Source organism: Littorina saxatilis, linkage group LG17 (assembly GCF_037325665.1).
Source record: "Littorina saxatilis isolate snail1 linkage group LG17, US_GU_Lsax_2.0, whole genome shotgun sequence".
Classification (NCBI taxonomy): Eukaryota; Metazoa; Mollusca; class Gastropoda; order Littorinimorpha; family Littorinidae; genus Littorina; species Littorina saxatilis.
Window position 1 is genome coordinate 26,443,773 of NC_090261.1, and position 144,179 is coordinate 26,587,951.

Below are 144,179 nucleotides of genomic sequence, written 5' to 3' on the forward strand. Positions count from 1 at the left end.
ACATTTTACTGCAGTAAAATTGAAATCAAGAATGCTGCAGTAAAACGGTGCTGTTGTTTTACTGCAGAAAACCTGTTTACATTTTTTCTGCAGCATTTTGTACTGGCTCTTGGCGGATTATGACATTATTCAGTTATTCTGGAGAAAAACCGAAATGCTGGAGAAAAACTGTCTTTTCTGCAGCATTTCTGCATAATGTCATCTTTCGCCGAAGCAACGTTTTTTACTGCAGTAAAATAGTTTTTCTGAAGCATAATGTTTACTTGGTTTTCTGCAGCATTATTGCGATTAACCAAGTTTTTCTTCAGAATAGTCTGTGACAGTTTTTCTGGAGAAAAACGAACGACCTTGTAAAGTAGCGTTTGTATTCGTCGCCCCCTGGGATAGTATAATAGTTTGTAACTATTGGTAATTCTGGATGAGTCCATCTCTCGACAGAGGGGGGCTCGCGTGCTCCAACATTATAATGAGCCAGTACAAAATGCTGCAGAAAAAGTGTAAACAGGTTTTCTGCAGTAAAACAACAGCACCGTTTTACTGCAGCATTCTTGATTTCTATTTTACTGCAGTAAAATGTTTTGCTCCAGAAAAACCCGTTGCTTCGGCGAAAGATGACATTATGCAGAAATGCTGCAGAAAAGACAGTTTTTCTCCAGCATTTCTGTTTTTCTGCAGAATAACTGAATAATGCCAAAATGCTGAAGAAAAAGTGTAAACTGTTTTTCTCCAGTAAAACAACATCACCGTTTTACTGCAGCATTCTTGATTTCAATTTTACTGCAGTAAAACTGTTTTACTGCAGAAAAAAACGTTGCTCTCGCGAAAGATGACATTATGCAGAAATGCTGCAGAAACAAACAGTTTTTCTCCAGCATTTCTGTTTTTCTGCAGAATAACTGAATAAAGTCATAATCCGCTAAGGATACTTAAGGGGCTCCGCTCACATAAATATGTAACTTCGATCAGCAGGACCGACGACGCACTGCAGATTATCCCAGCCCGCTACATGTTACATGAAAGAAAAACAGGCCAAGTACTCATCATAATCCCTATCGCGGCATAAATAATAGGCAGTGCGTCGTCTGTGCCGCTGAAACTGCGCAGGTATATTCTGCCCATAAGAGGTCATAAGACTCACCACCAGCAAAGAGCTTCGCCATCAATGCCTGGTAAGTTTTCGAACTGATATTGCATTGGTTTGGGCGCCTGTGCTGTTTTTATTTCGCAAAATCCTGTGATTGACTCATCATCTTGCCGAGTTCCCGATCAGATTGCCTAGCTCACTCAATATTCAAGCCCCAGGCTGAGATATAGACGGGTCGCACTACATCTCCACGTCAATCTTAATTCAATTTAATGTATTTCCTCAATTTGCACATCGGTGACGTAAATATGTATGTGTGTATGAAGGGTTGACCGTCTGTGGCACTGAGCGCGTGACATTTTTTGCGTTTCACATGTATGATACTTTCACACACACACGCACGCACGCACGAACACACTCACACACACACACACACACACCAGGGGCGGACGAGGGGGGAGGGGGGGTTTCTGGGTTTCCGGAACCCCCCCCCCCCCCAGCCAAAAAATAAAAATATTTTTATGGTGCATTTTTTATATTTAGTCAAGTTTTGACTAAATATTTTAACATCGAGGGGGAATCGAAACGAGGGTCGTGGTGTATGTGTGTGCGTGTGTGTGTGTGTGTGTGTAGAGCGATTCAGACTAAACTACTGGACCGATCTTTATGAAATTTGACATGAGAGTTCCTGGGTATGAAATCCCCGAACGTTTTTTTCATTTTTTTGATAAATGTCTTTGATGACGTCATATCCGGCTTTTCGTGAAAGTTGAGGCGGCACTGTCACGCCCTCATTTTTCAACCAAATTGGTTGAAATTTTGGTCAAGTAATCTTCGACGAAGCCCGGGGTTCGGTATTGCATTTCAGCTTGGTGGCTTAAAAATTAATTAATGACTTTGGTCATTAAAAATCGGAAAATTGTAAAAAAAAATAAAAATTTATAAAACGATCCAAATTTACGTTTATCTTATTCTCCATTATTTGCTGATTCCAAAAACATATAAATATGTTATATTCGGATTAAAAACAAGCTCTGAAAATTAAATATATAAAAATTATTATCAAAATTAAATTGTCCAAATCAATTTAAAAACACTTTCATCTTATTCCTTGTCGGTTCCTGATTCCAAAAACATATAGATATGATATGTTTGGATTAAAAACACGCTCAGAAAGTTAAAACAAAGAGAGGTACAGAAAAGCGTGCTATCCTTCTTAGCGCAACTACTACCCCGCTCTTCTTGTCAATTTCACTGCCTTTGCCATGAGCGGTGGACTGACGATGCTACGAGTATACGGTCTTGCTGAAAAATGGCAGCTACTTGACTAAATATTGTATTTTCGCCTTACGCGACTTGTTTTATTTTACATTGAGTTTCAATTTTGGGGGTATAAATCAGTGACAAAATCTGCTGCCTGAAACTGGTAATGATCATCCTCAGAATGCACCAGAGTGCACCATTTTGCATCCTTTTTTTCAAAATTTTCCGGGGGGGGGGGGGGTGGGGGGCATGCCCCCGGACCCCCCTAGCAAGCTAGGCGCTTCGCGCCTTCACACCCATATCTTCACAATATACTTTTAAACATACAATGAACTGATCCGCCCCTGCACACACACACAATCACCCTCGTCTCGATTCCCAGACCACTTAAAAACAAGCAATGCTATGTTTTCATGTGTCGGTTCATCTGTTCATACGAATTAGTAACGGGTAACGATAACACGTTAAAGGCACACTCTTTCCAGTGTTAAAACAGCTCGGCTCACCGTCTCACATCTGCCCGGGCTATTACATGGGATAAGACCATATTTTCACTTGAACACACACCAGAAATCAACACCCAAGTTGACTGCTTGCTGGGGGCGGGGATGTAGCTCAGTCGGTAGCGCTGGCTGGATTTGTATCCAGTTGGCCGCTGTCAGCGTGAGTTCGTCCCCACGTTCGGCGAGAGATTTATTTCTCAGAGTCAACTTTGTGTGCAGACTCTCCTCGGTGTCCAAACACCCTCGTGTGTACACGGAAGCACAAGACCAAGTGCGCACGAAAAAGATCCTGTAATCCATGTCAGAGTTCGGTGGGTTATAGAAACACGAAAATGCCCAGCATGCTTCCTCCGAAAGCGGCGTATGGCTGCCTAAATGGCGGGGTAAAAACGGTCATACACGTAAAATTCCACTCGTGCAAACCACGAGTGCACGTGGGAGTTTCAGCCCACGAACGCAGAAGAAGAAGAAGAAGACTGCTTGCTGTAGTGAGTTTGAATTTTTTAATGAGTCAATTTCTTACAATTTCGAAATTAATTTATTAAAAAAATCCCACTGTGCAGAACGGCAGCGCCCAGGCTGTTCACTTTGGGTATGTAACCAAGCGGAGGGATTGTCTTATTCCATGTAAAAGCCAGAGAGACAGTAAGCCGAACCGTTTACACATGAAGCAGTGTGCCTTTAACAAGTGCAACATCATTGATCTCAACTTGATACACTGAGCGCTGGAGACAATCAAGTAAACATGCACCGGCTAGTTTCTCAATGTTAATTCACAGTCTTATCAGCGTGGAAATAGCAAAGAAGAAAGGAAACTATGCAGTAGGCCTACCTGTCGTGAAACCTGAACGGTTGGAATGAGTCTATGATTATAATTCTGAGGGCATATACCTTCTACTGCCAAAAGTGAAGAATTCTGATATCGCAGAAGTAATCTTTGTTATTATAAAATCAACGCAGAATCACCAACATCCTGCAAGATATTTAGTACTGTTGGTGCTAGTGTATTTGCCGTTGGGAAAAACAAAACAAAACAAAAGTGTCAAATTGATCACGAAAAAACACCATAAGATGTAATTAACACTGATAAGGTCAACATTCAAAAACAAAAGCAAAATAAAAGCAAAGATATCCAGAAAGATGAGCCAAGAGTATATGTAACGTGACACGCAAACACACAAACACACAAAACAAGTGAATAGCGCACGATTTTGGTAATGACTCGGATGGGCCTTGACCTTTATTGGCACTTTTGGTTCCTCTCTTGACAGCATACTAGCTAGTGCCAAAAAGTTCAGTAGTGATGAGCTAGCAATTATATCGGTAACTCATTAGCAATTTCAGCAGTTATCAGTGATAATTTAAAAACAAGTCGCGTAAGGCGAAAATACAACATTTAGTCAAGTAGCTGTCGAACTCACAGAATGAAACTGAACGCAATGCCATTTTTCAGCAAGACCGTATACTCGTAGCATCGTCATTTGTTTGTTTGTTTGTTTGCTTAACGCCCAGCCGACCACGAAGGGCCATATCAGGGCGGTGCTGCTTTGACATTTAACGTGCGCCACACACAAGACAGAAGTCGCAGCACAGGCTTCATGTCTCACCCAGTCACATTATTCTGACACCGGACCAACCAGTCCTAGCACTAACCCCATAATGCCAGACGCCAGGCGGAGCAGCCACTAGATTGCCAATTTTAAAGTCTTAGGTATGACCCGGCCGGGGTTCGAACCCACGACCTCCCGATCACGGGGCAGACGCCTCACCACTAGGCCAACCGTGCCGGTGTAGGATCCGGTCCGGTCCCCCCTCTGAAGTAGTCCCCCGGGGGACCAATTCGTGGCAAAAACTGCTCTATAATGGTCCCCCCTTAGACATCCAGCCTCGTTTTTCTTGTTACAATGTTAGTAATGTTACCAGCAATTTCAGAGAAAAGAAAGGAAAGAATCAGAGACTGCTTTCATTTCTTCTTATCAGTATTTATTTATTATTCATTTTATTTCATGTGATTTTTCTTTTGAACGGCATTATAAATCAGATCTATTTTATTTTCTGCAAAATATAGTCAAACAAAGAGATTGCTGTCTGTGCACTACATAATACCGGACGAAGATATAGATTGAAAATGGCTTGAATGCCTGAGAAAAACGAGGCTGGATGTTTAAGGGGGGACCATAATAGAGCAGTTTTTGCCACGAATTGGTCCCCCGGGGGACTACTTCAGAGGGGGGACCGGACCGGATCATACACCGGTCGTAGCATCGTCAGTCCACCGCTCATGGCAAAGGCAGTGAAATTGACAAGAAGAGCGGGGTAGTAGTTGCGCTAAGAAGGATAGCACGCTTTTCTGTACCTCTCTTTGTTTTAACTTTCTGAGCGTGTTTTTAATCCAAACATATCATATCTATATGTTTTTGGAATCAGGAACCGACAAGGAATAAGATGAAAGTGTTTTTAAATTGATTTCGACAATTTAATTTTGATAACAATTTTTATATATTTAATTTTCAGAGCTTGTTTTTAATCCAAATATAACATATTTATATGTTTTTGGAATCAGAAAATGATGGAGAATAAGATGAACGTAAATTTGGATCGTTTTATAAATTTTTATTTTTTTTTTACAATTTTCAGATTTTTAATGACCAAAGTCATTAATTAATTTTTAAGCCACCAAGCTGAAATGCAATACCGAAGTCCGGGCTTCGTCGAAGATTACTTGACCAAAATCTCAACCAATTTGGTTGAAAAATGAGGGCGTGACAGTGCCGCCTCAACTTTCACGAAAAGCCGGATATGACGTCATCAAAGACATTTATCAAAAAAATGAAAAAAACATTCGGGGATTTCATACCCAGGAACTCTCATGTCAAATTTCATAAAGATCGGTCCAGTAGTTTAGTCTGAATCGCTCTACACACACACACACACACACACACACACACACAGACACACACACACACACACACACACACACACACACACACACACACACACACACACACACACGCACATACACCACGACCCTCGTCTCGATTCCCCCCTCAACGTTAAAACATTTAGTCAAAACTTGACTAAATGTAAAAAAGCATCATTGTAATCTGTGTGCATTTTCACTTTTGGCACTAATATGCCGACGTAGTTAGTCCGCCTCTTCTTGACCAACTGAGATAGTGGAGATGCTCAGCTCAGTCGGTGCCGATTTCCCTGTCTGTTCGTAACTCACTGCCTTCCGCACGCCAAAAAAACGAAACCCGGCCTCATCGACTGCGACCGAGAAATATGAGCAGTGATTTAGTGAGGCAATTATTTTTTTATGCAATGAACCATCCCCCCACCCCCCTCTCTCTCGCTCTCTCCCTCTCTCTCATATGCTCTGTCTGTCTCTGCCTCTCAATGTTTGTCTGTCTCTGTCTCTCTTTGTCTCTGTCTTTCTTTGTCAGTCTCTGTCTCTCTATGTTATTAGCCTGTCACGTCTTGCTCTCTCCCTGTATCTGTCTCTATTTGTCTGTCGATCTATGTCTGTCTCACGCCTGTCTGTCTGTCTGTCTTTCATTGTGTGTGTGTGTGGTGTGTCAGTGTGTGCGTGTGTGTGTGTCAGCACGGTGTGTCTGTGTGTGTCAGTGTGTGTCTGTGTGTGTCTGTGTGTGTCTGTGTGACTCAGTGTGTCAGTGTGTCAGTCTGTGTGTGTGTCAGTGTGTGTGTGTGTGTGTCTCTCTCTCTCTTTCTTGACTTGTCTTGTGTGTGTATGCTTGTGTGTGTGTGTGAGAGTGAGAGAGAGAGAGAGAGAGAGAGAGAGAGAGAGAGAGAGAGAGACGGAGAGACTGACGGAGAGAGAGGCCGATGGAAAAGTGGCGCAGGTGTCATTCACAGGCACCTGAAACCAAATGTAAGCAACTGGGCAAAACAAAACCGGCAAAACACAAGACTGACTTCACTGGAGAAGCTAATCGAATGGAAAAACGAGGCCTATAGCCCTGAGTCTGAGCAGTCTTGTATGCACATCGGGAGAGAGAGAGAGAGAGAGAGAGAGAGAGAGAGAGAGAGAGAGAGAGAGAGAGAGAGAGAGAGAGAGAGAGAGAGAGAGAGAGAGAGAGAGAGAGAGAGAGAGAATTTCAGTGGTAAGCTTACTGACTAAGGGGGCGCAAAGTTTTCAGTCAAGACTAAAAAAAAATAAAGAATGCACACGCCTATTCTCACAGTAAACATCCCGAAGAGAGCCCTCTGCCTTTTAAGAGAGCCCTCTGCCTTTTAAAAATTCAAAGTTTTCTCGCACTTCTCGTAGCAAAGTACACCTTGAATGATAAGCCTATACCTACCTTGACGGTAAGAGAGAGACACACACCTTGACACAAACAAAGAACGACGAGTTCTCCGCAGGTCAGTCTTTCTTGCTGAAGACAGTGGAGAGGTTTCGATATCAGATCACAAGGCAAAAACACCAAGAGCGTAACACAACCTTTCTTCAAGCCGCATTGTTTTGCTCCCTCTGGCTGTTCTAATGTATAATCCTGTTTCTCGCGCTCAGTTCCACGGTGAGCTTTGCCTGCCCGCTGGGAGGAAATCCAGTCAGTTATGCTCAGCAGAGGTTTATGTATACATAGTTCTTGCGGTGCTCTGGCGGTTCCAGAAATAGCTATCTTTGCTGGAACCGAGATGGGTGTAGTTCATTTACTCAGGTCCGCAGACACACAATGTAGCAGCGAACCACATGTATTCATGTAGGCTACGTTACCTGTGATTCGCTGCGGCGCGCACCGCGTGTGCAGTCGTACTGAATTTCAAAGTGAAAAGTTCTTTCTAACAGCTGTGTGCATGTTTTGAATCAGTAAAGCTACCTACCCTTCAAATGCACACCAAATGTTAACACCGTGCAAACAGTTCTGTTTAATGAATTTTGTGGTCAAATGACTTGGAGGAGAAAAAAGGTGTATTTGAAGGTACCTCCTGCCCTTTAATGGTCTAACGTTGTCAATTTTCAAACCGGCCGCGAGTCTGCAACGAAAACCAAAGACATGAAACGTGTTTAAAAAAATCCGAAAAATGTGACGAAATTTCTTCTGGTGAGTTTAAATCACCAAAAACTGAACAGCTTTTAAAATTCAGGAAATTTACGAATTTCCTACATTGTTTTTAAAAAATGTATAAATTCCGGGGTGAAACAGTAGTTTATGAAATGTACGGTACATTTGTACTAAAAATGTCAGAAATATGTGTAAACTTTGCTTGATTTGTGAATTTATTTTAACATAATTATTGCCTACTCCAAAACAAGTAATTCGTACAGGCACTGGAAAAGGTGTCAACACGAGTCACATACACCGTCATAAATTGTACATGAAGTAGGCTTATTACTAAGACTCACTGATATAAAGGGTGATTTAAGGTCATGTTTTATTCGTGATAGCAATATCTATATATATATACTAGATGATTACCCGCTTCGCCGGGTACCGGCTTCGCCGGGAAGAAGTAGAGCCGAATACCAGGCTGCGCCTGGGACCCGGAGCCAGCGCACGAAGGAAGGGAGATCTAAAAATAGTAACGTGCAGTGACCTTCTAAAAATAGTAACGTAGTAACGGGAATATGGATTGACGCCACACGAAGGAAGGGAGATAAACGCGCAAAACAAAACACTGGAGAAGATAAGGAAGAGTTACTGGGAATGGATATAGTGGATCTACAGAAAAACCAAAATCGGTTCAGCGCTGCGCGCTGAGAGCACGTGTTGAAATATCTCATCGATGAGGTTGTGTCCGGGGTGTAGCTGAATACGGTCTCCAAATTTGAAAAAAGATCGACCGAGAACTTTGGCCGTGCATCGCGAACAGACACACAGACACACAGACAGACACTAGTCGTATATATATATATATATAAGACGCGGGACGTTCAACGCATTTTTCGTGTGCCTATGCCACAGTGTGTTATTCGCAAATGGTCGAGCGCATGAGAGTTCCTGGCAATGATATCCCCGGACGTTTTTTTCTTTTTTTCGATAAATGTCTTTGATGACGTGATATCCGGCTTTTTGTAAAAGTTGAGGCGGCACTGTCACACCCTCATTTTTCAATCAAATTGATTGAAATTTTGACCAAGTAATCTTTGACGAAGGCTAGACTTCGGTATTGCATTTCAGCTTGGTGGCTTAAAAATTAATTAATGACTTTGGTCATTAAAAATCTGAAAATTGTTAAAAAAAAATTTGTTTTATAAAACGATCCAAATTTACGTTCATCTTATTCTTCATCATTTTCTGATTCCAAAAACATATAAATATGTTATATTTGGATTAAAAACAAGCTCTGAAAATTAAAAATATAAAAATTATGATTAAAATTAAATTTCCGAAATCGTTTTAAAAACTATTTTATCTTATTCCTTGTCGGTTCCTGATTCCAAAAACATATAGATATGATATGTTTGGATTAAAAACACGCTCAGAAAGTTAAAACGAAGAGAGGTACAGTAAAGCGTGCTATGAAGCACAGCGCAACCGCTACAGCGCCAAACAGGCTCGTCACTTTCACTGCCTTTTGCACTAGCGGCGGACTACGTTCAGTTTCATTCTGTGAGTTCCACAGCTTGACTAAATGTAGTAATTTCGCCTTACGCGACTTGTTTAATTAATCTTTTTCTTTATAGGCCTGAATTGCATTCAGGCTGCAACAACCGGTTTTTGTCTCTGTGTTCATTATAGTTAGTCAAGTTTTGACTAAATATTTTAACATCGAGGGGGAATCGAAACGAGGGTCGTGGTGTATGTGCGTGCGTGTGTGTGTGTGTGTGTGTGTGTGTGTGTGTGTGTAGAGTGATTCAGACTAAACTACTGGACCGATCTTTATGAAATTTGACATGAGAGTTCCTGGGTATGAAATCCCCGAACGTTTTTTTCATTTTTTGGATAAATGTCTTTGATGACGTCATATCCGGCTTTTCGTGAAAGTTGAGGCGGCACTGTCACACCCTCATTTTTCAACCAAATTGGTTCAAATTTTGGTCAAGTAATCTTCGACGAAGCCCGGGGTTCGGTATTGCATTTCAGCTTAGTGGCTTAAAAATTAATTAATGACTTTGGTCATTAAAAATCGGAAAATTGTAAAAAAAAATAAAAATGTATAAAACGATCCAAATTTACGTTTAACTTATTCTCCATCATTTGCTGATTCCAAAAACATATAAATATGTTATATTCGGATTAAAAACAAGCTCTGAAAATTAAATATATAAAAATTATTATCAAAATTAAATTGTCCAAATCAATTTAAAAACACTTTCATCTTATTCCTTATCGGTTCCTGATTCCAAAAACATATAGATATGATATGTTTGGATTAAAAACACGCTCAGAAAGTTAAAACAAAGAGAGGTACAGAAAAGCGTGCTATCCTTCTTAGCGCAACTACTACCCCGCTCTTCTTGTCAATTTCACTGCCTTTGCCATGAGCGGTGGCCTGACGATGCTACGAGTAAAATGGCATTGCGTTCAGTTTCATTCTGTGAGTTCGACAGCTACTTGACTAAATATTGTATTTTCGCCTTACGCGACTTGTTTTTACATTTAGTCAAGTTTTGACTAAATGTTTTAACGTAGAGGGGGAATCGAGATAAGGGTCGTGGTGTCTGTGTGTCTGTGTGTGTGTGTAGAGCGATTCAGACTAAACTACTGGACCGATCTTTATGAAATTTGACACGAGAGTTCCTGGGTATGGAGAAGTGTTTACTGAAAATCTGTTCAATAACACTAACCGTACAATGCATTTTGTCAAGAGTGCTAAACAGCATTTTTATGAAGACCCTCACCACCACCCAATGTGCAGCTTTCGTACAAGCAGCCCACAGTATTTTAATTTTTAGCCAGCCATTGTGTGATGCAATTCAGATTTCACGTCGCCAGTGGCAGTAGTGGCCTGGCCAATTAGGGGAATGTTTTGCAAACACACTTCCAAAATGTCATTGTGTGACAGTCTGGCCATATAAGGCTGTAGAAATGGGTTTTAAAACAACCCCAATGCGTTGCTTTACAATGAGAATTCACAAGCACCTGATTTCAGTCTCTTTTCATCAAAGCATAGAACAGTGTACACCAGTCACCACCATTCCTTTAAAAAAATTTAAGGCAATGTTTTTCCTTTTTCTAGATAAACCATGGATCAGTGCAGATGTGAGTTGATGCCAGCCCTTTGCTGAAGTCACCAGCTAAGGAAGAGAGAAGATGGGTTGGGGTGACCTGGAGTGGAACAGCAACAGCCAGATTCACCATGGATGAATTGGGATCCAACAACAGTGAGTGCGCTTGTCTTTCAGCAAGACTGCTGCATAATCCTTCACAAACAGTGCTGTTGTCAGACTGGTCCCACATTTCAGCAGTTGTCAAGGCCACCAAAAGTCTAGAGTGTGTGGAGTGGATATTGAACAAAGCCCTCCGTGAACAAGAATGGTCCTGTCTTGCAGAGCTGGCCAAACTCTGCAGCATTCAACAGAGGACTCTGCTGTGAATAGTGATCAGTGGGTGTTGGCTAAGGAGGTGGTGGGGGTAGGAGTCAGTAGCAGTAGCAGATATCAGGCCTGTAACAATGCTGTTTCTTGTCAAAACTGGGACTTGGTTTCACAGCTTGCGGAGCTTAGCGTTAGTACGGAGATAAGGACCAATGCCTGCATCTCGGCAGTGGTTCACTGAAGGTGAACTGTACGTCTAAACTGTTGATGCTTGGAGTCAGGATGCAAGAAGTGGAAAATGCTTTGAAACAAGTGATGGGCCTTGAGATGTGTGATTTCATTCTGCAGCTGGCGAAGAAACGCCAAGACACCTACCTGACAGATTTTGTCCTGAAAGAGGCTGTGAAGCTTGGCCAGGCGGAACTGGTCCGGGGGCTTGTTCAGCTGGGTCTGTCAACGTCACAGATGGAGCTGGCGTGCGATGAAGCAGTTGCTTGCCAACACTGGGACATAGTCCTGCAGCTTCTGCAGATAGGAGTCAGCCCTAATGACTGGATTGTTGGTGAACTGGTCCACAATAAGAAGGGGGAGGCCCTCCTCAGCCTCTTTCCTGACACCACCCTGACTGAAAGCCTGAGAGGATTATTGCTGATGAATGCTATCAGATTCGGCGAGGGAAACCTTACGGTGCAGATACTTCAGCAGCAGTCTGTGAGTGATGCTGAACTGATGGAAGCCATCAAGTACGCTGTGCAACTTCGAGACCAAAATCTGCTGCTGCAAATCATGAGGTGTTCTTCAAGGAGTCGCCGTGTCTTCAGAGAAAACTTTCACAAAGAGCTGTGGAAGGGGAGCATTGTTGATGGTGACTGGGATGCTGGAGTAGCTACTGGGAGAGAAGAGAGTGAGGTGGGATGGATGTTTGACATTTTCTGCAAAGAACGAGAGTTTGACCTTGCGCTTCACATTGCTACAACCAATGCTGGTACCGATAAACATGAATGTCTTATCAGTCACTTTGTCAAGGAAAACTCGGATGCTGCTTGCCTGAAACGGAAAAAGATCAGAGATGCCTTGCTGAAACTTCACGATTATGACACTCACTTGTACAACAATACGATGGAAGAACTTTGTCGAAGGTCAAAGGATAACCGCAAATATATATTTCACCAAGCGCTTCAGTTAGGGAACTTCTCCCTAATTGTCAGTCTTTGTGAGGATGGTGTCCTGTGGAAAGAACTGAAGTTTGCTTTGCCTGGGATCTTGGCAAGTGGTGAGCTGGAAATCATTCCACGCATCAGTCAATCAATGTTCTTCTTACATTATGCAACTCAGTATGCACTTTCTCAGTACATCAAGGAAAAGAGTGAAGCCAGCATGCAGAAATTTCTCAGAGTTTTTGTCATGGGTCATGAAATACACAATATGTTTTTTTGCCACATCTTTCAGTCAGTCATCCGAAAGACACTGAAGTTCAACTGTGAAGAGCTGTTTGTTCAAGTTGTCAAAATATTTACAAAGTGTCATTCTGGTTATGGTGAAGTGAAGTTCACATCTGTTAGTCGAGAGAGCTTCAAGTTTGCAGCTATTGCATCGATAAAGAAACGGAAACAGCATTTGTTCATAAAAGCTTGCGAGGAAATGTTTTTGAACGGGCGCTTTCAACTTGTAGCAGAACCTATCTTGATCTTTGCAGAGGCTGTGCTGCAAGCAGAAGTCTGGCAATCCTTACCAAGCGTGTGTGCTTTGGGAACAAGGATGACAGTGGCAGTTGTATCATCCGATTCATTGGAGCTACAGCTGTTCAACCTCTGTCTGCAGAAGATGCTGAAAGACCAGGAGATCTGGCCTGAGTGCTCAGCAATTGTGGAACAGTGGATCAGAGTAGAGAACTTTGACTCACTACAGGACTTTCGCAAGCTTCTGTCCTTACGCAAGTCACTTTTGCAGGAGCAGTGGCCCTTCAGCATAGCAAGCTTAGCGAGATCATGTCTGGAAAGTTCAAAACCAGTTTTGGCCTTTCTTCTTGGCTTCCTTGTGGCAGATTGGACACTTGTGGAAACTGCTATAAACCAGGAGCATTTTAAGCTTCATAACAATGTCCTTCGGAACGCTGTGGCTGCGTCTGCTGCTGAGAAGGCATATTCCATTGCAGTGGCTCTGTTGAAACGTTGCCCTGTTAGCGGTTGTGTCCTGATAGGCGTGGGTCCATTTAGCAAAGAGTTAATGCAAGCATGTCAGACAGAGGGCCTTGTTGACTGGGCACTGAGGCTGTCATTACCACACTGGGATTTGGTGAAGGAAAACCTTCTTCTGTGTCAGAATCAGGTTGTGCTAGATTTAATTTTGGCTCGGGCTGCCGGTTACAGACAATGGGATATTGCCAAAGAGCTATTAGCACGAACCTCCATTGCCTCTGAAGTTCTTGTTAAAGTTCTGAGTAGTTCACTTGATTGTAACTTTGAAATTGCTGAGATGGTTGTCAGACAAATGGACGGAATCACGCTGTCTTCACAGCGCATCTTTCATGACAGGAAGACAGTTTTAGTAGCGGCAGTGGATTCTTTTTGCGGGCTTGACATGCTGCATCTTTGCATCACTCAGGGTCTCTCTACTTTTCAGAGGGGGGTTCAGACTGAGGATTCCTACATGGGTGATTTGAGCTGTCCAGTTCTGGAAGCTCTGAGGTGCAGGAGTCTGGAGATACTTCAGCTGATTCTCAGGTCTGGGGCCCTCACACACAGGAGACTGTTTGAACTTGCGTTCAGTCCCAATGTAAAACGCAGACTGGGCTATTACGTACATTTAGATGAGGAAATGAAGATGAGAGCCTTCAGCCTCTTGAGGACAGCAGCAACCACACCTTGCCGTTTGGAGCACCTGGCTCGGCTGCATGTTTCACACACAATTGGATGTGGGCGTGGTCGTCCAGAGAGAATTCAGTCCCTGCCTGTGCCAAGTGTCATCAGAGACCTTGTAAGCTTCAGGGATGTTGTCCCAAGTAAGCCTGACTCTGAGAATTCCTAGAACGTTGTGTTGGTGTGGAAGGTCACTGATGCCAAGATTAGTGCGGTACATGTAAAATCAAAATCATGCTGTTCTTTCCAGTGCTGAAATACTGTCAGAAAATAGAAACAGGTGTGCATTTTGCATGTTTTTTTCAGTAGATGTGCACTGTCTAGCCACATGTGGTTGAAGGTAGAAAGTGGTGTTTTTTTCATCATTCAAAAATGTTTATATATTAAGCTTAAGCCACACCAATGGAGGTGTTAAAACTTTTAATGATTCATTTTCCCAACAACCATGCTGGTTTTTGTTTGTTTGTCAAAAGGCAGTATCTCTTGTGCTAAATCTAGATTTCCTTCAAGTTTCCTGCTCAACCACAGGGTGACTGTGACCTCTGTACTCTCTGACTCTTTTCAGATTAACCATGCATCATGAAGAAGTGAATTTAAGCTACCCTTCTGCTAAAAACAGTCATCTTGAATGACTCTAAAGTAACCTTCTGAATGGCAGGTTGAATTTTGAATGTTGTGCCAAAAAAGTCTCAACCTTGTGTTAAGATTTTTTTACATGGGGCACTACAATTAGATATTGCTGAAAATGTATATATTATTTCTTGAGTAAGAAAGGGACTTAAATGCTCTAAATGCATACAACATGTGTAACAAGAGGAACCAATCTCCTAGCACCTAAGGGAAAAATAAGCATTAAAATCAACAAACGACTTTCAGGTCTCTTGTTGCACGTAATATGATATGCATGAAGAGCGCTTATGTCCCTTTGTTTCTGAGATCTTAAACAGTGCTCTGTCTCTTTGTTTAAGATTCCTTGAGTAATTATTTTTATTGCCTTGTTTACATTTTCCTATATTGTTTATCATGATGCTTGATGCAAGATACGCAGTTCACATAATGTTTTGACAGTGATGTAACCTTTTGAGTTTTTCTGTCTTACCTGATCAGTAGAGCTTGATTGGTTTTTAATTTTCTTTTTAAATGACATGACACCTTTTCTGTTTCATTAATTCTGACATTTGGAGTGAGGTACATAATGTATCACATGTTTGTACAGCAATGCAGCCCTCTCATTCTTATTCAAATTAGAACTTATGATTCTTTTGTCATCAGAGCATGATTAAGATAATTGTTTGCAACCCTATGTGTGTATACTTCAGCATTATAATTGTTTGCAAGAATCAAAGAAGACTAATTTCATATCATGTTCTTGGATCGTTTATTCTCCAGATGGGATTCATCTGATAGACTTGTCTTTGCTTCAAGGGTGCACTTCATTGAGAAACATGTACGTGAATAATTTTGTGTGTGAAAGATTTAGTGCGAGGTGCAAAGAAGGTAACCTTTTGAGTAGGGTCTTTGTTTTCTTAATATGCACTAGCATTTCTTAGTTTAGCAGGCCAGACTGACTTTTCTCACCTGTTCTTTTGTAAGTAGTTTACATGGTATGTGCATGTGGCTGATTTTTATGTTTTAATTTCAAAATTTTAATTTAATATGCCACCCCCCGCGGGTTAGGGGGAAGAATTTACCCGATGCTCCCCAGCATGTCATAAGAGGCGACTAACGGATTCTGTTTCTCCTTTTACCCTTGTTAAGTGTTTCTTGTATAGAATATCTATCTATCTATATATACGACTAGTGTCTGTCTGTCTGTCTGTTCGCGATGCACGGCCAAAGTTCTCGGTGGATCTTTTTCAAATTTGGACACCGTATTCAGCTACACCCCGGACACAACCTCATCGATGAGATATTTCAACACGTGCTCTCAGCGCGCAGCGCTGTGCGCGCTGAACCGATTGTTGTTGTTGTTGGTTGTTGTTGTTGTCGGGATCCACTACCAGTAACTCTTCCTTATCTTCTCCAGTGTTTTCAGCCGCGATTGTCTCCCTTCCTCCGTGTGGCGTCAATCCATATTCCCGTTACTACGTTACTATTTTTAGAAGGTCACTGCACGTTACTATTTTTAGAAGGTCTCCAGTGTTTTGCGCGTTTATCTGCTTTCCTTCGTGAGCCGGCGAAGCCGGCGTACACCCGGCAGAGCCGGGTCCCCGGCGCAGCCAGGTATTCGGCTCGACTTCTTCCCGGCAAAGCCGTACCCGGCGAATCGGGTATTCATCTAGTATATATACGGCTTGTGTGTGTGAGTGTGTTTGCGATGCACGGCCAAAGTTCTCGATGGATCTGCTTCAAATTTGGTGGGCATACTCAGGTAGACCCCGGACACAACCTGGTCGATGAGAATTTTCAACACGTGCTCTCAGCGCGCAGCGCTGAACCGATTTTGGTTTTTCTGTTCATCTTCCCAGATCCATTCCCAGTAACTCTTCCTTATCTTCTCCAGTGTTTTGCGTTTATCTCCCTTCCTTCGTGTGGCGTCAATCCATATTCCCGTTACTAATTTTAGAAGGTCACTGCACTGTCCAGAACGCTTTCCTAGCATGTACCCGTAAGTTGTCCTCACTGTAAAAGTGCAAAGGTCGAACCTATTTATCGAAAAATCCACTGTCATCTATCTCTATATATTTATATATATAGATAGATATATACGGCTTCTGTGTGTGTGTGTGAGTGTGTGTGTGTGGAGGCAACACCTGTGGATTGTAGAGTTCTGTTTGTGATGGCATCTGGCGGCTTTTGTCTCTCTGAATGTTCTGGCCTTCCTTTGAGAAGCCATAACAGTTATTATAGGGCTCAGAAATAAGCTCTAAAATTCTCAATCCCGTTTGATTGGACTTCGCCTTCAAAAGTGATTGTGGTGTTTTGGCACTCGGTTACATTTGGCGTTACCACATTCCCACCAACCTGGGAGGGACCTAAGCTTGGCGGGTCCATGGTTCGGAACTTTGGGGACAAAGTTCAGTCAAAGGGGGTCGAGTGTGACAGGGAGACTACCGCGTCCCTTCACAGCAGACTCTGCAGAGTTGTTCGCCTTAGAAGTTGTGGGCTTTCCTTGCATGTACCCGTAAGTTGTCCTCACTGTAAAAGTGCAAAGGTCGAATCTATTTATCGAAAAATCCACTGTCATCTATCTCTATATATTTATATATATATAGATAGATATATACAGCTTCTGTGTCTGTGTGTGCGTGTGTGTGTGTGTGCGTGTATGTGTGGCGGCAACATCTGTGGATTGTAGAGTTCTGTTTGTGATGGGGTCTGGCGGCTTTTGTCTGTCTGTTTTGGCCTTTGAGAAGCCATACCAGTTAATATAGGGCTTAGAAATAAGCTCTAAAATTCTCAATCCCGTTTGAGAGGACTTCACCTTCAAAGGTGATTGTGGTGTTTCGGCACTCGGTTACATTTGACGTCGTCGTCAGGGATGGGACTCGACATGATATGTTCAGGAATGGCATTATGGCCACTGAATCATCTTCGTGCTGTTCCCATTCCACCAACCTGGGAGGGACCTAAGCTTGGCGGGTCCATGGTTCGGAACTTCGGGGACAAAGTTCATTCAAAGGGGGTCGAGTGTGACCGTCGCCCTTCACAGCAGACTCTGCAGAGTTGTGAGCTATTTAAGGCAACACCTGTGGATTGTCGAGTTCTGTTTGTGATGGGGTCTGACGGCTTTTGTCTCTCTGTATGTTCTTGCCTTCCTTTAAGTGGGCACAAACTGGTGGATGAAAATGTTCAACACGTGCTCTGAGACGGCGAACCGCCACGCTGTCTGTGTCTGTCTCGCGATTCACCCGGCGAAGCCGGGTATTCCTCCAGTAGTCAATGTTTGTAAAGATTTTAGTCAAGCGCTTAGAACTGTACCCACGCCACTTACAGTGTGCCCTTAATGTTTAAAAATTAAATGAATGCACCACCCACACACACATTGTTTGCTGTTTATCTTCTTCTTTGTTGTTTATTGCACGGTTTGTTGCCCGTTAAAGCAAGTTACTCAGGGCGTCAGCTGATGTCCTACATGCTGCAAAAGGGTTGATGTAAGTTTCCATCTTGTTTTGCTTCCGTTCTACTATTTGATAAATTCATGCTCTGTAGTCATGGAAATTTTTTTTCATGAATATTTGTTTGACACACCTTGATTTTGTTTTATTTAGTTAAGCTTCTCCGGTTTTTGTTGTTGGTGTCAGCAATACTGAACAGGTAACACACATAAACAAATTTCAAATCCCCTAAAACCTGGTCTTCATTTAAGAAGATACTATTTAACTTTCTCACACAAAATCAACATTCAGCCTCCATGTGCATAACCTTTTTGCTCTGGCGGTAAGTTATGTACTCAACTGAGCGGGGTCAGTATTGATCTTGTCACTGTACTTTTTTTGGTGGCAAGTTCTGTGCCGCTTGTTTACCAGAGGCATGAGTGTCATCACAGAAAAATTTAACTTTATTCCAATATACCTGTATGCTTGTGTGAATAGGATAACGTTGCAAAGTACAATGGAACCCCTCTCTAAGGACTACCCCGCCACAACGACCCTTTTTTTTTACCGATGTTTCCTTATATAGTTGTCACCAGTGTAGCGACCACCCAGCTCTAACGTCTAAGGACCGACCTAACAGCTTGTGCAACGACTTTGTCAGACAAAGCCAAGACTCTCAGTCAGCGTAACGCATCACTGACAAACCGGTTATAACCAGTTATAACTGACCGTCTCGCGTAAGCAAAGGCACTAAACCGCTGAGAGGTGCGATGGTTGGGTGGGCCATAGACCATTTTGGTCTATGGGTGGGCTGAGTAAACATCACAAACCAATCATCGAGATCAAAGGCAGGTCCATTGTGATAGCTGGTTTATAGACACTGACCTTCTTCCCAGGGGTCATAGACCCAGTTTTAGCTATGAGAGGTGGTTCCCCTTTCATATCTGAGAGAGGAAACACTTCCTGCACCCGGGTCAGTGACCGAGTTTAACCTATGGGGAGTTCAACCTATGGGGCGGTCTCTTTGATGTCTTGAGAGGAAACTTGGCCAAGGTACTGAGATCTGAGGGTAGTACATGTGTTCTGCGCGAACTTAGAATCCGGTTTCATTTTAGAATGGACCGGGTCCAGGTTGGAATTCTAACCCTGCGCAAGTACAGGGGTGCCATTCTAGAATGAAACCCTTGTTGCTGGTCCATTCTAGAATCGGCCGTGCGCAAGGTTGGAATTTGGGTCCAAGTTGGAATAGTCATTTCAGTTAGACTATCACACAGCCAAAGCCACAAATGTGGATTTTCTGTTTGTTTTTGTTTTTTGTGTGTTTGGTTGGGGTTTTTTTCTCGGGTTTTTTACACTTTACTCAAAGACATCGTGAATTGGGATTGTGATGTTCTGAAAGTGATTACGATTTTGAGAGACACTCAGCACTGATCGCTACGAACGGAAATTTCCGGACTGACAGTGTTTTGCCGATCTCGCTTGTAACTTTTAATCTTATTCATATACATGAAGTTGGTCTTCTGAATTGTGAAGATAAAGTCTTTAGCTTTGTATCGATATATAATATGACTATATAGTTTGAGCGAGGGAAAGGCTTTTTTTATTTTTTTATTTTTTAAATTAGCTTTAACGTTCTATCAGGCATGCGCTCTGAACGGTGCTGCTTTGACCACAAGACTCGCAGCCATAGCAAACCCCTCGTTATGAGCGCCGACCACAACGAAAGCAATTGGCTGCGGTGGGCCCCACGAAAATCGGCAAAGGCGAGGCTAGTTTCTGTAGAAAATTGTCTCTGTTTTCTCCAACATGACATATCATCCCATAACTGGCGTTTGTATTTCGACATAAGGTCTTGTGGCATCTAATCGTCGATTTCATTCTTTCATTTGATTCATTTGTGAACGCTGAGCTTCGAGTATTTATGCTTTTCAGGGAAAATATTTGAAAATTCTGACTTTCCACAGTTATTACGGAAAATCAAGCTTGTCAATCAAGATGCTGTGAATTGGAATGTCATTACTAATCATTAGTTGACCTCTGGCTCAAGTGGTGTCATCTTGCTACACGGTTGAATTGCAATTCGTCAATCTCTGCCGTCACTGGGCACTGAGAACGTCAGGAGCCTGTATTTTTTTCAAGGGCAATTAGAGGTTATTTGAAAGTATGACATGGTATAATGTTGTGATTTTGGAGAGAAAAATTAATTGACTGTCATTGCAATGAGGCTTGGTCAGAAATAAAGGGTATTCACTGATTTTAAGCTACAATTCAGTTGCTTGGAAATGACAGACCTCCAATCCATTTGTAAATCAAGTGAACTCTCTTGAATGATTGGTACTTGCTCTACAAATAAATGTGCACCAGGATATAATTCTTGGAACTTTGTTCTTTTGTGTAGTAGTTATGCAGGGTTGTAGGAGTTTGAAACGTGGGCATATCACAGTTTGGAAGGTAGGGATTCTGATAGATTAAATAAAAACTGTCAAACTTTTAGGCATGGAATTCCCCTTTGAGAGTATTTGTTGTGGTAGTACTACTACTATGAATTGCTTTCAATGTTTTCCCATAATATTATAAAACCAGACAAAAGTTGTTGTTGATTTCTGTTTTTGTTAATGTCAACTTTTTTTTAAACCTGTGACAACAGCTCTATAACTCACTCTGTCCTTCTGTTGGTCTGTCTGTCGGTTAGTCGGTCTGACCGTCTGTCTGTCTGTCTGTCAAAAAAATTGTCAAAAAACCGGACATTTCCGAGAGGGAGACAGCGCTGACATTGCAAGCGGCCGCAACCGGCTCTCATCACAAAAACAACTGCCCTGCAAACATTACCGCCCTGGTAGTCCCCCTTGCTATGGTCTGCCTTTGTTTATTGCGTACTCAGGAGTGTCAACTTTCTTGACATGACATGACATCGCAAGATCGCCAAAGGATTTTTTTCAGGGGTAGACAAATCAGCCCCATTTTATCAAAGGGAAGGTGCAGGTGGAGATAATTCAAGGGAAGACAACTCTGTCTTACCTACAAACATTACGGCCCCCTTTATTCACTCTCGCGATGCTTCACGCATGGTTTCATTCTAGAATGGCACCCCTGTACTTGCGCAGGGTTAGAATTCCAACCTGGACCCGGTCCATTCTAGAATGAAACCGGATTCTAAGTTCGCGCAGAACACATGCACCAGAACTGGTGGACACCATCGACAATGTCAAACATGAAATCGAAGCAGTTTGCTTGAGGAAACGGTCGTCAGCAACTCAAACTTCTCTGTTTTCTTTTTTTTAAAGAAAATCTGAGGTGACTTTCTGTGTGGCCCCCTGACCCCGCCCCTCCCTCTGTAAGGACCCCCCTCCATAAGGACCGGTTTTTGTCAACATTTTCAAGGTCGCTGGAGAGGGGTTCCACTGTATGACTGAACACCTTGGAAGGAAAGGTAATGGAGGAGACAGCTGATGTTAAGTTTGCCTGAGAAAATACATTCAGGAACATTCCTGCTTTCAGAAAAGCTTGATTATAGTTGTTGCGAATTTTATTCAGGAAAAAAATGGTACATGTACATGTAACATGCGGTTTTTTGGTTTTTCAATTTTTGGCTCACGTAAGTGTAGCCTGCTGCCTATGTGATGCTAACTTTTGTCTGTCTGTGCGTGCGTATGTATGTATGTATGTGAATGTCTGTGGTAGAAACTTTAACATTTGACTGAACACCGAAATACTAATTTTACCTGGTTATTATTCAATCAACAGCTTAAAAGTATTGAAGCAATGATCAACATTTCGTCGGCACGTATGTAGTTAAAGTGTGTATCCAAAGAAAACGGGTGGTGTTTTTTTTTTTTTTTTTTTTTTTGGGGGGGGGGGGGGGGGGTAAAAACAGCTGACTGGTTTGTGTCGTGTGTGGTATGTAGACAAGGTTAGGTCAGATCGCGTGAAGGATTGTGGTATAGATACAGTTATCACCGAGCTGCAGTTCGCCGATTCGGAGAAGACGATTTTACATTGTTCGGTTTCGTAGCTCCAGAAAAATAGATAAAGAAGATACCAAAGGAGATTTCCTGCAGGTTAATCTGCACAGCGTGTTTCCAGTGTCTGCGCGAGGAAGCGCAGCGCTGTCGAAAGCGCAGTGTCGATCTGGCCAGAGTCAGGCAGTCGTGTCCCCGTAAGTAGGCTACAGACAGACAGATCTAGATCTAGTGTCTCGCACTCTTGCACCGTGTCCCTATGCTTAATGTGTGTGTATGTGTGACGGAGCGATTGAGTTTGTGTTACTGTTAGTTGATTTCTTACGTGAGCCTTGAAGGCTTCGCCTCTTGGTTTTTTTTGTGGTTTTTTTTTTATAGCATGGCAGTCATGCTTGTCTAAAAAAAAAAAGTTTTTTTATATTCCTCTCCCTCTGTCGTTCCCCACACCTTTTTGTGGAAGGATTAGTCAATGACGTTCATGTTCCATGTATTGCACTGCTGGTATTGCCTGAAGTAGTCAAACTCACGTATGTGTATAAAATGTAAAATTTAGTGGAAACTTATGTTTATTTTAATTAAGGGCATTCTGTGTCTGAGTTAGCAGAGGAAATGAAGGGTTTAACTGCTTTGAAACGTGTGAAAACAATTCTGTATGAGTTGGTTTCTGTGAGTGTGTATGGCAAAGCATTGTCAGAAGCCTATTAATGCTTTTTGAATTTTATGTTCAATGCGTGCATTACTATTTGATTTACACTATGCATACATGGAGTGCAGTAAAGTTATGCAAACACGAAAGCTGGCAACTGTGGTTTATGCAGTGGATGTGCGTGCAAGTCAAGAGTTGTCATACCTATTGTTGTCATGACAATCTTTTGGCACCCCCTCCACAACTCTCTCTCTCTCTTTCTCTCACACTCTAATCTACAATACAACAGGCTTACCACACAACGCTAACGACACATCATGCTCTGTAATGATCAGATGCACAGTCACATATTCTCTCTCTCTGTAATTGGGTTTACTTGCAAAATGACATTTCAAGCTGAATTTGTATATGATAAGCTGATAGGATGTCCATGTCAGTTGTGTCAGGTACTGTAGCGGTGTTAGTAAAGCATTAACTGGAGGGTTGTCCCTTTACTAAACCTTTCAATGTGATAAGTTAAAGGGAATTGCTATCCAGTCTGCAATTTTTAAATACGATTTCTGTGGTGCATGTCTCTGAAATTATGCTACTATTCAGAGGACAGACAACTGGCACTAAACGTTTTTTAACAGGACTTGCATGTTACTCTGAATCTTAAAAATAACTGAATAAGGTTCTTGAAGCCTAAACAGTAAAACAGGCTATGCACAACAGCTATACATGTAAGCTATTGTTAATTAATTAAAGAACAAATTCAAATGCTCAGCTTTTCAAGAAAAACTTACTGCTTGGAAAAAAAGTATATGAAAAAACTTTTTAAAATAACAACAAAAACCCAACAAAATGATAGTTCCAACTCATTGCATTGTTTATCCTGGACCATGGCTGCTCACACACAGTGGGAGCCTAGGTACATTCAGTCTACCAAATCCCATAACGTTGGTTGCAAGCCCATCGGGAAGACGAAGGGAATCCTGTCATGCGCCTGTGCTCCTATAATCTGGATAAGGGGACGCGACTCTTAACTGAGTTTTGCTGTGTTGCTAGGGGCTGCCGGAAGTTCAAACCATCGGAAACTCGTCGCTTCACTTGGTAATCTTTTGTCGGAATTTTACATATTTCAAAGACATTATGACTATTTTGGTCGGTGGTTCGTTATCTTTACATCATGAGCGATCACTGTTCTTGATTTTGTTAGAGCTTTTGTTTACGTAGCTTCTAAAACCAAAGGCAAAATTTCCCGCTTTAGCGTCTGCTGTAGACATGTTTTAAACATTGTTTGACTGTGTAGCGTTCCTTGGCTTGTGTTGTTTTGAGGTTTCTCTGTGATATCCTCGGAATTGAGATCATTTGGAAATATAGGAGGTAGGTAAAGGTAATGGAATTTACAGGGCTGCAGCTTTACAATCATTTTAGTTCAGCAAAACATGAAGTGAAGCCTAAAATAAGTTATTTTTTATTTTTACTTGGAAACTGTCTAACAAAAACCAGAATAACGGTTTTAGGTGTGACGAAAAAAAGAACAGAGCCTGAGTACGATGATAAATACAAGACTTATTTTACGACCATTTGAAAAATACATACATCCCCCGTGGCTGCCTGCATAACGAAATCGTTTTTCTCGTGTTTTGAACTTGCCAGTGTTACAGCACGTACAGAGCAGAGTCCGTCCCGCACTTTGCTTTGTGTACATCACGTGGCCACCCAAACTCCCGCACAACGCAACATTTTTTCGAGAAAAACACGTTTATTTGTTTACTTTGTCTGTATTACACATTTCTATCTACATTTACCACTAAAACACCAAGTCGTATACTTTATTTTGCAAGTGAATCGTATTCATACAAAATAACGTTATCACGAGAAGAACAAAGGGAAGACACTCTATTATGCAAACATGTTCCGAGCTCAACTGTCCCGCTCGAACCGTGTAGATCTATTTTTGCGGGCACCCCCCGAAGAAATGCAGCCTCATCGGCTTCCACCTGCAATATATTCGTTTTCAAATTCATTAGGAATGTGACGTCCTGTTCTTCGTCAGGTCACACCTATCTCGAAAAGTAAGCGTCGCACAGAACCAGCGCCCCTCCATTAAATCTTAATCTGAATTCACACTGCAGGTGTTGTTCTTGGGTTCATCACAGGAGCAGATTACGGCTATAGATGTGACGTTTAGGGGTTTACGCAGCGCTCTGATGAACAAGAAACTTTATGTGCAGTTAGACATACCAGTGTTTTTGCATCAAAGGACTCAAAACATTTTGCTTTTTCAGCCATTATTTAGAGGTACAGGATGGCGGAAGCAGAAGCAATTCATGTGCGCCCGCCAGAGCCGATTGTCATCACTGTGTGCAGAGCACACAATCTGGTAAGGGTCATTTTCCATAGGAATCTTTATTTCTGTTGAAATGTATGCTTGTCTTTGCTACTGCTAGTAAACTACACATTTAATGGGATAACTCTTTAAAAGTTAAAGTTAGTTAGCTATACTTATAGTACTTATAATAATTATTGCAATAAAGTATAAGCAACAATTAATTGCAGCGAATGTAATTTTGTTTGTGCTATTGTATTTTTTAACTCTGTTTTTCCCGAGAAATGTGCTGACATTTTAGTGTTCTGATGTATTTTGGCTTATTGCGCTACAAGGAATCAGGGTTAATTTCATACACAATTCTTACAATGAGAAAGGCAGGAGTATCCAGACTACAAAATAAAGTTTTAAGTTTACATTTTGCCAGGACGATATTTTGAATTTGGTCATAAATACACACTGACAGGTCTGGCAGTATATTTAGTGTTAATGCTGACAGTATTATGGAAAACCTAATGGGAACTTTCCTTTAAAACCATAGTTTTGCACAAATACTGATTCTGAAGATTACTGTGGACAACCAAAAAGGCATTCTTTATGAACCTGAACTCTGACAAAGTAGTGACATTTTCTTCCGCTTTAACATTATTATTTCAGTTGAGATCATTATCTTGCATACTCCCACATTTGCTGAACATCCACTGGCAATTGACGCAATTTCCTGCTTTTGTCAGAGCGCAACACATAGTGCAGTCACGTTTGGTAATTTTTGTAGAAAATCTTTGTCACCTCGTACTTGTTTTGTATCATGCGCATGTGTGTTTTCACCAAACCTCAAAAAACATGCTTCACTACGGAGAAGGATGTCTTGGGCTGTAATTGCAACCTCTTATTTTACAATTGCTACGTTTGAAGTTATCAAAAATCAAAAGTTTATTTCAGGAAGGCAAAACAAAAATATATGTTGGTTTAGGGTAACGTGACCAAAAAAGATAGGGTCGGTAGGTCGGCTTATTTAAATTGTTTTAATTTTTTTTTAATAAATTTAGTCAATTTTCAAGGAGGTTACTTCTCTTAGTCTCGTTATGGTTCGCAAAATGTGCCAAAGTTTTGTTGATTTTATTGAGAAATGAAAAAAAGTTTTAGGGTCGGGGGGGGGGGAAAAATAGGGTCGATCGGGTTACCCTAAACCAATATATATTTTGTGTGTGCCTAAACTCTTATTTTGCAAGCAAGGGCAACTACTGTCATCTGGTACTACCAAAGGGAGATAATTCACAAGTTGACCATAGTTTTCAGGAAGAGCATTTAATAGCCTTTACATTGATATATGATATGCTGTGTCTTTTGCATGTTATGAACACAAACCACTTGTTTGAAATCAGAGGTAAAATTCGCAATAATTATTAGACAAACTGTATGATATAATGACATTATTTATTGCTAAGCACAGTATATGTTGTAATGGTGGCACTGACTGTCCAGGTTCAATATTCCGATACTGATAGAGTAAGCAAATGTGGTTCGCAGTTGAACATGGTAAGCAAAAGTGCTTCACTGTTGTTCAGATTAAGGAATGGTTTTGTTGAGTGCAGGAATGACCAAATCGTTTGCCGGATCGCCAAAATGCTTCACTGTTGTTCAGATTAAGGAATGGTTTTGTTGAGTGCAGGGATGACCAAATCGTTTGCCGGATCGCCAAAATGCTTCACTGTTGTTCAGATTAAGGAATGGTTTTGTTCAGTGCAGGGATGGCCAAATCGTTTGCCGGATCGCCAAGGGCGAGTAAAATTTTAGCCGGGCTAGTGGAAATCATCTGGCAGCTGGCCAGTGAAAATTCTAGTAAAATGCAAGACAAGATGTGTTTGTACTTTCTAGTCGACGACATATAAGTACAAACACATCTTGTCTTGCATTTTTACATTTAGTCAAGTTATGACTAAATGTTTTAACATCGAGGGGGGAATCGAGACGAGGGTCGTGGTGTATGTGTGTGTGTCTGTGCGTGTGTGTGTGTGTGTGTGTGTGTGTGTGTGTGTAGAGCGATTCAGACTAAACTACTGGACCGATCTTTATGAAATTTGACATGAGAGTTCCTGGGTATGAAATCCCCATACGTTTTTTTCTTTTTTTGGATAAATGTCTTTGATGACGTCATATCCGGCTTTTCGTGAAAGTTGAGGCGGCACTGTCACGCCCTCATTTTTCAACCAAATTGATTGAAATTTTGGTCAAGCAATCTTCGACAAAGCCCGGACTTCGGTATTGCATTTCAGCTTGGTGGCTTAAAAATTAATTAATGACTTTGGTCATTAAAAATCTGAAAATTGTAAAAAAAAAATAAAAATTTATAAAACGATCCCAATTTACGTTCATCTTATTCTCCATCATTTTCTGATTCCAAAAACATATAAATATGTTATATTTGGATTAAAAACAAGCTCTGAAAATTAAATATATAAAAATTATTATCAAAATTAAATTGTCGAAATCAATTTAAAAACACTTTCATCTTATTCCTTGTCGGTTCCTGATTCCAAAAACATATAGATATGATATGTTTGGATTAAAAACACGCTCAGAAAGTTAAAACAAAGAGAGGTACAGAAAAGCGTGCCATCCTTCTTAGCGCAACTACTACCCCGCTCTTCTTGTCAATTTCACTGCCTTTGCCATGAGCGGTGGACTGACGATGCTACGAGTATACGGTCTTGCTGAAAAATGGCATTGCGTTCAGTTTCATTCTGTGACTTCGACAGCTACTTGACTAAATGTTGTATTTTCGCCTTACGCGACTTGTTTATATGTCATATAAAAAAAACTGGAGATGCAGGAACTTCTGTCGTCTCCAAAAACGCTGCCATTTTCTCATGAAACATTTAGAGCCAGGCTCCTATCTCAGATTCACTTCCGACATGGTTTTCGCTGCGGTGAGGCAGTTGTTTTCTTTCGCTATCGATTCCAAATCCGCACCAAATAATAACTCGAAGACTGCTGTGAAAGAAAAGAGGAAAATAAACAGCATGGGAAAGAGAAAAGAGCCCAATCATTCAAACAACGCTGGTCATTCATTGTGTATAGCGGGAAGGAGAGTGGTTAGGAGATCATATGGTGGGTATTATTTTGTCAAAAATGTGTGTAAGAACACATAAAAATAAAAAGAACGCGTTTTTGACTGGAACAACATTTCTCAAGTGGGACAATATCAAGTCGCGCGAAAAAAATATGAGTGCAACTTGCAGTTGCATGAAGAACATTTCAAAATTAAGCCAGACAAGGCACCCGCCTTCATCGCTGACCGAAGCCCAGTTGTCTATCATATCACCGCTATTTTGTGTATATCTGGTTTGTACAGGACTAGAGAATTTTCTGGCAGGCTTGTGAATTTCTTGAAGTTACTCGCCCAGGTGGCGAGATACATTTTTCAGATTTGACCATCCCTGTCAGTGACTTGATAGTTTTCGTCTTCTTTTGACATTTTTAGACCATTGGGGTTATTTCCCTCAAAGCATGGTGTTTTATTTTTCGTGTTTACTTTCTTGCACCCATGTTTAGATTTAGCACGCTTTTTTTTTTTTTTTTGCTAAGCAGATTTGCATGTGTGTGTGTGCGTGTGTAGATCAATTCCAAGGAAACTACTGGACCTTTATGAAACTTTACATACAAATTCTTCCAGATGATATCCCCAGACAATTTTTGCCTTTTTTTGATGTGTCTTTGATGATTGACATTTTGGTCAAGCAATCTTCGACGAAGCCCGGACTATGGGATTGCATATCAGCTTGGAAGCTTAATAGTTAAATATAGCTTGCATGATGACTTGCTTGCTTGTTTGCTTACTTGCTTGGTTAATTGTTTACTTTAGTTTAGTTTTGGGGGACAAATGCAGGAGGCTGTGAAGCCCATTTAATTCAATCAATAAAATCATCAATATTTCATAAATAAAAATAATTGATGAGTTTGTTTAGTCATTGAAAATCTCACAATTCTAATTAAGATTACAATTTTAGAAATCGATCCTATAAGGATGTCATCTTATTCTATATATTTTCCTGATTTCAAGAACATATAGATATGTTATGTTTGGATTAAAAATAAAAAGGAGCTCAGAAAAAAATACAAGAATAAAGACAATCGCGTTTTACTGTGATGCGCTGTACGCTACTGCGCTACACTGGCTTGTCACTTCAAGTGATCACGTTTTCCACGTGAATATGTCAGCTTTTTCAGTCTGGGTCACGGTTATTGGTAAAGCACTCTCTTTGTGAAATGCAGTGCGTTCAGTATCATTCTGTGACTTTGACAGATTGACAAAATGTATTATTTTTGCCTCAAGCTACTTTTATTTTTTGTTTATTTAATCAGTTGCGTTTTCTCAAATCTGATCTATTTTTTGATTCTAAGTGAAAGAATTGATTTGTAAACATTCCGCTATTTCAACGTTACAAAGTGCAGGTAAAGCAAGAAATAAGTATGAAGTTTGTAGGTGTCATTGACAATTGTTTGATTGTTTTGCAGCGGGGCTCAAAGGGTGACGCAGTGAATGTGATGGTCAAAGTGGAATTTAATGAGAAAGTCCTTGGTGAGACGCCCAAAGTCGACTGCTCACCCGATGTTCCTGCTGAGTTCAACTTCAGTACAACACTGAACTGCACTTATGAAGACCCTCTGGCACTGGATGAAATCGCACACAAGCCAGTCGTTTGTAAGTTGATGAAGTATTCAGACCTGTCAACCCCTTCCAAGGCCAACCTGTACTAATATGATTAAAAACTGTAATCAGGGCAACAATCCCTTACACACTCCCAAAAAATGAACACACACAAACCTGAGTTCACACGCAAGACTCGCAATTCACTCGCACGACATAAAAAAGAAGAAAGACCAGCTGGTAAATACTCATTAAATTACATACACTATACCCAACTCACATATAGCAATTAACTCTAGTTCAGTGCTGGTTACGCTGTACGCGTCCCCTTGGTAACAAGGGAGACCACTCTAAAAAAGAGAGTGACCAATCCCATAAGGCCAGACCAACTACCGGTCCGACTTCCGTATGCGTGCGCATACGCCGCCATTTGTATCTTTCCACTCTCAGCGATCCAAGGGTCTGGTCGCGTTTTATGTACGCTCCTGCTGTTATCAGCTTTTCACCTTGGTCTTAGGACTTCGGATTCACCCCTTGGTACCGCCTGAAGCTTTACACCTGTTCCTATGCTGTGTGGGGTGAGATCTTTCTGATTTATCGCAACTTTAGCGACGTTTGTCGCTGCTTTCGAACTTATAAATTTTTTTGACTGAAAATTTTTGTGAGTTTGTTGTTGTAATGGCGGAAGCTGCACTCAAAGATAGTGCGTTGAAGAAGCCTAGTTCGAGACAGGTCTCGGCTGATGCGACTCCTTCTAGGAAATCTTCGCGAAGGTCTAAGAGCGCTGGACTTGACGCGTCTTTGACTTCTGATTCGTCTTCCGCTAAGTCACCCGTTTTGGCTGACAAGAATGTTAGCCCCTCTCTGTCTAACGTTGCCTTAGATAAAAATATCGTTTCTGGCTCGGCCTCCGGTGTTTCGGATGCCACGGCTTGCCCAGGTTTAGCTGCCGCAGAAGTAGCTTCTCTGTTGTTGACGCTTAGTGCGCAAGTTTCGACTTTAGCGTCGGAGTTGTCCTCTACTAGGGAGGAACTTCGTTCCCTTCCTTCTGGTGTTTCGGATGTTTGTTCTCTTGGCAGGATACGTTCGTCTCCTTTGACGTCCACCTCTACTTCCGCCCGTCCCTCTGCTACTGTGACTCGGGCAGAGGTTCATGCCTCGCAGGATGGCGGAGCACGCTGGGTGTCTTTGCTGAATGTGCCCTCACATGACAAAGGTATGTTGACACCGCGAGTAGCTGGGTTCTCTGGCGAAAGCGGTGTGCGTGGTCAGGAGCGAGTAGCGGGCCAACGAAAGTTGCACCGCGAAAGCTCAGATACCGCGGCTGGCCCCTCCCGTCGTGACAGGGGGTCGGTTGCGGGTCTGGGCCCTGATCAGCGAAAGGGTAAGGCTCTCGGTCCGCAACTCGAAGAGAGTGCCGGCGAGGTGCTGAGTCCTCTTCCGCCCGGGGGGCAGGAAGTCGTCGGTGATGATCCTTGGGCGGAACACGGTGTGTCCGAGGGTCAGTTTCCGGACTGCTTTCAAGAGCAGGACGGAGATACTGACGAGGGTGCTCCTTCCGTTCCGGGGGACACCCAACTGAACTTGCCCTTCAAGCTCCCAGCCATGGTGGCACTGGCAGCGGAAGCGGCGCATAAGTTCTTCCCGGAAGGGGTGGTGGAAAGTAAGATGAATCTTGCCCCACCCCTTTCGGCACTTGACGATTTCCGGGGTGCGAGGGAGCAGAAGCCTCACTTCCGCTTTCGGGAATCGCCGACTGTTGCTGTTGAGATGGCATCTACCCTGAAGGGTAAACGGCATGCTCCGATCCCTCTGCTGGCTCAGCATGGTGAGGTTCCGGAGGAAGTGTTGCCTTGGGTTGTGAAAGAGGGGGATCGTCCTGCTTCCTCTTTGCATAGCTTTAGGTTGAATCCGTTTCCGGTCAACTTGATCGAATCCTTTGCTTTGCCATCTTGTGCGCTTCCGGTTTCACCGGAACTGGCCAGTTTAAGAGAGGATGCTTACAGGAAGGACAAGCCTGTCCCTTGCACTGAAAGTTCTCTGTTGGCCATAGAGGAGACCGGAAGGTCTCTTCTAGAGTTGTCCTCTGTCTCTGAATCTTTACAGAGGTCGCTCTCTCGATCTATTGCGTCCTCGCTCGATCCTTTTGAGTTTCGGTTTGACGCTTCTCCTGCTGTGGCTACTACTCTCCTGTCTACTTTGGCTAAAGTGACGAGAGAGCAGATGGCTCTGTCGGCAAGGCTTTACACCCATGCGGTGCTGTCTAGGAGGTCAGCCTTTTTGGCGGGTTCTAAGATCTCGGACAAGGCGACCATAGAGAGTCTGAAGGTCTCGCCTTTTTCGGAGGGTGCTCTGCTGGGTCAATCTTCTCTTGACGCTCTCCGGAAAGAGACCCAGGATGCGAGAGACATTGCGATTGCGCGCATCGCGCAGCACGGGTTCCAAAAGCCACAGAGCAAGTCCAGCACGCAGACTCAGGCTGCCAGCAAGCCTCAGGCTTCCTCTTCTGGGGGCGGCAAGGCGCACAAACAGTCCTTTGCCTCTAGGGGTAGGGGCCGTGGAGCGCCCTATCAGAAGAGGGGGCAGTCTTTTGGAGGCTCTAGGGGGTCGGGGCGCAAGCCTCACCCCCAATGAAACTCCCCCGAACGGCACGTCCCGGTAGCCCCCGCGCTTGTTGTAGCGGGCGGCCCGTCCAGGGCCCTCACTTCTTGGCTACAATTAGTGGACAGCAAGTGGGTTACTGGGATCGTGCGTTCGGGGTTCCGGCTGCTCTGGTCAGAGAAGAAGGCTCCTCTGGTCAGGATAATCCCGCCCTGCAGGGCGCCAAAGGATCAAGAAGCACGAGATGCTGTTCAAAAGGAAGTGACTGCTCTGTTGCTCAAGGGAGCAATAGAGGAGGTCATAGATCTGAGGTCTCCGGGGTATTACGGGCGGCTGTTCGTAGTACCAAAAGCCTCGGGGGCTTGGAGGCCGGTCTTGGATCTTTCCTCTCTGAACAAGTTCTTACGAGCAATACGGTTCACCATGGAGACGGCTACCTCTGTTCGGGAGGCGTTGCGTCCGGGGGACTGGGCGACGTCTGTAGACTTAACAGACGCGTACTTCCACATCCTCATTCATGTTTCGGACAGGAAGTGGCTACGCTTCCCCTGGGGGGGCAAAGTGTATCAGTTCAGAGCTCTGCCGTTTGGCCTGTCGCTAGCCCCTTGGGTGTTCACGATGGTTGTGCGGCAGCTGTGCGCTCTTGTAAGGAAGGACGGGGTCCGGTTAAGAGCCTATCTGGACGACTGGTTAATCCTGCACCAGCAAAAGGATCTCTGCGATCTGCATACTCAGACGGTTCTGAGTCTAGCTTTGCAGCTGGGGTTCTCGATCAATCGCACAAAATCGGAACTGGTTCCATCCCAAAGTTTTGTGTATCTGGGCATGGAGTTCGACACGCAGGCCTGGTCAGTTCGTCCGTCTCAGAGACGAGTGGACAAACTCCAGGCACTGATACGCTCTCTCGACGGAGAGAATCAGGCCAGTGCTCGGGTTCTTACGTCGGTTCTGGGGCAAATGGAGTCTATGGCAACTCTTATCCCGCTGGGCAGAGTGAACAAACGGCCGTTTCAGGTCGCTCTGCAGTCAAGGTGGGACCAGTCAGTCCAGGATTGGAACGTTCAGATCCCTCTCGGGACGTGGTTTCTGGAGACCACTCGCGCGTGGCTGCTCCCGGCGCTCTTTCAGGGAGTTCCCATTGTGTGCCCTCAGCCAGAGAAAGAGCTCTTTACGGATGCTTCTCTGTCAGGGTGGGGGGCTCATCTAGACGGGCAGATGGTGTCGGGCGTGTGGGACTCAACACAAAGCTCCCTTCACATCAATCTGCTGGAGTTGGAGGCAGTCTCTCTGGCTCTGCGGGCGTTCAGGCCCTTGCTGGAGGGCAGACATGTCAGGGTTCACACAGCGTCGTATGTGAACAAACAAGGGGGGACACGGTCTCCCAGTCTGTCAGACAAAGCCTGCCTCATTCTGACATGGTGCAACTCTCATTGCATCCTTCTTTCAGACATTTATCTGAGGGGAATTAGTCTGAACGTCCTGGCGGACAGTTTGAGCAGGGGGGACAAGGTGGTTCACTCGGAGTGGACTCTCTCCCACCAATCCCTGGACCGTCTCTGGTTGCAGATAGACAAGCCTGTGATCGATCTTTTCGCAACGAGGTTTTCGGCGAGACTCCCTCTCTTTGTCTCCCCCTTCCCAGATCCTCTGGCCTGGAGGGTGAATGCCTTGGAAATCAGTTGGGCAAACCTGACAGCGTATGCGTTCCCTCCGTTTTGCCTCCTCGGAAAGGTCCTCAGAAAAGTAGACTTAGAGAAGCCAGCGCTGGTTCTGGTCGCTCCGCTTTGGCCAAGCCAGCACTGGTTTCCCGACCTACTGCGTCTAGCAGTGCGGCCTCCGATTCCTCTCGCCGTGAAAAAGGGGGACCTCGTGCAGCCTCGGTCAGGCATCCCCCACGAAAATCCGCGGCTCTTGAGCCTTCACGCCTGGATTCTGTCCGAAGCGCTTTGCTTAAGGCAGGGGCCTCTGCGTCTACTGTGAAGTTCGTCCGCCACGCCCATAGAGAGTCTACGTCTTCAGTATACTCTTCGCACTGGGCAGCTTGGTGTAGGTGGTGCGCGCTTAACGGGGTTAATCCCCTTGCACCTAGGTCTATGCAGGTAGCCAACCATCTTGCGTGGTTGGCAGAGCAGGGAGGTTCTCCCTCTTCCCTTAGAGTAAGGAGGTCTGCGATATCCTCAACTCTTTTACAGTTGGGGCGTAAGATATCACTTGGCGGAGTGATCTCTAGTGTTCTTAAGGGCGCTTCCCTTACAGCCGCTCGTGTTAAATCGCAGCTCCCTGCCTGGGACTTATTATTGGTTTTACGTTTCTTAGCCTCGGAGGAGTTTGAGCCCATCCGTTCGGCTACTTTGATTAATTTGACTCGCAAGGCCGTGTTTTTAACTTTGCTTGCTACTTCCAGGAGAGGTAGTGAAATTCATGCTTTGTCAGGTCTAGGAAAAGACATTTCGTTTGAAAAGGATGGTTCGTTGTCTCTCAAATTTGTCCCTGGCTTCCTCGCTAAGAATCAGAAGCCCGGTCATGTTTCGCCCGTTTTGCATATCTTACCGTTAAGCACGGTTTTAGCTACTGGAGATCCAGATTTAGCTAATTGCCCCGTCCGGTCGCTCAGCCTCTACCTGTCACGAACTCGGCATATTCGCTCAGAAACCCAAAAGCTACTCTTTATTTCTCTAAACACAGCTAGGGATAAGGATATTGCGAAGGTCACGTTGACCAAGTGGGTATCCACACTGATCAAGCAGGCTTATGCCTGGTGGGAGGCTCAATCAGGGGAGTCTAGGGCAGTCTTGCCTCTCACCGCTGCAAGAACTCATGAGTCAAGAGCCTGGGCTGCATCATTGGCAGTCCTCAAGTCTGGTCGTCTGGCTGAAGTGCTAGAATCAGCATACTGGCGATCAGAGGATGTTTTCATAAACTTTTACCTCAGAGACATCGCTTCACTGAGGCAGGATGGCAGCTCTGCGCTACCAGCGATGGTAGCCGCAGGGCAAGTCCTGCATGGTTGAATTTTGGTAAGTACCCACCACCTATAGTAGCAATCTGCTATATGTGAGTTGGGTATAGTGTATGTAATTTAATCCAACATTTTATAAAGAAATTTTCATTTAATTAATATACTTACCCAACTCACATCGTTTAATCCCTCCCGCCTCCCCGCTGTGGTGGTTTTTGGGACTAAAAAAGGAGTGAGTTGGGCTTCGATGGAATGATACAAATGGCGGCGTATGCGCACGCATACGGAAGTCGGACCGGTAGTTGGTCTGGCCTTATGGGATTGGTCACTCTCTTTTTTAGAGTGGTCTCCCTTGTTACCAAGGGGACGCGTACAGCGTAACCAGCACTGAACTAGAGTTAATTGCTATATGTGAGTTGGGTAAGTATATTATTAATTAAATGAAAATTTATTTATAAAATTTTGGAACATTTATTTTGTATTCATAAAACACATCTGATTTAGCATTAATAAATACATACAACTACTGTAAAACGCACCCACACAACTACTACTGTCCACCAGGAAAAATCACAGTCCAGTCTCACCAGATCACTTTAAGCTTAAATGTATAACACAGTCACACCCACACAACTACTTTGTACTACTGTTCACCAGGAAAAATCACAGTCCAGTCTCACTAGATCACTTCAAGCATGACACTTGTTGTAGGTAGCAGTAGCTGACTTTGCCGTGGCAAGCAGATTGACTGTGGTAATGGTTTTATGGCATTGGCTTGTGTCACATCTTCTTCCGTTGGAAGGCGGCTGTCTCGTTTCTGGAAATGTTGGTTCACAGGCTTGAACTGTTTGGAACGAATCAATGATTGTTTGTGTACCGCCGTTTCAAAATGCTGCTTCAATTCGTAGTGACCAGAAGCAGTAACTTTCACTTTGATGTGCGAGCCACATGTCACGCACAAACTGTACTCCTTTCCCTTGTCCGATGATCGCACGACACCAAAGTACGTTTTCTCCCACTCCGACATGTGCTGACCATGTCCGGCTTTTTTTCTTTTCTTCGCTGGCCTCTCCATCTTCAGTTGTAGCACGAAAAGTGACGCGAATCGTTGTCTGTCGCTGAAGTAAGTTGTGAAAACAAAGACCAAATCTCGCGACACGGAAGTAGCGGATTGGGCCACAGCGCCCTCTATGATACCTTCTGCGCATGCGCACAAGCTCAGTTACAGTCTTTTTCTGTTAGTTGTTGTCGTCTGCTAAACAGAAACGAATCTGATGATCGGTTTCGAATCTTTTTTCAGGTTTTGAATTTTCCCGTACAATTCCCGTACAATTTGGTTTACCCGTACAGCTAGGCGTTGTACGCCGTACACACCAAAATTTGAGTAAATCCCGTACAAAATACGGGAAAACCGTACAGGTTGACAGGTCTGAGTATTCCAGTCAAAATTCTTGACAGTGTTTGAGGTATCGTCACCCTCCTTCCTTGCCCTTGATCTGCTCTGTGTATGTGTTCAGCTGCTCTGTCAGGGCCCCAATAAGTTTGTCACATGCAAGTAAGGTATCGTAACTAGATTCTAGAAGAAAAGAAGCAGCTGTGGTTTTACTTACTGGTGTTCATTTACTTTTGTTTTTAAGCGAACCTGTGTAATGAAATTACCGTTTCAGCAATTCTGTGTAAATAAATTAAAAAATTAAAAACAGGAGAGAGTGAGAGAGAGTGAGTCACAGAGAGAATGCATGTGTGTGAGTTTGTTATAATGTTTTTGCTTTAATCTGTGTTAAGAACTCCCCCCCCCCACCTCACCCTTTGCATTCTTTTGTTTCATCATTGCTGTTTTCTACCTTTAGTGACTGTGATTGAAGTCATGCCTAAAGAGCGACGTCAGAAGGAAGAAAAGACAAGCACTCTTGGACAGTGCACACTGGATTTGCTGCCACTTGTGAAAGGTATCTGGTTCCAGTCCTTATTCATGAGCATAGTTATATTGACATAACTGTGTGTGTGGTATATGTGTGTGGTGTGTGTTTGTGTGAGTGTGTGTGAGTGTGTGTGTGTGTGTGTGTGTGTGTGTGTGTGTGTGTGTGTGTGTGTGTGTGTGTGTGTGTGTGTGTGTGTGTATTTGTACACCTGCAGGCTATGTACACTCATGGATGTGTGTGTGTTTGTGTGTGTGGGGGAATAACACTCTATCCTGCACTTGAGCATTCATACATAGCACCTTCTGCTTCATCATCCAAAATATCAGACATTTTTTGGAGACATTTTTGTTTGACAGGTGAGACAAACTACAGGTACACACTGGTGATCAACCCTACACCAGGATCACCCTTGGAGGCCATCCCAGCGGAGAACCCAAGGGTAAGTATTGCATGGTACACAAGAAGCAGCAGTGTTGTTCTCAGACACAGATAACGATAGGTCAGTTCGAACTTGGACCTGGACTCAATATACATATTGGTCAAAATGTCCTGGACGCCAAAAGATTGTTGTGTCAAAAGACATCCCCTGTGTCTAAGCTTAGCGGACATTCAACAGGCCTGGGGTCAGGAGAATGCATCAGATCAACAGTATGCGTAAATGACGAAAGACCGAGGCCAGTGGGAACAACATCGAAGCAGTCTTACAGGTGAAAGCGTAATATTATTATTAATTGATAGTTCACAAGAGACATTTGTAACTGTATAGATCCTTTGCTGCTGTTTTTGCTTCCCTTTCATTGTGTCTGTTACATCTTCCAAGGAGACACATGCTAATGAAGACCCTGCCGTGTTTCAGCCGGAACTTGACGTTATGCTGTCGGTGAACGAGGCGCTGCTGGACGAGCAACAGATAAAGGACGGCAATCTGTTGACCATCACTGTAGAGTCCTTGTTCTCTCCCCCCGATTCCTGGCAGCTGACCGGTCAGCAGTTCTACTACAGCGCCGCTCTCCCCGTGCCCTGCAACAGTGAGGTCAGTCAGGTTGCTTTTGTATCACTTTTGAAACATGCATTCTTATTCCTTCGGGTGTTATTTTTTGAGTCACTTGAGAAAAAGTGACTCTATGTAATCGGTCAGTGTTAGTCTGTCCGGCCGGCCGTCCGGCCGGCCGGCCGGCCGTCCGTAGACACCACCTTAACGTTGGACTTTTCTCGGAAACTATCAAAGCGATCGGGCTCATATTTTGTTTAGTCGTGACCTCCAATGACCTCTACACTTTAAGGATGGTTTCGTTGACCTTTGACCTTTTTCAAGGTCACAGGTCAGCGTCAAAGGAAAAATTAGACATTTTGTATCTTTGACAAAGTATCTCGGAAACTATCAAAGCGATCGGGCTCATATTTTGTTTAGTCGTGACCTCCAATGACCTCTACACTTTAACGATGGTTTCGTTGACCTTTGACCTTTTTCAAGGTCACAGGTCAGCGTCAAAGGAAAAATTAGACATTTTATATCTTTGACAAAGTTCATCGGATGTGATTGAAACTTTGTAGGATTATTCTTTACATCAAAGTATTTACATCTGTAGCCTTTTACGAACGTTATCAAAAAAACAAGGGAGATAACTAGCCTTTTCTGTTCGGCAACACACAACTTAACGTTGGGCTTTTCTCGGAAACTATAAAAGTGACCGGGCTCAAATTTTATGTGAACGTGACTCATTGTGTTGTGAATAGCAATTTCTTCCTGTCCATCTGATGCCTCATATAATATTCAGAACTGCGAAAGTGACTCGATCGAGCGTTTGCTCTTCTTGTTTTAATTTAAATTTATTTTTATTTTTTAGATCAGATATTTTTCATTCACACCTTCCGGTGTTATTGATCATGTCGGTCACAAGATCTGTCCAGGTTTTTTGCGGTGAAAGCTAGCTTGGACATGTACCCAAATCCAACAGCCTGGCTGTTTCTTGTGTGTCGTTGGGACATTTTTGATGAATTAATGCGGCAGATTGACAGGGCTGTCAGTTGGGAAAGTAATTGAGCCAGTCATTCCCATTGTTTAGAAAAAGTAATTGAGCCAGTCATTCCCATTGTTTAGAGAAAGTAATTGAGCCAGTCATTCCCATTGTTTAGAGAAAGTAATTGAGCCAGTCATTCCCATTGTTTAGAGAAAGTAATTGAGCCAGTCATTCCCATTGTTTAGAGAAAGCAGTCGGGCTGTATGTGTTTGGTACATGCTCAAGTAGCTGGATGCTGTTAGCCCATGTAAAAAGCCTGCACTGTTCTGTGGTGACTGACATTTTATTTGGATTATTGAATTTTCCAGATGTTGGGTTAAGTTATCTCCATTGTTTGCTATTTTCAACCCATCTGTGGTGTTAGTATGCCCAGTTTGCTGTTGATTAGCCTTGGCAGGAAACATTGCTTTCTTGTGTATTGAGGCAGTATGAGCTGCTTCTCCTTTAAGAGGAAGTGTCAGCTGCATGCTTTTTTAATGAGGCATTAGCTCCTGCAGTGTCTATATATAAATATGTGAATTAATTAGTTTTGCAGATCCATAATCCATTTTTAAGTTGAAATATGAATGTCATTCTAACTAAATCTCATTTACCCACTCTCGATTCCTTGTCTTTTATATCTGTATGCTTCTATAACTTCTAGGAAAACGTCTCTGGTCAAAACTCTGAGATTAAAATGAGCTCACTTCCTATTATCCTTTATCTTAGTGCTTTTATGCAGACTTTCACTACATTTAGAAGAAAACAATTCTAGCCAAACCATGTCATTGTCTGTGTTCTTGTCGACATTATTAGTGCATATAGTTGTATGCTTGAGGGATTAGCCAAAATTGTAAAGTGCGCAAAGTGACCAATACTTTTCCTGTCCATTCTGAAAATGAACAGAGCTTGTATGAGAAGCGATCGCGGTGCAAGTAAAAAAATGAGGTTGCTTGATTTCAGGATCCCACAGAGAAGGCAAGTTAAGACTACTGTAGCTGCTTGATTTGGTTTCACATGTATATAATAACGGGTGCCTGTAGGATTTTGAAACCTATAAACTATTGATTTGAAGTGTGCATGTATTATATCGCTTGAGGTGCTTATTTGACTGAAGACATTTACATTTTGCATAGGTTGGTTGTTGCTTCATAATGTTTGCGGTTGAAGAAAGCTTGTCATACTTTCCTTGCTTGAAGATTCACATTGTAATCCAGAAGTGCATCTTTCATCTGTGCTATGGATTTGCTCTCACATTTGTGGATGGAAAACAAAAAATCAGATTGTTTTTCTTTTTGTCGCTTGAACCATCACATCGTAAATCGGACTGAATCTTGTGTCATAGCCTGAAGGTTTAGCTCAGCTTATCCTGTTTTCTACAATACAATATACGCGGCATTCATGCTTTACACATTTTCGCGGTTGCTTTCTGCTGAAAATTATACTGCATGATCTGCTCAGTCCTTGGAATATATTGATCAAAAGAATGTTTTGAGTGCATTAACTGTGTTCTACTATTGCAATATTACAAGAAAATTCTTGCCTATGTTCGTATGAGAGCATGAACCAGAATTGTGATGATGTCTTGATTACATCATTTAAATCTTGTAGATTTATTCTATCCCTGCTACTGTGCTAGGAGCATGTTTTTAGTTACTCTTACCTGGCCATGCCCTGTTTTCTCTGATAACTTGCTTTTGTGGGTGTGTTTTTTAACTAGGTCATGTTGATACATAACTATCAGGCTCAAGTTTGAGATGATTATTGAAAGAAAACCATACAAACTATGCTGAGAGAACCCCTCTTTTCTCCTTTTCTTTCTGAATGAAGCAAAATATGATATTAGCATATGCCCACTGTGCAGTACAGTTATAGTTTTCAAAAATGAATTGCATGATAATATGCAGTAATGAAAGAAGAATAACACAACAAGAAGCAACAATAAGGTTTTGTTGCAAATGAATTTAATTCCACCAGTCTTTGGATTTGTTTATGAATGAATTTTCCTCATTTTCTTGAGCATGCACATTAGGTCAGAAATCTTCACAGAGAAAAAATGTCATTAAAGGGAAAGAAAAATGTAAAAGAACGTTGTTACATGTACTGGTATCTCAGCTATGCAGTTGGTTATGGAGTGTGTGTGTCTTTCTTTCGTTCTTTCTTTTTGTCTTGTGTTGCTTTTGGGTAATGGTATGCCAAAATTATTGTTAAGATTCCCTGTTATAAATCTTGCACATAACTATCTGTGCAAAGTAGCGGTGCCAGAGTAAATTGGATGTCACTGTTTTGTGTGCTCCTTATACGATATCAGGTTATAACCTGCTAATTTCTCTATGAAGTTTTCATAAAGAAAGTTTGTGAACATGTTTTATATGTGTGAAGACATGCATTCTCAACAATTCACACAGCTAGCACTTCATTTCATCGAATTTGGAACAAATGTGAAAGCCCAATGACGCATATGTAAATTAACAGTAAACATTGATATCATTACGCACATAAAGGTCTATTACTATAAACTCACAAAACGGGCTTTACATCAAGCACATGAGACTGTATTATCATTTCTGTGGTTCAGTTTTGAAGTCTTTTCTTTCGTGATTTCTTCAGGTTGCTGTACACCTTCTGCAGAACGATGATACCTGTTTTGGGGCAGTAAAAAAAGCGATTACTTTGGGTGAATTTGAACAGAAAATTAATATTTTTGATGAAGGCTGGTTGCTCATAGCAAAGCATCTCGTGTATTTAAACCTGCTTTGATTTTGATGGTTATCTTTAAGCGGGTTGGTTTCATTTGTCATCAAACAGTAGAGAGAATGATCGACTGTATAGCTGACAGCAGTATGTTGTGTGTTTGAACAGAAGGAGATGCTGGTGGTGTTCCCAGGCGGCCAGCTGAAGCTTGGCGCTGACAAGGAGCTGCCCAACAAACAGAAGAAATGGGCCGTCCCTGGGTCCGCTGTGGGCAACTCCATCTTCATCCCCGACAGGTTATTGTGTGCTTCTTCCTTAAGTCTTGTGGTCAAAGTATAGGCTGGAATTGCAATCTATGAGAAAGAAAATGTGCTGAGAGGTTGCGGAAATCGGGCTGTACTGTCAAAGGTAAACCGAACAGCTCACAGGGAAATGGCATGGGCTGCTTGCTGCAACCATCATGATAGTTCCAGCAGTTCTTTTTGCATTTGAATACACATTGTGAGAGTTATAGCATAAGTAACTGCTGTTAGTTGTTTGAAGTCCCCCAAAATTGGCGTATGGCTGCCTAAATGGTGGGGTAAAAACGGCCATACACTTGAAAACCTCCTCGTTGAAGAAAACATGAGTGTACATGGGAGTATCAGCCCGTGAACGCAGAAAGAAAAGAAGGTGTTTGAAGATTGATCTAAGCTGCTCAGTTGCGTTATTTGAAACATGTAAGTCTGAAATCTGCTTTTCAAATTTGTTTGAAACTCTTTGATGTCGGAAGATGGATGGAACTTTCAGAAATACATGTTAAACTTTATTATTTGTCTCCATTCCTCTTCCAGTGTCATCGCGTCAGACCCGGTAGAGGATGAGGACGGAGACTTCAAGGACAAAGGGGACAGGGATCACCGTCATCTGTCGGAGTCGGAGAAGATGAGAATCACGTGGAACACGGAGCGACGTTGCTACCTGGAGAATGCTGCGGTGAAGGGGTCAGTATTTTAGTAGTGACTCGGTGGATTGCTTTGAAACATTCAGAAAGTTTTGCCAACATACTAGACGTACTTTGAGTAAACATTTGGATTGTTACAGGTATCCGTTTTGTTGTTATGCTGTATATGCAAGTTTATAATGATTTTTTTAAACTGTTAGACATGATCTGTGTCCTGCATTTCCTTTATAATCATATTTATGCTCGCGCGCTCACACAAAACCATTTATGCACAAACTCAGAGGACACAAGGTTAGATTGATGAAGGGCAACTTTAAAATTTTTTAAAGTGCCAGTTGTATTAAAATAGGGGTGGTCCCGCTACACAGACTTTGATATTGCAAAAAATGTACATCTTGTAATCTGTATGCGGGACCACCCTTGCAGCAAATAAAAACACAACATTATAAAAAACATACCTGTGCTGTTGAGCACTAACATTCAATGCAACCTTGCAGCAAATAAAAACACAACATTATAAAAAACATACCTGTGCTGTTGAGCACTAACATTCAATGACAACCTTTTTTACAAAATTTATGCAATCCAGCATTGGCTCAAGCCTGAGCCATGCCTTAGCAAAAGTATTACATAACATAACCCGCACAAAAGTTTGGGGTTGACCGCCAAAATGAAAATGACTAGGGTAATACCAGATAAATCCAACCTTACGCGGTGGAAAGAACATGGGGAGGATGGAGGGTCAGCAAAAATTTCTCGGCTGTTCGACTAGAAATAGTTTGGACGGAAGTGATAGAACATCAAGTCCATCATGCCTTGTTCTATTATAGTACTTCCTGTGCCCGCAACCGAAAGTTCGTCTGCTACCAAACGAAGGCAAGGTCCTACCCTCTCCTTTGTGACATAAATTTCCTTTATGCTCGCGCGCTCACACAAAACCATTTATGCACAAACTCAGAGGACACAAGGTTAGATTGATGAAGGGCAACTTTAAAATTTTTTAAAGTGCCAGTTGTATTAAAATAGGGGTGGTCCCGCTACACAGACTTTGATATTGCAAAAAATGTACATCTTGTAATCTGTATGCGGGACCACCCTTGCAGCAAATAAAAACACAACATTATAAAAAACATACCTGTGCTGTTGAGCACTAACATTCAATGCAACCTTGCAGCAAATAAAAACACAACATTATAAAAAACATACCTGTGCTGTTGAGCACTAACATTCAATGACAACCTTTTTTACAAAATTTATGCAATCCAGCATTGGCTCAAGCCTGAGCCATGCCTTAGCAAAAGTATTACATAACATAACCCGCACAAAAGTTTGGGGTTGACCGCCACGACTGTGGGACCTAGCCAGGTTCAACAGCAACCCCATGAAGTAGTCTCCCTCTAGTTTTAGGGTGAATAAGCTGCATGAGTGGTGAGGCCAACCTCCTCACCATCATGAAAGTATTTTCAGCTCAGCCTGTTCAGTACCAAGGTCGACCTCCCTGGCAAGAAGTAGCTGCTGATCTGAGACAGGATGGAAGGGGACCATATTACCTCCCTTGTAATGGGTTTTGCACGCGTATGTACTTTCTAAAAGCATCTGAATGCCATCGACCGAGTTCGCGAATCTGCGCGTCTGATGCTCCTTTCATCACACATGTGGTAGCTGCTCCAATCCTGAAACTATGGGAATTAAACCGGTCTGCGGGAATACCTGCTATTGTCAGCATTGCTTTTAGAGTGGAAACAAACTCTCTTCTTGATACTGCATGGCCTTCTGTGAGATAAAGAGGGCCGGGTGTGCTGCCTCTACCATGAACATAATCCTTCAGCGTCGCAACGGGACATAAGGTAGGATCCTTGCATGCACGCACCGAACTTTTATGCTGTCTCCCTGCAGCATGTTTAGCTGACCTGAATGTGATAGTTATGTTCTTGCTCTCCAACAATATGTCAGAAAGGGCTAAGTTATGTGCAGACATAGTGATTTCGCCTACCCTTAGAAAGGCATGATACGCCAAAGCAAACATTGACAAATACAACGACCGATGGTAACTATTCTGAATCGATTGCCTTGTCGTGATGAGCAAGCGATGAAGTATGTCTTCTGTGATTGGAAGTCGACTATCAACCGCGGGGTTCAACTTCCTAGCCGATTGCACCGTCTTACGGACTAAAAAGGAAGCTGACGGATCAGGAAGGTTAGCAAGCTTATGTACGTATCCTATTGCAGACATGAAGGAAGCAATGGTTGATGCCGCATATGCCCTATCTTGTAGATATGCCACGAAAAGGAAAACTGTATGCTCGCTTACTGGGAAGGCTGACTGTACTTTGCTCTCTGCTAGGAACGTGCGGAATAACTCCCAAGCTCTCTTATATGCGGTAATTGACGACGAGCCCAACGCTTGCCCTAGCAGGCTGTAAGCTGTCGCCATCAGTCTAGCGTTGCCGGCAGATCTGGGAACCTGGATGGGAGTGGATCTGCCTGCGGATGAAGCAAATGGAATTTGTCCACCTGTAATCGAGAAAGCGAATCAGCTAACTCATTCTGAATGCCAGGAACATGTTCTGCCGTACATACTATATTGAAAGACAGCGATGTGCCTACCAGACGTCTAATTAGCTTCATTACTTGCTTTTCTTTGGAAGACAGTTTGTTGATTACCCATACCAGAGCTAAATTATCGGTATGCAATACCACGCATTGGTTGCGGAACAATTCCCCCCACGTCTCCAAAGCCAGCACTATCGGGACCAACTCTAACAGAGTAATGTTTTGTGCCGACCACCAATCTGTCCATTTACCCCAAAACCAGTGAGATCCTAAAACAGCAGCAAAGCCAAAACCTTGCGCAGCGTCTGTATACAGGTGCCGAGTCTTAGGTGACAAAAACATTTCGGACAAAAAGAGATTTTTTCCATTGTACAGGTCTAGGAAATCTAGCCACACTTGTAAGTCAGATTTAGCTTCTGTCGTAAGCCGTATGCGGTGAAATGGTTTTCTGACTCCAACGGTCAAGTCGATGAGTCTACGCAGAAATGCCCTACCAGGGATCACGACTCCACAAGCAAAACTCAATAGACCTATCACTGACTGTAGCTCGCGAAGTGTTGTCTTGCTAGCTGACATGAGCGATGAAATGGCTTGCTTACATTTGACCAGTTTTTCCTCCGGTAATCGAACCTCTGATGTTTGGCTATCTATTTCATAACCTACGAAGGTCATCACCGTCGCAGGGGTGAATGTTTTGTCTTGTGCAATCGGTACGCCCAAAGTATGGCAGAGTCCCAAGAGGGAGAGCAGATCTTGCCTACATTTATGTTCGGTGGCGTTAACCAAGAAAAAATCATCTAGTATGTGAGTTATGTTTTTTACCCCTTTTTTGGTCACAGTTATCCATTCCAAGGCGGTACTGAACTCCTCGAAAATGCGACAGCAAAAATTTCTCGGCTGTTCGACTAGAAATAGTTTGGACGGAAGTGATAGAACATCAAGTCCATCATGCCTTGTTCTATTATAGTACTTCCTGTGCCCGCAACCGAAAGTTCGTCTGCTACCAAACGAAGGCAAGGTCCTACCCTCTCCTTTGTGACATAAATTTCCTTTGAAAAAGCTGCCATTGTTATTGATGTAAATCTTGTTTGCACATTGAATGGAAGATAGCAGCTTTATTTTTTATGATTTCAGATTCCAAGACTCAGTTGCAAAAACTCGCTACTGGCCTATTGAGATTTTCCGATTTCCTCAGCCTGCTGGTGGCAAAGGCAAAAAGGTAACACTTTCAAAAAAAGCATATTTGCTGTCAGCGAACTTTACAACCTTCCTGGTACCTGCGCTCTTCTGTTTGTGTTGAGAATGCTAAATGCTAGTCCTGCACACACAAAAAACAAAACAAAAAAACTGTTGTTCACAGCAGACTGTAAACTCCCCTGTTTTCTGACTGATCAGCTTGCAGAATTGTGCACATGATGTGGTCTTGCACTGTAGTCGCATACTGAAGGTATGCACACAGTCACATAATATAATACAGCACAATACAATTTACAGTGTTGTTTGCTAATATTTTTTTGTCTTCACCATTTCATGTATTATAATTGTCACCTTTTGTGCATATAATCAAGACTTGAAAGCACACTTTGGGGGGGCTTTCATTATTTATTTGCAATTTTTGTGTATCTTTCATCATCTGTATTCACTTGTACTGTACAGTTTTGCTTGTATACATTTATGCACATTTTTATTTGATAACTATTATTGGAGTGCATGTTTTTGTTCATATGTCATGTCTGTTTTGTGCTGATTTTATTCTCGTTTTCTTTTATTTGAAAACAGATGACAAGGGTGTGTATCTACCTTAGTACAGAGAAAATTTGGAGAGAGATTTGTTCAGATAGACATTATCAGTGGAACTAGCTTTTTTTGACAGCATTCTTTGCACTTAGAAGACTCTTTATTACTTTTGATTTTTGAAGAATTTAACGAAAGAAATAGAATTATTGAACAGAATTTAGCATGAACATATTGACATATTGACCGCAGATCTGCCATTCGCATCAAAGGGAAATAAAGATGAGCAAACTTTCAACAAAGAGAATTTTCATGCTTTACCTGAAGAAAGTTTTCATTTTTGTTACGGTTTTTCTTTTTGGTACTTGTTTGGCCTGGTCAAAAACAACCTTTTTGTGCATTTGTCAAAAAGCTGGAGGAACAAAACGCAGAGGAGTCTTTTTTTGACACTTCAGCCAAATGTGGTGACAATCGGAGGAATAGTTTTGATCACAATGTGTGTGACGCTACTCCGACCATTAACGTTGACGCCACAACACTTGGTCCTAAAAATCAGATGTTATGAAATTGTTTCTGCAGATATCATAACAAAATTTGCACCCTGCATTCCTTAACAATTCAAGTATGTACCGTGCAAGTTTTGTGTAAATTGGTTTATATTCTAGTGTGTAGCGCAAACACAAAAAACGGCAATTTTGCGCGAAATCCATGGGGTTTCCTAACCTTAAGCGAAATATACTTCACTGAACTCTCTGACTTCTGGGGAGAAAGAGGGATTAGTTATGGGCGTGTGACTGATGATTTTGGACAGTATCAGATGCACCTGTTTGTCTAGAGTGTAAGTAATGAAAATAACAAGAACCGTATGAATTTTTGTCCCCCAATGATATAGCTCACCAGTAAATTGAAGGTAAAGTAAATATAAACAGCAGCATCATGATATGCTGCTTGTCAGTTTTGCTTTAAAAAAAACACTTGCAACATGCAACCAAATGCTGCAGGTTGTGAATACCTTCTCCCCCAAAACTCACGTTAGCTAGTTAGTTGTGTTCCACTCAGTTAGTTGTTTTGTTTTTGTCTGTTTGTTCCTCATAACTGATACTAACCCTTATAAAAACCCGGTTTCTTTGCAGGCTTTTTCTGTTTTTTGATTTGATGCTTATTTTTCAACCTATTCGGTTTTCTTTATAAAAAAAGCAAGTCGCACCGTGAAGAGATATAAAAACATTTAGTAAAGCTGTCGGCATCAAAGTAACAGATTAACACTAAAAAAAACAGTCATCGCCAAGACTATATTAAGATAGTCTCGACTAACCACAGCCAAAGACCAAGGCGGGTCACGCTCGTCTCCACGGAGCGTGCGAACGCAGTACTTACTTAACATATTTTCTGTCATTCTGAGCACATTTTTGGAGTAAACATGACATATGTATATATTTTTGAATTCAGGAGAAATTGAGGAATACGATTCAATCATTTTTAATCTGTTAGTGAAAAATCGATTTTAATGACAACTTTAACGAGCAAACTAATTAACAAATTTTTACGCTGCCAAGTTGAAATTCAATCCTGTAATCCGGACTTCGTGGAAGATTGCTTGACCGAACTTTCAATCAATTGGATTAAAAAATAAGGGCGTGACAGTGCTGCCTCAACTTTCACAAAAAGGCGGATATGACGTCATCAAAGACAATTTATTGAAAAAATAAAAAAAAATGTCTGGGGATATCATACCCAGGAACTCTCATGTGAAATTTCATGAAGATCGGTCCAGTGGTTTTCTCTGAATCGCTCTACACACATGCACACACATACACCACCACCCTCGTCTCGATTCCCCGTCTATGTTAAAACATTTAGTCAAAACTTGACGAAATATAAAAACCAACCAACCCAAAAGCACTTTGCTAAATTCCCTTTTTCTTCATTGACCTTTGAGAAAGTTTATTTGATCCCAACCTCCTTCAAGAATACTAACCTTTTTGAAGATGAGAGTGGTATGAAAAAGAAATGGTAAAGTATATGAACATGAAAAATGAATTGAACAGCCGTCTTTGAACTGCCCAGTTTCTTCTTTTTTGTTCCAGGGCTACGTACGTAAAGCTGCCAACAGCTGTCATGCACTGTTTTTTTCTTTCAGTGTTCTCTTTCTGGTGTGAAATGCCCGTGTATTTGACCTGAAACCAGCATGCTGAAATGTCATGCTGTTCCTGCTTGCACTAATTTCCTTTTCCAGTATGCAATAGTTTTTCATTAAGGGTGTTACTTTTCTATGCCGTTACTTTTTGTGTTCTTTCTCTGTACATATATCATCTGAGTGCTTTGTAGATATTTTTTTTTCTCCCCCCTAGATGTCTGTTGTCTTACTGCATGATTCCCCAAGGATGATTTCCCAGTTTGATATTTGTTTCTTTTGTGTTTAGTTGAAAGTTTGAATGACTTTTTGTGTGCACAAAAATGTTGTGTTGTTGATTTTTGTTGTGTTCATTTCACAAAGTAGAGCAGAAACTAGTTTGGATAATAATTCATTGATAAGAGTAATAGCTAGCAGCAAACTAATGTTAAGAAAAGGGGGTGGGGAGGGTGAGGGGGGATAAGAGATAAGGAAATGGGGATACAGTTTACATTTGATGCGCGTATGGTGTTTCTGCCAGGTTCTCTTTTCATCAGCTTATTTGTCATATCATACTTTGTTTCTCTTGCTTGTCTGAGTATTGTTGTTATTTCCTTGTGCATACCCATCTCTACCCATTTCAAAAATTGTATTTATTTTCAAACAAAATTATGGCAAGATATTATCAGCAGATGGTAATTGGTATGGGTCAAGGGGTGGACATTTGAAAAAAAAAAAGCTTCATGAACTGGGAACTATTTTGAGTGCTTTGTTTTCATCTTGTTTAGTGCTTGTAATACAGTGGAACCCCCCTTTTAAGACCTTCATAACTCTGAGAAAATCAGGTCTTAAAAAGGAGGGAGTCTTAAAATGGGGGTAAATTTACAGAGGTTATGAACAGAAAGTCTGAGAATACAGGGTCTTAAAAGGGAGGGAGTCTTAAATTGGGGGTCTTATAGGGGGGGTCCACTGTACTTATTAGACTGGTGTCATCATCTGAAGAGAGGCGAACGACATGTTCCTGACCTAAGAAGTAATACTGATTGATTGAAAATGTTGATGCCCTTCTTCCAAAGATAATTGAAAACCACATTACTTCAACTTTTGTATGCATCATTTTAGCCTTTTAATTCCAGTGTATTGATAAATTCATTGACATTAGTACATTGGTATGCCTTTCAACAAAGCACATCTGTGAGAAAGATGCTATGTCTGATCTGTAGGATTTAAACACTGAGTCATTCATCTTTTTCTCATAACTTGTAGACATGGCGCAGAATATATTTGTAGTTTTATTCTGTTAAATTTGATGAACATTTTAAGGAAAATATAATGAGGACGATGCTGATGTTGTGAATTCCATATGTAATATAATTTTTCTTCCTTCCCAGGATGAGGAGGGAACGATCAGTTACCATGGAGTGGCTTTCCTCAATCTCGCACCTCTCCTCTACCCTGGAGGTAAAACTACAACTCTTTTTACTTTTGGAAAGTTTGGAAAAACGAGATGGTATGCAGTGGAACCCCTTTAACGACCTTCAAAAATCTGAGAAAATCAGGTCTTAAAATGGAGGGAGTCTCAAAATGGAAGTAAATTTACAGAGGTTATGAACAAAACATCTTAAAAAGGAGGAAGTCTTAAATTGGGGGGGTCTTAAAAGGGGGGTTCCACTGTATTCCTATTACTATTAGTCTGTATGGACTGGGATGGGAAGGGTGGGGTAGCCTAACATAAAACAAAAGCAGGAAGGCTGGTAGAGTGTCAAGAGGTGTCAAACTGCCTGTTCTCAGCACTGTTGGTGTGAGAGCTTTAGTTATGTGTGATTTGTGGAGAATCTGAGCACTGATATCAATACTTATAATGTGTTTGTGCATATCATAATATCATAATGGTTTTTACGTTTTCAGTCAAGCGAATCCGAGGTGCCTTCAAAGTGCTTCCTTACACTGATCACCTTTTACACGAGAAGGTAAGCTGAAGGCCGCGATTGCACATACAGTAGAGCGCCCGTTTTATGACGCCCCTTACCCCCATTTTAAGATCCCTTCCCCAGCCCCCACATCTCCACCCCCTCCACCTTTTTAAGACACTGCTTGCTCAAATTTTCTTAGCGTATCATCAACTCGATCATGTCCCTAAAAGGAAAATTTCCTGTGAGGACGTTAAGGATCCCCTTGTATCGAATTTTCTGTTCCTGACCTGTGAATCGTTATCTGCATTTAAAAGTGCCTCTCTTTTGCCCTAATTTTCTCAGATTTTTGCCAATCTTTTAAAAGGAGATTAACTTACATATTACTTTCTCCAAATCTCATAAATAGCAATTTACTTCAGTTGAGTGCTAAAACGTTGAACACGCTTCCCTGGTTACACAAAGGGAAGCTAATCCCCCCCAAAAAATCACGTAACCATGGTCACCAGACCACGTGATCTATGAGGGTAAGCTCCCCTTGAAGCCACGTGACACGCGGCCGCCATATTGCTCTCACTTCTCTTCCGACGCCTGAGCTGCTCAGACGTACTTGGACTCACGCTCCGGGCTTTTGTTGCCCTTTTCAGCCTTGGTTGGCTGAATTTTTCCCTGGTTTTCTCTTCGTCCTTACTCACGGGTGAGATCTTTCCTGCTTTCGTTTTTGGTTAGGGAATTTTCGGTTTTAGAACTTGTATTTCTAGAACTTTTCCAGTGGTCAACATGTCTGATAAAGACGCAAAGAAGCGTAGCTCTACGCACGTGGAGCCTGATACACCTTCTAAGCGGTCGGCGAAGAAACCTAAATCTAAGCCTACTGTGCAGGTTGTTGACCCAGCCACTTCTGCTACATTTAACGTAGTCATTGATCCGCCTACTTTCACCGGTGGTTTCTCCACCTCCTGAACTTAACAGAATTTCCGCTAGCAACGCTCCTTTAGACAAAGAGCAGATGTTAGACATTTTTCAGACTTTTGCGGGTCAGTTGAAGGACATTTTTGTGGAGGAACGGCGAGCTGCCAGTCTCCTTTCTTCCAAACTTCCCTCTAGGGTTGTCGGTGTTGAGTCGTTGTCAAGTATGCGACTTCCTTCTGCCACTGTTACGTCGGCCGACGTTCTAGATGGCTCTCCGACTTCTGGTCTTGACGAGTTGCTGTTTCCGTGCAAGGACCTGTCTTCCGGTTTCCCTAACCGACAAGGTATGACTGGTCGAGCACAAGTAGCCAGCTGCCGTTCCGCGGCAGTGGGTGGCGAACGTGACTCTCAAGTGCGTCCAACAGCGGGAATTTCCTTCCGTCTCGAGGGCGTTACTTGTGCCATCCCACAGGGAGTGTGTCGAGATCGTGAAGTTCCTCACGTTTCTTCGGCTGCACAGGCATCTTCACTTCCGCTTGCGGAACATGAAGACGACATTGACCAGATGTCAGGAGAGGCTTACACTTCCGGTGGACGCCCTGACTTTTTTCCGGTTACCGTTGACAGTGACGCTTGCCGTACTGCACGCGGTTTCCTACCGGAAGACTGCGCCGTCGCGCAGGATGCTTCTTCGGTTTACGGAAGTGCTACTTCCATTCCGGATGAAGAAAGTTTCCGGTTACCGGCGAAGTTTCACCTTTCCATCGCTTTGGCAGCGGAGGTGACTTCGAGATATTTTCCGGAGGGAGTGGTTGCAGCAGTCGATGCTACCGCTCCACCGAAGACAGCGATCGATGATTTCATGCCATCGCAGCCTGCTTCCCCGGGTTTTCGATTTTGCGAATCCCCGTCGGTAGCCTACGAGATGGCAAAGGTGTTAGCTGCTAACCCACCTCCGGGTAGTAGCATGCCTCTTCGGCCAGTTCCTTTGCTTGTGGCGCATGGTCCAGCTCCTTCTTCAGCGGAGCCATGGCTTGCCACGGAACAACAGGCCTCTGTGTTTCACCACTCTTCTCACAAGAAATTGGTTTTAAGGCACAACTCTCGCGGTTTGATTCAGACTTTTGCATTGCCAAGAGCACCACTTCCGGTGACTCCGGCGATTGAGGATCTTCGGTTTGATCCTTTCAAAAAGGATAGGACCTTTGCTTACCCCGAATCCGCTCTGCTTGGATTGGAGGAAGCAGGAAGGTCATTGCTGGAACTTGCGTCTCTCTGAGACTTTGTTGCGATCTCTGTCTCGTTCGCTTACCTCTTCGCTTGAACCTTTTGAGTTCAGAAACGACGCAAGCGAGCAGGATGTGGCCTCTCTTTTGTCTGCGCTGGCGAAGGTGTCAGCACAACAAATGTCGTCCTCGGCCAGGCTCTACGCTCACACAGTCTTTACCCGGAGAGATAATTTCCTCTCGGAGTCTCGGCTGCATGATCGTAGAACGATTGACTCTCTGCGCACCTCTCCGTTTACAGAGGATGCTCTACTGGGTCCTTTGTCTCTTGATGCACTGCACAAGGAGACACAAGAAGCGAAAGACTTGGAGTTTGCGAAGTTTACGCAACGCTCGGCTAGTCAACTTTATACCAAACAATCCGGTTCGTCTGCCCCCATGGCCTCTTTGGCTAAAGGTGGTTCCAAACAACATTCTGGTCCTGCTAGAGGCCGCGGAAGGAGCGCTCCTTATCCTAATAAGAAGCCTTCCTTTGGCAAGTCTCAGGGGTCTGGGCGCAAGCCCAACCCCCAATGATGCATCACCGATCAGCTTATCCCTACAGCCTCCATCCCTGTGGTGGCGGGCGGCCTGTCTCGGGCTCTCTGTTGCTGGATACAGAATGTACCCAGTCAATGGATCGTAGGGATAATCAGATCGGGGTTCCGGCTGCTCTGGCGAGAGGGCAAAGCACCTCTTACCAGAGTTCTACCCCAGTTTTCTTTTCCTGCCAACAAAGAATCGGTCACGGTTATCAACGCCGAGATTCTGGCGCTATTGCAGAAACAAGCCGTGGAAGAAGTGATCGATCATTCCTCCCCGGGCTTTTATGGTCGGATTTTCGTGGTCCCCAAGGCATCAGGGGGGTGGCGTCCAGTTCTGGACCTATCCCCCCTGAACGCTTTTCTGAGAGAGATCAGATTCACAATGGAAACTCCAGCAACGGTCAGGGACGCCCTTCGCCCAGGCGATTGGGTCACGTCTATAGACTTAAAGGCAGAGTAAGCCTCCCGTAAACCATCACAGATACGGTCAGGCTTTTACACACAGTACAAACACCCTTTCATTTCAACACTCACCAATTGAGAACATCCTAGGTGCCCTCCGTAAAGAGCGAACAATTTTCAAAGAATTTATTTTTGCGTGGTTTATCTTACCCCTGAGCCATCGTGAACCCGTGTGATCCAGTTTTCCTTTTTCACAATGCAGTCGTCAGTTAGTCATGAATGCGACTCGATGTGAGCTTATCTACAATAGCACGTTTTTTATGCACGAAACAACGGCTGTGGTTCACAAGAACTCTTGCGATGGCTTTTGACTGTTGAGAGGAACGGCGATTTGCACTGATAAACCTTCGTCTGCTACGACCCTTGCGTGACCCTGCTTCCGGGCTTTTCTTTTTTTTAAACTTTCACAACTTCGAATTGTTCTGATCTTGTCTTGATGAAAAACGAATTCTTTTATGATTAAAGAATGTTTGTGTAACAAGCTGTCAATTTATTATTTAGATTTTAAAAGTTAGGTCTAGCGCAAAAACAAGGCGCCGTTGTTGTTAACGAACAAGTCTACGAAAATAAATTCTTTGAAAATGTCTCACGCTCGACAGAAAGCAGCCAGGATGTTCCCGTTCGGTGAGCGTTCAAATGGAAGTATGCTTGTACTGTATTTAGACGCTCGGGGAGCTCTGTGATGGTTTACGGGAGGCTTACTGTGCCTTTAACAGACGCTTATTTTCATATCCTCCTTCACCACATGGACAGAAAGTGGCTGCGTTTCCGATGGGGAGACAAAGCTTATCAGTTCAGGGCCCTGCCCTTTGGTCTGTCGCTCGCACCATGGATCTTTACTATGGTTGTGAGACAGCTTTGTGCCCTGATCAGGCAAAAGGGCATACGGCTTCGGGCGTCCTTGGACGACTGGCTCATCCTGAACCAGTCTCGGGAACTTTGCCTATCCCATACTCACCTCGTCCTGCGTCTAGCCCTAGACATGGGATTTGCGATCAATCAGGCCAAGTCGGATCTCTCCCCTGCCCAGGTGTTTACCTATCTGGGCATGAGATTCGACACCGTGGCTTGGACAGTTCGGCCTTCTCTCAGGAGAGTGACCAAGCTTCAAGATTCGATTCGAAGGCTGGATAAACAGCAAAGAGCTCCGGTGAGGCTTCTTGCATCCATTTTGGGACAAATGGAGTCCATGGCCAAGCTTGTCCCTCTGGGAAGGGTGCTCAAGCGCCCTTTCCAGGCAGCTCTCTCAGCGGCTTGGCATCCTGCTTCCCAAGGATGGCAGATGTCGGTGCCGATTCAAGGGTGGTTCCATCACACAACCAGTCAGTGGCTGCAGATGGACTGGATCACCCAGGGTGTACCCATTGTCCCTCCTCCCTCCAGTGCAGATCTTTGCACAGACGCGTCCCTATCGGGATGGGGTGCACACCTGGGACAGCATACGGCCTCAGGCCTCTGGAATGCTGTTCAGGCAGAAGCTCCCATCAACGTCCTAGAACTAGAGGCAGTCGCTCAGGGTCTCCTGAGTTTGCTGCCTCATCTGCGGGGCAGACATGTCCGCATTCTCACGGACAATACCACAGTAGCTGCTTATCTCAACAATCAGGGCGGAGTACGCTCTCCCTCCCTGTCGATCAGATCTTGCCAGATTCTGATCTGGTGCCAGCAGCATCGAATCATGTTGTCCGCGAAACATCTCCCAGGCCGTCTCAACGTCCTGGCAGATGCGCTGAGCCGGTCCTCACGTGTCACACACATGGAGTGGACCATCACTCATCATGCCCTACAGAGCCTTTGGGCTCACATTGACAAACCGATGATCGATCTTTTTGCGACACGGTTCTCGAAGAGACTCCCTCTGTTCGTCTCACCGTTTCCGGACCCGGAGGCATGGGCGGTGAACGCCCTGGAGTTGGACTGGTCAGGCCTGTCAGCCTACGCATTCCCTCCACCGTCCCTCCTCGGAAAAGTGCTCAGAAAGGCAGATCTGGAACGCCCTTCTCTCGTTCTCGTAGCTCCAATGTGGACCAGTCAGCACTGGTACCCGGATCTGCTGCGTCTCTCTCAGGGGTCTCCAGTACCACTAAATCTGGTCAGGGGAGAGCTCCTACAACCCAGAACCGGCGTGCTTCACGAAAACCCGCAGTCTCTACAGCTACACGGCTGGAGGTTGTTAGGGACGCACTCAAACACTCTGGCGCGTCGGACATGACTGTTTCCTTGGTTCAAGAGGCACACAGAATTTCTACGAGATCTGTATACTCCTCTCATTGGACCGCTTAGACTCGTTGGTGTGCTTTGAACGGAGTCAATCCAGTGGCTCCTAGGTCAATGCAAGTTGCAAACCATTTGTCATGGTTGTCATCGCAAGGTTGTTCGGCTTCTTCGCTTAAGGTCAGAAGGTCGGCTATCTCGTCTACGCTAAAGCAGTTAGGCCATACCATCAATCTTGGCGGAGCTATAGCCTCGGTGCTGAAAGGCGCCTCGATTGTAGACTTTAAGTCTAAGATACCAGTCCCTGCATGGGATCTCTTCCTTATCCTTGAGTTTCTTAGATCATCGGAGTTTGAACCTCTGCATTCTGCGAAGCTTCCAAACCTAACTCGCAAAACACTCATGTTACTTTTACTAGCTACGGCCAGAAGAGGTAGCGAAGTACATGCTCTATCCGGCTTACAAAGAGACATTTCTATTCAATCGGATGGTTCCATATCTCTTAATTTTAGACCAGACTTCCTGGCTAAAAATCAAAGACCTGATCAGCAGTCTCCAGTTATTACGATCCCTCCACTGTCTAACATTTTAGCCCCTGGGGATCCTGATCTTGTTAACTGCCCTGTCCGTGCGTTAAATGGTTATTTATCTCGCACGAACCCCATCAGATCCAGCAATCAGAAGTTAATTATTGTTTATTTCCACAAACACTACCCGAGACAAAGACATTGCAAAGTCTACATTGGCTAAATGGGCTTCCACCCTCATCATGTGTGGTGGCAGCAAAAAGAAGGTGGGGGGGCGACTCAGTATGTCCTGCCTCTCTCTTCGGCGAGGACGCATGAAACTCGTGCATGGGCCTCTTCACTTGCCGTCCTGAAGTCCAGACGGCTCTCCGAGGTCCTTGGAGCTGCATATTGGAAGTCAGACGACATCTTTCTGAACTTCTACCTGAGAGACGTGGCGGGTTCCCGTCCTGACGGTTGCAGCGTTCTACCAGCAGTGGTAGTTGCCGGGCAAGCTCTTCCTAGATCCTAGGGTGAGTAATCCCTCCTCCTTTAGTAGCATTCTGCTATTTATGAGATTTGGAGTAAGTAATATGTAATTTAATCAAAAATTTCAAGAGTAAATTTTCATTTGATAAATATACTTACCCAAATCTCATACCAAATACCCTCCCACCTACCCTGCTATAAGCTTGCTCAGGCTTGTCAAGAAGTGAGAGCAATATGGCGGCCGCGTGTCACGTGGCTTCAAGGGGAGCTTACCCTCATAGATCACGTGGTCTGGTGACCATGGTTACGTGATGTTTTTTGGGGGAAGTAGCTTGACCCTTTGTGTAACCAGGGAAGCGTGTTCAACGATTTAGCACTCAACTGAAGTAAATTGCTATTTTTGAGATTTGGGTAAGTATATTTATCAAATGAAAATTTACTCTTGAAATTTTCGATTGTACAGTAAAACCTGCATCTAGCGGACCCTTATTTCGGCGGACACCTTAGCATAACGGACAATTCAAGTGAGGACGGATACATTATACTCTCAAAAACACCTTAAAAGAGCGAACACCTCAAAGGCGCGGACGCGGACACCCTTCTTTGGTCCCGATTGGGTTTGTTACTTGTCAACAACGGACAAACCCTTGAAGCAGACAGCTTTTAGCAGACGCTGGTCCGCCATCTTGGTTCTGCAAATACAATCTCGCTGGCGATGTGAACGCGCGATAAGCTTATTTTGTAAGCCAATGACAGCACTTGAAAGAAGTTGATTTTTGTATGGTGCACGCTCATTGGTCGATGCCGTGAACTCACAAACATTTCGGGTTTCTACTTTCTGTACTGTGATGCATCTTCGTCTCATCCTTCGTCTTCGTCTCATCATGCCAAAACGAAAAATATTGACTTTAGAAGAGAGAGTCGATGTCATAAAGACCGTTCGAAAAGTTGCTGATGAGCTGAATTGCGGAAAAACTCAAATTTCCAACATAAAAGCTGATCGAACACAAATTCTCAGTCAGTGGGACTTTGGTGCCAGATCGACGGCAAATGTGTTAAGAGAAGAAAAACAACCTCTGATGAGTTGAATGAAGAACTCTTCGAGTGGTTTTCAACAGCTCGATCAAAGAATCTTCCAGTGAATGGCCCATTGGTTCAGATAAGAAACCGATTGCACCTCTCTCTCTCTCTCGCTCGTTCTCTCTCTCTCTCTCTCTCTCTCTCTCTCCTTTTTTTTGGAAAAAGAAAACAAAACAAAAAACTTGAGGGCTTCAAAACTTTGAGTTTTAATAATCACTGTGGCAAAAAAGAATCAGTGACTGGTTTTTTTTCTCCCAAAAAAATGTTGGCGCATTCATATTCATAAGAAAGGACACCTTGCTACAAAGGACAGTGGCAAGGCTCCCCAAGAGCGTCCTTTGCTCGCAGGTTTTACTGTACTGTATTAGGCTTTCTTGTGAGTACTTCAGTCATTCGTTTTTTCAAGCTTTAGTGTGGAGACATCGTGAAGTTGTCTGGTATGAGACCAAAAATCAGTTCTCTTGCTGTGAAGCCATCAAAAGCACAAGGTGATAGCTGGGTCGTGAGTAAGGCTGATCAATCAATCAATCAATATGAGGCTTATATCGCGCGTATTCCGTGGGTACAGTTCTAAGCGCAGGGATTTATTTACTTATTTATTTTTTATTTTTTTATTTTATGCGATTTATTTATGCCGTGTGAGATGGAATTTTTTTACACAATACATCACGCATTCAAATCGGCCAGCAGATCGCAGCCATTTCGGCGCATATCCTACTTTTCACGGCCTATTATATTTCCAAGTCACAGGGGTATTTTGGTGGACATTTTTATCTATGCCTATACAATTTTGCCAGGAAAGACCCTTTTGTCAATCGTAGGATCTTTAACGTGCACACCCCAATGTAGTGTACACGAAGGGACCTCGGTTTTTCGTCTCATCCGAAAGACTAGCACTTGAACCCACCACCTAGGTTAGGAAAGGGGGGAGAAAATTGCTAACGCCCTGACCCAAAGTCGAACTCGCAACCTCTCGCTTCCGAGCGCAAGTGCGTTACCACTCGGCCACCCGGTCCACATGGCAAAGATGAGTCGTGTATGCATTTGCTTTTTGGCTCACGTAAGTGTAGCCTATGCGATCGTAACTTTGTCTGTCTGTGCGTGCGTGCGTATGTGCATATGTGCGTGCGTGCGTGTGTATGTCTGTGGTAGAAACTTTTACATTTGAAGACGTCACATTACATTGACGTCACATTATGACGTAAGAGGGTTAGACGTCACGCGAAGGAAGTACTGAAAGTCTCGGTCATTATTATTTTGAGCGGGCCGAGACTAGTTGGCAGTCGTGTCCCTGTAAGTAGGCTACATGCAGACAGACAGATCTAGATCTACTGTCTCGCTTTCTTGCACAGTTTCACCTATGCTCTTTCTGTGTGTGTGTGTGTGTGTGTGTGTGTGTGTGTGTGTGTGTGTGTGTGTGTGTATGTGTGACGGAGTGATTGAGTTTGTGTTACTGTTTGTCGATTTCTTACGTGAGCCTTTATGGCTTCGCCTCTTGTCTTGTTTCATGGTGAAAATCTCTAATTTTCAGTCTAAGCGCAAAGCAGGCATTGGGGAAGAAGCTCTGAGACTGTCCTTGAACCAGCTGAACCGTAGCAGCGCCTCTCCTGCTCCCAAGAAAGCAGGCAAGGAAAAAGCCGAGGCGGAGAAGAAGGACGCAAAGAAAGGGGTAAGAGAGTTTTCAGAATGTATAGCAGCACACGTACTGTCCTCTGTGCATGTACCATTTCCACTGTCAATTTCCAGATATTCTTTGTCGTCTGTGTACTATTTTCACCTTCAATTTCCAAATATACTTTGTCGTTGCACCTTTAAATGTTGTGAGAATACTTTTACCTATATCGGTGTTCTTTTTAATTCCTGTGCACCTCAGTACCTTTACTGTCATGTATATTAATTGTGTCACTACTACTTATGGTACATACTTTTTTTTGGCTGAATCTTTCACACTTGTATCCTCTCACTGAGACTGTCACTGTCAGAAACTCCAAGAATTTAGCTAGATTTAGAGAGAAGAACAAAGCCCACCACTTTCTCTTTGCCACCTCATTTTCTCTTACCCGCTGGGATGCGCGCGCACAACGAAACTCAACAGTGCATGTTAAAAAGTGTCGCAGTTTAGACTGACACCAGCAGAGAAGTTCTGTTCGCAGAAGAAGCGCGATGTGCTATGTGTGTTATGTGCGATTAATTTGCAACCCGAAGCTCTACTCGTACAATTTATAACTGTTCAAAGTGAGACAGTTCACAAATTAAGGTCTGCCCTATAAATATAAGTATTCTATTTATATTGGGGAAGAAATAGAACTCGAAAGTCGTGAAGCGGCAACCGGCTCCGGGCTGCCATCTTTGATTTTCCCAAGCGCAACCTGGGCAAATGTATGCTACAGAAATGCAGTGAAAGATCGACTTTAGCGTCCGCTCCAGACCTTAAAGTAGGAATTAAGATATGAACAGTTAAAATAACGATCAGGTAACAGGAATAGATTAAAGGTTTCCATACAGAAATAACCAAAACATGATTACAAAGTCAACGAAAGTAGATTCGTAGAATCGCCCAAATCAACGAAAGTCGTTTGTGTTTTTGGTGTGAATTTCGTTTCACCGCCAACCGGAAATGATATGTACGCAACATTTGTGATGTAGCACTTCCTTATATGACACGAAACGAATGTGGTTGGTTGAATGGTTGATTTTTATTTCCTTTTTTCTCTTTTTTCTGTCATTTTTGTCTTTCCACTTGAACGGTTGTCTTTTGCAGCTGAACAAGTGTCTCTGTTTCTCTCCTATGCAGCCACTCCATTCTGTTCAGCTATGCTGTTTCTTCATAGACAGTGTTGGCTTCAGTCTTATATTTTTTCATGTCAGCTTTACATCAAGCTTGTCTGTGTACAATTTGTTTCATTCTGTTGAAATTTGTTCGTGTAATTTTCACGAAATGAAAATGACCCATAAAACTTATGCCTGCTCCTTCCAGCGTTCAAATAGTATCATGCAAAGTCACGATGCTGAGGTTGGTACCAGTTGGGATTGGAGTTTTGTGCAGTGCTACCTGAAGATATTCAACTAACAGCCCTCCACCCCAACCTCCTCCCTCCCCCCTCTCGCCCCGCTCCATCTGCATCCCCCCCCCCCCCCCCCCCCCGAACACCTGTCCTAAACACTCCACTACTACCTGCCAACATCTTTCTCGTATTTGCCCCTCATTCCCTCAGAAACATCTTATGCTGCTGAATGTTTAAGGAGTGAATTTCACCTGTTGTTATGTTCACAGATTGTAATGTCTTGCAGAGTGTTTGCAGTGAACTAATGCAGGATGCAGTGATGGGAGGGAGATAGTATGTGTGCATGCATGCGCACATTGGTACACATGCCTAGATGTAGGGTGTTTCAATACATACAGGGCATCAAACATGTATTTTCTAACTCAGGGGCTTTTAAAGCTGTGCATCATGTAGAGATAGTCACAAACACTAAAACTATATTCCGTTTAGATTGGGAATGTGCGTGTATTCAGTATGGAACCAGTAGAAAATAAGAATGTAAAGAGACTGTTGTAGTTTCTTCTTTGTTTTTAAAATCTCCCCCCCCCCCCCCCCCCCACACACACACACATTATTCCTACTAAAGACAGAAAAAGCAAACGTGACATGAACATTGTGGTGTATGTATAGTGGGATGCTTTGTATTAATTGTGTGTAATCAATTAGTTGAGTGTTGTGAAGTTTACATGCTGTTTGGTTGTTATTTGTAGGCATCTGGAAAGGTAATGTGCTTTTCTTTTTTTCTTCAGTAATTACTAAGATGTAGGAAACGTGCCTAGTTCTTCTATTTTTTTAATTTGATTTGAAAACAGCCAAGAACAATTATTTGTTCAATAAACAAGGTGGCGTGATTGGTCTAGAGAAAGAGGACACATTTTATTTTGGTTGCATTTTTCTTTATTTGTAATAAATATCAGTTGGTGCTAGACTCATTCGGTTACTCATGTTTCAAAGTACGCTGATTTTGATTCAAGGCAAACAAATTTAAGTGAATTTCGGTTTTTCTTTTCTTTTGATTAACTTGCAAGTTGCAGAGAGAAGGATCTTAACCAAGTGTTCATAGGGTTTGGGAATCACAAAAATTGTAACATTTTATTTTATTATCAAAAAACAAGAAAGGTAGGTTGTTTATTTTATTTTATAATTTTTCTCTTTTAATTTTTTTTTATCAGTGTACACAAAAGTTCTGGTTAATGGCCATTGACCACTCCCTGTTCTAGATTTACATCTTGGTCAACACCATGACTTACAGAATACTACCTGTTGTACAGTTATTACTCAGTATTTGGAAGGATGAATTGATAACACTTCCAAATTTGAATCTTAGTGTCTTCATACAAGACTTTTCTTGAAGTGTCTGATTTGCAATTTGTTTTCTTTTAACTACAGGGCCACGAATCTATAGCTAAAGGAAAGGTACCGAAAAACTAGCATTTTCTTTAACGCTAGAATGAGCTGAGATTAATACACTTAACTTTTTTTTAATATCCATTGGATGCATTTTTTTTTTAAATTTGTGTTTTGCATGATGAGATAATGAAGGCTGAATTTTTGCGCAATGAATGCCTTATTGAGATAACCTGTTCAGCTTCAACAATTGACTGATAATAATTTGAAATCTTTAAAATAGACAAATTAAGAACCGTCGACAGGGGATAAAGCTGATAATAGTAGTGTGGATTGTAAGAGTAGACATTATTAACATTTGTGAGTGTGTGTGTGTGTGTGCGTGCTTGTGTCCGCCAAAACATACATTTGAGAGAGAGAGTACGAGACTGAGAGCAAGAGAGAGAGCGAGAGAGAGAAAGTATGGGTGTTTGCTAATGTGTGTGTTCTTGTGTGTGTGTGTCCCACCCCGACCGACACCTGTCCATTCCGGATATCTGAAATGTGTTTTTATTCTTAATGGCAGGAGTCTGGAGCTAAAGGAAAGGTATCGCAATACTGTTGATACAATATTTGCTGTTTTTTAGATTTCAGTTCAGTATAGGTGCATAGCTTCAGCTGCTAAACTCAAATTTATAATCAGTTTTCAGAATAATTAAGCAAAACCGTAAAAAGAGTTGTAGTTTTGCACAATACCTTCGACAATGTGTTAACAGGCCTGAACGTAAATAGCAGTATCTCTTACTGGAACTAGTACCTACAAAACTAAGTGTCAAGCTGCTGGGGTAGAGGGGTCAATGTCACATCAGTGTATGTTCATTTGTCTGTGTGTGTTTTCAGAGCTCTGCTTGATAGACAAACAAATGTGACCCTCCACCACGGAATGAGTCGCATGTCACCTTTGCATGATTTTCATATTTTTACATTTTCCTAAAGAGTTTTTAATGCTCTATCTAGTGGTGAAAACCGTTTTAGAAAAGAGCGAACACTTTTTGAGTTATAAGCCTGTGACTAAGGTGACCCTCGCACTGTTACCAGACGCCCCCCGGACTTATATAAGCCTAGCGCAGAACCGCGCGAGGTGACATGCGACTCATTCCGTGGTGGAGGGTCACAAATGTGTTACGCAACCTAACTTTTTAGCATCTGTGTATATGCCAACACAAAACACAGATTCTTTTCTTCAATATTATTTTCAAAATTACAAAGAGAACACCATCAAAACATGCATTACTCATTGTGAACTGCTTTGTTTTATATTTCCTTGATTTTATACAGACAGTAGAACATGCCTGTGATACAAGCAGAATAGATCATTGTTTTCTTGAAAGTTCCATCCAAGCATGTAGTGTTTGCTGACTGTTCTCTGGTTTTGTGAAAACAACAAATAAGCTCTGTACGTATAGAGCATCATATAAACTAACAAGAGCTTAATTTTGCTGTTTGCATTATTCTAAGGATCTGATTTTAGAGGATTCTTTCTTTCTTTATTTGGTGTTTAACATCGTTTTCAACCATTCAAGGTTATATCGCGACGGGTTTTTAGAGGATGCAGTTGTTTGGTTTGAACAGACATGCTTCTGGATTTGCCTATGTGTTGTGGTTTTGTCGAGGTACATTTCCTTTAGCTTTCTTTCTACAGATTCCCAGCATGCTACAAGCTGATTGTTTTATTAATTCTTCTTATTTATTAAGACTATGGATGTTTTCATGGTTCAACAGCACAATTTAGATGTAAAAGGAAAACAAGGGGTAATTTGTTCTCATTATCATGGAGTTTGACAAAGACCTCAGTATGAATCAAGTACTGGCTGAAAAGAAGTAAATTGTTTTGATATAAATAAAATGGCATAATCAAGTCAAATTGTTTGGGCATCTGTCAGCATATGTGTTTACAGTATAAATTAACAAGTCGCGTAAGGCGAAAATACAACATTTAGTCAAGTAGCTGTCGAACTCACAGAATGAAACTGAACGCAATGCTATTTTTCAGCAAGACCGTATATACTCGTAGCATCGTCAGTCCACCGCTCATGGCAAAGGCAGTGAAATTGACAAGAAGAGCGGGGTAGTAGTTGCGCTAAGAAGGATAGCACGCTTTTCTGTACCTCTCTTTGTTTTAACTTTCTGAGCGTGTTTTTAATCCAAACATATCATATCTATATGATTTTGGAATCAGGAACCGACAAGGAATAAGATGAAAGTGTTTTTAAATTGATTTCGACAATTTAATTTTGATAATAATTTTTATATATTTAATTTTCAGAGCTTGTTTTTAATCCAAATATAACATATTTATATGTTTTTGGAATCAGAAAATGATGGAGAATAAGATGAACGTAAATTTGGATCGTTTTATAAATTTTTTATTTTTTTTTTACAATTTTCAGATTTTTAATGACCAAAGTCATTAATTAATTTTTAAGCCACCAAGCTGAAATGCAATACCGAAGTCCGGGCTTCGTCGAAGATTACTTGACCAAAATTTCAACGAATTTGGTTGAAAAATGAGGGCGTGACAGTGCCGCCTCAACTTTCACGAAAAGCCGGATATGACGTCATCAAAGACATTTATCAAAAAAATGAAAAAAACGTTCGGGGATTTCATACCCAGGAACTCTCATGTCAAATTTCATAAAGATCGGTCCAGTAGTTTAGTCTGAATCGCTCTACACACACACACACACACAGAGACACACGCACATACACCACGACCCTCGTCTCGATTCCCTCCTCGATGTTAAAACATTTAGTCATAACTTGACTAAATGTAAAAAGCGAGCAGGATTGCAACAATTGGGGCCCGGGTAGCTCAGGTGGTAAAGCACTGGACTTGTGATCGAAAGGTCGCTGGTTCCAGTCCGGGCCGGGATGGACACGGGTCAACTTTATGTGCAGACCCAGAGACGTTATCCATCTCCCTCCCCCGTGTCACCACAGTGGAGCGTAAAAGACCTCGGTCATTCTGCCATAAGTGCAGATGGCTAATATACCACCTAAACATGCATACACTTGTGTATCTCATCTAAAGTCGGGGTAAAACCTGGGAACATGCCCCTAATGGCTTTGCCTTGAGGGCGTAAAACTTGAATTTCTCGATTGCAACATTATTGGTGAACAATGGTATATGGACCTGAGGTGAAAGGACACCTTTGGGACCATGGGAAAGTACTGTCCCTACATTGCAGGTTCCACTGTATCACACTTGAAATCTGAATGAAAACCAATAGTTTACATTTTGCAGTTAAACTATTCATTATTGCGCTCAAGCCTGTTGTATCATATCAGTGGCAGTCATTTTCTTTTGAACTAGCTAGTCTAGGGCTGGAAGAGACATGATCGCGAAACATATGCTGCAGTCAAGGACCTCCAAAGAAGTTTTCAGTCGTCCTTGGCTGCAGTTTATGTTAAAACATTTGAAGGCAGTGGGATATGAAATAACTTTGAATTACCATATACAATTTCAAAAACTTAAAGGACCCCAACAGGCTTTTTTTGGTGTCAACAACGCGTTCATTTGCGTTTTGGCGTGACTTTGGTTAACCAGACATATGCATGCTGTTGGAAATTGTTTTCTCACCTTCCCTCACAGGGTTTAGTTTATTTCGGAATCGTTTTGGGCCATAATCCGACGAATTTCGTGGCTGAAGCGAAGCGTTTTCGCGTTCCGATCTGGCGGCCATTGTATCGTGAACGTCCGCGAGAGTACGGAAGTGGTGAATTCTGGGTAAAAATTCCGATGACGTCACAAGCAGTATTCATGGCAGAAGCAACTATAGCTGATGAACCTTACAGTTTTGAGCCTGGGGGTTAAAATCAAGGGTCTGCGCGCCCAGTGATTTGTAAATTTTTTTACAAATCACGTTAATGCTCCCGATATTTTCTTGTCATCTCCAAAGTCAAGGCACAAAAACAAAATCCCTTGACTTTTGGGGTAGCGCGATTGTTGATGTTTAGAAATTATTATTTTTCCACATTACTAGATTGTCCCGTCGCTGGGAAATTCGGGTCACTTCCTCCCAGTGGAAAGCTAGCAGCAACAGAGTCGCGCTACCCCAAAGTCAAGGGATCTATGGGATTTTTTTCCCTTTTCTTTATTGTCCCATCGCAAGCTCACATAAAATCATTTATGCAACAAACTCAGACTCACACCATATTTGTGATAGATAAAGGACGCTTAATTTTTTAAAGCGACGAAGATCAGACTTATATATACATGATAACAAATATAAGGTGGTCCTGCTGTACATGGTTAAAAAAAATCACGCGGTTATATAAACCGTACCTCTCACATTCACCTGCTAGCGGGACCACCAAACACAAAAATCCCACAAAGCATTCAACTGGCCAAGTAGACCTTAAAAAGGGATAACATCTCATTTTCACACTTTCTCATATATTTACATCAAGCAAATCAGTCATTCATTCTGACTAGAGATTATCATATTATGCATCAATAAAGCCTCAATAAAATCTCATTATAATACACAATATCAAACGTGTGGGCGAACCCAACATCCTTTGCAATACCCAACACCCCGAATACATCCGGGTTGCAACAGAATAAAGTCGTCTGCTACTGTAGCAGACGCAAGGTAAAAAGTAACTGTACACATTGTGTCATCATGTGTCACGGCATAAATTCTCTTGTTTAAAGATACTTTTTATAGTTTTTCATTGTATAGGTTAATTTTTAATGCATCTGTCAGGCTTTTGAGTATATTAGATTTACAAGTTCATATAGAGTTTTGCGTACTCAGACAAAGCTAGTAGAGACAACACCTACTATTGTCGACAAATTTCTTCTTCCCAAAAGCGAGGGATACTATACTGGGGTCTTTACCTTCAAGTTCTTGAATGTTAATGTTTTGTTGTTTTTATTATCTTGTTTCTCTGTGGTACTTATTTTGTTTTTGTTTTTGTTTATGAAGTGTAAAGAAATGTTCGCCAAATAGCACTGATAATATGCTTTTAAATGTAGTAGGACATGTTTTCTTCAATTTGAAAAGAGTTACTCAGGAAAACAAACTTTTGTTGTCTCAATTTGACAGACGAAAGTTTGAGACAATTCTGTGTTTATTGCGATGCTTTTTGGTTTTGATATTTGAAGTATGTGTAATTACTTTCTTGTACACAGTTACAACTTTGACAGAGACATACTTGTGATAATTTGACTTTCAGTTGCTGAGTATGGCTTTGTTTTGTGTCATGTTGAATGATTTGGCCGAGTTAATTTTTGTAAATTTTGTTTGTTTGTTGGGGGGGGGGGGGGGGGGGGGGTATAGAAGCTGCTACAGCTTCATGTGTTTACAGGGTGGGGAGTGCTTAGTCCCCAGACCAATGATTTGTCAAGGATGAAGCAGATTTGGTAGTTCAATACAGATAACATCTAAGATTAAAAAAATAGTAACTCAAACCGCTGGAGTATAGCAGAGTGACAATAAAGTATAAGCTTCGCATTTGCATTGAGCTTTTTTTTTTATGGTGTGTTTTTGTTTGTATTTGTTTAAGTGGACATTACTTCCTCTGGGTGTTGTTTTTGCTTTCAGTTCCAATTTCAGTCTCTGGGTTCGGCAGTTATGCGCCTGGCAAGTGTGTTCAGTCCAAGATGTAGTTACAAAAAGTGTAGTACACATAGAATTAAAGTTATTAAGTAGTGTCTTTTTTTCTTGTCTTTTGTCCCTTTAAATTTATTGACAGAAGAAGCCATTTTCAGCATTTGATGGCACGTCCTATAATTATTAATACCTGTACCGCAAAATTCACAGCTGACTAGTAGATAGAAATATTTCAATTTCCAGCGCAGTATGCAAAAGGCTTTAAATCGCTGCTTACACTTTTTGCTTAATTTGGAGAAGTCATTTCTTGAATTGCTTTTGAAAAAACAAGGAGAATATCATTTCAAATGAGCTTTTTTCTCGAAAACCATGTAGGGCAGTCCAATGGTAAAATTAAGGCACTTGTGACATTAGGGATGTTTCATTTTGTACTCTTAAAGAGTGTATTAGCTTTGGTGATTAATTTGCATAGTTGTGAGGTGTCAGTCTAAGTTTAACATAATACAATGTACAAACAGAAAAGCGCAGACAACACGTACAACAAAAAGGATTGGTTACTATAAACCTATGATAGTAATTACTAGGATTATACTAATGCCCTGAAACAATATTGTATCATTTTGTGTTATTCTGTTCTCAGGCTTTTTATACAGTGCTGGCATCGTTCTGTTTGCTTTGCTTGAGCGTTAATCAAAAACTCTCTACAGAGGAATTACAGAGAGAGTGAGTGGGAGGGAAGAGTCAAGAGAGAGAAGAGCAAAATAAGAGAAACGACAAGACGGGCGCAATGGCTTGGTGGTAAGACGCCGGCCTCAAAAGCGGAAGGTCGTGGGTTCGAATCCCGGCCACGCCTGGTGGGTTAAGGGTGGAGATTTTTCCGATCTCCCAGGTCAACTTATGTGCAGACCTGCTAGTGCCTTAATAGTGTAAAGCGCATTGAGCATATGCGCTATAGCAAATGTCCATTATTATTATTTATTATTATTATCCCTCTTCGTGTGTACACGCAAGCACAAGACCAAGTGCGCACGGAAAAGATCCTGTAATCCATGTCAGAGTTCTGTGGGTTATAGAAACACGAAAATACCCAGCATGCTTCCTCTGAAAGCGGCTTATGGCTGCCTAAATGGCGGGGTAAAAACGGTCATATACGTAAAAATCCACTCGTGCAATTTAAACACGAGTGTACATGGGAGTTTCAGCCCACGAACGCAGAAGAAGAAGAGAAACGAGGAGAGAGAAAAAGAAAGGAAGTTCCATGCTTGTGCTTGTTTGTTTTGCTAACAACTATTTGAAAGAAAATGGTAAATTACTGCAAATTTTGTATAATATTTACTCACATGACATTATCGGTCTTTTTTACCCTGCCTAACTTTCAGATCAAGCTGCCACGACAGGCTCGTAATTTGTCATTTGAGGTTGTTGAAACATTGTGTGGAGCATGAGGAATGTTCACTCTGCAAAGCCTGCAGTGTCGTAATGTTTAGAACCTCTTGCATGCAAGGAATGTCACTCACTGAGTAACTGTATCCCTCAAGTTCTGACCACTGCTGCATGGAGCATCCAAAATATGAGCATGTGAGAGAGACAGACCTGTTAAATGTCTGTTGTTGAAGTTACAAAAAGGGATGGAGCATGTGTATTATTAAATGTTGCAGTGTTTTAACATCTCATCGTCAATGCCTCTCCCAGTGGGCACTGAATTTGTAAAAAAAAATAAATAAAAATAACAACATCCCTCAACTCTCCCACCCCATCGCCATCACAAATCCCTCATTTGTGCATGTGGGAGTTACAGCCAGTCATGAAAATGAGAAGGACTTGCTGTTCATTTTCAGCCTGAGCAGTGTGTACATGCATGGAGCATCATGGGAACTTCTGTGTTTTAAATTTGCATCTTTCGGTCTACTAATTTATGTACCACACAACATGAGCTTTTGTAGTTAGGTATTTGTGTGAGAGAGCACATTTAGAAGCAGAAATGTGCAAGTCACTTGCAGTTGTTGAAACTTTGTCTCTTTCTAACATTTCTTTCTTTTTGTTCTTCCAAGTGCAATAGTTTCATGCAGATGCACTGGTACATTTTGATTTCACAGAGATATTTACACACAGGAGCATGCAGACCGTCAGAATGTCCCGTTGCCAGTTTACATCTGTACTCTACAGTCGTTTTTATTTTTTACTCGCACAAAAGAAGATTACTTATACTGTATTTGTGTTTTCCTGAATATTCTGTTGTGGTCAGATAGACAAATTCCGAAAATAACTCGGTCATGCTTGTATGGGCTGAGAAAGAGTGAATACCCTTGCTTTTAGTGAGACAAACAATCCGAGAGCCAATCACTAGCAAGAGGTGTGTCTGAAGCACATGGATAAGGAGCACATGTGGATTATTTGCAGTACTAAGAGCAAGGGTAGTCACTCTTTCATAACCCATACAAACCCAACAGAGTTATTTACGAACATGGTCTATTACTGTGATAATGAAAGTGTGTGTACATTTGCTGGGTTGCATGAAAGATATCTGCAAATGTGTTGAATGAAATTTGCTCTTCACTGGTATATATTTCTTACAAATAAGATACTTGTGTTTACTCTAGGTCGTTGTAAGGAGAATCTGTGTGAACCAGCTATGACTTTGTTATAACTTATAGACCAAACATAAATTTCTTTTTGAATTTGTTTTTATTTTAGTACTAAACCAAGAGTACTGCTTTCAAATTGATTGTTCTGAAAGTATTGAGATTACTGTAATTTGTGAATCTTCAAACACAAGGTATGATATCTTCTATCATGAATGTTGTTTCACTAATGAGAAATGTTTATTTAAAAGTTGTTTAAAGTACAGTAGTGTATTCTTATAATAGTATGATTATGAAATACAGCGAAGATGTAAGTAGTCAGAAAATGATAGTGACCACACTGTTAACAAATTAAACTTAGGTAGACAATTTCCATGAATGAAAAGTAACTTTAGCTCTGTATTGGTGCAGGCATCTAACACACTCAAGTCGGACACCGGTTCTGAGATCGACGGCCAGGTTCCGGTCAACGTGGAGGGTCAGCAGTACGCTGACTCCAAGTCCTACATCATGATTGACATCTGTCTGACCCGCCCCCTTGTCCCCAAGCGCCCACCAGAGGAGCTGGCTAGAAGGTGTGTGTTTGTAAATTGCTGTTGTGTTTCTCTTTATGCTTGTTGTATCCTCTCGGTTTTTTCTCTTTTTGTTCTTCTTCATTGTTTTGAGCTTTGTATGCAAGTTCTTGGCTGCATTTTAAACAGCCAAAAAGTTTCTCTGAAGTCTGGAATGCTGCGATCTTAAAAGAAGGGTCAATTCATACCCTTATTATCAGACATGGTCAGGTAAATGATCAAATTCATTTGAGTTGCTGGGCGACATTTGGGCATGGGATATGGGGCATACACTGTTTCTTGTGACTCGTTAGAGTTATACATAAATTAAAAGTTTGGAAGCGAAGTATAGTTCATTTGAGATACCTAATTGTTATCTTTTTTTTAAATCGGTTTTCTGACCTTTTTGTTCAAGGGCTTATTTTTTTTCTGTAAATTGCTTTCTGGTATTTATTGCAGTCCAGTATTATTTTTCAAATAAAGTTATTTTTCATGAAAGCAGATTAATTGGGTCTGTATAAAAAGTTGTACGTTTCATAACAAACCTTTCGCTCTACCAAGCCTCAAACATCAGTGGGTCACCAGGTAAGAACATGAAATTCCTTCGTGTCACACAGTTCTCTTACATGTGCATGACACCCGTCACCTGCATGTGTGTGATCTGTGTTGCAAAGGAATTTTACTGATAACAAAATGATTTGGCTGGCTGTGAGGTCTTGTAAGTACATGTAGTCATGTTAAGGGGAGACACCACAGCACTAGATGGCAAGTACATGTAGCCATTTTAAGGGGAGACACCACAGCACTAGATGGCAAGTACATGTAGCCATTTTAAGGGGAGACCACAGCACTAGATGGCAAGTACATGTAGCCATTTTAAGGGGAGACACCACAGCACTAGATGGCAAGTACATGTAGCCATTTTAAGGGGAGACACCACAGCACTAGATGGCAAGTACATGTAGCCATTTTAAGGGGAGACACCACAGCACTAGATGGCAAGTACATGTAGTCATGTTAAGGGGAGACACCACAGCACTAGATGGCAAGTACATGTAGTCATGTTAAGGGGAGACACCACAGCACTAGATGGCAAGTACATGTAGTCATTTTAAGGGGAGACACCACAGCACTAGATGACAAGTACATGTAGTCATTTTAAGGGGAGACACCACAGCACTAGATGGCAAGTACATGTAGCCATTTTAAGGGGAGACACCACAGCACTAGATGACAAGTACATGTAGTCATTTTAAGGGGAGACACCACAGCACTAGATGGCAAGTACATGTAGTCATTTTAAGGGGAGACACCACAGCACTAGATGGCAAGTACATGTAGCCATTTTAAGGGGAGACACCACAGCACTAGATGACAAGTACAGACCTGTTTACACTACACATTGAGCGTAGTAAACTACGATTTTGGTCCCCAAACTACGCAAATACGCATGCTTGTCTTATACTACGCAAACGTTTCGTTTCGACTACACATTTTGACATTTTGAATACGCAAAAACGCGAGCGAGTTCCGATCCATAATTTGTACTAACCGGTTGTGTACTGCGTGCAAAACATGCCCGGCGCCCGCGAGAGTAGCGTAGTCAGTTGGTCTTGCTACTGTTATTACAACTATCGCGGGCGTTTCAGCACATACTTTTCTGAACGCGGTCACTTCGTAGCTCATTCTTTCTGGAGGGAAAAAAATGGCTACAGCGACGAACACGGATTCAGAAGACTTTGGCGATCAACCGCCACGGAGCAAAAAAAAAGAAGCTTGGTCAAACTCCCAGCAAGGCTTTTCTGCCAAAGTACTATGAGGAGCATCCATGCCTAGTTTCGTGGAGAAAAGGGAAGCATTTTGCCCACTGCACTGTGTGCAACACGGCTTTTTCAGAGAAGCACAATGGGCTTTACGACCGTGTAACCGCCACAAGAAAAGCACTTCTCATGAGGAATTCGAGAAATCCCGACCAAAGCAGAGGAAAAATTGGACTGTTTTGGGAAGAAACCCGTGCCAGGGAAAGAAGACCAAGACAAGCTCACTTTTGAGAGATCGGTAACCAGAGCAGAGGCAATGACCTGCCATATTATTATGGGGGCGAGGACGCCCCCATTCTATACGGATAGTTTAGAGGTTGACCATGGGCAGCGCCATTTTGTTGTGAAATACGTCATCAGTTTGTGTACACAGGAAGTTGTGACATCCGTCACCCTATGGGAGGGGTGAAGGCAACATTGTTCATCTGTAGAAAGTTGTGAAATCCGTCACCCTATGGGAGGGGTGACGTCAAAATTGGTCATCACAGAGTTTGTGTAACACAGGAAGTTGTGAAATACGTCACCCTATGGGAGGGGTGACGTCAAAATTGTTCAACAAAAACATGATATGTCGCATTGTGCAGGGTCAACTGCAACAAACTCAAACCGAGCCATTCATACCTAGCTGTATTTGAGTGACTTATATACCCGACATTTTTATTTCTTTTTTTAGCACAGGTGTAGGAAAAATCATGAACCAAAATGTTATTTATTTTCTAATTTAACATTTTTTTTACAAATATGGCCATGGTCTTTTAAACATACAGTGACATTAAACATTGTTATGTTAAAAAAAAGAAAAAAGAAAAAAAGCTTTTGTGCACAAATCAGAAAATACATTGTACATTTTACCTACAGGCCAAACAGTGTCTGTTGGCGGCAGAGGGCCCAGCAAGTTGCTATTTTTAGATCGATTAAAAGTTGTCAAGAACAGGCGCTTACATTTGGATGTGTCCACAGATAGTAGGTTTGGTTGTGATCAATCAGAATGATGTAGGAATAAAAATGTATGACAGTTTGGTATGATGACATGTAATTCAAATATGCTGAAATGTAATATTATACATGATATAATATTATTATGGCTGTTGCCATGACCATGAACCCCAAGAAAGGTTTAATGTTATGTAAAATCAAAATACCAAAATCAAGCACCTACTAATCTGGTCTACCGTGCGGCTTGGACCTAATATGGATGGACACGCAACTCGCTCAGCCAGCCAGCGCTGCGAGACTTACAGCGGCCAACTTCGCCGCGGCGCGCTCATTGGCTCAGTATTGAACTTGCGTCAAGGCCGATGCGCGTAGATTCCCAGAATGTTTACTTTCGGTTAGATTCTTCGACAGCATTCGCAGAGGTGACTGCCGTATTGTGTACCGCAGTCAGAAGTAATTTATTACTTTTGGGAGTTTAGTAACGTGATATCAGTTTTCAATTGTTCGTTCACTTATATTGCTTTCAGATTTAACACACAAGAAACAGTAGCACGGTTTTCGTTGCGAAAATGTGCATTGGCAGTGCTACGCGATCGAATTGTGTATTATGTACACGCGGTGTTCTTCTCAGGAAAAGACCGAAGCGACATGTGACGTCAGTCGTTCAGCCCGCGAGCGGTGGGATGGGGGGGTTCACTTGGTTTGTTTGTTTCAGAACCACACCCATATACACACATTTCACATGTAAACCATTTGTCCGCCCCCTGTCGATATTTATCGACTAAGTTCCTTGTTATTATTGCCGACGCAAACCTGTTCTGTTTATATGCAAATTTGCCTTCATGTTGATACACATACTCCCAGTCCCTACTTTTTGTGACTTGATGTTCTCAGATTGTCACCGGTCTTGAATAGGGGGTCCCACTGTATATGGACTGCATACCCCTCAACATAGCTTTTTTTTTAACAAATGCATGGGTGAAACTTTTCCGCCTTAGGGCGGAAATCCGCCAAATGAAATTGGTCAAATAAAAAATTCCTTATTTCGAAATTTTTTTATTTTATTTTTTCGCCGGCGATCCGATCTGTATTTTCTCTAACACAGTGACCGGACATCGCTGAATCTTTGTTTCCCTGAGCGCGCGAATTATCGGACTACAGCTTGGCATTTGTTATCATTGTTTACTGTGCAAATTTGTGTGTTTGAGATACCAGGAAAGGCCTACCTTTACCCTTAAAAAGCCTGATTTTTCGTTTTCTTCCGGGGGGCGAAGGCGTTGCCCCTGCACCCCACCAGGGCGTGGGCGGCCCCTGGACCCCGGCCTCATTTTCCTTATTTTTAATTCTGATCAGTTTCACCCATGCAAATGTTCCAAACTAGTTAATAATTTTTTCTTAACAAATAAACTTAATGCTTGGCTTGTATTTTTGTGGGGGCTTTGTTTGTATGAGGAGTATTGTTCACATTGTAATAGTTTTGTTTGGAGTGTTGAGTGTTTGTTTTAGTACGGTATAAGTAACTGTTCTGTTTTGCGGTTTGGGTTGATCAAATTGAAATACTACACATTCACCTGCCAAACTACACATTTGCCTTATTTTCACACCCAAAACTACACATGGTACATTTCAGGGGTAGGCAGGTCTGCAAGTACATGTAGTCATTTTAAGGGGAGACACCACAGCACTAGATGGCAAGTACATGTAGTCATTTTAAGGGGAGACACCACAGCACTAGATGGCAAGTACATGTAGCCATTTTAAGGGAAGACACCACAGCACTAGATGACAAGTACATGTAGTCATTTTAAGGGGAGACACCACAGCACTAGATGGCAAGTACATGTAGTCATTTTAAGGGGAGACACCACAGCACTAGATGGCAAGTACATGTCGCCATTTTAAGGGGAGACACCACAGCACTAGATGACAAGTACATGTAGTCATTTTAAGGGGAGACACCACAGCACTAGATGACAAGTACATGTAGTCATTTTAAGGGGAGACACCACAGCACTAGATGGCAAGTACATGTAGTCATTTTAAGGGGAGACACCACAGCACTAGATGGCAAGTACATGTAGTCATTTTAAGGGGAGACACCACAACACTAGATGGCAAGAAATATTATAGTATTGATTTTTTTTTTTATTGATTCTGAGAGAAAAACAGAGCACTAGATGTACTGTTTTTGAAATAAAGGGGGACAATCATGTACCGGAGGGTCTCAAATGATAGAAATACACGGCAATTGTGGCACCGTTTTTGAAACAAAGGGGGACAATCAAGTACCGGAGGGTCTCAAATGAGAGAAATACACGGCAATAGTGGCACTGTTTTTGAAACAAAGGGGGACAATCAAGTATCGGAGGGTCTCAAATGAGAGAAATACACGGCAATAGTGGCACCGTTTTTGAAACAAAGGGGGACAATCAAGTACCGGAGGGTCTCAAATGAGAGAAATACACGGCAATAGTGGCACCGTTTTTGAAACAAAGGGGGACAATCAAGTACCGGAGGGTCTCAAATGAGAGAAATACACGGCAATTGTGGCACCGTTTTTGAAACAAAGGGGGACAATCAAGTACCGGAGGGTCTCAAATGAGAGAAATACACGGCAATAGTGGCACCGTTTTTGAAACAAAGGGGGACAATCAAGTATCGGAGGGTCTCAAATGAGAGAAATATACGACAATAGTGGCACCGTTTTTGAAACAAAGGGGGACAATCAAGTACCGGAGGGTCTCAAATGAGAGAAATACATGGCAATAGTGGCACCGTTTTTGAAACAAAGGGGGACAATCAAATACCAGAGGGTCTCAAATGAGAGAAACACAGCAATAGATACACTGTGTGTTTAAATGAAAGGGAACTTCCAAGTACCATAGGATTTCAAATGAGCAACAGTGGAACCCCCAATTAAAGTTTAAGACCCTGAAGGATGAAAGAGTCTGTTCCTTTAAAACCCTAATTTTTCAAATTTTATGTACTTCTTTTTGGCTCACGAAGTGTAGCCTATGCGATGCTAACTTTTGTCTGTCTGTGCGTGCGTGCGTGCGTGCGTATGTATGTATGAATGTATGTATGTCTGTGGTAGAAACTTTAACATTTGAAGACGTCATATTACATTGACGCCACATTATGACGTACGAGGGTTAGACGTCACGCGATGGAATTACTGAAAGTCTCGGTGATTGTTATTTTGAGCGGGCCGAGACTATTTGGCAGTCGTGTCCATGTAAGTAGGCTACATGCAGACAGACAGATCTAGATCTAGTGTCTCGCTTTCTTGCACAGTTTCACCTATGCTCTTTCTCTCTGTGTGTGTGTGTGTGTGTGTGTGTGTGTGTGTACTGTGTGTGTGTGACGGAGTGATTGAGTTTGTGTTACTGTTTGTCGATTTCTTACGTGAGCCTTGAAGGCTTCGCCTCTTGTTCTTCTTGTCGATCACACATCAATATTGTCAGCCTGGACAGCGAGACAAAAGATTTTATGGTCATAACCTCTGTAAATGTATAACCCCCATTTTAAGACTCCCACCTGTCTTTTTCTCAGATTGTTAGAGGTCTTACAATGGGGGATCCATTGTATATAAATGCACAGTCTTGTGTCTGGTTTGAAAGAAAAATGTTGCATCATATCCCAATAGTTTCTCTTTGCTGTGCAGAAAAAGTTTCTTAGCACAATGATCGACTGTTATGTGTTATACTTCTGTCAGTATGGTTTTATTTTCTCAGATTGACAGTAACGATAGTAGAGTGCAGGGTAATCATGATGTAGGTAATGAGAGAAATTGTGTGTTCATAGGGTTGCAGAACTCATCCCACCCAGACCTGCCTTCCCCAAGAGGACAGACAGCGCTGACAAGGTGAGATTAGTTGCTGACTGATTGGTTGCTTGGGAGCCTGACAACTATTTTGGCTGATTGGCTGACGGACTGATTGACTCACTCAATGACAGATCAGTTTGTTTTTGACCAGTTAACTGATTCATGATCGAACGTACATTACTGAAATATTACCACAGTGAAATCTATTGCCAAGACACTTTGAGACCTAATCAACTTTAGTATCCTCATTGCTTTGGTTTTCTTTTCAGAGGTCCTGTAAATTTACCTTCCTCTTAAGACTGACGCTCCCTTCTTTAAGACCTAATTTTTTTCTGTGACTGAAGATTTACTGTATATAAACATTGAAAGTGAGACACATGTATTAGTTTGCTGAGGGACAATTTGCAAATTAACTGCCAGCCGCAATATTTTCTTGGTTGACCAGGTAATTTTAGTTGTATGATATGCCTGTTGATAGGTCACAAGATGTGACTGAGTTAATAGACTTGAAGGTTTAGCAATCTTGAACCAGATGGTCCAGTCATCACAGTTGGTAGAACAATTGACTAAATGTAATCCTTGGTCCATGGGTTGGAATCCAGACAGGGAACGAACACATGTCCACTTAATGTGCAGACTCTCAGACAGTATCTATATCCAAACTCTGTGGCACATCAAAGACCTCTTGTCATCCTGCCAGAAGTGCAGGTGGTTGATTACACCTATACACATACACACCTGGGTAGAACCCAACTGTTGTAGCCGCCAGCTGTTTGCTGGGAGGAAGCAACCCCATTTTCCAAGCAATGGAATAATAAAGTAAATGAAATGAATCTGAGATGGTATCCATGTCCCACTTCTGTAGCATGTAAAAGACATCCCAGAAATGGAATAATAAAGTAAATGAAATGACTGAGATGGTATCCATGTCCCACTTCTGTAGCATGTAAAAGACATCCCAGAAATGGAATAATAAAGTAAATGAAATGACTGAGACGGTATCCATGTCCTACTTCTGTAGCAATTGTAAAAGACATCCCAGAAATGGAATAATAACGTAAATGAAATGACTCTGAGACGGTATCCATGTCCCACTTCTGTAGCATGTAAAAGACATCCCAGAAATGGAATAATAAAGTAAATGAAATGACTCTGAGACGGTATCCATGTCCCACTTCTGTAGCATGTAAAAGACATCCCAGAAATGGAATAATAATGTAAATGAAATGACTGAGACGGTATCCATGTCCCACTTCTGTAGCATGTAAAAGACATCCAAGAAATGGAATAATAACGTAAATGAAATGACTCTGAGACGATATCCATGTCCCACTTCTGTAGCATGTAAAAGACATCCCAGAAATGGAATAATAAAGTAAATGAAATGACTCTGAGACGGTATCCATGTCCCACTTCTGTAGCATGTAAAAGACATTCCAGAAATGGAATAATAAAATAAATGAAATGACTCTGAGACGGTTTCTATGTCCCACTTCTGTAGCATGTAAAAGACATCCCAGAAATGGAATAATAAAGTAAATGAAATAACTCTGAGACGGTATCCATGTCCCACTTGTATAGCATGTAAACGACATCCCAGAAATGGGAGAATACAATAATGAAAGTAAAAAGATGAGCATTGAGTGTATTGGTGTTGCAGGCAGTGGAGGATTACCATTGCCAGATTGCCGGTGTAGCGTCACTTCTGCTGGAAGAGTTCAGGTTGGTTCTGCAACCATTGTACTTTTTTGGCATCCATCATCAACCTTCATTACGCTATACCGTTTTGTTGCGTTACTGTGACTTCTACTTGTGACAGAGACCACAGAACCATGGAACAAATTGTTCAATTATAAAGAAAGACAAGTCATCTTGAGGGTAAATGGGTGGGTTTTTGACTCACATGCGAAGCAAAAGTGAGTCTATGTACTCACCCGAGTCGTCCGGACGTCCGGACGTCCGTCCGTCCGTCCGGAAAACTTTAACGTTGGATATTTCTTGGACACTATTCAGTCTATCAGTACCAAATTTGGCAAGATGGTGTATGATGACAAGGCCCCAAAAAACATACATAGCATCTTGACCTTGCTTCAAGGTCAAGGTCGCAGGGGCCATAAATGTTGCCTAAAAAACAGCTATTTTTCATATTTTTCCCATTTTCTCTGAAGTTTTTGAGATTCAATACCTCACCTATATATGATATATAGGGCAAAGTAAGCCCCATCTTTTGATACCAGTTTGGTTTACCTTGCTTCAAGGTCAAGGTCACAGGAGCTCTTCAAAGTTGGATTGTATACATATTTTGAAGTGACCTTGACCCTGAACTATGGAAGATAACTGTTTCAAACTTAAAAATTATGTGGGGCACATGTTATGCTTTCATCATGAGACAATTCGGTCACATATGATCAAGGTCAAGGTCACTTTGACCCTTATGAAATGTGACCAAAATAAGGTAGTGAACCACTAAAAGTGACCATATCTCATGGTAGAAAAAGCCAATAAGCACCATTGTACTTCCTATGTCTTGAATTAACAGCTTTGTGTTGCATGACCTTGGATGACCTTGACCTTGGGTCAAGGTCACATGTATTTTGGTAGGAAAAATGTGTAAAGCATGTGAGTCGTATGGGCTTTGCCCTTCTTGTTTTTTTTTGGGGGGGGGGGGGGGGGGATTACTTTTGTTAAATGCATTGCTTTAGAAACATAAAAGAATGACTTGTGCATGTGGAATATCTTTTTTTTTTTATCCACATAGGCTAATTAGAATTGTAGGTAAAAATGGAGGCTTAGTCATAATAGTAGAGAAAGAAAAACAAGACAACATTTTATTTTGTTTTCTGATTTTAAGAATAGTATCTTTCATGCAAAAAGGTGGTGGCACAGGGGAAGCTCCTGAAATAGTTCAATAGTAAATTGATCTTATCTTTGGTTTAACAAAACCTGTATTCAATTTGAATATCGTGGCAGATATACTTTGAGTATGAACTTTTTAAAACAGTTCATTTCATCTGAAAACACCACCATTAGTTAAAAATTGCACAGAGTTAGTACATTGCTCTGATGCTTGTATGATGATGTACTGGCTCTTTTTTTTTTAACAGAGAAATGTTTGGAGAAGATCAAGGGACTGGAGAACCACAGACAAACGAAGTCATGGAGGGAAGGTGAGACTTATATATCTGTCACTGCAATGTTAGTGCACAATGTGGACTACTTTTTAACTCTCACTCGCTCCTACAGAAACTCGCATCAAATAGTGCAAATCTTAAGATGCAGAAGGGGTGAGGGTAGGGAGGGAAATGAAAAAGAGAGGAGGGATGGTGAGATCGAGACTTTTCAATAAGTTATAACATGGATCCCAAGAATCAGACATTCCCTCTGCTTAGTAGAGAAAAAGCTTTGACATAACTCCCCTTGCATCTGCAATTCATATGATAAATGAAATCTCCAAGCACAATAATCATGTTTCACTCAAAAAATTGACAGTCTCTACTCCAAACCAGTTTAAGCCGTGGAAGGTGCAAAAATTTTACTATTCCCTGGGAGATATTTTGTTCACCACAGTTTCAAAACTTTTAGTGATAAAAACGCATGTTCTGTTTGTTTTGTGCAGGAGACAGAAGCTGATGTATCACCTGAACTCGTCGGGCAAGTACTTCTCCTTCAAGGAGCAGCTGAAGCACTCGGTCATCAAGATCGTCAGGGAGAAGTACCTCAAGACCACCAACTTTGACGACAGACAACAGCTGCAGGTCAGTCCTTATCCTTTGAGATATCTCTCTGGTTTGTTCAGTTGGATTGGAAAGTAATGGGTTGATGAAAAGATCAGTGTTGTTGGACAAGAAATTGGTGTAAGCAGTGACTGCAATGAGGATCTGCATTTGGAGCATGCTAGCTGGCATTATACGTTTTTTTTAAATTTTTGAAAAAAATGTGGGATATTCTATTGAGACGGTCAGTGTTCTACGAGACCGCGCATGTCAACTGTCATATTTTGGTCAAAATGAAAATAATATTTATGTATTGATCCAATTTAGTTAGATAGAGTTCCCTTAATTATTCACGATTGAATGAAAACAAACGTGCACTCTTTTGTAGTCTCGGCCAGCCGTCTAAATATGAGTTTTAGTCGGCATCTGACGTCACGTGGCTGAAAGAAGGGAAAGCCAATATTCAATGGATTCATAATGGAATCTATATATATATACGACTAGTGTCTGTGTGTGTGTGTGTGTGTGTGTGTGTGATTGTTCGCCATGCACGGCCAAAGTTCTCGATGGATCTGCTTCAAATTTGGTGTCCATATTTAGATACACCCTGCACAAAATCTGGTCGATGAGATATTTCACCACGTGCTCTCAGCGCGCAGCGCTGAACCGATTTTGGTTTTTCGCGCGCAGCGCTGAAGCGATTTTGGTTTTTCTCTCGATCCATTCCCAGTAACTCTTCCTTATCTTCTCCAGTGTTTTCAGCCGCGTTTGTCTCCCTTCCTCCGTGTGGTGCGCCGGCAAAGCCGGCGTACACCCGGCAAAGCCGGGTCCCAGGCTCTACTTCTTCCCGGCGAAGCCGGTACCCGGCGAAGCGGGTATTCATCTAGTCTGTTATATATGTGAGAGGCTGGGAAAGGGTTAAAGCTAAGCTCAAGATTTCACCACCCTCCTGGTTGAAATGACAGGTAGATGGAAAAGCAGGCTACATCCAAATCAGGAGTGTGATTCGCATGTTGGATAGATGTGATTGACATTTGATAGACTGCTTGGTTGTGTCACTACATCATTCTATGTGGATATTACAAAAACAGGACTTTGGGTTGCGAAAAACAGGGATTTGATAATAAAAAAAAAATAGAATGACAGGCAGGAGCTGACACAAAAAACCCTGATGGGTGAGGTGACACATTCCCTCTTTGGCCATAAATTGAATGATAAGAATTGGTGTTGCTTGCAGACGTTCCTGAGCGAGCTGTACGTGTACCTGGTGGACCAGATGCACCAGTCCCTCAACAAGGTGCTCCAGATCGAGGACCAGCCCCCCATCCCCCCGCCACTCACCACCAACGCTCAGCTCAAACACTTTGCCCGAGAGGCAGAGGTCAACAAAAACTTTGACCTGGCTACCAAGTATTATCAGGAGGTCAGTCACCCGCAGCATCAGTTAAAGTTGTTTTTCTCTCCAGCTAAAATTGTTTTTCTCTCCAGGTAAAGTTGTTTTCCTCTCCAGTTAAAGTTGTTTTTCTCTACAGTTAAAGTTGTTTTTCTCTCCAGAGCCTTTTACTGTTACATTATTTATTGAGAATGTACATCATGCACCAGTGTAGCTTGGTGTTACAGAAGCTAAATAGACAAAATACAGCAACAAACCTATCAACCAACCTGCACACAAGCTGGCTCGCATGCACACACACAGACGCAGGCACATATATATGCAAGCATGCATAAATATTTCTGAAATATGACTAAACACAGATGTACTTGGTGATGCTGACATGAATAAATGAAGTAGATTCCTTGCCTCCTGCCCCCCCATCCCCCTCCCCCTGAACCCCACTCCCCTCCCCCTTGCTAAGGAGGTGCTATTTCTCATTTTTTGTATTCGCAGAGAATTATTCGTGAGGAAAGTAACGCTGACAACTGGTTTGACTTTGGAACCTTCTGTCTCTACACCAACAATGTCTCCAAGGTGATCGAGTCTCTTGCTTCTGTTTTGTTCATGGATGAGTGAAGTGTGTATTTGTATTTGTACAAACATATTTTTGTCAAGCATTCAGCATGTGCTATAAAGCATTGTTAATTTTTGTCAACTTTGTAACTGGAATCTGTGGTGAGATTATATATGAGTTGTTCTTCAGTACTGGTGACAGAAAGGGGGAAAAGTGGTCAAAATTCAAATCTCTAGTTTTGTTTTTGAAATATTGCTTTTCATAAAGCAGAAATACTGTAGTATCTGTTGTACATAAGAAAAAATCACTGGTTCACATGGTTCCTACATAATCTAACTTTTAAAGCTGGTTCTTGTGTGTCTGTGTGTATGTTTGTATGATGACGATAGGACCCGAAACGGCTGCACGGACTGAGACAGGAATTGCAGAGAATGTTCTTTGCCACTCGAGTCGTGTCATAAGGTACTTTTGGAATAGCAAATTTGAAAGGATTCTTCAAAAAACGGCGGAAAACATTATATACCCTGTGAGCTATCGAGGATCCTCCCCGTCTGGGCTGTCGAAACATGGTCTTGTTAAAAGACGTTTTCAAATGCGGTTAACGGAGAGATACACTCGAAGCACATTTAGCGAAGTTATGTTGCCAAATCATCAAAGATCAACATTTCACTACACGGATCGATGTGCACAGTCGAAATAGATGTGACTTTCACACGACCGAAGACTACTTACTAGCAGACGACAAGATCTAAATATTTAGATCAGTCAGAGCAATCCGTTGAAGAACAGTTACTCCGCTTATTCGTCTTCAGTTAAGCTTATTTCCCCTGCCATAAGTTTCCTTGCAGATCTGCAGTCGCGTAGTGAAATGAACTAGTGTCATCGGAAGATTCTTCTCAGTCAATGATCAAAGCACAGTAAGTTCTATGCTGACAAAAGTCACTTTCGGACAACACGACGATTGACTTAATTTATGAGCCCAAAGGTAACAATATCGACAAGAATATACGCATTTGACATTAAATGAAACATTCATAGACAGTTTCCAACTCACCAGATCTGCCAAAGAGCCGTCATTCGTGAAAAAACGATGATTTTAATCAGACAGGTATCGGAAACAAGCCTTGGTCACCTGCGTTATTCCTTCCAAGGCGACGTGACGGCGCCACATTTGTTTGTTTATGGCTGTTTATCGCGAAACAACACAGTTGAAATTTGTGTGTAAAATACCACAAATTTGTGGTGAATCAGTTCGTCATCTGCGTTTCGATTGTAATTAAGTCAGATTGGAGTTACTTTGAATCGAAGGCGAGGGTAACCTGCGTTATTTGTGGGACATCGTGAACAAATTTGATTGCAATATTTTATACAGAAAGTAAATTTCAATGATTCTGGCTCAGACTTGTAGATCTGTTATGCAGTGTGTTGGTAGTGTATCTGCTTTTCTGCTATGAAGCTTATTTGGAGTGATACGCTGATCGAAGTGGGGTACCCTATGTGGGACATCAGCCGTATGCAGATTACGCCTCAGAACACTCTCGCATTTCACAAAGACAACAATAATTTGCAACATTTCAAGAACTGCATCAGTTTTATTAGATACTATTTCAACAACAACAGCACAAACACGACTATTATCAACAACACAGAACGGGAGGTAAGTCTTCAAAGACGCACCAAGTGTGCGTTCCCGTTTTTGGACGCCATTTTTGCTGGCATTTTCACAGTAAATCTTAATATTTCCATATCTATTGAATGATTTTGGTATTTTCTTTGATTGTGCCGATTCTCCTATCTCTCTGGCATGTACTGGGTGCTTTGTGACCAGTTTCTCCCCTAGACTGTATTGAAAAATGCGTCCGTGTGAGCTGACCCCCACTTGTGACCAGTAGCAAAGAACAACTCATGTACATAAACATTTATATCAAGCATTCATGTGTGCTTCAGAGTGTTGTTAACACTGTTGAATTTGTCTGTAATTGAAAACCTTCAGTGATACACGTATCAAAATTAAAAACAAGTTTTCAGGCATGCACAAGAGTATTGTTGTATGCTGTCAATTAAATGAAAGGCTTGTATTGAGATAAGACATGTGAGATATGATTAAGTTGGGTGTAACAGCTGTGGAAGTATAACGTGTGGTTTGATTGCAGGCAGAGGAATGCTTTCACAAGTGTATCTCCATTAACCAGAGGCACATGGATGGGTATGTTTTGACAGGGAGTGGGAAATGTGCATAAACCTCTGTCTGTCTCTCGATCTGTCTGTCTTTGTCTGGCTGTCTCCCTCTCTCTCTGTCTGTCTCTGTCCGTCTCTCTCTCACTCTCTTTCTTTCTCTCTCTCTCTCTCTCTCTCTTGCACACTCTCTCTCTCTCTCTCTCTCTCTCTCTCTCTCTCTCTCTCTCTCTCTCTCTCTCTCTCTCTCGCACACTCTATCTCTTTTTCTCTCTCACATACACACACTTTCTCTCTCTTGCACATTATCTCTCTCTCTCGCACTCTCTGTCTTGATATTTTTCTGTCACCCTGCTCTCTCTCTCTCTCTCTCTCTCTCTCTCTCTCTCTCTCTCTCTCTCTCTCTCTCTCTCTCTCTCTCTCTCTCTCTCTCTCTCTCTCTCTCTCTCTCTCGCACACTCTTTTCTCTCTGACATACACACACTTTCTCTCTCTTGCACATTATCTCTCTCTCACTCTCTCTCTCTCTCTCTCTCTCTCTCACTATCTGTCTTGATATCTTTCTGTCGCCCTGCTCTCTCTCTCTATCCCCTCTCTGCCAGTGTCTCTTTATTAACCTAAGATACATAGATGGTTATGTTTTATAAGGGACCGAGAATTCTATGTGTGTGTGTGTGTGTTTATGCGCATGTGTTTTTATATGTGTTTATATGCGTGTGTGCCTGTGTACCTCCAATAACAAAAAAGGCATATATGGATGGATATGTTATGCAAGGGACATGGAAATGTGCATAAAACCTATTGCTTGTTGCAGTCTGATGCTGAACGGTGTGGTGTGCACATTGGCGGAGAGGAACGAGGCAGCAGAAACGTTCTTTGAAGCGGCCACCAATGTAGACCCCAAGAACATCCTGGCCTGGACCATGCTGGGTGAGTCACTCTGCAAAAATACAGTGGAACCCCCCTTTTAAGACCCCCCCCCCCCCCAATTTAAGATTTCCTGCCTTTTTTAAGACCCTCCTGTCTCAGATGTTCTCTATATAACCTCTGTAAATTTGCCTCCTTTTTAAGACCTGATTTTCTTAGATTTACGAAGGTTGTATAAGGGAGGTTCCATTGTATCAGATGACATTTCTCTGCAATGATTGTGTTTGTTTTGAGCCTCAAAAGTGCAATGAAACATTTAATGTCATCAGTTGCAATCATTTGGTGTACTTGTATTACAATTTCATTCTAAGTAAGCAGTGGTAAACTGTCTTGTCACAGTAATGTTAAGAATAGAATGTTCACTCATTTTTCATGCACTTTTTCCCACAGGCCTGTTTTACGACACAATCAGCAACGACATCGGTGCAGAGATGGCGTACCTGGAAGCCAACAAGCTGAACATAGGGCAGGCAGCCTCCATTGCTCGCGATGAGGAGCAGGAGAAAGAGAAAAAAGAGAAGGAGAAGGCAGAGAGGGCTGAGAAGGACGGAGAGGCCACGGATACACCTCAAGTTGAGGGTGTGTCTCAGTACTGTTCATGGCTTACACGGAGAGAGTTCTTCACATGGCTTTTTAAAGAATTTGTTTTATTTTTTATTATTTTATTTGGGGGCTTGCTTCTCAGAGGATGCAAACTTAGTTTTACTTTGACATAGATTTTATTTTAGTAGATGCTCAATTTTGTATGCTTTTTTTACTGTCTGGGATGAAACTAGTAAGTCTGTTAAAGTTTCTGAAGGAACCTGTACTTGCACAGAGCAAAACGGAATGGTTAAACCTGATCCAACAACTGTAATGTCTTATCATCAAACTTGACTTTAATTGAGTGGGTGTCCCCTGTATCCCAGGGACATGAAATACTGAGAACACTTTAGTGATGTCTCGGTGCACTTCTATAACTCTAAATTACCACAGCTTTTGTCAGTAAGGGCACTTGGTGTCAGTGTGCAACACGATTCTGGTGTCAGAACATGGACTTAGGCTCGGCGATCATGCTGAAATCATTGTCATCATCGTGTATATATCCAGTCTCATCAAATGGCATGCAAAGCTGGTGTACGTATACCATCCTATACCTGCTTTTTGAGAGCTTCTGTTAGTTTTTGAGTTGACTGGCAGTCGCAGCTTTTAGTACTACGCTTTTATACCTTTTGCTGGTTACCTACTCCACATGGCTGTTGTTGTTTGTGATGCATGACGCATGTGTGTGTTCCCCGTGTAGGCGATGAAGAACTTATGATTGGATCCTCCGAGGGCGGGCTCTCTGTTCCAGCACTGGACATAAAGCAACCCACCCCCGTGGGCGAGCGTACCCCCTTCTCCGCCCGATCCTCCAACATCAAGGGGGAGAAGAGGAACTCGGCCGGCAAGCGGGGTGAGACGGTTTGTTTGAGATGCCCACCATGACTAACACTGCACCTTTTTTCAGGTCGTCTGGCGTCTTCTTCCTGATTGCTGCATGGCCTGGGCCTATGTTGAGGTGGCTGCTTCATCTTGTGTTTGTGTTTTATAATGTGGAGCTCTCTTCAGACAAAAATCAGTTAGTGAATGTTAGCAGTCTTATCTGGGTTTTTAAAATTTTTGTTGTTAGAAACAAATGTTCACTTCAGAAGAAACTCCTTGAAAATTGAGATTCTAAAAAATATGATTCTGAAAAATATGATTCTGAAAAATATGATTCTGAAAAATAAGATAAATAATCAAAACCAAAAAGATTCTGAAAAATAAGATTCTGCGGTGGTTCTACAGTGTTAAGCCCCTCTAATGACAAGTCACTTTGACATTGAGAGAGTTTTTGTTATGTCTGTGGGTCCATTCATTCACTCAACCAGTTCTCCCTGCCATGAAAGAACACCTTTATAGTACGAGGTATGATCCAAACAAAATGATCAAACCCCGATTATACAAGTCTGAGGCCACTGATCATAAAAAGTAATATATCATTTGAAAGGCCAAACATTTAACTGGTATACCTCCAAAAGATAACGTCATTTGGTTACTACGTCATAAATGACGGGGTTTTAAAATACGTCACTTTTGGGTTGTGCTTCAAAACGGGGTCTTTTGTCAAGCACCCTGAAAATCTTCGCTTCTTTGAAAAGTGTAGCTGGGTAATGGTACAACGAAAATGTCTACAAAGCTGAAGAATGTTACATGAATCAAAGCTGTTCCATATTCGACAATCTGACAAAAGAAAAAGGAAATTGAAACTGGGGGGAAAAGGGGAATAACTCTGACAAGCCAAAAAGACTTCCGAAGAGCACTTTAAAATGAGAATAATGTAGCTGCTGTGTCAAAATTTAAGAACTAAGATTAAAAAGTGTACATGCAGGTATAAAGAGCAAAACTTCAACTTTCATATGGAACAATCCAGAGAGTTCTACTCAATGATCTTCCGCTTCAAAAGCTGGCCGCAAAATGGGTGCCTCATTAGCTGACAGGGGAACGGAAGGAGCATCCGGGTCCTCTCGCACGCGATCTGCTCAACCGTTGTGAACCCAGTAGACCCAAATTTGTTATTACTGTAATCACTGATTATGAGACTTTGGTTTCCTTTTACTTTAGTGCCAGAAAACACAGAAACAAAGCGTGTCTAGACCAAAATGACGAGATGCATCAAATTTGTAAGCGAGGTTTTCAAAGCAGAAACAGGGCTATTCGCTGTATTTATTTATTACGAAGATCCCGTTGCTGTCGATATTCTGTCTACTGACAGCACTGTCATTGTCACATACTACGCAGAAACCGTTTTACCCAAATGTATTCACGAGTTTGGCAGTCTGCGACCAAACTGTGAAACCCAGACTGCCCTTCTCCTTCATGAAAATGTCAGTCTCCACAAAAGAAGGGCCTTAACTCCATTCCTAAAAGACCAAATGATCCCATTTTTGCCTCACACATTCTTCAGACCTGATTACACCCCTTGAGATTGCTGAACATACCCTCTTTGAACATCAGGCTTTTTGCCAACAAGTTTCACTGCACCCAGGACCTACAAAAAAGCCGATAAATCAGAGCTGAAAAGCACCCCAAATAAGGCCACCTTAAAGGCAGAGTAAGCCTCCCGTAAACCATCACAGATACGGTCAGGCTTTTACACACAGTACAAACACCCTTTCATTTAAACACTCACCAATTGAGAACATCCTAGGTGCCCTCCGTAAAGAGCGAACAATTTTCAAAGAATTTATTTTTGCGTGGTTTATCTTACCCCTGAGCCATCGTGAACCCGTGTGATCCAGTTTTCCCTTTTCACAATGCAGTCGTCATAGTTAGTCATTTGAATGCGACTCGACGTGAGCTTATCTACAATAGCACGTTTTTTATGCACGAAACAACGGCTGTGGTTCACAAGAACTCTAGCGATGGCTTTTGACTGTTGAGAGGAACGGCGATTTGCACTGATAAAACCGTCGTCTGCCACGACCCTTGCGTGACCCTGCTTCCGGGCTTTTCTTTTTTCAAACTTTCACAACTTCGAATTGTTCTGATCTTGTCTTGATGAAAAACGAATTCTTTTATGATTAAAGAATGTTTGTGTAACAAGCTGTCAATTTATTATTTAGATTTTAAAAGTTAGGTCTAGCGCAAAAACGAGGCGCCATTGTTCTTCAGGGCCAAGTCCACGAAAATAAATTCTTGGAAAATGTCTCACGCTCGACAGAAAGCAGCCAGGATGTTCCCGTTCGGTGAGCGTTCAAATGGAAGTATGATTGTACTGTATTTAGACGCTCGGGGAGCTCTGTGATGGTTTACGGGAGGCTTACTGTGCCTTTAAGGCCTCTTCTGATTAGCTTAGACACTTGTGACTCGGCATCGATGTCGGAGGAGAGTAGTTCTAATGACGGCTGTAATTTGGGCCAGATACGCCAAACGGTCTCTGCGAAAATCACATTTGATCATTTTGTTTGGACCATACCTCGTATATCCATCTTGCTAACTAATAATAACTATGGGCATGCCCTCTCATGATAACTGCTACTGTACTTTCAAACACAGTAGCTAAAGATTTGTCTCTGCTCAATTCCTGGGTCTTAAACTTTTGCAAGACAATTCTTGTGATCTGAAGAAGACATTTTTATTTTCCTGTTTGTGTTGTCTGAAAGAGAGCTCCATTTTGTCTGAATGTGCCTAACACTAATCTTTGTGAACTTGTGTGCCTGTCACTAGATTGCTCGAATGATTCATTTGTCCATGGATTTACTGCGAGTAAATATTTATTTGGTTGTAGTCCATGCACACTTTTTTCATTCAAAATAAATGTTGAAACCCTAAATGCATGTGATCCATGCAGGCCTCTACCTAACCTTGAATGAAATCCTTGCTTTTTCACCTCATATGAACATAAACATGTCCTTGTCAGATGTTTACCAATTCTAGATCTGTTCCCGGGTTATCCATAAAACCATGCTATTTTCTATGCAGAAAAGAGCTTGCTCTCCATCTCTCCCTCATTTATTCACTCCCTCTTCCTATTCTTTTTAACATGTCTTAATCATTGTTCATCTTCTTGTAAACAAATATTCCCAAATTATCTTGTGAAAACTTTTCTTAAAACGTTTGAATGTGTATGTATGCAGGTCTATCTGTGTTTTGCTGGGGTCTATCTCTGTGACTGATTAAACCATTAAACATTAAACGTCATCACAATCATCATGATCATAGATGTAAGAGATAAATCTAGTTAGGGAGAGACGTTTTAAGAGGTGAATAAAATGCTACTTTTAAGAGGTGAATAAAATGCAACTATTTAGAACATAATTCGCAAATTCTGTTTTTGAATTTAGCAAGCGCGGTGAAACTTGCCTCGCCCGGTATTATCTGTCGTTTGTGTTCAGTTATTGTGATGTTCAGCATGATAAGTTATAAGTTTCTAGCTTATCTAACTGAATACTTCTCAAGTTTCTCTCAGAGATCTTTCACTTGTATGGTATTTCCTGTTGTTTGTGTTCAGTTATTTTGATGTTCATTGCGATCTGTTTCTGTTGTACGGTTGTCGACCTAAATATTGAACATCGTTGAAAGTTACTTTCTTTGCATTCTCTGAGAGACCTTTTACGTGTGCGGTATTTTCTGTTGTTTTGTGTTCAGTTATTTTGATATTCAGTTTGATCAGTGCTCATTTTTGCAAGACTGATCTACCCTATACTCTAAACATCGTGTCATGATAGTAATGGGCTTCAGCTGAATTTTTTCTCGGTGACTTTTCACTCAAATATAATTTTAGTTTCTCATTGTTGTTGGATGGGTTGTTATTCCTTTCTTCACCTTTTTGTTGGGGGGAACATGCAGGGGGCAGAGTGCAAGTAAGGCCAGTTTGGGAAAGCTGAAGGGTCATTTTCAGCTGATGAAAGTTGTACATGTACTACGTACATTCTTCTTCCTCTACATATAAAGTAAGTGAGGATTTAAGATGGGATGCAGACTGTGTCTGCTGCTAAGTGTACTGCCAAGAATGACCATACAGCTTTGTATCAAATAGACACTTATTAAACTACAACAAAAGCTGATGCAATGAACAACAACTAAAAGAAGCAACAGTACGCTCGGCCCGGAGGGAGCTGATCATGACGTCATACCGGAAACAGCCGAACATGTTTGAATCAGTTTTAGGGCGCTGTATGGCAGACTCACACCCGCGGGGGCTTATTAGCACAAGCCAACAAGGCACCGCGAACTGATTTATAAAACTGGTGCAAACCGTGGGGAGAAAGATGTATTCCATCAGAAAGGAATTTCGAACCAAGTTGCCAATTTGAAGTCGAGCGGTCAAACTTTCCGTTGTGGTTCCAAAAAGAAACCGAATGCAAGCCCCGCACGGACGATGCGAGATCGGTGTTAATAACGTCCACAGCATGATTATACATTTTTGAGTAACTGGCATGTTATTCTTCCAGAGTGGCGTCCTTCATTCGTTTTATTACACACGAAGGGGCACGTTGTCGAGGTAAAAGCTTAGAAATGATGACGTGAGCCCCGGTTCGAGCTGCTATCACAGACGCAACTGCAAGAATCCGACCGGCTAACCCGTTCGGGTCAGTGTTGAAGGAAATATCGTTGTCGCCTATGATCAGGAATACCAAGTCGGGTTTCCGTGCCGAAAGGGCTGGAATGTCTTCTTTTTCTAAAGTGTCCAAAGTCTTTCCCCCGCGACACAAAAACTTTACTGAATCGACCTTTCCCGCAAGTTTGAAATCGGGGGACAACCGAGCGTCTGTTCGACAGTAAACCGCCGTCCGTAGCCGCCCGCCAATAGAATGGCCAACGATCACGGCGTGCTTTCCTGGCATCACGGCAAAATAAGATCAACAACGAAGAAAAAATAAAATGAATCACAGTACCTTAATGTTCGCTGAAGCGAAGACACGGGATCAAGTAGTCTAGAAGAATAGAAGAGAAGTTAGAAGAGAAGAGAAGTTAGAGAAAAGACGAAGAATAAGTCAAAATTAGAGACAGAGCAAAAATGGTGTTGTCTGTAGGTAGACAAAGAAGAAAGTGGCCGAACGCGGTCAAGGGGAAAGCATCCACGCCAAGCTGGCTGGAACAATCTCTGGCATTGCCCAGCGATTGGTCCATGTGCTACTCATCAATATTCATGAGGTTACAGCGGAGGAATTCCGATTTCCCATAAATGTCCTTGTTACCCACAAGAATTTTTGTGTCTGTTCACAACATTCACTCGATTTTCGAGAGTTAAATTTTTTTTTCTTTGTAGACGCCATGTCGATCTCCACTGCTCTTCTGTCCAAAGACTGTCTATTCTGACTGAATTGAACGGTGTATGTTGGTCACGTGAGTTTGTTTTCTCGATGATTGGTTTGGGATGTTTACTCAGCCCACCCAACCATCACACCTCTCAGCGGTTTAGTGCCTTTGCTTACGCAAGACGGTTATAACTGGTTATAACCGGTTTGTCAGTGATGGGTTACGCTGACTGAGAGTCTTGGCTTTGTCTGACAAAGTCGTTACACAAGCTGTTTGGTCGGTCCTTAGACGTTAGAGCGGGGTGGTCGCTACACTGGTAACAACTATATATGTTATTCCACCACGGAATGAGTCGCATGTCATCTTTGCATGATTTTCATATTTTTACATTTTCCTAAAGAGTGTTTTATGCTCTTTCCAGTGGTAAAAACCGTTTTAGAAAAGAGCGAAAACTTTTCGAGTTATAAGCTTGTGACTAAGGTGACCCTCACACTTTTACCACAGTCCCCCCGGACTTATTTTAAGCCTAGCGCAGAACCGCGCGAGGTGACATGCGACTCATTTCGTGGTGGAGGGTCACATATAAGGAAACACATCGGTAAAAAAAAAAGGGTCGTTGTGGCGGGGTAGTCGTTAGAGAGGGGGGTCTTTGTGAGGGGTTCCACTGTATTGGCAATTCATTTGTTCTTTTCTTATTCTACACGCATACACACACGTTATAACATGCATGCATACATGCATTCTAACATGCAGACTCATATAGATGCACACATTTGTTTACACACACAAACACACACACCCCACACACACACACCCCACACACACTTGTTCTTTTTAAGTTTTTTAAATAGTAGAAAGCATGAAAAATTAAACAAAAATCAATCAAAACTGCAGAGGAAAACTCAAAAATTCATTTGCTGCCCAGTTACCAATACTGTTTCAGACAGATCTGATTATGTTTTTGTAGAGAGCCCGCAGAAAGGGGGGTCCGCTAACTCTGCCAAGTCTGCAGGTACTTTATGTGTTTCTCTTCTGTTTGTTGACTTTTTAATTTGATCTGTGTTTTAAAAACAAATCTGTTTAATTTGTTTATGTTTATCAGATTCCTTAGCATAGTCATTGAACCGTTTTGTTATAAAGTACTGTCTGCGGAACACTTTTCTGAGTAAAAGCCTCTCTGGTATTTGTTATAAAGTACTGTCTGCGGAACACTTTTCTGAGTAAAAGCCTCTCTGGTATTTGTTATAAAGTACAGTACTGTCTGCGGAACACTTTTCTGAGTAAAAGCCTCTCTGGTATTTGTTATAAAGTACTGTCTGCGGAACACTTTTCTGAGTAAAAGCCTCTCTGGTATTTGTTATAAAGTACTGTCTGCGGAACACTTTTCTGAGTAAAAGCCTCTCTGGTATTTGTTATAAAGTACTGTCTGCGGAACACTTTTCTGAGTAAAAGCCTCTCTGGTATTTGTTAAAGGGATACTATTGATCTGACCTTTCGGGGGACATTTTTGGCGAATTTGACAAATCGAACAAATCCGGGGAATCCACTGTACCTTAATCTAGACTCGCACAGTACGATTTGCTCAACAACGGACCACAAGTATGGTAATAATCAAAGTAAATGAATGAGCTTCAGAGCTCCACTTCTTTCCGGTGCAGGAGAGAAAAAGTAGTCCAATACGGATATACTGCGCCCTCTTTGATGCCGCAGCCTAGTAACACTATCAAGTACACAAACAAGGGACATAACTCAAGGGAAGTAACTCATCCAAACCCACACAAAGAGTGCTCTTTCTTGGCCTATTTTAGGACATTTACAATTAAAAAACGTTATTTTGCAAATTGAAGTCAGTCTTGTGCGGTAAGAAACTTTGGAAGCATAAGGGCCTTTTTTTCCTAGGTACTATATACCTTTAAGTCCATAGAGTATCTCTTTCTAATACTTTCCAGGTATATACACATACTTATGGAGGGTTGTCGCTAGGAGTAGGATTTATTGTCTTTGCAACATTTGTTGTAAAAGTTTTGTCAATATTCAGAAATGTTATGCCTTTTATAGGTGTCAGCTTTTCCCTTGCCTGTCAACAGAAACCCTTTGAAAATTAGTTGACATTTTATTTTGGGGAATGGGGGGGGGGGGGGGGGGGGGGGGGGGTTGGTCACTGAGTCTAGTACCAGAAGGCACACGGAAAATTTTTTTTTCACAACACAAGAAATGTATATACATTTCTAGAAAGAAGGATATAGAGGGTCTTCTCACAAACAGTGACCTTGTCTTTTGCATTTTTCTATGTTCTGTTCTTTGTTGTTTTGTCATTTCATCAGTTTCTATGTTTTAATTTTCTGTGGGCTCATTTGCGCCAGCCTTTCAATCTATGTAGTCATTTTGAGGCTACCTGAAAGTGTTAAAGGTTCTCTCTGTGATACATGACTCGATCCTCTCTGATATGTATTTCTTTGTATAGTTTCTCGACCAATGTATCTTCGACTTTGAGTCAGTTTCTATTCCTTTTTTAATGTCTGTCTCAGTTTGCTTGAAAATGTGAAAAATCAGTGATGACAGAAGTCAAGGAAGCTGTAACACTATGTTACAATGTATCATGTTTCAAAAAGTGACTAATAGAGAGAGAGAGAGAGAGAGAGAGAGAGAGAGAGAGAGAGAGAGAGAGAGAGAGAGAGAGAGAGAGAGAGAGAGAGAGAGAGAGAGAGAGAGAGAGAGAGAGAGAGAGAATGAATGGGTAGTAAGTTATGCATGCCCAAGGCGGTAAATCTGGGCTTCAAGGGCGTGTGAAATAAACAGAAGGCTTTGTTGTTGTTTTCATACCTATGAATGTTATTTTCATAAATATGGATAAGAGTAAAACATTGTTTCAACCCAAAGCCTCTGAAAAAGGAATTCAAATTAACAAGCGAAAGAATATGTATATTTTTAGAAAGTGGACTGAGGAGTGGATTAACTTCTCAAAGGCAGTCAGCTTGTATTTTCTGGTTTTCATGTTCTGTTCTTTGCTTTTCCCATTTCATCAATTTCTCTATTTTAACTTTGTTTAACTCATCAGTGTAAGCTTTGAAGGAGTGCTGTACGTAATGTCAAAGGCTATCGGTTATACATGTTCTCTTTGATAGTACCATTCATTAATGTCGATCTTTATTTTCTTGACTGGGTTCTGCTTCCCAAGTGCTTGCAACAGTGTCATAGTAAAGAAGTAGATATAAGTGACGCCTGATTCAGTGATTCACTGATTGTGACAACTCTACAATCTGCTGAATATTTTCTCAACTTTGAACCTTCACATGTCTATTTATTTCTGTAATTTACCTCACGTTTTTCTTGGTCATGCAGTTGATTTTCTTTGTATTATATCTGCTTATCTCTTCTAGAAAAATGTAAAAATTCTACCAGAGACAATTACAGAATGTTAGTTAAAAGCATTTGACACTCTTAAAGCAGATTGTGTGAACAAGTCAAACAACATGGTAACAAAATGTGTTTTATAGCAAACTCCAAGGGGTCTGCAATCAACAGGCGGATTTCAGTCGGTATTTGCTGTTTTCTCTTCTCTATTTTCTCTGTTCTGTTCTTTGAATTTTGAATTCAATCACTCACTGCTGTCCAGTGTTGTTTTTAAATTAATGTTGTTGATCAGTTTGTATAAATGATGCGTGTGCTGGTGTATATGGCTGGAATGAAATGTTTCTTAACTGCAAGGTCATCACAAATTCCCAACCTTGGGCAATTAAAGATTCTGTATTCTGTATTCTGTATTCTCTTTAGTATTGTCAAATTTGTCTGAATAAGCAGTAGAATACTGTTGCACTGTAACGCAGAACTGTCCTGCTCAACATTCTTTCTTGTACCTTTTGCTCATGCATGTTTCATTTGAATTTCTCTCTTGTTCTCACGAAGCTGGTTACATTGTATTTGTATATGTTAAAAAAAATCTGAATATTCCAACGAAATCAATGGCAACAGCTGAAACGTGTATTTTACTTTTAGGATATGTGACCCTCCACCACGAAATGAGTCGCATGTCACCTCGCGCGGTTCTGCACTAGGCTTAATATAAGTCCGGGGAGTGTCTTGTAACAGTGTGAGGGTCACCTTAGTCACAGGCTAGGCTTATAACTCGAACAGTTTTCGCTCTTTTCTAAAGCGGTTTTCACCACTGGATAGAGCACAAAAAACTCTTTAGGAAAATGTAAAAATATGAAAATCATGCAAAGGTGACATGCGACTCATTTCGTGGTGGAGGCGGGTCACATATGCTTTTGTGGAAAATCTGAGCTGAAAAATTGGGCATCTCACTAGCAGCCTTTTCATACTTTCTTGTTTTGTTATGTTCATTTATTTGTGTGTTTTTTCAATTTCATCCAGTCCTTGTTTTAGTCCTGACCAGTTCCATACAATAGAAACAGCCTTTTTACATTGATTAAAAAGCCACTTCCTGAATAATTTCTTGAAAACAATGCATTTTTCACACATGTGTGGCGTGTTTTCCTACAAGTTACTATCAATTTGCAACAGTTTGTATTCCTCTATACATCTCTCTCGCTACGCAAAACAAACATACAATTGAAATACAATTAAGCAGAAGCAACGACCGCTGAAAGCTAGCCTTTGGTCAGATCATGCAGATCCTCAAAATGGTAAGAAAAGCATCAAAGTATTTCAGAGATGAGATTCTTCCTCCTGTTGGAGAAATTCCTTTTGAACAATTCCTGGTACTCAGTCTGGTGTGAAAAATTGGGCAAGTTTCATTCATAGGGAAGCAGTAACCAACACCATGGTCAGGTGTGAATTATGGCCTGTCATTTCTTCATTCAGGGATAAGACAGACAAATCTTGACATTTTCTCATTTTGAAACTGGTAAATCCTTTTCCTTTCCCTAATTGGCCATTTTTGACTCACATGCGTAGCAAAAGTGAGTCTATGTACTCACCCGAGTCGTCCGTCCGTCCGTCCGGACGTCCGGACGTCCGTCCGTCCGTCCGTCCGTCCGTCCGTCCGTCCGTCCGTCCGGAAAACTTTAACGTTGGATATTTCTTGGACACTATTCAGTCTATCAGTACCAAATTTGGCAAGATGGTGTATGATGACAAGGCCCCAAAAAACATACATAGCATCTTGACCTTGCTTCAAGGTCAAGGTCGCAGGGGCCATAAATGTTGCCTAAAAAACAGCTATTTTTCACATTTTTCCCATTTTCTCTGAAGTTTTTGAGATTGAATACCTCACCTATATATGATATATAGGGCAAAGTAAGCCCCATCTTTTGATACCAGTTTGGTTTACCTTGCTTCAAGGTCAAGGTCACAGGAGCTCTTCAAAGTTGGATTGTATACATATTTTGAAGTGACCTTGACCCTGAACTATGGAAGATAACTGTTTCAAACTTAAAAATTATGTGGGGCACATGTTATGCTTTCATCATGAGACACATTTGGTCACATATGATCAAGGTCAAGGTCACTTTGACCCTTATGAAATGTGACCAAAATAAGGTAGTGAACCACTAAAAGTGACCATATCTCATGGTAGAAAGAGCCAATAAGCACCATTGTACTTCCTATGTCTTGAATTAACAGCTTTGTGTTGCATGACCTTGGATGACCTTGACCTTGGGTCAAGGTCACATGTATTTTGGTAGGAAAAATGTGTAAAGCATGTGAGTCGTATGGGCTTTGCCCTTCTTGTTCATTCTTATCTCTGTATATAATAATAATGAGGATATTTATGATTCTTATCTCTGTATATACACATCCAAATGGACATATGAAAAAAGGCGCCCAACTTAAAGTAGCATTTGATTATTCAGCAAGCATGATGAAGATTGGACCTTCTCAATCTCACAGGACAAGCGGCAGTATCATCTGGCATTTTCCTTATCATAGTAACTTAATTAATTAGCTGTTCGACTGGAGCAGTTTCTCATTTTGATTTCTATTACACCAGTGTCTAACACTTTTGATTTATGTTTGTTTGTGTTTCATGCTAGATATTGAGTTAAAAAAATAGGTTTAAAAGGTTTTTGACTCACATGCGAAGCAAAAGTGAGTCTATGTACTCACCCGAGTCGTCCGTCCGTCCGGCCGGCCGTCCGGAAAACTTTAACGTTGGATATTTCTTGGACACTATTCAGTCTATCAGTACCAAATTTGGCAAGATGGTGTATGATGACAAGGCCCCAAAAAACATACATAGCATCTTGACCTTGCTTCAAGGTCAAGGTCGCAGGGGCCATAAATGTTGTCTAAAAAACAGCTATTTTTTTCTATTTTTCCCATTTTCTCTGAAGTTTTTGAGATTGAATACCTCACCTACATATGATATATAGGGCAAAGTAAGCCCCATCTTTTGATACCAGTTTGGTTTACCTTGCTTCAAGGTCAAGGTCACAGGAGCTCTTCAAAGTTGGATTGTATACATATTTTGAAGTGACCTTGACCCTGAACTATGGAAGATAACTGTTTCAAACTTAAAAATTATGTGGGGCACATGTTATGCTTTCATCATGAGACACATTTGGTCACATATGATCAAGGTCAAGGTCACTTTGACCCTTATGAAATGTGACCAAAATAAGGTAGTGAACCACTAAAAGTGACCATATCTCATGGTAGAAAGAGCCAATAAGCACCATTGTACTTCCTATGTCTTGAATTAACAGCTTTGTGTTGCATGACCTTGGTTGACCTTGGGTCAAGGTCACATGTATTTTGGTAGGAAAAATGTGTAAATCAGTTCTTAGTGTATGATGTCATTGCTAGGTTTAGTTATTTGACCTTGACTCTGAAGGTCAAGGTCATGTAAAGGTCAAGGTCAGGCATGTGAGTCCTATGGGCTTTGCCCTTCTTGTTTTTCTTTTGAATTCACAAGTAAAATCATTATGTTTTATGTTCTGTTTTGTTTCTCTAATTCTCTTTTTCAGTTTTTGATCATCTCATTTATCTTACTTTTCTAATTAAAAGAGAAAATGCACTTTTTTTCTGTCAAAATTAGTAGGGGGCGGGGGTAGTTAAAGCATCACAGTTCAAGATTGCGCGTGAAGGGTACAGTGTATTTCTTTTAACGGTGGTAAAGTGGGAATATATATAATTCAACTTGGTATCTAACACAATGTCTGAACACTGTAACCATTCTAACACTTTTAATTTATGTTTTTCTGTGATCCATGCTTCAATTCAAAATGAGCTTCAAAAATGGGTTTAAAGGTGGGTTTTTCTGAATTCACAAGTCAAATCACTATGTTTTATGTTCTATTTTGTTTCCCTATTTCTCTTCTTCTGTTTTTGATCATCTGATTGTTATTTTGTATCAATTGCATTTACTGATCTTGTGTGTCTGGAAGATCTTTTAATTTTCTCACATGCATTTAAAAAAAAAAAGAAGACATTTTGTGCTTGTTTGTTTGTTTGTTTGTTTTACTTTAAGTTTTCGCTTTACCAAATTATTTTATTTGTTTGTTTACTTTTTGCATTTTGAGTTTTCACAATTGATGATTTGTGGCGGATTTAATTTTGTTGTGCTAAATCCTCAGATATGGACATGTGTTTTGCTAGGTTGCGAGGTTCAAAGAGAATTAAATTATGATGTATATCCACTTGCTACAAGTTTTGCTAATCTAAGTTTTTGGCTCCTGTAAGCTAGGTTAATCCTAGAACTCCCCTCCCCCCCCCCCCCCCCCCCCCTTTAAAAACAAGAAGGGCAAAGCCCATACGACTCACATGCTTGACCTCGACCTTCAGGGTAACTAAACCTAGCAATGACATCATACACTAAGAACTGATTTACACATTTTTCCTACCAAAATACATGTGACCTTGACCCAAGGTCAAGGTCATCCAAGGTCATGCAACACAAAGCTGTTAATTCAAGACATAGGAAGTACAATGGTGCTTATTGGCTCTTTCTACCATGAGATATGGTCACTTTTAGTGGTTCACTACCTTATTTTGGTCACATTTCATAAGGGTCAAAGTGACCTTGACCTTGATCATATGTGACCAAATGTGTCTCATGATGAAAGCATAACATGTGCCCCACATAATTTTTAAGTTTGAAACAGTTATCTTCCATAGTTCAGGGTCAAGGTCACTTCAAAATATGTATACAATCCAACTTTGAAGAGCTCCTGTGACCTTGACCTTGAAGCAAGGTAAACCAAACTGGTATCAAAAGATGGGGCTTACTTTGCCCTATATATCATATGTAGGTGAGGTATTCAATCTCAAAAACTTCAGAGAAAATGTGAAAAATGTGAAAAATAGCTGTTTTTTAGACAACATTTATGGCCCCTGCGACCTTGACCTTGAAGCAAGGTCAAGATGCTATGTATGTTTTTTGGGGCCTTGTCATCATACACCATCTTGCCAAATTTGGTACTGATAGACTGAATAGTGTCCAAGAAATATCCAACGTTAAAGTTTTCCGGACGGACGACTCGGGTGAGTACATAGACTCACTTTTGCTTCGCATGTGAGTCAAAAAAAGGAAAAAAAAAGTTGAATTCACTCTCGGAATTGTGATCACTGCCAAATTTGTTTCAAATGTATTAATCTTTGGACCTTGACATTTTTATTTTTTTTAAACATGTGCATGTTGGTAGGTTTAGTTCACTTATATTTTCATGACCTTGACGATCAATGGCAAACTTTTTAGCAGTTTTGCTTTACCACAGTTGTTTTTACGCAAGATTCTTTGTATGAGGAAGAATAGGATGAACATGTGAAAAATAGCAAGTACAGATATGGACCAAACGCTTGAACATCTCAGGCAACTAATGCATTTCTTTTACTTTCTTAGGAAGTGACGAGTATGTATAGTCACAGTTTAGTTAATGCTTAGAAGCCTGACAGTTGTGCATTGAGTTCTTGCTGTGTTTGAAGTAGGCTAGTGTTTGACGCTTGGGTTGTGGCTTCCAAGTACATGTACTAGAAGAGCTAGCTTAAGCCCCTTTTCTGCTGTTTCAAAGATGACTGAGTTTAAGTTGCGATTTCTTTCTTTATAGGAACGATATTTTCAAGAGGGGGAGATATTTTGACTTCACAATACAATTTAATAAAACTTTGCTGTCTTCATTATGCCACAGGGTTGAGGAGTATTCATTTTGCTTCATGATTCATATAAAGGGGGAACAAATTAGTTCTAGTGATCAGTCGCTCATTTATTTGACAAATTAATTAACTTTTTCATGAGCAGTTTCCCCAGGACTATTAAACACATGTGTAAAGCGTAATACTACTGTTATCTTTCTGACACAGTGAAGGGTCTGTAACATAATGGGTGCTGGAAGTTTTAAGGGCAGGTGGGCCAGTGCAAAATTGATCAAATTGTTCAAACAACTTTTTTTGATATTTTGACAGATAATGGTTCCATAACATACCTAATATGCATGTGTGTCTGTGTTTTTGTCAAAAGTGTCATATTTATGTGTCAATGAAGACAATATTTGAATAGTTGTATCTTCAACGTTGTTTTTCTCATTTCAGCCATTTTTGCAGCAGTTGCATCTTGGGGGTTGCGTTTTTTCTGGCTGTAATTTAGCTAGAACAATAATTTTTTGTGAAGTTTGTGCAAAATATAACATTCTGAGGGATTACGAAAGGATTTTGTTGCCAATGTATTACAGTCATAACCAGATTATTTCAAAAAATACTTTTGCAGGGGTCACCTTAAAGTTTGACGGTAATTGTAACAAAGAAATGTCCCTAACTCCAAATATAAATATAATAATCAAAATCTGCTTCGTAATCCCCAAGAGCATAAAATATAACAATAATTAGAAGTGTGACAATTATATCTGCTGAAATATTATATCCCCCCTGTACTCCACTTTTGTCTGTATTTGACTGTTTTTGTCGCGTAAAACAAAAACCAGCAACACAAACTACAAAAAGTGACTATCATTTGTCATTGTTTATTTATTTCTTTCATAAAATAACATTCAAACAAAATAAAACATTCAAATTAAAAAAACAGTGCACTGGCCCACCTGCCCTTAAAAGACTGCTCTTTGTGGCTTTGGTCATGTTTTCTTGTTTTACCTACATTTGTTGTTGTTTCTGCACTGTTCTGCTCCCTTGCACCACTGCCTGCCTACCTGCCTGCATGCCTGCATGGCTGTTTCTACTACCACTCCTACTACTACTACTTCTTCTACTTGTCGCCTACCTGACGCCTGCATTTGACCCCTGCCTGCTGCATGACCTCACCATCGTTACCTGCACTCCCCTTTCCCTTCCTACCTGCTGTTTTTCATATGGCTCTCTGATCGGCTCCCCCAGGCTCTATTGTACCCCCCTTGTCAGCAGGCAAGTCCCTCACCCCGTCGCGCCCAGGCAGCCAGCTCAAGGAGCCTGCTCGCGGCACACCCGTGGTGGGAGAGGCTGAGGCCCAAGAGGAGCTGCCGCCACGAGAACCCACCCCTATCCCTGCCATGAGCATCTACATGCAGGCCGTCGACTGGCTGCTGGAGGTCAAGGCCGTTCCTGTGAGTGACTGCTGGCAAGGTTGAGGGGGGGGGGGGGGGGGCATATTTGGGGGGTGTAGAATGTGTCAGGGGATGGTTAAAGTCAGGGAGTTAATTGTGTAAAATGTGGGGGGGGGGGGGGGGGTTGTGAAAATGGTGTGTTTATAATTTTTCTGGTGTGAGGGGGAAAGGTTGAATTGTAAGAGTTAATTTTGTAAAGTTAGGTGTGTTAAGTGTGCGTGGGGGGTTGATTGTGGGAGTTAATTTTATCGTATTTTTACAGTATTTGTTTCGCAGCAAACATTACATTCAGCTGACAGTCACTCTGCCTCAATACTCTGGCTATGAAGTTATGTTCTGTCTAGCTTCTTCTTCTTCTTCTGCGTTCGATGGTTCTGTCTAGCGAACAGCAGCTACAGATTTACACTGAAGATGCAAATGTCCACCATGTCTCTGGGTGTTGCTGACTGTGATTGCTTGGTTGACTAGTTCACAGAGCAGGCTCTTGCTCACGAGCTCCTGACGACGCCAAGCGGCAAAACGCCGGCGTACCACATCGCCACCGCACGCGTCAAACTGCAGAAAGAGGAGTACGAGGAGGCAGAGCAGAGTCTCAACGATGCTCTACAGGTGGAACACCAGGTGAGCATTTCTTTTGATATTCCATTGAATTATAGAGGATCTGGAAAGTTGGAACTTACCTTCCTCTTCTGTGTTCATTGGCTGCAACTCCCATATACACTTGTGTTTTGCAAAAGCAGGTTTTTATATGTAAGTCTTTTTTCCCCCACCATTTAGGCAGCCATACTCTGCGTTCATGGGCTGCAATTCCCATGTACACTCCTGTTTTGCAGCAGCGGGTTTTTATGTTTATGACTGTTTCCCCCTGCCATTAAGGCAGCCATACTCCATTTTTCCAGGGATGGAACTAATATTTTCATGAGGTCAAAGCAAATTGAATCTCATTTTGATTTTTTTCGTGTAGTGGATCTAGGGGCAGTTTGTGTGTGTTATACTGACAATGTGTTTATTGCCATATTGAGAACCCTGACGGCTGGGCGCTGATGGGCCATGTCAAGTACCTGAATGGGGACAACCACGCGGCCAGGGAATGCTACCAACGTACGCTTTCTTTCGTCACCGACGCCACTGAGACGCACTCCATCTACCTCCGTTTGGCCTCCATCTACCTCCAGGATGGAGAGGTGGGTGGATTGGTTTTTGGGGGGATGGGTCTGTAATTAGATGATTCTGTTTGAAAAGCAGTGCAGGTGCCCATATTAGTTTTTAACTGCATGTTTGTATTGATTATCCGTATGGATAGCAGTCATAGACAGTGACAGTTGCTTCAAACAATCCACTTGAGTGAAAGCTTTTAGAAGAACTACAGTGGAAGCTGCAAAGGGAGGACCCTACAATGAGAGGACACCTCACAACCAAGGACACCTTTTATTGTCCCTTTGTCTATTTTGACCAGAATATACCTTTCATGACAGGCCACCTGCATTTTGGGCAGGTCTCATTAGTTACGTGTTCTTTTTTAGCAGGCGCCACAGTACTGTTATATTCTTCTCTTTTCCCCACACAGCCACCTACTTTGTTCGCAGATGTGGTTTTTCTCTCTTATCTCGTACAGTGTTACGTTTAATTGAGAGTAGCTGCTTTGTTCACAGATGTGGAATCTCATTGGTCATCAATGTTCCTACAGTGTGTGATGTTTTTCTGTGTGTTTTCAGTACCAGCAAGCTAAGCAGACGTTCCTGATGGCCTGCAAGAAGTCGCCATCCTGCGTGTCCTGGCTGGGGGTCGGCATTGCCTGCTACAGGGTAGGTCTTGACACCAACCACACCTCCATCACAAACATTCCAGTACACTGGATCCCTCTCATTAAGATCCCCGTTTGAAGACCTCCCCCATTTTAAGAACCTAAGGTTTTTTCCTCAGATTTCACCTAGGGTTTTTACCTCAATTTCACCTAGGGTTTTTTCCTCAGATTTCACCTAGGGTTTTTTCCTCAGATTTCCTGTTCATAACTTGTAAATTAATCTCCATGTTGAGACTGCCAGCCTTTTAAGAAGTGATTTTGTCAGATGGTTTTAGGTCTTGAAAGGGGAGAGGATGGGGTCCACTGTTCATTCACTTCCTTACTGTCATTGAAAGCTTACACAAAGTGTATGGGGACCGTGGGTATTGGGAGAGAGATTGGGATCAAAAGCTTTTCAATACAGCATGTGATTGTAAAAAGGTGAATAGCATATGTATTCAAAGATAATTATGGCTAGTGCTAGCTTTCATATTTTTAATCCGGCTCACTCCCAACCCCCAGAGAAAATCTCTTTGCAGAGATGGGATAACATGTTAACAATGCGATTGGTACCGAAGAAAAATGGGAAAAGAAAGGCCAAAAACAGAACACGCCACGATCAGACAAACTCGAAAAAGCAAGAGAAGTGCAGAGATTGTTCACAACTAACCCACTTATGGCAGAGATTGTTCACAACTAACCCACTTATGGCAGAGATTGTTCACAATTAACCCACGTATGGCAGAGATTGTTCACAACTAACCCACTTATGGCAGAGATTGTTCACAACTAACCCACTTATGGCAGAGATTGTTCACAACTAACCCACTTATGGCAGAGATTGTTCACAACTAACCCACTTATGGCAGAGATTGTTCACAACTAACCCACTTATGGCAGAGATTGTTCACAACTAACCCACTTATGGCAGAGATTGTTCACAACTAAACCACCTATCTTTCCAGCACTCGTCTTTTAACGAGGAAAGACTGTACATTTACATTCCCTTACCTGTGTGTGTTGTTAGCTGGGAGAGCTGGGTGAGGCAGAGGACGCCCTGATGGAAGCCAACATCCTCAACAACTCGGACCCTGAAGTGTGGGGCTACCTGTCCCTGGTTTGTCTGCGTACCGCCCGCAAGGTGGAGGCTGAGCAGTCCTACAAACACGCTGTCAAGGTAAGGGTTGTGTGCACTAGTGTGGATCATATTTCCAGTATGTTGTCATGTTCACAGACACACAATAACACAAAATGTGATCAAGTCTTCACATGGATGCAAACACAGTCTCGTGCACACACACAGTGACACATTCTTTTCATCACGTACACAGGCAAGCGCACACACACACACACACACACACACACACACACACACACACACACACACACACTGACATGTCTTCCATCAGACACATACACCTTGCACACCACATTGACACAGACTCATTCTCTCTCTTTCTCGTTCACACACCCACATACAGTTACTGTTTATGTCCCTTAGCTTAACAGCCTCAAAGGGTCTTTCGGAGGACACCACACTTTCTGTTCTTCCCTGATGAAAAAGACACCCCCCCCCCCCCCCCCCCTACATTTTTTTTTTTTTACATAGAACACAAAAGAAATTTGGCTTCATGGAGCTAAACGTGTATACTGTGTTTTGGTTAAAAAAAAAGTTCAATTTAAATATTTGTAAATAAATATAAAAGAAAAGAGAATTAGCTTTCTGCAGACAAAACTTTATGTGCTGTTTTTGTTAAAAATAAATAAATAAATAAAAGAAAAAACACGCGTAATAGGAAAGAAATTTAGTTTGATGGAGCCCAAACTTTATTGATGTACTGTGTTCCAGCTACAACTGCAAGACGCTGCCTTGTTGAATGAGATCCATGCTGAGCAGAAAAAGGCCACCTTTGGGAACCCTGAGTTTTGAGTGGCTGATGAGCGGAGAATGGCTGGTGTTGAGTGCCTTCATGTTTTTTGCAATTGACGACAGAGTGAACACTGACGGGACTTCCTATGTTGAAACTCTCTTCCCCTCCCACCACATCACCTTCCTAAGAAACATTATATGAAGAATAGGAATTGAATATTATTGAAAGAAAAAAGCGGTTTTACCAAAACTTTTTGATTTTATTTACCTTAGAAAAGTTTTATTTGGTCTCTGCATCAGAAAAAAAATAGTCAGGAAAAAAAAAAATGTGTTGGACCATTTCAGAAAATACACACAAAAAGCCTTTATTAAGCCTTTTAACTCTTTTTTAAAGACTTTATAAATGTCTGCTCTATTTACATTAATTTATCTCATGGAAATCCATGTTTTTATATCTTTATGCTTGTCAACTCTATTTACAAAAAGTGTATTGGACTCATTTTACAGTTTATTGATAAATGAAAAGTTAATACTTGATTTGGAGTTCAAGCCAGCCATTATAACTATAATGCAGTGACTAAAATGAGAGTTGTAATCTTTTTTCTTCTGCATTCCATTTGTCACATTTGATGCTCTCATTTAATTTACTAAATAAAGTATTTGAATGTAGATTTTTTTGGAGTAAGTTTCTGCATATTATAAAGTGTTTCCTGTTGGGTTCTGTTTTGATTTTTGTGTCTGGTCAGTGGTACCTGCGATGAAAGGACACCCTTGGGACCATCAAAAAGTGTCCCTACATTGCAGGTGACCTGTCATGACAGGTATATTTTGGTAGAGATAATAGAGACATGGACCTCAGAATGTGTCCTTTTAAGGGAGGTGTCCTCTCATTGGAGGGGCCACACATTGCAGGTACCACAGTACATTATCTCTCTTTCTCTCTGTCTCTCTCTCCGTCTCTCTCTCTGTCTCTCTCTCCGTCTCTCTCTCTGTCTCTCTCTCCGTCTCAAGGACAAACACCAATGGCTTTTATGCTATATGGCGGATTAAATTCTTGTTCTTGTTCTCTCCCTCTCTCTTTCTATCTCTCTCTGTGTCTGTCTCTCTTCCTCTGTGACCACCAAGGTGCGAAAAGAAACAAAGAAGAAGGAATATCATATTGTTCTCTGCATTGTTCTGTTCAAGTTAGAGTTGGTGCATTTCAGGTTGAATTGGTTGCATGTGTTTTAATTCCTCTTACGTTTAAAGGAAGAGATACAGTTACACAGTGTTATGACTTGTTTCTTATTTTGACAGTTGAGTGTTGAGACATTCCTTGTTCTTGGTCTTTTCACATGACTTTGCTAATGACAGAATTTTAAACTGTTTTGACTATGGTTTAAGCGTTGACTCATTCTTGTTTCCTTGCATATTGATTTAAATTAGTTTGCTTATGACTGATTTTAAACTGTTATGACCATTGTTCAAGTGTGAAGATATTCCTATTGCCTGGCCTGGTGACATGACATTGTTTATGGCTGAATTTAAAACTGGTTGGCTGCATGTATTGTTCTATTAATGAGATACTACTGTTACCAGGCATGTTGACAGCATTGCTTTGTTTATAGCTGAATTTGTTGTGTTATGTGATAACATTTTCTCACAGCCGTTTGGAGTATGTAGGTTGTTTACTGTTTGTCATGCTCTGCTGTTGCCGTCCATTGAACAGAATACAAATGTTGAAACAAGAGAATGTGTGTGTGTGTGTGTGTGTGTGTGTGTGTGTGAGGGAGGGAGGGAGAGTGTATCTATATATATATACGACTTGTGTCTGTGTGTTTGTGTATTTGTGTATTCGCCATGCACGGCCAAAGTTCTCGATGGATCTGCTTCAAATTTGGTGGGCTTATTCAGAGAGACCCCGGACACAACCTCATCGATGAGATATTTCAACACGTGCTCTCAGCGCGCAGCGCTGAACCGATTTTGGTTCCACCTCAGCTATTTTGGTTCCACCTCAGCTACCCGGGCCCCCATACCGACACACCATAGCAGCTACACCACATCACAACGCCAAAGTTCTCGGTGGATCTTTTTCAAATTTGGACACCGTATTCAGCTACACCCCGGACACAATATCATCGATGAGATATTTCAACACGTGCTCTCAGCGCACAGCGCTGAACTGATTTTGGTTTTTGTGTTCATTTCACCATTATAAGTAACTCTTCCTTATCTTCTCCAGTGTTTGGCGTTTATCTCCCTTCCTTCGTGTGGCTTTCCCGTTCAGTTGTAAGTTACTATTACTATTTTTAGAATGTCACTGCGCTGTCCACTGCGCTGTCCACAACGCTTCCCTTGCACCCGTAAGTTGTTCTTACTGTCAAAGTGAAAAGGTCGAATCAATTTATAGCCACGCGAAAAATACACTCTCACCTATCTCTATATATTTATAGATACAGATATGCATACAGTAAAACCTGTCTCTAACGGACACCCTTGGGGAATGGTAATAGTGTCCCTATTAGACAGGTGTCCCTTCTTCACAGGTGGAGGGGCCAGGGCAATATTTTACAAAGAGCACGTAAAATGAACAAGACACTTTTTGTCAGTCCTGTAGTACGGTATGTATTTATTGGATTGAACATGAGACTCACTGAAAATGTGAGTAAACAAATGATACATGTAGCAAACAACAACAACAACAACGTCCCCCCCCCCCCCCCCCCCCCCCCCCACACCTACCCCGTTCCCTACACACACTGTGCATTCAAACTTACGCAAGTCGGACGTCACAAAGCTAAAAATAGCTGACTCTTCATCAGTCATTCAACGGGAAATTCCGCAGTGTGTCTCGACCAAATTGGGTCAGCTCTTGTTTCATTCAGTTTTTCTAGTCTCAGCATAAATGCATGGAACAAAAATTTAGCTGTGTTAACTATTGTTTCCTTCGAACCATTGCTTACAAAGAGAGAGAGATCATCACGTCTTCTTTTTCCGATTTGATCCTCGCGATCTGTGTTTTACCACATCCCATCTCCTTCGCCACATCTCGGCATGATTGGCCGCTATCTAGTTTTTTCAAGGCAGCGACACGCTGCTCTAAAGTCATCGCTTTTCTTTTTCCTGCTGGAGATTCCATTTTCAAACACAGTAGTCTACTGTTGCTTTTGGTTGTGACTGTATCCACAATGCGGAAAAGCGAAAGTAAGCGAAAGTGAGTGAGCAAAAGTGGGTCTCCATCTAAACAAGCCACTGATTGGTCAGAAAAGGGACAGGACAACCAATCAACAACCATTTGTGCTACTGCTACGGCTGCCGAGCACTGACTGCATAACAGTCGAGTTTTCGAAGTTGCGTTTTTATGTACGTTGTGTCCGTTTGTGACAGTGTTTACACTTCCTACGGTCCGAAAAATCGTGTCCGCGTCCGTAAGTGGCAGGTGTCCGCCCGTTAAAGGTTAGTTATTGTTGAAATCTTGTCCGTGCCATGATAAACTGTCCGTATGTAGCAGGTGGCCGTTACAACAAGGGTCCGCTAGACTCAGGTTTTACTGTATATATATACGGCTTCTCTGTGTGTGTGTGTGTTTGTGTGTGTGTGTGGGCAAAAACCTGTGTATTGTAGAGTTCTGTTTGTGATGTGGTCTAGCGGCTTTTGTCTGTCTGTATGTTCTGGCATGTGAGAAGCCACAGCAGATAATATAGGGCTAAGAAATAAGCTCTAAAATTCTCAATCCCGTTTGACAGGACTTCGCCTTCAAAGGTGATTGTGGTGAACCGCCACGCTGTCTGTCTCTGTCTCGCGCCGTTCACCCCAAATTCCCGTTTCTGAGGTTCTGTTGTTAGAATGTCACTGCGCTGTCCAGAACGCTTCCCTTGCACCCGTAAGTTGTTCTTACTGTCAAAGTGAAAAGGTCGAATCAATTTATAGCCACGCGAAAAATACACTCTCACCTATCTCTATATATTTATAGATATAGATATACATATTTATATATACGGCTTCTCTGTGTGTGTGTTTGTGTGTGTGTGTGTGTGGGCAAAAACCTGTGGATTGTAGAGTTCTGTTTGTGGTGGGGTCTAGCGGCGTTTGTCTGTCTGTATGTTCTGGCATTTGAGAAGCCACAACAGATAATATAGGGCTAAGAAATAAGCTCTAAAATTCTCAATCCCGTTTGACAGGACTTCGCCTGCAGAGGTGATTGTGATGAACCGCCACGCTGTCTGTCTCTGTCTCGCGATTCACCCCGGCGAAGCCGGGTATTCCTCTAGTACATGTATATATAACAAGGGGAAGGAAAACTCGAACATCTTGTGTAGAGTGTGCATGGGTTTATTCATCACCAATAAACAGGCGGTCATGGGTCGCCTCACATCATCAGCTGGTACCGGTAGGCATCAGCTTACATACGGTCCGGGAATCACACCGGTGACACTGTGACGGTTCCCCTACGCTTTGTGTTCGGTGCCCTGACCCTTTGTGTTCGGTTCCCACTCGGTTCCCACACGCCAAAATTCGCGGACAAAACATCCATTTATGGTAGTATTACGCAATGTTGCTCTCTGAGAATGGTCTTGTTAGATCTGTGAGTGTTTACACTACATGCCTAGGTGCTGTTGGATTGAAGGTTTTTGATATTTTAGCCGTTATTAGGTAGAATGCCTTCCACTTTACTGCAAAACTGCATAATTCGTAGCATCGGCAAGAAATATCCTACCAAAAAATGCCTGCTTGGAACTGTCCTTGGTCCAGCAAAAAGTTCAACATGTCTGTAGCAGACAGCCCAAGTTTCAAGATTGTAGGGCCATCCAAACAGCCGTAATAATAAAAACAACAAAAGTAGTCAGTGAAATTGGCTGTGTTCGGTTCCCCCACACTTTTGTGACGTAGGCGTGACGGTTCCCATAATTCATTGTGTCGGTCCCCACTTTCTGTGTCGGACCCCACTTTCGACCTAATTTCTCTGTGACGGACCCCACAACCAGCCTATTTTGTGTCGGTCCCCACACCTTCTTGGATTTATGACTTGCCGGTTACTTGTATCATTGTATTCATTGAATCTAATTGTCTCGGAGTTATTTTTCAGCAAAAACCGGCAAGGCAGCACCTTTTGTGATACCAAGTAAGTCAGATGACATCAGTATGTGTGTGTGTGTGTGTGTGTGTGTGTGTGTGTGTGTGTGTGTGAGAGAGAGAGAGAGAGAGAGAGAGAGAGCTCAGAGAGAGAGAGACTAACTTTATTAGTTTATGCCACAAATAATATATAACATTATTTATCTCTGGGACGGTTCCCAGTATACCAGCAAATTATGTGTTGATCCACCCACACCTTCTTGAACTGGCCTTCCCAATATCTACTCTTAGTCTTACGGCCTTGGAGATATGCAATTTGGCACATTTTTAAAATAAAAGATCCACCTGTCGTATGTGAGATTCAGTTTTCAGAGCAAAATGCTGCCCAGGGACTTCTAGTGGTGATTGAAAAAAAAAAAAGAGTACTTGCCTGTGTCAAGTATGTGTCTTTATCCACGCTTGTTGTAAGAGGCAACTTTTCCCAGCTCCTTGTGTTCATGACTGCTTTCTCTTAAAATTAATTACTTTATGACAGTCAGAATACAATGGAACAAGGCTACATAAACCCTGACAGCCTACGACAACGGCCCGACTAAGGCTCAACACCGCGCCAATAAATTCAGCATTGGGCCAATGTTGGGCCATGATTGCTCCGTTTTCGTAGGCTATCAGGGTCAAAGATTGGTAAACTAGTAAAATACATGTTCAGCATCATCAGCAATACCACAAAAGGATTAAAACAAGAAATTCCTCCGATAGGAACTACACCCCCGTCAAAGGGAAATAACCTTCTCAGTTGGTGGCAGTGAGAATGGTTATTTCCCTTTGACCAACGGGGGTGTCCGTCTATACCAGGCCTTGTATAATTTTAATCCACCAATAACTCCCTAACCGTGTGTTTGACTGGTCCCAATTTTTGTAAGGACCGTCTCAGGAATGTATAGAACCTGTTCACCAAGTTTGGTGACGATCGGTCCGTTCATTCTTGAGATCTACTTGCGAACACAAACACATCGAGTGAAACCTATACACACCCCTATACCGGGGGTGTAAAAATCCTATTAGCTGTATGTCAGCGGCACAATGCAACCAGAACCAGCGTTTATGTGGAGTGATCGGGTGCTGGTCACTACCGCGAGCGTCACTACCGCGAGTACCACTACCGCGTCTCACACTAAAGTTGTGTTTCCGTACCCGCGATAGCGTTTTTCCAGCGGTGCGACGAAAATCAAGCACATAGAAAATGACCAGGAGTGTTTCCACACGCGCGACGCGTTAGCGGCGCGACAAGCGGCAAGCGACGCGATTTTTTTGAAAGGGTCCTGGAGCGATTTTTTCGCGTTGTCGCGCGGCAACGCGGGAGTTTACAGATTTTACCGCATGTTTAAAACGCACGGAAACACGTCACGCGTTTGCGCGCGTTTTCTTTTGTCGCTGCCGCTGTCGCGGGTACGGAAACAGAACTTACCGCGAGTACGACACTACCGCGAGTACGACACTACCGCGAGTATAACACTACCGCGTGTCACACTACCGCGAGTATAACATTACCGCGTGTCATTTTATGACTTCCATGGCTGAAGGCAAAGGTTGAAATGTTTCCTTGAAATATAAAACAAAAAGGCCTGGTCTGTTCTCTGAACACTAATTCAATGTTTGTCATGCTAACCAAGAACTCAAAACGATCAGAACACACTATCAGAATACATATAGAATGGGTTGCTTCCAATCAAAGCCGTTAGAACACAAACTCACAAGAAGTAAGTTTGCATGCGTTCTCTCTACGGTTATGGTACTCGCGGTTGTGGTACGCGCGGTAGTGTGACACGCGGCAGTGTTATACTCGCGGTAGTGTCGTACTCGCGGTAGTGTGACACGCGGTAGTGTTACACGCGGTAGTGTCGTACTCGCCGTAGTGTGACACGCGGTAGTGACGCTCGCGGTAGTGTCGCATAACCGGAGTGATCTGGAAAGGTGTCAATCTCTCTCTCTCTCTCTCTCTCTCTCTCTCTCTCTCTCTCTCTCTCTCTCTCTCTCTCTCTCTCTCTCTCTCTCTCACACATACACACACACACACACACACACACACACATACTGATGTCATCTGACTTACTTGGTATCACAAAAGGTGCTGCCTTGCCGGTTTTTGCTGAAAAATAACTCCGAGACAATTAGATTCAATGAATACAATGATACAAGTAACCGGCAAGTCATAAATCCAAGAAGGTGTGGGGACCGACACAAAATAGGCTGGTTGTGGGGTCCGTCACAGAGAAATTAGGTCGAAAGTGGGGTCCGACACAGAAAGTGGGGACCGACACAATGAATTATGGGAACCGTCACGCCTACGTCACAAAAGTGTGGGGGGACCGAACACAGCCAATTTCACTGACTACTTTTGTTGTTTTTGAGTCACTTGAGAAAAAGTGACTCTATGTAATCGGTCAGTGTTAGTCTGTCCGGCCGGCCGTCCGGCCGGCCGTCCGGCCGGCCGTCCGTCCGGCCGGCCGTCCGGCCGGCCGTCCGTAGACACCACCTTAACGTTGGACTTTTCTCGGAAACTATCAAAGCGATCCGGCTCATATTTTGTTTAGTCGTGACCTCCAATGACCTCTACACTTTAACGATGGTTTCGTTGACCTTTGACCTTTTTCAAGGTCACAGGTCAGCGTCAAAGGAAAAATTAGACATTTTATATCTTTGACAAAGTTCATCGGATGTGATTGAAACTTTGTAGGATTATTCTTTACATCAAAGTATTTACATCTGTAGCCTTTTACGAACGTTATCAGAAAAACAAGGGAGATAACTAGCCTTTTCTGTTCGGCAACACACAACTTAACGTTGGGCTTTTCTCGGAAACTATAAAAGTGACCGGGCTCAAATTTTATGTGAACGTGACTCCCAGTGACCTCTACACTTTGACGTCTGCTTTGGTGACCTTTGACCTTTTTCAAGGTCACAGGTATGTCTTGAAGGAAAAAAATTGAAATATCATATCTCTGAAACTATTCATCGGATTTGATTCAAACTTTATAGGATTATTCTTTACATCAAATTATTTACATCTGTATTGTGTTGTGAATAGCAATTTCTTCCTGTCCATCTGATGCCTCATATAATATTCAGAACTGCGAAAGTGACTCGATCGAGCGTTTGCTCTTCTTGTTATTATTACGGCTGTTTGGATGGCCCTACAATCTTGAAACTTGGGCTGTCTGCTACAGACATGTTGAACTTTTTGCTGGACCAAGGACAGTTCCAAGCAGGCATTTTTTGGTAGGATATTTCTTGCCGATGCTACGAATTATGCAGTTTTGCAGTAAAGTGGAAGGCATTCTACCTAATAACGGCTAAAATATCAAAAACCTTCAATCCAACAGCACCTAGGCATGTAGTGTAAAGACTCACAGATCTAACAAGACCATTCTCAGAGAGCAACATTGCGTAATACTACCATAAATGGATGTTTTGTCCGCGAATTTTGGCGTGTGGGAACCGAGTGGGAACCGAACACAAAGGGTCAGGGCACCGAACACAAAGCGTAGGGGAACCGTCACAGTGTCACCGGTGTGGGAATGATCAAACTGATGAAACGCAGCCAGAAGATAAAAAATGTGGTCACTGGTTCAAGATGGCACAGTGCGTAAATGGACAGTTCTAGAGAAGTACCAGACTGACTGCAGCTATAAGATGATAGGGCGATAAAAGTAGTGCGCTGACCACACGCTGAAAACTCAACTTACACAATAAGTTGCTTAGAAAAACTTGCCTACGTGCATACCTTTTAAAGGCACAGTGCAGCTCACAGCCTTCGTTTTGCGTTTTTGTTGCAGCTGAGTGCATTTACAGTTCAAAAATCCTCCTATGGTAGTGAAAACAAACCCAAAACTACCCAACGACGACACTGAGTACATCTGTGAAGCTCAACAGTTTCTTGTTCACGCGGCCAGAGGTGTTATATATGTGTGTATTTTGTGTGTGTGTGTGTGTGTGCATACATGTATGACTGTGTGATGGGTAGCATGTAATGCAATGGTGCACGCAAAGACACGCACACACACAAACACGTTGACGCTCAGATGAAACATACACGAACACACCAACTTCCCATACACACACATACACTGCACACACACACACACACACACTGACAGTGATACACACGCATGTGACACCCGGCACACCGAGTTCACTCGTGCAACTTCACACACTGCACTATTATGTACCAGCACAAGCAGTATATGTGTTCTTTCTTTCTTTATTTGGTGTTTAACGTCGTTTTCAACCACGAAGGTTATATTGCGACGAAGTATATGTGTGTATAGTATATAGCATTGTGTGGACTTTACCACAGAACAGTGCCAAAAATGTGCACTTTTAGGTCACCAGATGACCTATGCTATCTGAATTATGCCCCAAACTATGTTAGCCCCTGCTGGTTGACCAGGATTGAACCCGTTAACTTGAAACTGAAACTTCGCCGCAAGGAAGCCGCGTGCACGTGAGTGTGGGTAAGGTGGTAGAGAGAATAAGCCTACATTTGCGCTGATAATGATTATTAATGTTGCTGCTACCGTATTTAGATTTGGTTTTGATGATAGTTGCTTTCAAATACCACCGGCCCGAAGCGTAAGGTCTTTTAGTGTGTTGCAGTCTGGTATACTATTTTCTCTCTGTGTGTGCGGTAGATATTGATACACGCCAGTCTGACCCCCCCCACACCGGCACACACACACACATACTCTCTCTCCGAGTCTCTGAAACACACCCTCCCACCCACACACACACACACACACACGGCTCGATCACGTAAAGGCACAGTAAGCCTCCCGTAAACCATCACAGAGCTCCCCGAGCGTCTACATATACAGTACAAGCATACTTCCATTTGAACGCTCACCGATCGGGAACATCCTGGCTGCTTTCTGTCGAGCGTGAGAAATTTTCAAAGAATTTATTTTCGTGGACTTGCACCTCTACAACAATGGCGCCTCGTTTTGGTGCTGGACGGCTGTTATGAATATTCAATACCGGAAATCACGCCCGGACAGTAAGCCTCCCGTAAACCATCACAGATACTGTCAGGCTTTTACACACAGTACAAACACCCTTCCATTCGAACGCTCACCAAACGGGAACATCCTAGGTGCCCTACGTAAAGAGCGAGCAATTTTTGAGTCACTTGAGAAAATGTGACTCTATGTAATCGGTCAGTGTTAGTCTGTCCGGCCGGCCGGCCGTCCGTAGACACCACCTTAACGTTGGACTTTTCTCGGAAACTATCAAAGCGATCGGGCTCATATTTTGTTTAGTCGTGACCTCCAATGACCTCTACACTTTAACGATGGTTTCGTTGACCTTTGACCTTTTTCAAGGTCACAGGTCAGCGTCAAAGGAAAAATTAGACATTTTATATCTTTGACAAAGTTCATCGGATGTGATTGAAACTTTGTAGGATTATTCTTTACATCAAAGTATTTACATCTGTAGCCTTTTACGAACGTTATCAGAAAAACAAGGGAGATAACTAGCCTTTTCTGTTCGGCAACACACAACTTAACGTTGGGCTTTTCTCGGAAACTATAAAAGTGACCGGGCTCAAATTTTATGTGAACGTGACTCATTGTGTTGTGAATAGCAATTTCTTCCTGTCCATCTGATGCCTCATATAATATTCAGAACTGCGAAAGTGACTCGATCGAGCGTTTGCTCTTCTTGTTAAAGAATTAATTTTGCAGATTGTCTCGAACACTTTTTGGACCCATCCTGAACTCAGGTCAAACATGAGTTACTTCCCTTCGGGTCTCATTCTATCGATGTAAACTGGGGATGGCCATGGATCGATGATTATCAAAATGTTTTTGGACCGTGGTGCGTTTTTGCGCTAGACCTAACTTTTAAAATCTAAATAATAAATTGACAGCTTAATTGTTACACAAACATTCTTTAATCATAAAAGAATTTTTTTTCATCAAGACAAGATCAGTACAATTCAAAGTTGTGAAAGTTTGAAAAAAGAAAAGCCTGCCGGAAGCAGGGTCACGCAAGGGTCGTAGCAGACGACGGTTTATGCATATCGCCGTTCCTCTCAACAGTCAAAAGCCATCGCTAGAGTTCTTGTGAACCACAGCCGTTTGTTTCGTGCATAAAAACGTGCTATTGTAAATAAGCTCACATCGAGTCGCATTCAAATGACTAACTGACGACTACATTGTGAAAAAGGGAAACTGGATCACACGGGTTCACGATGGCTCAGGGGTAAGATAAACCACGCAAAAATAAATTCTTTGAAAATTGCTCGCTCTTTACGGAGGGCACCTAGGATGTTCTCAATCGGTGAGTGTTTAAATGAAAGGGTGTTTGTACTGTGTGTAAAAGCCTGACCGTATCTGTGATGGTTTACGGGAGGCTTACTGTGCAGTCTTTCTCTATTACTGCAAATGCGCACACATACACACATGCGGCCTAAACATGTTACACACATCGACATAATTATTATAGGCCTACACCTAATTTGACTGACGTCAAGGTCAATCCACCAATACCACCATCGAAAATGGAACCGGCATGGCGGCATGATCCTAATTCCACTGAGAACCACAGAACTTATATCAGACTGTCTGATATAAGTTCTGTGCTGAGAACCGACGCATGACAATCAAAATGCCGCGAGACGCGAATAGCTCGCCTTGACACACCTTGCGCAGAGCCAATCAATACATGTTTATAATCAGTGCACGGTTAAAGGTACATGTACCTTGCTTTCCGTGCAGCCAATCTTGAAAATCACAACAAATTTGTCCTGTATTTTGCCTGGGTTCAAGCTAGTTAACACCATCCTTCCACACTCGGATGGCCCGACACATACTGAAATTCTACTGATCATGTCAGTGCTGAGTGGCAGAGTCGATACTTTTTAAAAATATTAGTTTTTAAATTTCTGGCGCGGAATTCAATCAACGATGTTCAGAACTGAATTTGTTGGGTTCGTATGGGTTGTGAAAGAGTAAATGCTCTTGCTTTTAGTGAGTCAAACTTTCTCACGTGACAGGCTTTTTGTCAGTCACTAGCCTGGGATGTGTCTGAAACACGTGTCGGACAAGGAGCGCGTGTGGAAAGCTTGCCTCTCTGAGTCACAGCAAGAGTAATCGCTCGTTCACAACCCATAAAAACCCGACAGACTGATTTATTTCCGGAGTTCGTCAATTAATTAAAAAAAAAATTCTGTTCCGCTCGCAAGAGGCTTTTAGACTTTTTGATTTCTATCATGTGATGGAATCTCTTATTCCATGTAAAATCCAGAAAAGCCGACCTGTGGTGGTGCCGTTACCGGTCGCTCAAAAGGAAAGTATGGTCGAACCTTTCCATATAACGGCCACCCAAGGGATCGACCCAAAGGGGTTGTTGAATGCAGGTGGTCGCTATGGAAAGGTGAATTCGTATAATTACAAAAACAACAACACTCGTTGAGGATCATTGGGAGTGGTTGTAATGGGCAGGTGGTCGCTATGGAGAGGTAGTCGCCAGGGCAGGTTCAATTGTATTTGACCAAATAAAAGAAACGAAAAACAAGCAATCACACACACACACACACACACACAGCACACACACACACACCGTAAACACACACACACACACAGAGTCACACACACACTGCTTGGCTCATCCAGCCAGCTTATGAGAGAGGCGGGGACGGCAAACGCATTGAAGAGCAGCTCTCTCTGAACATAGCAGTGAGGTCACTGGCACAGAACATGGTGTCACATCGTGCACCGACTTCAGCCTACTAAAAGCTCGCCTGTGTGCGAGAAGCTGCAATGACCTGAGGATTCCTGAAGTGAGCGGGAATCGAAGGCGTGGTAAGGTCACTTTGCCCACGTAGCCTGCCTTTCACTCACTGCCAGTACCAGGGTTTTCCCACTGACATTGGTTGGCAGTCTTGCAGTGAACGTTATCACTGTGTTTCCGCCTGGGAGGCAGTTTGCCTTTATCGTTCGCTGAGTGATGTTTTAACAAAAAGATGTCGGAACTGATCTGCTCTGAGATGTCGGGGCTGATCTTCGCTGAGTGATGTTTTAACAAAGAGATGTCGGCATTGATCGTCTTCTTCTTCTTTGCTGGTCTGCCATGAACGGGTCTGTTGTTTCGCTAAATTTCCTGGTTAGTAAAGGCCCATGAAAATTGGTTACATTCTTTTGTCGGTGTGGTCATCAATGCCATCTGAACTTGAACTTTCGGCGAAAGCGGCTGGTCGTTTCTCGAAAGCATCGCGTTCAGGCATTTGCGTTTCAAAACTGCTCTACTGACCTCAGATCTTTCGGCGTAACAAAATCAATATAAACGGTGGCGTTTTTGATGAACAAACAAATTAAAGTACACATTTTTTTGTGTCTGGGCGTTTAAAAAAAACTAACTAATTATACATGTCTCAGTCTCACTCTTCGGTTTGGACATGTGCAACGTGTTTGCCTTGTGTCCTGATTTTTGACATTTTTTAACATTGTCAATTTCAGTAATCTTTTCATACCTTCCGCACTTTTTTCCGTCTCTGATATTATCCTTTAAATAACTTCAAAGTATTCGAGTTCTGTCTGTCTCTCTGTCTGTTTCTCTCTCTCTTTTTCTAGTGTCTCTTAGTCTCTGTCCGTCTCTCTGTATCTGTCCCTGTCTCTGTATGTGTGTGTGCACGTAGTATGCGTGCGTGCGTGCACTGATGTTCGGCCGACGTTTAATCTCGCGTAACACTGTGCGCGGCCATAAGATACCATATTGCCTTGAGAAAAAAATCGAGAGAGCACGGACCAATTAAAGTCTAAATTTTTTTTTTTTTAAATAAAAAAATAATAAAAGGGGATTGGGGGTAGTCTTGCTACGGAGGTTCCATTGTATTGGATCCTTCACGCAACATCTCGACCTTCGATCAATTCATTCGCCCTGTGACGGATCAAAGTTGTTTTTCCCCACAGCACAAGGCTGATTATTCGGCTCCTTTGTATTCAAATCCTTCACCTGTTGACTCTAAATGTCAAGTGCGCGGCACAGATTTCTGTACTACTTGTCAGCTCACATGAGTTTTGCACAAGAGAGGTTTTCATCGCTCGAACTGTGACACAGGAGCGCGTAACAACGTTTATTCCCCCCTCTGCTTCTTTACCTCTGTAAACTTGTAGGGGTAGTTATTTTTCGATAATGACCCAGCAACCAAACAAATAACGACCCAGCAACAGCCTGAATCCTCGATAGTGCAATGGGTTGAGAGGTTGTTCTGTTTCGGTACTACTTTTTGCGACTGAAAAGTTCCGAACGCTCTAATGTACGAAGTATACATCTCTGGAGCAAACAATACAAACATACCGCATTTAAATTAACAACTACAGGCCTGAACACATGAATCTCCATATAAAATCCATGAGTTCGGTTGTTTTCTGAATCTCATCTGCCGTGCCGTCAAGCCGTTCATCACAAGCAATTTCCCAAGGCAAGTAACTCATACTTTGTCTAGCGACAAGAGTAGTTCCCCTTCTTTTCACTCAGTTCCTTCGACAACAGACTGCAATCCGACGGTCAGTTTTCAACAATATTTCATTTAATAAACAGATCACACGCAACCAAATGCACACATCTCATCAATTTAAACAACATAAAGGGGTTTCATACACTATTTTCCCCAGAAAACTGAACTTCATACAGTTTTTAACGTTGGAACACGGGTGCAAAAGTTCGTCTGCTAGTCCCATTTGACGAAAAAACATTATCCTAAGCGATACTAAAACATATACAGAACACACAATATCTGCCTTTGCCGCCACGGCAGAATAACAGCATATCTGTGTACTTGATTTTAGCCCAAAATAGGAAAACTGACAAGAAGTGTTAACAGAATAGAATAATTTGCACGGAACTATACAACCGCGCATTAATCGATCGCCTGCGCAGGTTGACTGGTTGAGAGAATAGGATTCGATCAAACTTTCGCAAAAAAACTCCTCTTTTCTTTGAATAACTGAAGAAAGGAGGAATAAAGAGGTTACACACCTCGTCTCAGTGATTATAAAAAATAATGGTCTCAGTTCGCGGTCATGAAAAAGCTCGCTAAAGCTCGCATTTTTCATGATCCGCTAACTTCGACCATTATTTTTGATAATCACTGAGACTCGGCGTGTAACCTCTACGTATTACTCGGTCCTTACATTTTGACCAGTACTGAGCTTTTACTGTCGTTGAGTCAGTTTCACCTCCTATGATTTCCAATTTTCATCTCTTAAACTCAGTGTGTAGTCTTTGGAGAAGGTACATTCTCTATGTAATCTGTCTTTGTTTACGCTTTTTCCTTCCTTTTTTGCCCCTGGCAGCAGTGAAACTTGCTCGCATTTACTCAAGACATATCTTTGTTCCTGAATCCGTCTGAAACCGGGGTGTCTGTGAATGAAATATCACGATGAACTGTATCGAGATTCTGAAACAGGAGAGTCTTCTGTCAGCGGAAGGTAATTTCTTTATTTACATTACTTAACCAATTAGCACAATTAGGCACTTAATTTCGAGAAACCCATCGCAAGTGTGTCTGAATAACAGTAGGCTATAGCTGTTTAGGTATCGGGGGTCTGACAGCCCACTGGCCGTTAAGTAGCCTACCAAGAGCAAACCAAGGCCAGTATCAAAGCCTCGTATACTGACTTGACGAGTATATGATAATATATATATATATATACTTTTGACGCTGATATCATGCAAACGGTCAATCTTTCTTAAGAACTTTAAAAAATATTTTTGTGTGTGCATATGTTTATGAATATAAGGTATATCAAAATACCTGTATCGTGGGGTTTTAGCAGAAGAGGGAAAAAATCTGCAAACTAAAACACTCCGGTATCTATATCTATCTAGTGGGCATGTCGAGATAAAATTTCCTCCATTTCAAAGAAAAATATCTGTTTAAAACGTTGAACTTCTTTTTGGAAAATGTTTGTGAAATAAATCTGAATTGCAAATAGACATCCCGGTTTCAGCAGTTAATGTTGCTGCCCACAGAATAATGTCTGAAGGCAATTTACACAGCAGGTTGATTTGTGTCACACCTGCGTCACATCCTTCAGTGCGAAATTGCCCGAGTTGGCAGCAATAATGATGCCGTCAAGTGCAGCTGACTCGAGCGACATGTGGCCATGAGGGGATACATTGCTTCCTTACTGCATGTGCAAACAGTACGTTTACCGAATACAGCCACAGACAGACAGGGAAACGCACACACACACACACACTCACACTGACACACACACACACACGCACACACACACACACACACGCACACACTCACACAAACACGCACACACACACACACACACACACACACACACACACACACACACTTTGTAAAGCAAGTATGTGAACGACCGAACTTGACATTATCGAGGACAGGGGGGCGTCCTGAATATTGCATGTTTGTCAGCAGGAAGTGTAAGACTCGGAGCAAGGAAAAAAGTAACTAACTAAATGAAAAATGATTAAATGAATCATACACAAGGATAAAAAAACTTCGGGGGTGGAGGGAGGGAGGGAGGGGGTGGCTGTTGACACTTGCTTTATGAGTTGCTTGCAAGTCTTAAACAAAGGTGGTGAGGTGACACTGACAGCTTTCAGAGGCACCAGCAATCTTGAACCGTATTTGTTTCCAACGACACGTATGAGCAGCGACTGAGACTGTCGTTGAAAAGATAATACGGTTCAAGATTGCTGGTGCCTCTGAAAGATGATCATAAAAGCTAACAGTGTCACCTGCTTACGATACCACACAAGAGTCGTCGTTGTCTGTTTCGGGGATCCTTGTTCCTCAGACGAGTTTAATATGAGAGACTTTCATTTCTCGCCCCCCGAGAAAAACGAATGAAAACAAATACATTTCTCGCGACTTTTCCCCCCAGCTGTTTATGTCATTAATAATGACTGACGTAAGCCTCGTTCCCTGTTTGGGCAAAGTGGGTAACGATCGCAGGGGCGGAGCAGTTAAGCCCGAGGGGGGTGGGGGGTAGGGGGGGGGGGGGGTGGTGGTGTTACAACCGGGGGTCCAGGGGTCGGTAGAGGTGGGGTACTATTGGTGGGTCTGGGGGGCAAATTAAGCCCCCCTGAAGCTGAAGAATTTTAGCTATCTTATAAACAATTTGTGGCTTATCCTTGATTTTAAAGGCACGGTAAGCCTCCCGTAAACCATCACAGAGCTCCCCGAGCGTCTACATACAGTACAAGCATACTTCCATTTGAACGCTCACCGAACGGGAACATCCTAGGTGCCGTACGTAAAGAGCGAGCAATTTTTAAAGAATTGATTTTGCAGATTGTCTCGAACACTTTTTGGACCCATCCTGAACTCAGGTCAAAAATGAGTTACTTCCCTTCGGGTCTCATTCTATCGATGTAAACTGGCCATAGCCGTGGATCGATGATTATCATAATGTTTTTGGACCGTGGTGCGTTTTAGCGCTAGACCTAACTTTTAAAATCTAAATAATAAATTGACAGCTTGTTACACAAACATTCTTTAATCATAAAAGAATTTTTTTTTTCATCAAGACAAGATCAGTACAATTCGAAGTGATGAAAGTTTGAAAAAAGAAAAGCCCGGAAGCAGGGTCACGCAAGGGTCGTAGCAGACGACGGTTTATGCATATCGCCGTTCCTCTCAACAGTCAAAAGCCATCGCTAGAGTTCTTGTGAACCACAGCTGTTTGTTTCGTGCATAAAAACGTGCTATTGTAGATAAGCTCACATCGAGTCGCATTCAAATGACTAACTGACGACTACATTGTGAAAAAGGGAAACTGGATCACACGGGTTCACGATGGCTCAGGGGTAAGATAAACCACGCAAAAATAAATTCTTTGAAAATTGTTCGCTCTTTACGGAGGGCACCTAGGATGTTCTCAATCGGTGAGTGTTTAAATGAAAGGGTGTTTGTACTGTGTGTAAAAGCCTGACCGTATCTGTGATGGTTTACGGGAGGCTTACTGTACCTTTAAAGGCGCAGTAAGCCTCCCGTAAACCATCACAGAGCTCCCCGAGCGTCTACATACAGTACAAGCATACTTCCATTTGAACGCTCACCGAACGGGAACATCCTGGCTGCTTTCTGTCGAGCGTGAGAAATTTTCAAAGAATTTATTTTCGTGGACTTGGCCTGCTACAACAATGGCGCCTCGTTTTGGTGCTGGACGGCTGTTATGATACCGGAAATCACGCCCGGGCAGTAAGCCTCCCGTAAACCATCACAGATACTGTCAGGCTTTTACACACAGTACAAACACGCTTCCATTTGAACACTCACCGAACGGGAACATCCTAGGTGCCCTACGTAAAGAGCGAGCAATTTTCAAAGAAATAATTTTTCGGATTGTCTCCATCTCAATCGGACCCATCCTGAACTCAGGTCAAAAATGAGTTACTTCCCTTCAACTGGCGATAGCCGTGGAGCGATGATTATCAGTATGATTCGGACCGTGGTGCGTTTTGGCGCAAGACCTAACTTTTAAAATCTAAATAATAAATTCTCAGCTTGTTACACAAACATTCTTAAATAATAAAAGAATTCTTTTTTCATCACGACAAGATCAGTACAATTCGAAGTTTTGAAAGTTTGAAAAGCCCGAAAGCAGGGTCACGCAAGGTCGTGATTTTCATAGCAGACGACGGTTTATAGGCAGTCAAAAGCCATCGCTAGTGTTCTTATGAATCACATTCGGGTTTTTTTCGTGAAAAGTCAGAGGTACATAACGTGCTATTGCAGATAAGCTCACAGCGAGCCCCATTCAAATTACAAACTGACGACTGCATTGTGAAAAAGGGAAACTGGATCACACGGGTTCACGATGGCTCAGGGGTAAGATAAACCACGCAAAAATAAATTCTTTGAAAATTGCTCGCTCTTTACGTAGGGCACCTAGGATGTTCCCGTTTGGTGAGCGTTCAAATGGAAGGGTGTTTGTACTGTGTGTAAAAGCCTGACAGTATCTGTGATGGTTTACGGGAGGCGTACTGTGCCTTTAAAACAAACACTGCCGGCTCAGACAGGTCACTGTACTGCGGCAGCTGTTGACGACATCCTGAACTCAGGTCAAAATGAGTTCGGCTCTTTCTCTCCCTGACAGGATGCCTTGAGTTTCCGGCTTGTCTGGCGAGGAAACCGATTTTTTATATATATATTTTTTTTTAACATATTTAGAGCTTTTTGTAATGTATTATTGATATAAGCAGATTTGCGATCGTCGATAATGATTTTTCATGGTGTTGTGTAATTTTTAAATTACAAAGGAATTGATTTGTAAGACAGTTTCAAGGGAGCTATTTTTTCGCGGCTATATACTGTGCAAACAACTCTAAATATGGCAAAAGTGTCACGTGATAATCAACCGTTTGGTTTCGGCGTTCGCTGAAGCAGACGATTTTTTCTGTAGTGATGCAACCATATATTACGGTCTCCTTCCGGCAGCAGTCCCAAAATTTTGACTTGTTTTGACCTTAGAACGATGTCTTTATCATAACTGTGAAGAACAGAACGGAGATCACTGTCGAAGTCGGCCAATCTGCAATCATTTTCGTCTCGCGAACACTGATCTCAAATTTAGATCAGAGCTCGCGAAAAACATATGGGAGATAACTCTGTATTCCTAGTTTTGATAGATTCGCGTAGGACTGTCGCGTCCGGTCAGGGAGAGAATGAGCTGAACTCATTTGACCTGAGTTCAGGATGCTGTTGAGAGAGAGAGAGAGAGAGAGATAATGTACTGGACAAAAAATCAAACAGAAGAGAGAGAGAGACAAACAGACAGACAGAGCGCGAGCGCCCGCGCCCACGCGCGCGAGTGTGTGTGTGTGTGTGTGTGTTTTATTGTGCAAGTGAACTTTGCATTGATTCTGCAAGCGCGATGGAGTCTTTATAAATGTTAACGACGATTCAGTGCTCGGACTGCACATAAGGTATAAACTCCAGAGTGTGGTCACCGAATTCCTATTTTTGTGTAAAAACTATTACCGGTAGTTTTTTTTTCATTCATGTGTTGGAAAATTAGACTTATCTTGCTATCTGTTGTCATGCTGTCCTGATAAAGGGTAACATGTTAAGGCTCACTTGTACAACCACAGGCACATGACACTGGTTGGTGATGACGGAGGAAGGGTGCGGAAATAAATCTGTCAGCCCCAACATAAATATTGTTGATATTTGCAATGCAACACAATGTGCTGATGATACACCAGTTAACAGTTTCGGCGTTTACATGGAACGAAGAAGGAAAGCGGAAGAGGAAGAAGTACAAACATACTCGCAAAAAACAATCTGCGCACGCGTTCAAATCAAAGGGGGGAAAAAAGGAAAATCGCGTGTTTGTGTGCCCGATGTAATCCTTAGAACCTTTACACTCTTTCTTCGAACACTCAAAAGCAGCTTCAGGGCTGGAAGACTACAAAATTGCACTTTCTGCCGACTGAATCTACGCTTTCTCAAATCAACCGGAACAGGAAGAAGAAGAAAAAACGATCTGCGGATGCTCATTTTCTCAAAAACAGGAAACCGGAAGAGGAAGAAGAAGCAAAAGTGCTCGTAGAAAAAGATTTGCGCATGTGCGAATCTAAAATGGCCGCGGAACTGTTAATCGGTGTATTGCTGCAAATTTCAAATGACGTCACCGGAAACAGGTCATAGAGTCAATGACGACATGAACTCTTGTTTCTGAAAAGGAAACCTCCAAACACGATTCTAGTTCTTGTAGAAATGACCCTTTGAAGCAAAAAGAAAGATAATGGCGGAATTGTGATTATCAGCACTATCGGTGATTTCTGCACATCTTTTAGAAGGTGGTCTTTCGGAGTATGTTTCATTGTCTGCATGGATTGAAAGGATCCGAGTCCTTAGGATTATCAAAGGCTTTTAAAACAGTATATTGTGGACGCGACGGAGTGTGATGACAAAACAGTTCGCTTACCTGTATGGCCACATTGATCATTTAAGAACACGGATAGCTACGCAAACGTAGCTGAATTATCGTGAGATCTCAGGGAAAATACCGCGAGTTCAAGGAGCTACGTAGGCTACGTCGTCTTCTTGTTTCGACCGTAAGCACAAAGATGGAAAAAGATGTTGTTGGACATTCACGATGTTGTCTGGTCGAGCGTTACAGTCGTTGATCACCCTTTGATATTTTTCTAGCTGTAATAGACAATTTCCGGAAATAACTCTTGTCGGTTTTTTGTATGGCCCGTGTAAGAGTTGTAGCCTACGAGATGACTGAGAACTTGTGATCACTTTTCGATGAGATAACCTTGACATGTAAATGTACTTCAGTTTCTGACAGGTACTTAAACAACTAACCATATCACTGACAGTCGGCAAACTTTGCGGATCCGACCACCATTTCTTCGTGAAGCACTGACGACACTGTTTGCGTTTTACTTTCAAGTCTGTGACTGTGAATTCGAACAGATTGGCTTTAAAGAAAAAAGAGCGTATATGTGGTGAATACATTTCGAAGTGCTGTTTCCTTTTTTTTTATTTTTTTTTTACAAACATGCATATTCATTAATCCTTATTTCAAAAATTAATATAAATTCAACTGTAGTCTTTTGTCAAAAAATCGTTCTATATGATTGTAGATAAAAGTCTTGTGTATCTTTGTGCTAAATATTAAGCATTTCTGATGTATAATGTTGCTGTAAAACCGTTTCCTAGAAATCCAAAATGGCGCTGTTTATGCCAGTTTCCATAGCGACGGCAATCTATGTCCTTTAGTTTTCGCATTTTTTTCATTTCTTTATAAAAGTCACTTCAATGACTACCCAGAAAACTAAGTTACTCCATGTATTTTCCAAGTTTTTTTGGGTCATTTTAGTGCCGCTCATTGTGTGTGTGTGTGTGCGTGTGTATGTGTGTGTGTGTGTGTGTGTGTGTGTGTGTCTCTCTCTCTCTCTCTCTTTCTCTCTCTCTCTCTCTCTCTCTCTCTCTCTCTCTCTCTCTCTCTCTCTTTCTCTCTCTCTCTGTTGTTTTGATGGGACTTAAAACTGCTGCCTCCTTTTTGCAGGGTAGCGGGAGACCTGAGTAAATCTGACGCCTCAGCTGTCGATGGATCAGTTCAGCACAAACCGATTGAGTGTGTGTCTCGTACAGCGAATGGTGGCTTGGGTGGTAGCGAATCCACCAGGCTGAAACCCGTTGGATCCACCGCACTGAGAACTGTTAAAACTGACGGATGCTCTCTTCTACCTTCACACCCAGGAATTACGTTATCAGGGAAAATGACGTCACCTACCACTGACGCTGAACCGAGCGCGGCGGAACTTCTGATAGTAGAAGCCAACCGAGAGGAAGTAGCTGTGTCCACACCAGAAAAAGAGACACTCAAAATCAACACAGGGTCCAATAATCAAAACACAAACATTAATGACGTCAGCAGAGGACAGTATGAAGTGTGCGCAGAAGGAGATGACGTAAGCGAGGGTAGCTTCGACGTCCACACACAAACTGATGACGTGAGCACAGCAACTGATGACAGCGTCCTGGCGCCAGATGGAGGGTGGGGGTGGGTAGTGACGTTCTCCAGTTTCATGGTGGCTTTCATAGTGGACGGGATGGTGACCAGTTTCGGCCTGCTGCTGCCCGAGCTGCTGACCACCTATGATGCTGGCATGTCCTTGACCTCATTCGCGCCCGCCGTCATCGTCGCCATGTTTCTTTTGTCAGGTCAGTGACATGAAGACGTTTTAAACGGAAATGTTTGCTGTCTATCTATCTTTGAAGATGCATTACATTTGGAAAGTCAGTCGGATAAGAATATTTTTTCGGTACATATTTTTATGATGGCCTCACTAGAAATATCAGTAAACTAGAAAAATGCAAATAACTGGCTGTTAACCAGGTTTAATTTATTTTACCAACATTGTGATTCACTTACAACTGGTAATGCGTTTGACAATGATAATGTTAGAAAAGCACAACAGCGACAACAACACGTAACGCTATTCCGCTCCATTTGAATTTTACAAGAAAATCTTGTTACTTTAGTTCTTTCAACAACAACAAAACAACAACAACAACAACAACAACAACAATAACTACAAATCATGTAAAATCATTTCCCCCAAAAGCTGTGATCATCTTCTTTCAATGATGGTGAAAGTAATCATTCTGTCATCACTGTGTGTTGCCGTGTAGGTCCAATGACAGCGTATCTGGTACGGAGATGGGGTTGTCGACCTGTGGCATTCTGTGGGGGGCTACTGGCGAGCCTTGGGGTTGCTGGAAGTGCCTATGCGCCAAGCATCGAACTTTTCATCCTTTTGTACGGAGTGGTGGCTGGTAAGACATTTGTGGCTGTAGTGTAGTCAGACATTGGGTGGTTGAGCGGCTTGGCTTGGGTTGGAAAAAACTATTTTTGTTGCAAAATGTATCTAGTGTCTTTTTATATTTAGTCAAGTTTTGACTAAATATTTTAACATCGAGGGGGAATCGAAACGAGGGTCGTGGTGTATGTGCGTGTGTGTGTGTGTGCGTGTGTGTGTGTGTGTAGAGCGATTCAGACTAAACTACTGGACCGATCTTTATGAAATTTGACATGAGAGTTCCTGGGTATGAAATCCCCGAACGTTGTTTTCATTTTTTTGATAAATGTCTTTGATGACGTCATATCCGGCTTTTCGTGAAAGTTGAGGCGGCACTGTCACGCCCTCATTTTTCAACCAAATTGGTTGAAATTTTGGTCAAGTAATCTTCGACGAAGCCCGGGGTTCGGTATTGCATTTCAGCTTGGTGGCTTAAAAATTAATTAATGACTTTGGTCATTAAAAATCTGAAAATTGTAAAAAAAAATAAAAATTTATAAAACGATCCAAATTTACGTTTATCTTATTCTCCATCATTTGCTGATTCCAAAGACATATAAATATGTTATATTCGGATTAAAAACAAGCTCTGAAAATTAAATATATAAAAATTATTATCAAAATTAAATTGTCCAAATCAATTTAAAAACACTTTCATCTTATTCCTTGTCGGTTCCTGATTCCAAAAACATATAGATATGATAATGATATGTTTGGATTAAAAACACGCTCAGAAAGTTAAAACAAAGAGAGGTACAGAAAAGCGTGCTATCCTTCTTAGCGCAACTACTACCCCGCTCTTCTTGTCAATTTCACTGCCTTTGCCATGAGCGGTGGACTGACGATGCTACGAGTATACGGTCTTGCTGAAAAATGGCAGCTACTTGACTAAATATTGTATTTTCGCCTTACGCGACTTGTTTCTGTATCCTGCCTTCCTCTTTCCCATTCTTGTCTTCCCTTGCTTTTTGTTGGTAATGTAAGCAAAGAAATAAAGACTCAGGTGAACACGCGCAGGGTCACGTGGAATTATACAAAAAACACGCATTCATGCTAGTGCATACACGCGCGCACGCACACATCCACCTACACATACACACACTCACACACATACACACACACATACACACACACACACACACACACACACACACACACACACACATATACACACACTGAATTGTTTACGAAACGTTGTATGGCTTTTATTTTATCATTGCTGATGGTTTTAAATGCAACATGGCATCGTTTATTCACGAAAAGCGTGCTGCTCAAATCTATTTTCACAAGCTGTTGTTACATTTTAAGCTCTCTTTAAAAGGTAAAATTCAAGCCTCATTTTATTGCATTGGAGGGTTGCTGTAACAAAGCAATTGGCATTTGTTGGTGATGTGATATTTTAAGTAGAAGATATTAAGTAACACTCTCCGGTCAAATGACACAGGTCTTAAAAAGTATTAAGTTTATTTATGCCTTCACAGAATAAAATATTTAGCCGTCTAAATGTTTTCTCAGCCCCGAAGGCACGCGATTGTCAGCCGCTGATCCATTAATTTTGTGTTGATTTTGATGGCAGCGATTACTGTGTTATGTAAGTGGAGCACAGTTTATTTAACGTGTGCAAGCAGTAGCTGGTAATGTTCACGTGTTGTATACAGTGGAACCCACCATTTGAGACCTCAAATATCTGAGAAGATAATAATAATAATAACTGGACATTTTTAAGTGCCTAACCTATGGCTCTAGGCCCTTTACAAAAGAACATATATATACAGAATAGAACAATTAAAAGTACAACCTACATAAAACAAATTAATCATACAGACACAAATCACCACATGTACTGTTCACTGGCCGATGTGAATGCGTGATGTATTGTGTAAAAAAATTCCATCTCACACGGCATAAATAAATCCCTGCGCCTTGAATATGTGCGCGATATAAATTGCATAAAAAAAATTCAAAAAAAAAAATTCCCTGCGCTTAGAACTGTACCCACGGAATACGCGCGATATAAGCCTCATATTGATTGATTGAATAATCATATATGCAAAACACACTATATATATACAAACATACACAGCTAACACTCTCAACAGTCATAACAACTTTATGGGAGAGGAGTATGTGCAGAAATGGAATGAAGAAGACATTAGGCCAGGTTGGTGTAGTATTCTGTGAAAAAGAAAGTTTTCAACTGTTGTTTAAAAGAGCTGAGAGAGGTGCAGTGTCTGACAGAGAAGGGAAGAGAGTTCCAGAGTGGTGGTGCAGCACAACAGAAGAATCTTGCTCCGTGCTGCTTCCTGTTGAAGCGCTCAACTTTCAGTAGCAGGTCTTAATATGGAGGGAGTCTTAAAATGGAGGGAGTCTTAATATGGAGGGAGTCATAAAATGGAGGGAGTCTTAATATGGAGGGAGTCTTAAAATGGAGGGAGTCTTAATATGGAGGGAGTCTTAAAATGGAGGGAGTCTTAATATGGAGGGAATCTTAATATGGAGGGAGTCTTAATATGGAGGGAGTCTTAAAATGGAGGGAGTCTTAAAATTGAGGGAGTCTTAATATGGAGGGAGTCTTAAAATGGAGGGAGTCTTAAAATGGAGGGAGTCTTAATATGGAGGGAGTCTTAATATGGAGGGAGTCTTAAAATGGAGGGAGTCTTAATATGGAGGGAGTCTTAAAATGGAGGGAGTCTTAATATGGAGGGAGTCTTAATATGGAGGGAGTCTTAATATGGAGGGAGTCTTAAAATGGAGGGAGTCTTAATATGGAGGGAGTCTTAAAATGGAGGGAGTCTTAATATGGAGGGAGTCTTAAAATGGAGGGAGTCTTAATATGGAGGGAGTCTTAAAATGGAAGGAGTCTTAAAATGGAGGGAGTCTTAATATGGAGGGAGTCTTAAAATGGAGGGAGTCTTAATATGGAGGGAGTCTTAAAATGGAGGGAGTCTTAATATGGAGGGAGTCTTAATATGGAGGGAGTCTTACAATGGAAGCCGGTATAGACGTTAACACAAACATGAGGTCGTGGAAAAAAAGGGGTTGTCTAAAAATAGGGTGTCTAAAAAGGGGGTATCAACTATGCCGTGTTGCTGTCACGAACACCTGGGAAGGGTGTAGATTGAAGTCGCAAGAGACTGAACCTGTCCTGTTGCTTTTGCTACACAACTTAACATACATGCGCATAAAAGCATATCGATTTGCCCCCTAGCTGTTGTCGAATGTCGTCTTTGTGTTTTCATTACAAAAATGACACAGTAATGAATCATTTGATCAGCTGACGCTCATAAACATCATCCAACTCCCTTCACACAACACAGACAGCCAGCCAGCCGGCCAGCCACACAGAGAGACGGACAGACAGACATATATACATGCACACCCAAGCACAAGCACACCCGTCACACACAATACATGCACACAGACGCACAAGCACACACACACGAACAAGCACACACGCACACCCACACACACAACACACACACACCCCCCCCACACACGAACATCGCTGCCACCAACAAACACAGTGTCACTTATGCCTTGATTTCACCCAAAAGAGTTGTTTTTTCAATACATGACTCCAAAGTGAAGGTGTCCAGCAAACGCCTTCTCCCCTTTTCTTTCCAAATTAAGAGACAACGGCTCTTGTACGGTTCAACATAGTTCCGTTAACCATAACTATAGTTGCCCATTGTACACCTTTTTAGAAGCGTGGTAAGAAATAATTTATTTCCATTTAAATAAGCATATAAACCTACATGTGGATGTTTGTCATCTGTGGTTTACTCAAAATTTCGACTTTCTACATGCCCAGGTGTCGGTATTGGTCTGATCTACCTGCCTTCAATCACAATGGTCAACCTGTACTTCAACAAGAAGCGTGGCATGGTGGCTGGCATCGTTACCTCAGGGTCTGGCTTCGGTCTGCTGACCATGGCACCGGTAATACAATTTTACCCTTTGCTTAAATTTAGTTATGATTTGGTTCAGAAGCTCCTTTTAACGGTTAACGTAACAAGGCAAAGCCTGTTGATAAATCAATATTCGATCCTTTTGCGTACAAACTAGCATCTGCAAAGGTTTGGGTACTGAGTCAAACGGATGTCATAATTTTCAACTTCTTTAGCCTAGACAGGATACGACGAAGGGCGTCGTGTTCTTGTCACCCCGACAATGATTCTCTGATGCTGAAATCTGGTCCTACCTAAGCGATGTCTATCATATCGTTATTTGGCTGATTTCTTGTTCTCATAATGATACCAGTCGTGCTAGTTGGTAATTATTTGGAACACAAAGACGGGCCAACAGAAAGCGCCAAACAAATATTGGGCTTCTGGCTTTGCGCATGTTCGACGATTTACTCAACTGGAGGCATCAACATTGTGCTGGTCGTTGACTTGGTATGGCATTTGTTTACGACCTTCCTCAATAAACAGTCCTTATATTACCAATAGTTTTCCATAGGCACTTGATCTCAAATTCATGAATCCTAAAACGCCAGCCCACCCCATTTCACTTCAGATCACCTTTACACGGTCTCACCTCCTCTGACTGTCCCCAGCTGACGGAGACGCTGATAGAGACGTACGGATGGCGTGGTTGCTACCTCATCATGGCGGGCATCGCGCTCAACTTCTGTGTGTGCGCCACTCTCATGCGGCCCCTCACCCCCCCGAAACGCAGCCTGAGCATGGACGACGAACAGGGTACGCCCCTCCACCCGGGCAACGAGGAAAAGTGTTCTTACATCGACGAGGTGGCGAATTACAACGACACTTACTCCTTACACTCGCGCAGTCGCCACGATTCAACGCGAACCAACGACAACGATGACAATTTAGCACTGAACATCGTCAGCATCGAGGAGATTGACAACAAGGGCCATCACCTGCTCCCTCGAGGTAATAGTCACCATGGGAGTGTACTGAACACCAAGAGTCACCAAGGGAGTGTACCGGGCACCAAGAATCACCACGGGAGCGGCTTCTGGAGCAGCATGAAGAACGTGTTTCTCGGCGACCACACCCTGGGCGGAAGTCACGCGCACATCGCGAAGAGAAGCGAGATTTGGCGAGGCGGCGGGGCCCCCATGCCGCGCAGCAAGTCGCACAGCTATCTGGAGACCCCAGCGTCCAACAAGATCCCCATCTGCAACAACGGTCACATCAACGCTTTCAGTGCCTGGCTGGTCTGCCAGGTGCCCCCAGGTACTTGATTTGCATACATGTGTGTGTATATATATATATGTAATTGACTATCACTATGGCCTTAGTAATGTGAAGTGTTAGCCAAAGGCAGTGAGGTCTTCCGGCCTTTGACGAAAAAAGTAGGAATGTGGAGGTGTTCTCTGATGATATCAATGCTAGAATGCTAGAGCTTTGAAACTTTGCGCACTTCTTGAGTTTGATGACCTTCCAGATATGACACGGGTCTTGTTGGCCCTCGTCAGATTGTAAGGTCATGGTTGGGGTCAACAAAATCAATAAATGGTAACTTTTTAAACGTTTCTAAAGCAAAAGCCTTTAATCTTGATCCACTTGTAGTGTTTGATGGCCTCCATACATGAACCAAATCCTGTTGAGCCTCGTTAAATTTCAATCAGGTCACGGCGGGGTAGAGCCCGGGTAATTAAATTATTAATTTCTTGCATGTTTTTGAAGGTAGAGCTTTGCAACTTCATTTTGTGTTTTAAATAAAGTGTCTTGCCTTGCCTTGCCCAGCGCTGTCCCGCCATTCCCTCGTGTCACATCAATCCACGCAAGACAACGCGGCGCACTGGCGGGCTGCCCACGGCGATCAGATAACAAAGGTTGACAGGAGGGTGCGATCCGAGAGCTTTTCCCATGGCCAGCGACCCCACCACAACAAGGGCAGAGTCCATTCTGACCAGCCGCTGAACCCTCGCTTGGAGCGTCCTGAAGACTTTGTCAAAACTCTGGTGATGAAGAACCAGCACAACACTCATGACTCGCCTTTGCTGGCTTTGAAGGTAAGACATCAGCTGTTAGAATTAATTAATTTAATTTTAGTTTCTACGTAACTATTTTAACTTCAAGGTTATTTGTACACATTTACAAGACAGGTTCTTTGTGAGTATTTTCACCGCAGGTTCTTTTTAAATATTTTCACCAGAAATGGTGGGTTTTTTTTAATCAATAATCTCAATATCATTGTAAGAATGTTTACCACAGTTCCCTTTTCATCACAGCGTTCATTGGGCATGTTTTCACCTCAGGTGCCATCAGAGAAACTCAACAAGGACAACACCACGACCTTACCTCTGGTTGCCGACACCGCTCCCTCCACCCCCTCCACCCCCACAGAGGACTCGACCTCCACGGTGTCAGGGTCAGGGTGGCGAGTGGCCCAGTGGTTGAGGGAACAGCGGGTGTTCATTCTGTTCCTGATGGGGGCCTTCCTCACACAGCTAGTGAACAACATCACACCTTTGCTGACCCCGTCCTACGCTTACCTTCACGGCGTCAGCAAAGACCAGGTGGCCACAATGCTGTCTGTCTTTGGTAAGCTGTTTTGTTTTTAATTTGATTTTTAGTTTCACATTTCAGCTGTCATCACTAAGGAGGAGTAAATAATTCAGACAGCAGTTTGACACTAACTTATTCATATGATGTACACACGTGTGAAGATAAGGTTAAGTTGTGACATGGGTGTTCTCTCTCACACTTCAGTTTTAATCACGAGGGAGCAGTGGAGAAGTCAGACTGTAGTTTGACCCGACCTTATTTCCATGATAAACAGACGTGTGAAGATATGGTTTAGTTATGACATGGGTGTTCTCTCTCACACTTCAGCTTTAATCACAAGGGAGCAGTGGAAAATCCAGACTATAGTTTGACCCGACCTTATTTACATAATAATATACGTACACTCGTGTTGAGATATGGCTTGGTTATGACATTGGTGGTCTGTCTCACGTATGTAATCAGGGACGGAGACAGAGTGGTTGGTTGTATTTCAGGAACTGAAATACTCCTCTCTGTTTTTTTGTAAAATATTTTTCGAGATTTTAAACTTCAGCTTTAATGACAAATGTCCTTCGCTGGGGATGTGAGTTCGAGCGGCTGGTTGCCATTTCAAAAACTGAGGAATAAAATGACGGTATTCTAGAGACTAACTTTTGACTGTGTATGCCCTTACGCACGCTGGAGGGTCATGCAGGATCGGTATAATGGACGGACATTCTGGGTTCACTTATCTTTTGTGAGCGTGTTCTGGTGTGTATTCGTTCATACGTTCGTTCATTCCACTGTTCGTTTGCTCAGACTGTCGCTTTAATCGCCCTACATTCAGTCGTTGTAGGGCTGTGTTTTCAGTGTTTCTTGCAGACATTACATACATCCACTAAGAAGGATATTTATAAAAATGATTTATCTAAAATCAATGGTTAGTTAGGGCTAAAAAAAGTATTAAGTAATTTAAGTGACTTGGTTTTTGCGGCTTAAATGATAGGAACAGCATTATTTATAGCTAGATGCATTCGCAGTTTGCAGAACTTGTATCCAAATGCATCGGTGTTTTCCCTTCTGTTCGTATCCAATATAACTGTGCTCATACAGTGTGACCAATTTTTGGCTTGAAATGTGTGAACGTTGTCGTTTTTCTGTCATTAGTGGAACAACGCTGACAATCCAAGATTTGATAGCGCTGATTCACTAAAGCCTCAACGGTGAGCCGTTATTTCTTGTGCATTAAAAAAATACTCCTCCCATTTCCCTCTTCAGACCACCGTGTGTTGTGTATGTGTTGTGGATGTGTTGTGTATGTGTTGTGGATGTGTTGTGGATGTGTTGTGGATGTGTTGTGTATAACTAGTTGCGTCCCACCTTGCTTTATGGAATCTCCACGACCTTATTAAGAAGATTGAATATGTTTTGTAGATTGAATTTGTGAGAGAGAAAAAATCATCGATGACTCTGGTCTTCAACCAGTTTCGCATGTCGCTCTTACGAACGTGAACTGTCGGCCTCATCAAACATCACACTTCGTTAAATGCTAGTACGTGTGTTCACATGGATACGTAGCTTTTCATTTTACTGCGGAAAACTTGAATCAGCATGTGAACATGCTGTTTGAAGAGTGTATGTACAGTCCAGAGAGGAGACGGACATGGTGTGAGCTTGTCCAGGGGGGTATATGAACATCTCAGTGGCAGGGGGATGGAAGCACTTGTTAATGAGTGGGAGTGTGTATGCGCGTGGTGTGCACGAGGATGTATGCACGTGAGTGATATTTGTAAATGTGTATTATTATAATATCATCTTTGTATTTATATTATTGAAATTGTTATATCTCGATGTACAGCGCTAAGAGCATAGTTAAATTTGTGAAGCGGCGCTATATAAGCTATATTTATTATTATTATTATTATCTGTAAGACTGAGGCGTCAAATGTAAGCCCGAGTATTAAAAGCAGCCATGGGAAACCGTTCTTCTCTTCCAGTTCTTTATTCGGGCAGTTACGTTTACAAAGCTGTGCACAACATTGTGTGAACAGAGTTCCTGAAGGAAGTATTTTCATTCAGTAGAGGTTATGTACGTACCTTGTCGGAATAAAGTTAACAAAGAACTGCAGCGCTGTCTTACTTTTTTCATTTGAGTGTTGTGTCTAGCCTATATGTTGTACCATCATGTGTTTTTGTCAGAGTTACAGGGATGATTAATTGAGAGATTTACTGATTGAATGATTGACCGATAGTAGACGATATAAAAACTAGTCTAGTCTTATTAAATATAAAACATTATACACAAATACCGAAATATTTCAATAATACGTACGTATTACAGACGAGATTATTTGAGAAGGCTCTGGTGTTAACGTTGTACGCAGAGAATACTACACGGCGTGCTATATGATACCAGGTTTACACGAGTTCCATTTTGAACTACTAGCAGTCATTCCCGGCTTCGCCCGGGTGTAAACATAGCCCTAAATCATTGTAAGACATGCGTGCTATCCAGTAAGACTGTCAGCATTAATCATATTCCAACCATCATAGTTTGAATAGCATGATGGACCTCCCCTCTCTCAGAAACGTCTAGAATCTTATTCCAATAAGGATAAGAATAGATGTAAGTGTGTGTTCATACATTTGGATTAAAAGGCTGGGAGACAATGTAAAAGTATTACAGTGTACTTCGTTTATAACGTCGCCGGATATAACGTCACCCCGTTATATCGTCACCCAAACACCGGTCCCGGCTCAATTCCTTCTTTCCAAGACTATTTTAACTTCGGATATAACGTCACCGGATATAACGTCACCCAGTTATAACGTCACTCATCCATGTCGGTTATAACGTCATATCAATCCCCATATGCAGCACAGTTTGCATGGTGAACGACTGTCAAAGCATGTTCATTTACCCTACACGTACGTGTCACAAGTTTTGTGTGTTAACGGTATTCAAGTTTTTCCGTTTTCCCGTTGTTAGAGGCCCAAGGAAAACTAAGTTCAAGGCATAATCATTTATGCTGCATGCGTTTTGTGAGTTCCTGTTCGAGGTTTTTGAATCAAAAGAAAAATGTTTTATTTCATTTCGTTTTGTGAGTTCCTGTTCTATGTTTTCAGTCAGTAATGACAAATGTTTCATTTCATTTCGCTTTGTGAGTTCCTTACTTAGGTTCCTCAGTGTTCAATCAATCAATGACGCTTATATCGCGCATATTCCGTGGGTACAGTTCTAGGCGCTCTGCAGTGATGCAGTGTTCTAGGTTTTTAATTAAAAGAAAAATGTTGCATTTCATTCGTTTTGTGAGTTCCTGTCTTGGTTTTTAATAAAAAAAATAAATTAAAAAAAGTTTCATATCAAGCATACATGGTTACTCCTGCGCGAGCGCGTGCGAAGGGATCTGTCTACTTCTGTCCTTCAATCACGCATTATTGAAATGACGGTAGGAGAAGGTCGAGAGGATGAGAACAGACTACGACGTTTGTTTGTTTTTTGGTCCGTAGTATACTGACTACAACTGCCCACGACAAGGAGGCTGAGCTTCACTTTCAACTGGGCGTTGTCGACAGGCTGAGTAGGTCGCTCAGGCTAAATTGTAAAGGTAAACACTAAGTGCAGTGAACCGACAAATTGAGAAAAGTGATACTGCACTCTTAAAGCACTATTATGACTCTACTTGGAAAGCCATGGATGTTATATCAAGTGACGTTATAATGATAATAATAATGCAGTAGTAGTCTAACGAGTATAACGTCACGTCCCGCTCACTAGATGTGGTGGAGACGGTGGATGGGGGAAAGGGGGTAACTATGAACCCAAAGTTGTTACTACCAGAACGATTGTGCGTAAAGGTGGGCAGCCACTTTGCTGTTGACGAGAAACTTCTTCGTTAATAATAATAATAATAATAATAATATAAGTCAAAGTAATTACGTATAAGGGCCCATGAAGTTCTCGTCATTTTTATTTCTTCGGACATCAAGGACAGGTCAAGATCTAGCAGAATATGAATGAACGACAGCCATGTGTGTGTGTGTGTGTGTGTGTCCTTAAAGCTAATAACGTCGACTGAGATTGTCGATGGAACCAGACGGAGCTTAACACTCCAACACTAGCAACCTGTCTCAGAATCAGCATGTAGCCTACAATACTGTACGTTGATACGATTGCCGAATTTCGGGGAAAATTTTTTGTATACAATTTTATATTTATGGTCTAGCCAGGTTTTGGAAATACGCAAAGAAGAGAATAGTCCACAATTCTATATCTATAAGGAAGTGAAGTAAAGATTATTGTAATAAGTTAGTTTAAAACCTACAACAATATGTTGTTGTGATTTTTAAACAACACTAATGTTGCACTTTCCATTTCTGCACAGCCTTTTATTAAAACAGTCAGTACTTTAGAAAGGGACATAACTCTTGGACTCCGGATATAACATCACCCGCGCGTAAAAGTGACGTTATAACCGATGAACCGGATACAGCGTCAAAAACATCCCCCGAGGGGTGACGTAATATCCGGAGTCGACTGTACCATCAACATAATGTTACCTTTCACTGTTTAAAGAACTAGCTTTGACATGAGTTATCTTCCTTTCTTGGGAATATTCTAGATACTTGAGCAGCATGTCTTACTTCGACTCTATACATTCTGTGACAATGATCAGGCATGCCTGCATGATAAGAGTTACCTCCCTACAATGTATATAACAAAATTAGGAGTTATCTACCTCTGCTTCTACAAATTTCCTGAACTGTCCCGTTATTTTTACTTTCTTCATTTCTTCTCCTCATAGGAGAAATAGTGAGTCTCTGATATCACTGCCCTCATAGGAGAAATAGTGAGTCTCTGATATCACTGGCCTCATAGGAGAAATAGTGAGTCTCTGATATCACTGCCCTCAAAGGTGAAATAGTGAGTCTCTGATATCACTGCCCTCATAGGAGAAATAGTGAGTCTCTGATATCACTGCCCTCATAGGAGAAATAGTGAGTCTCTGATATCACTGCCCTCATAGGAGAAATAGTGAGTCTCTGATATCACTGGCCTCATAGGAGAAATAGTGAGTCTCTGATATCACTGCCCTCAAAGGTGAAATAGTGAGTCTCTGATATCACTGCCCTCATAGGAGAAATAGTGAGTTTCTGATATCACTGCCCTCATAGAAGAAATAGTGAGTCTCTGATATCACTGCCCTCATAGGAGAAATAGTGAGTCTCTGATATCACTGCCCTCATAGGAGAAATAGTGAGTCTCTGATATCACTGCCCTCATAGGAGAAATAGTGAGTCTCTGATATCACTGCCCTCATAGGAGAAATAGTGAGTCTCTGATATCACTGGCCTCATAGGAGAAATAGTGAGTCTCTGATATCACTGGCCTAGGCTCATAGGAGAAATAGTGAGTCTCTGATATCACTGCCCTCATTGGTGAAATAGTGAGTCTCTGATATCACTGCCCTCATAGGAGAAATAGTGAGTCTCTGATATCACTGCCCTCATAGAAATAGTGAGTCTCTGATATCACTGCCCTCATAGGAGAAATAGTGAGTCTCTGATATCACTGCCCTCATAGGAGAAATAGTGAGTCTCTGATATCACTGCCCTCATAGGAGAAATAGTGAGTCTCTGATATCACTGCCCTCATAGGAGAAATAGTGAGTCTCTGATATCACTGGCCTCATAGGAGAAATAGTGAGTCTCTGATATCACTGGCCTAGGCTCATAGGAGAAATAGTGAGTCTCTGATATCACTGCCCTCATTGGTGAAATAGTGAGTCTCTGATATCACTGCCCTCATAGGAGAAATAGTGAGTCTCTGATATCACTGCCCTCATAGAAATAGTGAGTCTCTGATATCACTGCCCTCATAGGAGAAATAGTGAGTCTCTGATATCACTGCCCTCATAGGAGAAATAGTGAGTCTCTGATATCACTGCCCTCATAGGAGAAATAGTGAGTCTCTGATATCACTGCCCTCATAGGAGAAATAGTGAGTCTCTGATATCACTGCCCTCATAGGAGAAATAGTGAGTCTCTGATATCACTGGCCTAGGCTCATAGGAGAAATAGTGAGTCTCTGATATCACTGCCCTCATAGGTGAAATAGTGAGTCTCTGATATCACTGCCCTCATAGGAGAAATAGTGAGTCTCTGATATCACTGCCCTCATAGGAGAAATAGTGAGTCTCTGATATCACTGCCCTCATAGGAGAAATAGTGAGTCTCTGATATCACTGGCATTATGTGCTTGCTA

At 42.1% G+C, this 144,179-nt stretch overlaps 3 protein-coding genes across 15 annotated transcripts in view; 2 read left to right on the top strand and 1 right to left on the bottom strand.

Moving 5' to 3' along the window:
- Window positions 1-7,445, bottom strand: part of LOC138952859 (uncharacterized) — a 23,524-nt gene extending 16,079 nt beyond the window's left edge. The window contains exon 1 of the mRNA XM_070324594.1: window positions 7,173-7,445. The gene's annotated coding sequence lies outside the window, so the exon portion shown is untranslated. The remainder of the gene's footprint in view (window positions 1-7,172) is intronic.
- A 16,382-nt stretch (window positions 7,446-23,827) lies between these two features.
- On the top strand, window positions 23,828-109,767 carry LOC138953836 (cilia- and flagella-associated protein 70-like). Of its 10 annotated transcripts, XM_070325782.1 has the most exons (38): window positions 23,828-23,885; window positions 25,067-25,161; window positions 26,593-26,646; window positions 29,626-29,812; window positions 37,169-37,267; window positions 37,597-37,679; window positions 38,097-38,273; window positions 40,204-40,218; window positions 42,103-42,230; window positions 42,768-42,917; window positions 46,565-46,649; window positions 48,057-48,074; window positions 50,669-50,738; window positions 51,186-51,247; window positions 60,192-60,329; window positions 62,415-62,426; window positions 63,617-63,637; window positions 68,640-68,678; window positions 71,642-71,805; window positions 78,342-78,402; window positions 80,024-80,085; window positions 81,468-81,530; window positions 81,980-82,118; window positions 83,314-83,499; window positions 83,965-84,045; window positions 86,179-86,231; window positions 87,015-87,130; window positions 87,518-87,706; window positions 88,410-88,562; window positions 91,975-92,001; window positions 94,860-94,904; window positions 97,390-97,431; window positions 104,177-104,382; window positions 104,851-105,003; window positions 105,405-105,566; window positions 106,098-106,187; window positions 107,193-107,342; window positions 108,015-109,767. In XM_070325782.1, exons 2-38 carry the CDS (start codon window positions 25,087-25,089, stop codon window positions 108,093-108,095), a joined length of 3,636 nt encoding a protein of 1,211 aa, XP_070181883.1. In that variant the 5' UTR covers window positions 23,828-23,885; window positions 25,067-25,086; the 3' UTR covers window positions 108,096-109,767. The 10 variants fall into 10 exon arrangements, with proteins under 10 accessions (XP_070181883.1, XP_070181884.1, XP_070181885.1 ...); XM_070325783.1 differs by lacking the exons at window positions 62,415-62,426; window positions 63,617-63,637; window positions 68,640-68,678 and adding exons at window positions 64,813-64,842; window positions 70,028-70,066; XM_070325784.1 differs by lacking the exons at window positions 62,415-62,426; window positions 63,617-63,637; window positions 68,640-68,678 and adding an exon at window positions 64,813-64,842.
- Window positions 109,768-120,811: 11,044 nt separating this feature from the next.
- LOC138951868 (uncharacterized) overlaps window positions 120,812-144,179 on the top strand; it is a 27,092-nt gene continuing 3,724 nt past the window's right edge. Inside the window, exons 1-8 of one of the 4 annotated variants that reach the window (XM_070323429.1) lie at window positions 120,960-121,228; window positions 130,157-130,815; window positions 131,287-131,430; window positions 135,265-135,392; window positions 136,012-136,657; window positions 137,171-137,439; window positions 137,686-137,971; window positions 139,082-139,137. In XM_070323429.1, the coding sequence (XP_070179530.1) occupies window positions 121,221-121,228; window positions 130,157-130,815; window positions 131,287-131,430; window positions 135,265-135,392; window positions 136,012-136,657; window positions 137,171-137,439; window positions 137,686-137,971; window positions 139,082-139,095 (2,154 nt within the window). In that variant the 5' untranslated portion in view covers window positions 120,960-121,220 and the 3' untranslated portion in view covers window positions 139,096-139,137. The other 3 variants (XM_070323428.1, XM_070323426.1, XM_070323427.1) reach the window with 3 other exon arrangements.

Excerpts from the sequence above, each read along its gene's own strand:
- LOC138953836 (XM_070325782.1), top strand. The coding sequence starts at position 25,087 with ATGGCGGAAGCAGAAGCAATTCATGTGCGCCCGCCAGAGCCGATTGTC. Across the intron at positions 83,500-83,964 it reads CTACCAAGTATTATCAGGAG|AGAATTATTCGTGAGGAAAG; the intron begins GTCAGTCACCCG and ends TTGTATTCGCAG. Across the intron at positions 84,046-86,178 it reads ACACCAACAATGTCTCCAAG|GCAGAGGAATGCTTTCACAA; the intron begins GTGATCGAGTCT and ends GTTTGATTGCAG.